The sequence below is a fragment of the Chamaea fasciata genome, unplaced genomic scaffold, assembly GCF_029207755.1.
Source record: "Chamaea fasciata isolate MVZ Bird 193981 ecotype frontalis unplaced genomic scaffold, bChaFas1.0.hap1 SCAF_12, whole genome shotgun sequence".
NCBI lineage: Eukaryota > Metazoa > Chordata > Aves > Passeriformes > Sylviidae > Chamaea > Chamaea fasciata.
In genome coordinates, this window is record NW_027094097.1 from 17,653,202 (window position 1) to 17,795,665 (window position 142,464).

At 41.4% G+C, this 142,464-nt stretch overlaps 5 protein-coding genes, 1 long non-coding RNA gene and 1 other non-coding gene across 9 annotated transcripts in view; 3 read left to right on the forward strand and 4 right to left on the reverse strand.

Annotated features, from left to right (window-relative positions):
• SLC7A9 (solute carrier family 7 member 9) overlaps positions 1–4,777 on the reverse strand; it is an 18,965-nt gene extending 14,188 nt beyond the window's left edge. Inside the window, exons 1-6 of the mRNA XM_066194373.1 lie at positions 4,431–4,777; positions 4,071–4,196; positions 2,661–2,808; positions 1,477–1,719; positions 802–927; positions 366–465 (exon numbers count right to left, since the gene is read on the reverse strand). Of these exons, the coding sequence (XP_066050470.1) occupies positions 366–465; positions 802–927; positions 1,477–1,719; positions 2,661–2,808; positions 4,071–4,175 (722 nt within the window). The 5' untranslated portion in view covers positions 4,176–4,196; positions 4,431–4,777. The remainder of the gene's footprint in view (positions 1–365; positions 466–801; positions 928–1,476; positions 1,720–2,660; positions 2,809–4,070; positions 4,197–4,430) is intronic.
• Positions 4,778–18,733: 13,956 nt separating this feature from the next.
• CEP89 (centrosomal protein 89) lies at positions 18,734–52,811 on the reverse strand. 2 transcript variants are annotated; one of them, XM_066194864.1, is made up of 19 exons: positions 52,700–52,807; positions 50,819–50,925; positions 49,487–49,642; positions 48,022–48,223; positions 46,701–46,803; positions 44,678–44,706; positions 43,447–43,501; positions 41,906–42,124; positions 41,390–41,532; positions 40,978–41,028; positions 39,794–39,877; positions 38,814–38,915; positions 36,389–36,500; positions 35,586–35,766; positions 34,468–34,635; positions 33,637–33,778; positions 32,267–32,356; positions 23,541–23,710; positions 18,734–19,596 (listed from the first exon to the last, which is right to left on the reverse strand). In XM_066194864.1, exons 1-19 carry the CDS (start codon positions 52,736–52,738, stop codon positions 19,368–19,370), a joined length of 2,382 nt encoding a protein of 793 aa, XP_066050961.1. In that variant the 5' UTR covers positions 52,739–52,807; the 3' UTR covers positions 18,734–19,367. The 2 variants fall into 2 exon arrangements, with proteins under 2 accessions (XP_066050961.1, XP_066050962.1); XM_066194865.1 differs by lacking the exons at positions 18,734–19,596; positions 23,541–23,710 and adding an exon at positions 31,161–31,941 and having other exon boundaries at positions 52,700–52,811.
• Positions 52,812–52,914: 103 nt separating this feature from the next.
• Positions 52,915–56,938, forward strand: FAAP24 (FA core complex associated protein 24). The gene is made up of 5 exons (XM_066194869.1): positions 52,915–53,290; positions 53,601–53,752; positions 54,366–54,505; positions 54,838–54,990; positions 55,587–56,938. Exons 2-5 carry the CDS (start codon positions 53,641–53,643, stop codon positions 55,827–55,829), a joined length of 648 nt encoding a protein of 215 aa, XP_066050966.1. The 5' UTR covers positions 52,915–53,290; positions 53,601–53,640; the 3' UTR covers positions 55,830–56,938.
• A 1,121-nt stretch (positions 56,939–58,059) lies between these two features.
• Positions 58,060–87,632, reverse strand: RHPN2 (rhophilin Rho GTPase binding protein 2). Its single transcript, XM_066194868.1, has 15 exons — positions 87,430–87,632; positions 77,195–77,310; positions 73,896–74,024; positions 71,087–71,162; positions 70,006–70,083; positions 69,213–69,337; positions 68,118–68,284; positions 65,633–65,820; positions 64,207–64,363; positions 63,611–63,730; positions 63,319–63,513; positions 62,423–62,499; positions 61,623–61,769; positions 60,660–60,815; positions 58,060–59,527 (listed from the first exon to the last, which is right to left on the reverse strand). Exons 1-15 carry the CDS (start codon positions 87,496–87,498, stop codon positions 59,276–59,278), a joined length of 2,052 nt encoding a protein of 683 aa, XP_066050965.1. The 5' UTR covers positions 87,499–87,632; the 3' UTR covers positions 58,060–59,275.
• Positions 87,633–94,756: 7,124 nt separating this feature from the next.
• On the forward strand, positions 94,757–110,769 carry GPATCH1 (G-patch domain containing 1). Of its 2 annotated transcripts, none has more exons than XM_066194871.1 (20): positions 94,757–94,858; positions 96,312–96,446; positions 96,727–96,812; positions 97,196–97,356; positions 97,717–97,814; positions 97,935–97,993; positions 98,320–98,565; positions 99,340–99,487; positions 100,231–100,310; positions 101,746–101,950; positions 102,543–102,830; positions 104,748–104,929; positions 105,195–105,322; positions 105,583–105,716; positions 106,041–106,210; positions 106,908–107,118; positions 107,824–107,934; positions 108,386–108,510; positions 109,026–109,171; positions 110,347–110,769. In XM_066194871.1, the coding sequence occupies exons 1-20, from the start codon at positions 94,780–94,782 to the stop codon at positions 110,366–110,368; spliced, it is 2,814 nt and encodes a 937-aa protein (XP_066050968.1). In that variant the 5' UTR covers positions 94,757–94,779; the 3' UTR covers positions 110,369–110,769. The 2 variants fall into 2 exon arrangements, with proteins under 2 accessions (XP_066050968.1, XP_066050967.1); XM_066194870.1 differs by having other exon boundaries at positions 94,768–94,858; positions 106,911–107,118.
• A 4,881-nt stretch (positions 110,770–115,650) lies between these two features.
• On the forward strand, positions 115,651–115,724 carry TRNAT-AGU (transfer RNA threonine (anticodon AGU)). The gene has a single exon. It is a non-coding gene; the product is annotated as a tRNA-Thr (tRNA).
• Positions 115,725–123,686: 7,962 nt separating this feature from the next.
• Positions 123,687–125,483, reverse strand: LOC136295776 (uncharacterized). Its single transcript, XR_010722795.1, has 3 exons — positions 125,359–125,483; positions 124,593–124,692; positions 123,687–123,721 (listed from the first exon to the last, which is right to left on the reverse strand). It is a non-coding gene; the product is annotated as an uncharacterized lncRNA (long non-coding RNA).
• Positions 125,484–142,464: the final 16,981 nt, after the last annotated feature.

Consider the following 142,464-nt stretch of genomic DNA (forward strand, 5'->3'; position numbering starts at 1 on the left):
CACTACATATTTCACAAGAAATGGAATTTGATGGAGTAACCTGCAGGAAAAGCTATTTTGTCTAACACAATGGAATTAAACTGTATCATATTCTCTTCATTACGACAATATCTAAAGCACCTTCAGCAGCAAAGCAGTAGTAGTAGTCCTTTTGGGATCTAATATGTTTTCTTTAATAAACAGCAATTAAAAGAGGGTGGAGTTCTGGGGTTTTTTAACCAAACTAGTGTTATTTTTCCAGAATTCATCAAGACATTCTTAATAACAAGTCAGTTGTTAACTTCTTCAGAGCATTCTACAGAGAGAGAGTAAACGAGTTAAAGGCTGTTAAACTGTAACTGTTAAGGCTAACAAAGATTCCTTACCATCCATCATATGCCCAGAGTCCATTATAAAATGCCAAACTGATAGAGCCAACAGAAATTTTACTGTCCTTGAAAGAATCTTTGAAGTTTTCAGTTTTTCCTGCAAATATGAGGAAGATTACTGATAAGTGTTGAAATGAATTCTTGTAATTCCCATCAGATGAAAAAACATTCCAACATATGTCTCATATTTTGAAACTTTTCACTAATAAAATTTATTAATACCCTTTTGTATTCATCTGTAGTGATGCATTTTCCAACCATGCCCCTTCTCTAAAAGAAAATACCATAGTTTCCAAGAGATGCAGAACTAAAACCCTGAATTAAGAGATTCAGGACTGTGCCTTATTACTGTGTCACTCCTGTCAGTGGGGAATTTTTTAAAGATCATAGCGAAAGCTAAAACAATTTTTTCAAATAACATATATTTTATTACCTTGTGCAAGGAGAACAATTCCACTTATAATGATGATTGTGACAATGATCATTTTAGCAGCTGTGAGAAAATTCTGGAGGTAACTTCCCAGCTTCACACTCAATGAATTCACAGTTGTAATTATCACTAAAAGAAATCAAATTATAAATTTTTGCACTGTCAGAATTTAAAGAAAAGTTGTCCCTTCCCTAATTTACTGTACTGCTTTTCTGTCACACTTTTTGTCTATTTTATATACAGTTTTTACTTCCTGTGTTTGGATAATATTTAAGATAGTGAGGAAATACAGATTTATGAATTGGATTTTGATGGTACCTTGAACAAAAACTATTTTCAAGTTGTACAGCATTCTAATAATAAAGAAATAGTATTTCCACACTTATTTTTCTTCCTTTTCTGCTGGGGGTAAACATTCATTATACAGCTGTGTCTATCTTAATGAAGAATAAAAAAACCTCAGACTAGGAAAAAACATTTTTAAACCTATGCTTTTTATCCTGTTAAATTAGTTACTGGGGGAAGGACTCATTGGACTGTGTCATAAAGATTTCTGCTGTCTTTGTGAAGATGAACCTCAGCAAGTTTCAGGGCACTGAAGTGCACTTATTGATGGGGCCAGACACAAGTCAGTATGCAATTTTGGATCTTTTCTGTCTTTAAAAGTGTGACACTTACCAATAGCAGCTGCTGCAAGACACTTGATGACAACTTGGGGCGGATCACAGCCTGGATAAAAAGGAGCTGATGCGTATTTTGCAAAGCTGAGACAGATGATTGCAAATGAGCTGGGTTTTGTAACCAGTAAGCTTGTCCAAGAAAACAAAAATGCTGGAATTGGGCCAAATGCCTCCATAAGGTAAGGATATTCTCCCCCAGACTTTGTGATCATTGTACCAAGCTCAGCAAAACAAAGTGCACCTGAGTAACAAGAAAAGCAGGTTTAGTTCATACACTTTTGAACCTGGGACTGCTTGAACAGACAACCACTTTTTAATAGGTAAAGAGGTAAAGTAAATTGATTGATAGAGTGCATCATTACTCTCTTCATGTTTCTGTATATTTTACTGTATATGCAAAATAGAATTTTAGTTACTTGTGAGCAATTGAAAAAAATACCCTGAAATTAATCACATGCAGCCTAAAAATTACTACCTTTGATATTTAAGACTTCACCAAAACCAGTAAAAAACAAACATTTTGATTTCATTCCATTTCTGTTTAAAAAATGAATGCTATAAGAAGTATTTAAGTGAGAACTGCACTGGTTGACACACCTTTTGGAACCTTATAAAAACAGGCTTTCTGCACAATTTTTAAATAAAATGCCTGCTAAGCTCAACATTAAAGTACAGTGATACTTCCTGTTCCATTGCTGTATGTGGCATCTTGAATAAAGGTTTTTCTTGTATGCTGCCCCATTTGACACCATGCTCAAAAATTTCCTTGTTTTACTTCTTGAAACATTTTGGGGTGCTTAGTTCTAAATTTTCAGATAATAGAATTAGAACTACAGAAGTAGAAAGCTAGCAGAAAGTACCTAACTCACTACCAGTAAATTTCACATATTGCCAGCTATTTAAGTAGAAGAGCGTTCTCTTTATTACAGTCAGTGGATGAAGCAGGAAAAAATAAAACTTTCTTTCAAAATAAATGGAGTGTGATTTACAATTTTAAAACTTGTCTTCTATAAACACCCCGTTTTAAATTTATGGTTGAGTACTGCTTTGCATATATACAGCAGGATTTAGTTGATTTTGGTCTAGGTGCTATTAGCTAATTTGTGAAATGAGAGTAATATGCAGAAACAGCAGATATAAAGATTTAAGGCAAAGATTCGGATTCTTTGTTGAGTCCTTTACCTAATGTTGCCAGAACTCCACAGGCTGCCCAGACGGTTAAACAAGGACCCACAGCTCCAACATTGGCAAGCACTGATTTTGGAGAAATGAAGATACCTGAGCCAATAATTGTACCAACAATCATACAGGTTCCACTAATGAGGCCCACCTTGAAATGAAACGAGATGTAGGAAATAAAATGAGTTTTTGTAAGCAATTTGTAGTAATTCACCAATTACTTCTCAATATCATAGAACTACAGTAATTGTCATTACTGACTTGTTTTTATTGGCTTTCAATACATAAGTTCAAGAAATATATGAAACAGTTTTGAAATATATGAAACAATATAAAGAAATATATTAAACAATTTTGCAAAGTTTCACTCTTCTTTCCAAGATCTGTATGCACCCTGTGGTGTACTCCTGCTGTTTTCAAAAGTGCATCTATTTGTGTTTTGCCTGCCTATTTCCTTTATTAAACTGTCTTTTGGATTATGTGAGTCTCAAATATAACCTTGAATAGGTGAACTTGCCCCTTCCTCTCTGATTAAGCAATGACATTCTTTTACAAGCACTTGATGAATTCTGAATTTTCTAAGATTCTGAAATTGTCTTTCATGGATGAGGGTTGTTTTACGGGGGGGGTGGTGTTGTTGTTGTTGAGCAGCTGTTTTCCTTTCCTTGCTTTAAATATTAGTGCCAGAGAATTGTGTTGATACCACTGGGTGGTGATAAGATCATGTTCTCCTAAATTTGTAGTGACCTACAATATTACATGAAACCACTGAAACTGAGGCATATATTACTAAAACAAGTGGAATAGGCTACTATTTTCTGATAGCTATGGCTCCTCTAATAACATCAGTATTTTTCCAATCTTGGCACCAAACTAAAACCATATAGATAATCTTTTTCCAGGCTACTTAAATTAATTTTAAGAGAAATGTCAACCCCTCCTGAGAGGAAGTGACACAAATGTTTTCTAAACATCTTTAATTTTCTGGAGGAGACAGATTTTCACTTGTCTTCAAGTACCAGTGCCTGTTTCCTGGCTATAAACACTAACAAACTTTCAGAAACAATGAGCTGCACAACCCACTACACCTTTGGAAAAGTACATGTGGAAAAAAAGTTTATGGAACGCCTCAGCTGATCAACTTAGAGTAAGTCTTTGAATTATTTTAATATTTGATAACTTCAATGACATATTCTTGAGGTTTTAGTCTGTTTCTATCAGAGCTAATTAACTTTAGCAATTAGCAGTTTCTGAAAATGTAAACCAACCACATTGTTGAGATATTAGCATACTTTTGCGAATCGGGGACACAGTAGTTTTTGGAATGCTGACGCATATGCACAAATATCCCCTTCTGCCTTCCTCTGCCAACCCCTCACACATGGACCAAAAGTGGAAAAGAAAAAGGTTTGCCTGCTTTTGTAGGTTCATCGTTTGGGGTTCATGACTCTGAATGGATTGTCTGTCCTCTATTCCTTTGTCCACTCCTTTTCTTTTCCTCAAGCTTTCTTCACCCATTTGTTTTTCTTGTTGAAATTTCTAAGGAAATAAAAACAAAATCTTACTCTGGCATATTAATCTTGCTTGAATTTTGTTGCTATATGTAGGCACAAAATAGTACAGGCAAATATTACCAGAAAACAAACACATGAACACACTCGCTCATTGGCAAAGGACTTCCATCGAACTACCGACTCAGAGAAGAAAATAAAGAGAAGTTACGTCAACCTCACCTCATCCGTCTGACTTGCTGTGGATTTTGATTTTACCCACCTGGCAAGTGAATGTCTGTGTTTTCTGTCGCAGATTACATTCAGTTTCAAGGATGTCCTTACTGGAACAATCAAGCTTTTACAGCCAGTCCTTCCTGTGAATTCCTCCAAAAGTCCAGACAGATTTTATCTTCCTCCCAAAAGCTAGTTTGTTTTCTTCTTATCTAGGAGACCTTCTTTCCATTCTTCATTAAATTAGACCTTGCCTTAGTTCCTTGGAGAAGGAATCATGTGCTAAACAGAGTGTGGGCTACTGTAATTATCTATTTAGCAGCTCTTTGCCTCAGAAGGAGTCACCAATCTTCTGTTGATTCAGGGTGAATGTCTTCTACTCAATGTTTTGTCCTTTTTCGAAGTGGAATGTAGAGTTTGTTTTCAAATTTAAATTAAGACTTACGATTTTTTTTCAGTGACGATTTTACTCGTTTCCCGTAGTATTGGTCTAAAATACAATCTGAGACAGTGAACAAAATTGATCGGGTTAGGTCCTGGGTCTCTGAAGTAGATTCAGTAAAAAGTCTCTTCTCTCCTAAGACTCTACAACTCTAAGTACTTGAATTTGTATGCTGAAGATCCTTATGCTTTTATGCAGATGATAACTCTGGAAGCCATCATGTTTAGGCAAGGTAAGTCTGGGTTCTTTCATAAATTAAGTAGTAACTGCCTACAAAAACTGCAGCACTTTAAATTGACAGAACACCTATCTCAGTCTTGTTGGTCTTCAGAAATTTCTAGGTTACAAAGACATAAAGCTTATCTTTTGAATTAAAGATATTTTTTTTTAAAGAATCATAATGAATCCAGCTTTTAAGATTAAACCTATGATAGAAAACTGCACTCATGAAGAATGCAGGGCTTGAGTGACTGAACTTCGTTGTAGCTTTGTGCCCAACTTCATGTCTCTCTTTTAAAGTCATGTATTTCGACTGCTTCCATCATGACCTTCAGCAATTCTTGCTTTCACTTACCTTATTTATTTATATTTTCTTGGTGTTAATCGGGTCCAGGAATCCTTGTCAAGTGTATTTCTCCTTTGAAATTTCCCATCCAGGTACAAGCAAGGCACATCCACGTCTGAAACCAGAATATGCAGAAGCAGCGGCTTAAGTACAGAGGTTATAAAAGGTAATCATTAAACCCATTCTGTGCCAAGAAGATTTGAGTTAGGAACCACAAGGAAACAGATAGTCCAGTTAGTTTATCTTTAAAAACAAGCAAATCCATCTTTGTTCCATTTGTGAGAATGTTTGTCCAATGCCTAAGTAGTGTAATACATAGTGAGAGTGAACCATAATTTGGAGACTCTATTTGGATGATCTTTATAAAAAGCAGTTACTAATTTAGAAATTCTTTGGAAAGATAACATTGAAGTAATTGTCATATTATGGGTGCATTAAAAACGTGTCCACATGTTATCTGAATCCTATAAAAACAGCTGTCTTTTTTATCTTGAGATGGTAGAGAAGCATGAGCAAAAATATTTCCTTTGTTTTTCATTAACCTGAGGCAGCTGAGCGGGCAGCTTGTGTTCCCTTTGCTTGCAGTTACAAGTATTTCCCATTTTTGTAAAAATGTAAAGATCTTGCTTCAGAGAAAAAAATGCCATTCTCTGTTTCTATGCAGTTGTATATCCAGGAAAAAAAGTATTATTATCCTGAATTCTGTAATAAGGTAACTGCTTTCATTGAGCTAGTCATCCCTAAAACACTTGCAAAAAGACCCTTAACCATGTTAATCACTTAATTGTTTTTAGCAATGCGGTTGTACAACTCCTTTGCTGTATGGTTTTCAAATCAGTAAGTCCTGACCAAACCCCTCTAAATGCAGCTGAGTTTTTCAGTACATATCTACTGTTAAAAACTAAAAGATGTCCAGGTACTGGTTCCTGATATTAGCATTTAACATTTGTTGCCTTGTTGAGAAAATGGTTCATAAACAGGGAGTAAGTACAGGGCTGGAAGTAAGACCAAATTACTGAGGGCCTGAATATCAACAAAACTATCCTAAGCACGATTTGACAGTTGATTTCCTCACTTTTTTAAAAAAAACTTTTTAAGCATGCAGGATTGATCAACAGGAATTCCCTCTGCAATGATGATGTAAATCTGTGACTAAAAATGGGCTTTTAAGTACATGTGAAACACTTGCTAGTTTATATTTGCCATGTTTTCTGATGATTGAGCCAGACTCTGCTGGGAATGTTTTTCTCCAAGACTGAGGTTGCAAAGTAATGTTGGTACAGAAAACAAAATTGAAACCATACTTTTTTAGTCACTGGCTTTTTCTTTTCTTTGTTTTTCTTGTTTAATTCTCACAGAAATAGGGTTAAGATACAAGAGAAGATCTTCCATCTTAAATAACTTCCTACTGAAAAATTACCGCAGTAAGTATGGCCAGACAAAAGTTTGTTTTGTTTTGGGGTTTTTTTCTTTCTTTGTTTGTTTGTTTTGTTTGTTTTTTGGTTTTTGGTTTGGTTTGGTTTGCTTTGCTTTGGGTTTTTTTGCCTACAGATAAAGAGAATAAAACGTGTTAAAATTATAGTCTTCTACAACCACATGAAAAAGCAGGTAGGAGCAATTTATTCCTTTTTCAGCAAGTTTTACAAGGACTTTTAAAATATTTTTCATGGTAATTGTGATGTATGACTAAATTAACCAATGTTTTCATATCTTTCAATTTCACATGCCTAATTTGGGATCGGATATTATGTAATGTACTTCTGTGTTCCTTATTCTGATAATTTTGAAATGAAGGTTTATAATCTTATCATACCTGTGTTGTATTTTTTTTAAGTAATTTTGATGAAAAGATAACAGGGTATGTGATCTTTAATGTTCTGTTAAGTAAAGTTTTACTGAGGAATTTTTCTTGGATTTACTATAGGTAATCTTTGATTTTCTTGTGTAGATGTATGTGTCAGTTGTCTTTTCTTTCTCCTTCAGATCTGTACTCCATTTTCTTTCTTCAGATCCCATAAAAGCAACATTGCAAATATGTCGTTTGAGTTTTTCCTAAGCAACTGGTTTTTTGAGTCAGCCTGGAATGTCTATCTGGTGAGTTCCCGTCTGTTCAGTATGTCTTAAGTCTCTGCAGTGATTTGACCTTAACTAGTCTGTGTTTCTTTATAAAAATAGAAAAGTATTCTTGTTTATTGTCTAGTTTTGTTTTAGGGCTTACTCTTCTAGTGATGCTGTAAACCTGACAGTTTTTAATTTTACCAGCATCCTTTTTTTCCTCAACCACTGAAGGAAAAAATAAACAGTGATTTCAAGAATTCTAATATTATTTTCTTCATAGACTAGAGAAATGACATTTTACAGCCATGGGAGAAGAATCCTTCCCTCTCAAATAGGTACACAGATGAAGACATGAATGAGTTCAAATTCCAAGGGACTAAGAGGCAAACACTTTGAGGGCTGGTTCTATTTAAATGCTGTAGTTTGAACCTTTTCAAAGGCTATTTACCAATTAAATTGTAAAAAGTAATTTTCAACTTTAATTCAGGAAATAGCAAGGGCACAGTATATAAATACACCTTTTATTTTCCATAGTTACTAATAATAAAGGTTTATGTTTGTTAGGGTTGGTATTTATTGCTTGCAGTAACGCATGTTCTGCTTTGACCGATGCTAAAGCAAATGATAAGGATCTCATGATAAGGACAGCTTAGCAGTATCTCAGAGTGGATACTTTCCATTCTAACCTTCCTGCTTACAGGTTATTTCATTTTAATGAGAGGACCAGTGTGTCTCCTTGCATTTGGTCTTCTTTGAATTTGATCATTAATAGATGTGTCCTAAGATTTGATCTCAGCACTGTCATCCTTTAAATAATTTTTTTTTCTAAGTAATTTCAGGTATGCTGCAAGTGGAATATAAAGAAATGGTATTATTTAACAGCTGAGGTGATGCTGGTATATGCTACTGGTTTGCAATATCTTTGGATCTTGTGGAAGTCAGTAAGAAATATAAGGTGACTGTAGTTTGTAATGGAACTACTTAATAGACCATAGCTCTTAACAGAATATATGGGGTTTAAATACCACTATTTTTCCCTACTTAGTTCTTGGTGACAGTGCAATTGGTTCTTCTTCTGTGACAAGTAAGGCTTTTGGAAGGATATTCAGGTCTGCTAAAGGTTTTGTACTAGGCCTGCCTGAATAGTGCAGAGTCTTTAGTCCAACGAGAGATTTCTTTTTGTATAATGTATTTTTTTAAGCAGAGCTGTTCAGAGACCTGTAATAAACTTGTAAATGCTGAATATGTCATTCTATCCAAAAGGCCACCAAAAAGTCATGAAGTCTCTTCCTAAGGATGTTCTAAAGGAATTTTGATGGCTTCTAGAGAAAATTAGCTTTAGTATGTCACACTAGGGGTTTTTTTTCAAAGATTGCAAAGATTTTAACAGTGCTTCAAAGTCTGATCAGAATCAATGGTTTTACAAATAAACAACCAACTCCTCGTGTTTTCCTCTTTTAAAAACAAAGCCTGACTTTGATCTCCTTTTTGAGTACAACTCAGGTTGCATTCCACTGGCCTTCCACCAAGGAGGGGTTACCAGTTAACATTGGTTTTGGATGTCTCTGTCTTGTGCCCATCTCCAGCTGAGGAAGGAAGGAAGCACTGAAAGTTGAAGCATTCCACTGAGGTTATGATGTTCTGTGCTACTTTTGAAGTTTCATTTTAATTTTGCCAAAACCAAATATTTCATATATAAAACAATTCTAATAGCTAAAATATATTGCTTTCTATATTTCATATCTGAAAACGTGCTTATATAGGTATGTTGAAATAAATTTAGTACAGAAGAAAATAGTTCAGGACTAAAAAAGTCTGGGGAGCCCATGCCCTGAGAAATCACATTTTTAAACATAAAGAAGCCTTCAAAGTGTATCTTCTTTTCTAGATTCAAGCTGATTACAGCACAGAGTTTTTGCCATATTTATTTACACTAAATTTGCAAAGAAGTATCAGTGCTTAGAACTCTCCTAAATGGAAGAGCCATGCCTGCCCGAGGAAGGATTTGCAGTCCCAAGGGAAAAGCTCTTTGAACTTCTGATGCAATGTGCCAGGATAGTTGCATGAATTTTTCATGGTGAAAATGTCTTAGGAGGTTCTCTCATCTGAGCTGGTGAAAGGCAATCTCCTGAAAAACAGCAACTTTCTGGCTTGAAAATAGAAGTAGGAGAAAAGAAAACAGCTGGGCTTAAATGACTTCTTAATGGTCAGGGGAAATTTTCCAGAAACTGGAAAAAAAGATAAGGTAAGAACACATCAATGCTCTGTCAGTTCACATAACATTGTTACATACTGACCTGAATGTGACTGCGGAGTGTCAGACTCCCCCTGCTATTTACAACCAAAACACAGAGGATGAAGTGCTCTGTTCTGTCAATGGAGTAAGAAGTAATGCTATTATTTTAGCTGTAGATGGCAAATGCATTGGAACGACTGAGATTTACTCCTGTCAGGAAAACTAATCCACAAACACCAGAGGTTTATGTCCAAAAAGGAGACAGAGGAGTCCTGTAACTTTATTTGAATAAAGGGAGAGGCCATGGGGCATTTTCCCTGGGGTCTCTCGAATTTTTGGAGGACGCAGCCTCCTTTTTATCCTAATTTCCTGACTGCATTTCCCTCCCTATTTCCCTATTGGCTGTGGCACTTGAGAGGTACAGACTTCCCAAAATGCTTCATACCTAAGGCTCCCTTCTAATGTATAAACCCCCCTCACACCTTTTTCTTTTCCTTGTGTCAATTAGTGGAATTCCTTATGGAATTTATGGTTCTTCCCATTGTTTCTTTCATCTCTCAGTATCCAATTTTATCAGCAGACCTACAGTTTGTTTGTAAAGACAAATTTCTAATTCCATTTATCAATCAGTGGAATCCTTCCCATTGTTTCTTCTACCTCTCAGTATCTAGCTTTATTTACCAGCAGACCCACAGTTTGTTTGTAAAGACAAGTCCCTCATTCCTTTCACTCCGAATTCTCCTGTGGTTTTGAAAAGGTGATAGCAACGTTTGCTTTTTGAATATATAATCACATTATTTATTCCAAAATACAGTAAAATTATGTTCAGTGACTATGGACAGAATATGCTCTGTAAATTTAGCAATGAAACTTGAATGTGACTACAGTTCCACAAATCCTGAGTTGTTTTCTCCTTTTCTTGGTAGGAATGGAAGAATGTTTTTATGTTGTCTTGTGAAAGGAAGCTGAAACTAATTTACCAACTGGAAGATCTGGAAGGTACTGTAACTGGAAGGCAGGTGCAATATAACAGAGTCAGGATGCTCTGTCAGCTGTGGTCAAAGGAAAATAGCAAGCTGCTATTGTCAGGTGGGTAACAGAAAAAAGATAAATTGGCATGGGTAGAGTTTTTGTACTAGAATAAAACAGTCAAATAATTTCTTTTGTGTTGCATCATCTAAATTTAGCATAGTATCTATGAAACAAGGCAAATCTATGATTTTAAAATTCTCATAAGTTACACACCTTTAACGAAACATCAGCTGGCAGTAGCAGCCCAGTAAATCCTCCCATAAAGGCATTTTTTAGTCACCCTAGATTTTCTGTAGTGTGCTGAAAACTATGCCAACCATGGGAAAGAAATGAGAATAAGTGTGCCACCTTCATGAGACACAACAGTTAGAATCACAAAAAGCTTTTGTGAGTCTTCAGTTGTGCATAGAAGACATCCTGAAAGCTTTGAATTCAGGCTTGTGTTTACCAAGCAGGATTCCAGTATATGCCTTGGCATGTGTGGAGTGATTTCTGTGCAAATCATGCCAGCTGGAGAGAAGATAGACCTTTGTGTTTGTCTGATTGCCACAGGAGGTACGAGCTTTAAAGTTTTACAATATCCATATATCGTCCACAGAGTACACGGGAGGTCAGGTAACAAGTTCTGAATGTGCGTGACAAAAGCTCTGCACCCTCTGCCTATTTCAGCATTTTTGAGTTCCTTAATGCGGTTATACAGGTCAGATTGTGCTTTTGATGTTATTTTCTTCCGTGAAATTGATCTCATTACTTAGTGTGGTTCAAAGGTTACTAAAAGTAATTTATTTCCATTCTTGATGTTGAAAGAAAAATGAATGATTACAAGTTTGTTGGGGTTTTTTGGTTTTTTGTTTTTTCTTCCTTACTTTTCCCACATATTGTGGGTTGGGTTTTTTCAGTACAGTTTTCTCTCACCTGCTACCTGGAAGCAGGACTAGCTTGGGGAAGGCATTGCCTGAGAGGCAAATGAGGCAGTCGGGAAACAAAAGCTGTAGCTGTGTGTCCTGACATGCCACTGAAATTGTCCTGGCTGGGGACGAGTGAGAAAAAAGGTGAACAGACCACCCCGTAAGTTTGGCTGGGTTTTGCTTTTTCGGGTGATTGAAGAGACAGGGTGTCTCCATGGTTCGATCAAGGAAGCCGATTTTACTGAACACACTGCTGGTTACCTTTCAAGCATGAGCTAAAAATAACTACTTGCTTAAGCGATAACAACCATATCTATGTTTCTTAGTAACACTGCTTAACTCTGGGCGAGCACAGACCTGCACAGGCCTGTACTGTCTTGCACACAAACACACATACACCTTGATCTCTTCCTCCTCCTCAAGGAGGGCCTCAACATGGGTCAGGGCTGGTGGCCCTCTAGCACATCTACTTCTGTCATGAGCCCAGCAATACTTTGAGTCCTGCTTCCCACAGTATTCCTACATTGCTTGGCCGTGTTTGCGGGTTGGGGAGGAGCCCTTTCCCTGTTTCCCGGCTGCTCAGAGCTCAGGACCAGCGCGTGAGGTGCCCACACACCGGGAGCGGCCCCTGCCGGGCCCTCTGCCCACAGCGCGGCCCGCGGCCACTCCTGTGTGCTGCGCTCCGAGATCTTGGCCTGCTGCGCTTCTCCTGCACTGCCAGTCGGCTTAATTCTTTTGTTTCCCAGATATATGGGGGGTCCCCGCACGAGCCATCTGTGCACAGTAGCCCGGCAATGGCCACCAGTGGCCGCCCGTGACTTACCGCGACTGCCCGTCCCCACCAGGCCACCATTACCTGCCCTCCGAGCCCGCCCCACAGTGCCCCCTGCAGCCCGGGGCAATCACTGCACCCGCCCTGCCCGGCCGGGAGCCGCCGCCGCCCCTGCTGGCCGCGCCTGGAACTGCGCCGAGGGGAAAGTGCTGAGGGAGCAGGGACACACTGCACTGCGTGGTCTGTTCTTTGTTTGCTGCTGCTGTGGTTCATTTGTCTTGTTATTTGTACATATACGTGTGTGTATATGTGTGTATATGTATGTGTACATATGTGTGTATCTGTATATATGTGTGCATACGTGTATATATGTATGTGTATATCTGTATACATGTATGTGTATACATATGTATTAATAAAGGACTGTTATTCCTTTTCCTATATCTTTGCCTGAAACCCCGTATTTTCAAAATTATAATAATTTGGAGAGAAGAGGGTCATATTCCCCATTCCAGGAAGGTTCCCATCTTCCTTGGCAGAGACCTGTCTTCTAAAGCAAGACACCACACTAGTTTGAAATGTATAACTTTGTGTTTCCCAGAGGTTCCCTCCAAAGATGACACTACAGTCATTGTTATCAGATTATTAGCTTGTTTATCCTATAGCAGGATGTCAGTTTTGTATGTAGTAGCAAGGAGTGGAGAAAATTAAACTGGTCAATGGCTAGTATTGGACAATACTAGAGTTAGGGGATCTAAAAAACAGTAGTAACACAGGAAGTCTAGTCACCAGTGGGAGTTCAGCAGGGACTCTTCAACTTCTTCACAGAAGAAGAATTTGGATGCAGGACTCAAAGGGATATTAAGCAAGTTTGTGATTGACACTGAATTGGGAAGAGCTGTTGAATCCCCTGAAGGTAGACCCTGGACGAATTAGAGAGCTGAGCAATCACCAACTGTATGAAGTTTAACATGGGCAAGTGCTGTATTCTCCATGTGGGATGGGGCAAACCTGCATGTATGAATTGACTAGGGACTGAGAGGCTGGAAAGCAGAACCACAAACTGGGGCCTGTGGGTCCCCATCAATGGCAAGTGGAGAATGAGCCAGCAGTGCCCTGGCAGCCAGGAGGGACATTCCTGCCCTGGGGCACCAGCCCGGCACTGCCAGGCCAGGCCAGGGAGGGATTGCCCTGCTCTGCTCTGCATTGGGGCAGCCTCACTTCAATGCTGGGGGCACTTTGGGGTGCTACCCCACAGTATAAGATAAAAAGTGATGCAAGAGTGTGCAAAGGAGGCTTCAAAGATGGTGAAAGGTCTGGAGGGGAAGTTGTATGAGGAACGACTGAGGGCACTTGGTTTGTTCAAGCAACATGGAGACACCAAGGTCAGTGGAGAAGGAGGGGCAGGAGATGCTCCAGGCACCAGAGGCAATACTTCTGCAGGCCCTGGTAAGACCATGGTGAGGCAGCTGTGCCCCTGCAGCCCATGGGGATCCATGGAGGATGCAGAGATCCACCCACAGCCCGTGGGGATCCACGGGGGATGCAGAGATCCACCCACAGCCCGTGGGGATCCACGGGGGATGCAGAGATCCACCCACAGCCCATGGGGATCCATGGGGGATGCAGAGATCCACCCACAGCCCGTGGGGATCCATGGGGGATGCAGAGATCCACCCACAGCCCATGGGGATCCATGGGGGATGCAGAGATCCACCCACAGCCCCTGGGGAGGTGCCCAGGCCGGAGCAGGTGATGCCTGGAGGAGGCTGTGATCCAGTGGGAGACCCAGTGGAGAGAGGGCCCTGCTCCCAGGCTGGAGCAGCCTGTCCTTGCAGGACTGCACCCCACGGAACAGTGCCCCACGCTGCAGCAGTTGGGGAGGGACTCACACTGCAGCAGGGGCAGTGCAGCTGCTGCTCGTGAGAGTGGAGCCAGGCTGGAGAAGTTCTCAGAACTGTCTCCTGTGGGAGGCACCCCAAGGTCTCACAGGGGAAGGACTCCTCTCCCGGAGCAGTGGAAGAAGATCTCAGGTGATGAACGGACCAAACCCCTGCCCTGTCTCCCTGAGCTGTTGGTGGGAAGAAAGGAGGGGTTGGGGAGAAAAAGGTGTTTTTAAGGGCTTTTTTTACTTCTCATTATCCTCCTCTGACTCAGGTAGTGATAAATTCACTGAGTACCTCTAAGTTGAGCCTGTTTTGCCCTTGGAGTGTTTTCTTCTGGTCTTTAACTCATGAACTTTCATTTTTTTTCTCTCCTCTGCCCAGCTGTAACAGGGGAGCATGACTGAGTGGCTGTCATGGGTGCCTGGCATTTGGCCAGTGTCAAACCACAACAAGCTGGTAGACACAACTGCCTTCTTTACTTTCTCTTTTGTGCTGTATTAAAATCCCAATTCAAACACGCTGCTGCCTTGTGCAATTCCTCTCCACTGTTGTACCCTTGCTGTGCTGCAGGACTCAGCAGGAAGGCAGGTAAGAGGTGCTTATGAAGAGTTAGAAGCAAAGTGGACACATTAAGATAGGACTTGTCTAATCTAAGTCAATCTAATGTTTAATTAAGGATTAATTGTGATCTAAAGATGAAAAGTGAAAAAAAAAAGCACTTTCCAAACAAGGATAGATCTGTAAAGTTTTCCCTTTTACCATTCACTGTGGTAAGCATTTTGCATATACATATGTGCAAGGGTTCTGAACACTATTTAATACCTATTAGTTCTCCTCCCCAATGGTCATATGATTTTAATCACCTTGCAATTCCAAGCAGAAACCCAGGCACCTCTCAGATTTTGGGAGGAAAATAATCTTAACCTACATAATCTAACATAATGCAGTCAAAAAGATGTGGAATCATAACACTACAAAAAGTCATTGAAAATTAATTCTTGCAGCCTGCATTTTAGCAATGTACAGGATAGTACAGAGGCACAAACCAGAGTTTCCTTGTAATTTGCCAGAATACACAATTCTGTGTTAGCTCATCCAAATGTCCTGGTTACAGAAGGGATTTCAAAAGAGTAAGTTAAAAAACACATTTGCCAGAGAAAGCTTCAGCAAAGAAAAAATGTATTCCACATATTTTCTAGGAAAAAGATGCAGCTTTTTTACCATTAGGGCAAATACTCTTTTTTTGATAGAAAAGCTATGAAAAGCGGCCATAGAAACTCCACAAAACTCCATTCAAACTAAACCTGCATGTGGAAACAAGTGTTTTTATGGTGTTGGACTCCTTGGGTGACAATATACCAAATGAAGAGAAAACTGTATTTGATGTCTTCAATGTAGCTGTACAGTGCATAAACAACAGAATCCCTCTTAGGGATTGCTGTCACCCTGCTTCAAGATACATGAATTGAAACCACAAACATTTTCAGTAGCCGGAATTCAGTTCTTCTTCAAACTGCATATACAAAGCTTTCGTTTTCAGAGGAGTTAGCCTCACACAGGCTGTGATCCATGTGAACAGAGGGTATAGAATCCCAGAATCATTAAGGTTGGAAGAGCCCCCAGGATCCAGCTTTTAACCAAGCACTATGTTGTCAACCAACCCAGAGCACTCAGTGCCACCTCCAGCCCTTCCTGGGACACCTCCAGGGATGGGCACTCCAAACCTCCCTGGGCAGCCCCTGCCAAGGCCTGAGCACCCTTTCCATGCAGAAATTCCTGCTGCTGTCCAAGCTGAGCCTGCCCAGGCCCCGCCTGAGGCCGTTCCCTCTGCTCCTGTCCCTGTTCCCTGGGAGCAGAGCCCGACCCCCCGGCTGTCCCCTCCTGTCAGGGGCTTGTGCAGAGCCACAAGGTCCCCCCTGAGCCTCCTTTTCTCCAGGCTCAGCCCCTTTCCCAGCTCCCTCAGCTGCTCCTCATAGGACCTTTTCTCTAGACCCTTCCCCAGTTCTGCTGCCCTTCCCCTCCAACACCAAAATTTCTCTCTCGCTGTGAAAGGGCCAGACCTGGAGCCAGCACTCGAGGTGTGGCCTCACCAGTGCCCAGCACAGAGGGACAATCATTGCCCCGTCCCAGCTACGCTATTTTTGATACAAGCCAGGTGCCATTGGCAGCCTGGGCACTCCTGGGCTCAGGTTCAGTCGCTGTTAACCAGCATCCAGCCATTCTTCCCCCAGCCTGTAGCACTGCATGGCTTTGTGACCCGAAGGTAGATCCAGCACTGCACCTTGTTGTCCCTCAGCCCGTGGATCCAGCCTGTCCAGATCCCTCTGCTGAGTCTTCCTGCCCTCTAGCAGCTCCACACTCCCACCCAACTTGGTGGTGCCTTCAAACTGACTGAGGGTATACTGGATCCTCCCATCAAAATAAAGGATGCTTGGAGCAGGATGCTCTGCCCTGGAATGTGGTCAAGCAACTTGGACAATGCCTATTTACAAGGCTGTCAGTGGTGGATTGAGAGGGGCTCACAGGCTGCTCTTGGTGTTGAATTAACCTAAAACCAGCATCACACGTCAATCTCAAATTAATATCCTGACTGTGAGGCAAAGATTTGGCAGACAAGCTGCTAAGCTACCTGGAGACATATGACTGGCAGTCAATCACTTTACACTATAAAAGTTCAGTCCCACTTCCAAATGGCAAGTTCTTCTGATATATCCCTTCTTGGGGTGTGTATGGAGATTCCTGCTTTGGGTGGAGACACCCCTCAAACTTACTCCTCCAGACTGAGAGAACAGGATTTGCCCCAACCCTGGGTGAGTTGTATGGGTGAGTTACATCAATCTCTACTTAATAATTTGGTTTTTTGATACCTTTGATACAATTGCTTTAATATGACTGCTCTGATATAGTGCACTATCCTATCCTATGCTATACTGTACTATACTAGGACTTTTAGCTTCTATACTATGCAGCAATTAATTCTGATTAAGATCTTTTGTCTAATAATTTATCATAATAAATAAATTAATTTTTATATATCTAACTTGCCATCCTTAATTCTGCAGGACAAAGTTGTACAAGTATTCAATCACACCTCTATAATTCCTTAGACTTAAATTGCTGACAGATTGGGACTAAGATTGGATCCAGCTGCCCCTGGGCTCCTCTCTGGGGAATTTAGAAAGCACAGGGTCCTCTCTTCACCTTATGACTCAGTGGGAACTTCTCTGAGAAACTTCATCTGAAGTTTCCACTCCACCCATGACCATGTTAAACAGTACTGGCCCCAATACTGAGCCTTAGAGAACCCCACTAATTACCAGCTGGATTTAACTCCATTCACCACCACTCCCATCCATCCCATTTTTAACCAAGTGAAGGTGTCCAAACCGTGAGCTGCCAGCTTCTCCAGGAGCATGTTTGGAGAGACAGTATCAAAAGCCTTGCTGACATCTTGAACTGATAAAATGTTAGTTCATTTAAAGTTCAGTGATATGCAAATGGCAAAGTAAGGGTAGCATTTCTGAACGAAGCCTTGTGTGTCACTGGCAAGGTGCTGCCCTTTGAACCATGTATTTCCTTCACCTAAAAGGTGGGTCATCTGGTCATAAAAGGAGATCAGGTTTGTCAAGCAGGGGTTGTCTGTCCTAAATCCATGCTGGGCCTGATCTCTTGGTTGTCCTGTATGTGCCATGTGATGGTACTCAGTAAGATTTATGACAGTGTCATAAATCATTAAATGGTCTTAAGACTAAAACCCTCAGCTTCCAGAACACTGAGTTGTTTACAACATGATACACTTAGAGGATATGAGCATCATCTAGACTGAGTACACGTACCAAAAATGAGCAGGAAAATGCATGTGAAATCAGTCAAGAGCTACAGTATCAAGATAGGATCTGATCTCCTGTGATCTTAACACCTTTGCAAATCTTTGACTTTTTTTGATTGCAAGGGATGTTGTGCTTTTACTTGGATGAAAAAGCACTCAGTGCTGTACCTGCATCTGCTGACTGCTGCTTTTGCATTTGCATTGATCCAAGGCCAGCTGACAGTAAAACCCTTCTGCCATCTCTTGCAAAAAGCTATTCAGCTGATCAGTACTGACCTGACAGACAGCCCCACCCACCTGGCTTCAGCTGAGAAAGAGATTAATGCAAGCAAATAAAGTGAAAGAATAAAGAGTAAACAATATAGCGTATTTTACTAGAGCGAATTCTTATAGAATTAAGAAATCTAAATGTAGTATCTCACACAGCATTAGATGCAGCTGCAGTTGACCCCTAATTAACTACTTAGATCTGGTTATCTTATCTTTCCTCCACAGAGTGAAAGATGACTTACAGAAGCACAGAATATCCTGAGTGGGAAGGAACCCACAAGGATCACTGAGTCCAGCTCCTGGCCCTGCACACACAGCCTTTGAGTTCTTCCTTCTAGCTAGCTTTTGAGACACTGGATTTTGGGGTTTTTAGGTAGTGGTATTGCCTGCTAGGCAGTTGAGCTCCTAAAACTATGAACTGTTAGTAATTTCAGCAGGACTTCTCTGTTGATTTTTATTTTTCCTTTATGTTTAAATGTTGCTTGTTTAAATTTTTATTTTCAAAAGAATATTTTTACATGTAATGCTAGTGTTTTAATGTTTTTTCTAGTCCTAAAATCAATGGTCAGCTATAAACATTATATTGTGTAGTTTCTGTACACAGAAATGTACTAAAACCAAGTGGTTTAATGCAAGACGAAAAGCATACAGAGCATATGTTTCATCTGAAAGAGGTTTACAGAAAATTCAGCTGTTAATAAAAGAATCAACTTCTTTCCTGTCGGAAAGAACTGGAGGAAAGCACCTATCTAATCATTAATGCTATTTGTACAACACTTGGCACACTTGCAAATGTGTTTATTTTTGCTGATCTGAAACAATTCCAGTATTTTACTGTTCAAGTATGTCAAATGGATTCATTTGTTGTCATTTTGATGACCTTAAAATACAGTAATATTGAAGACAGTAAACATTCCATTGCACCTTGTGTTGCTGAAAAAGTCAAATTCAGGCATCAAGTTCTCTTTCTTGGATGAGATGCAGATTCTTACCACTGACATTCTTGCTGAATTTCATTTTCAGTAGGGGATAAAGTTTTCACATCACAATAGCTAAAATCATGTCCATAAACTAGGTCCTTCTGAGAGTGTGGTTCATGAACTGTGACAGCACTCTTCACGTTGTTCTCCCTCAGGGATTTATGTAAGAGTTCTCTCATTCTCCTGTTTTCTTTGGCTGTGGATTCCCACATGATTTCAAGTTTCCCTTCTGTTTTCCTAGAGAAAAAAATGAAGAGAAATCCTAACTTTAACAATGTTTCAGCAGTACAGAATTACAGTATGTGGATAAGCAAATTAGAAATGGCCTGTATTTAAGTGCTTGAAATCGTCTGATTGAAATTAATTCCTATTTTGCTTTTGAAAAAGCTGATAGGTAGCTTTAATAGCTGATTAATAGCTGATAATGTAATTAAATAGCTGATTAAATGTAATGCTAAACAGAATATGATCAGAAAACTGCCCATGTAAAACTACCCATTATAGGACCCATGTAACAAGTTGGATTAAGTCTGCACAAAGAGCAGTGGATGTGAGACCCAAATACTGTGACTACCACTCTGAACTGATTCGGGCTCCCTTGTGACCACAGCTCTCACACGACACTGCCCCTTCTGCCCAGAGCACTGTGCTCCCCATTCTGAGCCCCAAAGGGTGTGACCAGAATGTCAGACTGCTCTGCTAATGCATCTTTGTGGGAGCCAAACAAAACTGGTAAAAACATAGAAGGTAAACAAAGCCCAAGAGCTTGGGTTTCCTTTGACTCCCAGTGTATGTCAAAATACAAAATAATAAGGAAATGAAGATCAATTGATGTGGAAAGCATAGCTGTTGCATGGAAAATGAGCCCACATTTTAATACAATAGACTAATAGAGTTCCCTTGAGGACACTGCCTGAAGCACTGAATAGAGCTAGCCTTCTATACAAATTCTCCCCAATACCAGGCTCTAAAAATGAGAAAAAAATCAATGCAGAACATAAATGTGCTGAGATTAAATACTACAGTCTACATTGCAGGCAAAAGGTGTACACTAGAAAATATAGGATCAGTACATCTTACAGAATCCTTTGTGGTCAATAACACTGAGAATGAAGGGAGGAAAAGGGGTTAAGTACCAGCCCAATTTGTATTTCACCTTATGACTGGATGTATAGATGGAAGATAAAAAGAAACTTTATGGAGAAGGGCCTTAAGATTATTCTAGTACATGCTGCTAGGAATGAACTTCTGTGGTGGAGAAGACCAGTAGCCACTGAGAATGGAATTAAAGCAAAAGGTGGCAGGTGAAAGCAGTCCACAGAGTTGGCTAACAGTCCAAGACTCTGCCCAAGAACGTGAGCAGCCACAGTTAATGAGCTGGACCCTTCCATTTCTGCCAAGTCACTAAAAAGCCATTAAGAAGTAATCTCTCATTTTTCAAACACCAGAACTGTAAATGACTTTGTATACTTCTCCTTGAGATGGGATAAGATTGTCTAATACTACCAGTGCTCAGAATATGGTTCAAAATGCTTTACACAATGGCATTTACCATTATCCTCAGCCTACATTTGGGGGAAATGTGAAGCATATACATCTCATGCCAGAACTCCCCCAACTGGCAGTCCCGTTTCACTCGTTGGTTGACCTCTGTATTGTGATCTTGGAACATTTTCAGCATCTTGTTTTTAAGTGAACTTGTATATCTTGATAAGGACACACCTCTGTTCTCTGTTGCCCCTTGTGTCCAATAGGAGTCTTCAGGTACAGTGCTCAGCCCTCTCATGTTTGACAATACAGAAGAGCTTAGTCTGGTTTATCATTATTGTACTATAGATCATTACCCAGGGTTTATTTCATCCACTAATTTCTGAAATCGAGACTTCTTTAGCTTTTTAAGGTTGTTTTATTGTTAATGCTTGCATGAGCCTGAGGCATAGAATATTTGAAGAAAGATTATGAAACTAAAGATTAGCAAGTTCTGAATTATACTTTAATGCTGTCAGTATGCCTGACAAATAGGATTGCCATTTTCAGTCTATACGTTCATTTTAATGGCAACTGCACTGATTTTAGAAAGATGATTCTGAGAGGTTAGTTTAAAAGTGTCCTCATGGTTAAAATTACTTCAAGTAGCAAGAAAACAGATGCCTTTAGAGGTTTACCTGAACTCTTCTTGGAGGACTAATTTTTAAACAGAGCTGAGAGGTGCAGAGCCAGAGAGTGCTAACTGACTTGGCTTTGGGATGAGCAGTCAGAGCACACTGCTGCCAAGAAAGAGCAGTGCAGCTGCCCCTGCTGCAAGCACAGCACGCTGCAGTCACAGGTCAGCCTTTTCAGTGGGCACAACATACTGCTGCAGCCACAGGTCAGGCTTTGCAGTGTGGCACAATTTATTGTTGCAGTCACAGGTAAGGATTTTCAGAGTGGCACAACACACTGCTCCAGAGTTCAGCTGTTTTCCGCATGAGCATCTGAGAAGAAGCGGTGGCATCCCAAGTGTAGTTACACAAGGGGATTTTGTTTGAAAATTTTGACCTGATTGAAATTTAAAAATGCATTCAGCAGAATGGGCTGGGGAGAGGGTGTCTTCTCGCTAGTCACAACCTCCCTTCCCTTTAGGAATTTGGATTACAGAGCAGTTCAGTTACTACAGCTGCTGATGCTCTGTACATTTTTCTCAACGCCCAAATTTCCTTGTCTCTACAGCTGGTTTGCCTCTTAAAACATAAGTCTTTGCCATTTGGCATTTACAACTAGATACATGCTCAGTTTAGATACATATCTAAACATTTCATCTACATTTCCAGATGACTTTAGACAAAAGGCATTAAATTAATTTCTTATTAATGGAGGCTATTATTAATGAGTAAAAATAAAAATTTCATTCAACACCTAACCTAGCCAAAATGTAGGATTTTATAACTTGTTGAGAGTAAGAAAAATGCCAGTGCCCTGATGATCTTTGAAGATGAAAAAATTACTAGAAGTAGGTTCTGAAAGCAGATTCTTCTTTAAAAAAGGGAGTTTTCTGCCCTCATTGAACTAAATTCATTCCACCTTAATCTCAGAATCTTATTTGGGCTGGCTCAAGAATTCATTTTCATCTATCCTGTAACAGTTTATTAAAATATTCCTTATCACAAAGATCAACAGTTTTTATTATGGTTATAATTTCATATGTCACCTCACAGGTAGGACAGCTCCTCCCCCTTGCCTATGCACAACTGCAAAGCTTTTCTGCTGTTGGCCCTCTTCCAAGGACAGTTCAATGCACTTTCAAACTTACATTCTGCATCCAAAGCACAGCAGCTGTAACTACCTGGAGCTACTGTTCCTCTGCAGAAGTCTTACGAAATATAATTCTGACCTAAGAAACTCATAAAGTTAAGTGTCCTGTCAAATAAGACTGAAAACATTTATGAACTTGTTTTTTTACCCTAGGATCACATCATGAACTTTGTTTATATCTCAGACCACTTCCTTAAGGAAAGGTGTGTGATATTGATATCTCTCCAGGTTATTCAGTGACGAATAAAAATGTGTTTATCAGCTACCTGAAGAACAAAATACTGTTGAATACTTTCACTTAGGTGAAAGGTTGCTGTGAATTAGCAATATTGTCCAGCAAAGGATGTAATTATTGAGAAGGCTCTACTCAGCAGCTTCCAGGAAGGGAAATGTGCATATCTTTAAAAGCTTTTATTTATTAGCTGTAATTACTGAGGCAGCTCTACAGAGCAGCTTCCAGGAAGGGAAATTTGCATAACTTTGAAAGCTTTTATTTATCAACTATATCTATATGTGTTTTGTTTTGAAAACCAAGTAGAAAAATTCTCATCCCTTGGAGGCAATGGGTAAGAAGTAGAACTTCTGATTTTTGTTATGAGGTGAAAGAATGCAGGAGGGGAGAAAATTTCAAAGGCAGATCATCTCTGTTATGCTTGATGAAAGCCCATGCTAGCTTGGATGCAGACTTGCTAAAAACAGAATGAGAGAAGCAGCACATGAATACATCTCTTTGTCTACACGTCCATTACTTTTGAGTGTGAAAAGTGACCCAGAACATAGCACAGGAGACCCTGCTGGAAAGCAAGCACTGGTGGCTGTGTGCAGGTGCTTTTCCTTGTCCCTTTACCTGTCAGACCTACCTGGATTGCTCCTGGCTGTGCCCCACTCACCTGTTTTGCTCCAGCATTTCATTGAGGGTTTCCTGTTTGTCTTGCAGCAGACGCTGCAGGTGCTTCTTCTCTTGCTCATACTGAGCAGTCTTCCTTTCAAATTCTTTCTCCTGCTCGGTCATCTTGAGACTGACATCTCCAAGCTTCTCATACACTTTCTTTTTAAATACCTGTAAGGGTTCAAGTTCATAGAAAAGAGTGGGATTATAGGAGAAGTAAGGACAAGTCATTACCAACAAAAGAAACAGTTAGGGATACTGATTTTCAGTTGAGTCTTCACATTAATGCTGCCTTGCTCAGTCATGTCAGTTAGGTTGCATTATGGCATATTTTAACCTATTTGTTAATTTGAAGGACTTACACTTCATTTTGTTCTGCATATAAAACTAGTGTGTACAAGGAACACCATACTGTATGTTTGTTTTATAGTGAACACAATTACCTGCAAAAAAAGGTTTGTTTTCCAAGATACAAAGCTACACTTTATAGCACATTGCTTACCACTTGCTGAACAGTCATACTTAACAGTACATACCATGAAAAAGTGTTTCTGTTTTGTTAGTTGTTTAATCTTAATACTAGAAGAAGAAAAGAATAGCTTCACTTGCTGCTTCATGTAACAGTCCACTTGTTCAGTGAAGCACAAGTGATTTTTTGATTAATGGCTATAACAACTAAATGATAACTAATGACTGGTCTCATCCTAAAAATAAGAAATTATTTTTGTACAAAGTAACTTTGGTTTCTGAAATAACATCCCCATTAAATTGCATAAGCACACAAGAAACTGAAAACTGGTTTGTGTATTGATACACATTTCTAGATGCTGCTGCTCTTGACAATACCAAAATCCAATATCAACTAATTTTCTCATGATTACAAATAGAATGCTAAAACTGTTATTTTCTCCGCAGATTGTGATGTTTCCTACAGGCTATAGAGCAGAATTCTGGGATGGAAACACCTCCTTTAATTAAACTGTAAACTAATTTATTGAAGCTTTGAAAATACTGCTATTTATGTCTTGCTAATACAAAGTTTTATCTCAGGTGCTAACCACTAAGGTTTTATCTTCATCTGAATCAGGGGAGAAAAATTTGACTTTGCCTTTCGGAGGAATTAAAAAATGGCATTTTTAGATGTGCTGTATTTAAGGCTATACAGTCCTTTCCACAAACTGTTTCCTTTTCAGCTCTTGCAAAACTGAGTCACTGTGAAGTTAAATTTTCTAGAGGTAACAGGATAATAATAGATAATATTTACCTAGAATATTAGTAACTCAATATTTAAGGCTGACTTACACAGAGTTTTTATCCTAACTTTTCCCTGACAGTTCTAACAGAAGAATAAGAAGCCTGCAAGTTAACCAGCAACATCATTCAACTTTTTAGATTCCCATGGAAGTCTCCAAAATGCAGAGTAATGTTATGGAAGGCTAAAAGTAAACAAGTTCCTTCTGAACAGAAGGTTTCTCAGAGCCAGCCTGGAGGAAGTGTGGAGTATAGGGAAACAGCTGAAGCTTCCCCTCTGTGAGTAAAAGCTCCAGCACTTATCAGGCCCAGCCCAGGTGTGGGACCTGAAATGCCCTCTGCAGGTCAGAAGCCCATAGCAACGTCAAAGAACAAGAGAAAACTTCCTCTCTCAGTTTTATCCCTGAGAAGGCTGGTGAATTGTAGCATTGCTGAAACCCTGTTTTCCAACACATGGTCACTGACCATCCAGCTACAGGGTGGTCTGTGTTTTAAGCTGAGGTTTGTGTTTTAAGCTGCACTCTGCCTGAGATGCTTCAGGCTCTGGCTCCCCCAGTCCCCACGGCTGCCTCTGTAAGCTCTGCACTCCCACCCCACCTTTGCCAAATGAAGCTGAGTCCCATGTGCACAATGGTAGCAAAATCAGAGAGGAAAAAATGCACCTTTTTCTTATGGCCATATGATTATAGTCTGAAAGTAGATATGAGGGATAAACTGTTCTGATCTTGCCTCTATGGATGGATTATAATTAAGTCTGTGTAAAATGCAGCCTGGGCAGGTTGGGATGGTTCTGGGCACACTGACACATGCAGCTGCTGGGACTTACAGATCTTCACAGCAGGCTACTACCTTTGAATTGTTCAAGATAACCTATGAATGTTCTCTCAAGTGAAGCAGGTAGCAGCAAACAGACTGGTGGAGAGAACAGCTTTCAGGAAGAGGATGTTAACACACAGCTGGAAGTCAAAATATTTTCCTCTAGAGCTGGATAAGGTATGTCACGTCCAAGGTCATGGCATCCCATCTACACAGTAAGCAGGACGAGGAATGATCATGGATGTAGGCGCTGGTACTGAAGAGGACATAATTTACTCCCATCTGAAGTTGTTTGAGGAATGAATCCTCTTCATCACCGAAGTTCTGTTACACCTTGTGTATTTAATCACAAGCTGAAAGTTGGAGAATTCTGAATAAAGAGCCAACAAAACACCATTTCTACAAACACAGGCTGCTGGGTATGATATATGTAATGATCTGGTCGTTTGTTGAAGTAACAAAGCTATTTTCTGTCAATTGAGTTGTTTTTCTCCCATCCTTTACCAGTAAAATTAGTATTGTCCCTTCCAGAAGAGAGCAACGTACTATCTGAAGAAAACTGTCCCACTTGTCTATAAAAATGTTGTAAGTTTGATCCTCACAAAATAGCCCTGTAATGTGAGTACTGATGAAATTTTTACTGTGTGCTACAGAACACTGCCAATTTTCTTCCACGGCACCTAAAAACTTCTAAAATACTTTCATTAAGATCACTGACAATTATCTTCAGGGCTGTGTAAAAAAATCATATATGGGGATTGGGGGAGGAAATTCCTTTTTAGTAGTAGATGATAACAGTGCTTGTACCTATAACCTTCCCAGTACAGCTGGACTGTGACAGCAGAAAAGGGACAGCCTATTTATTCAGAAGGTTTAGTGAAAGTTTTGTCAGTATTGTGGTGTTAATAGGAAATAAAATACCTCCTCTAGTCTCAGTGAAAAAGTTGTGGACAAACTGTAGAAACTTTTTAATGCAAAGTCAACAAAGTCAGTGTTAATTGTTTGGGAAAAAGTTAATCTGTAGTATTATGTGCTAGAGTACCTAAGCGTCCTTATTTGCACATTGACATTGGCACAGATGAACAGTAAATTGTTAGGAAATCAATCAAAAAGGGAAAAGATTTATACTGGAGATTCTTCAAAACTACATGTCCAAAGGAATGAGAGAATTGTCAGTACATGACCTTTGACAAAAAATAATCTAGTATTAAACAGAACTTTTGAGACTTAAGATAAAACCAACAAGAGAAAAGGAAATTGAAATATCTCTTTCTTAAGCCTTTCTTCATTCATGAACAGGAGCAGAAAACACTTTGCATACTAATCCAGTGGTGTGAAACAAATTTAAAATTTGAATTATCATTAAAATTAATATCTTACTAGATAAATCACTTCATACAGGATATTTACTTACTCTTATCTTACTCTATTCTTTAACCTCTTTTTATCTTATTCTATTTCTTTAACCTATGTATCTCTAATCTACTTTTATCTTAATTCTCTTTTCCTGTCCAAAAGAGGGGTATAATTAAACATTCTATTCCCATCCAGTACAGAACTTGCAAAAACACAGGAGAAGCCTTGAGTTTCCTTTAACTTTTCTCCCATTTTTTGAAGTTGTAGGCTGAAATTGTAAAGTTTTAAAAATATCTATAAACCAGAAAGGCTAGAAGCTTCTAAGGGAAGTGGGATTTTCCATGGTAATAGCAAGCTTTTGAGAGCTGAGGAAGGATAGGGCAAAGCAAAATCCATTTGCTGAGCAACACAGCAAGTAACTAAGTCTTACAATTTTATGAAAAAGAGCACTGCTACAACAGTAAGAGAGATGAATAACTCAAATACTGGCCTTATAGCACCACAGCAACTTCTAGAAAGTATTCGCTTTTGTTACATTTCAGATTTATCCTAAGAAGTTCAAAAGACTAAACAAACTTTTAAAAGGTACTACAATGTGCTAACGCTAAATGTTTACTTTACTAGTCTGTTCTTATTCCTCAAACCCCAGTAGGAAAGATTCTTATTAAACCTGATAATGAAGTTTCTTCTGCCTCAAGGAGATACAAGCAGATCTCAGATGTGGTTTGATTTAGTGATCTGCCATCATGTACAATCTCTTACTTCAGAAATAACATGTTGATGGCAGCAACCAAATCCAATTTCTCTAGTTTTTATTAAACAACTGAAGGGTTGTTTAAAACAAAAGAAAACAAAACAAAATAAAAACCACTAACAATCCAAACACACACACACAAACACAATTCCATTCCTGTCAGGAACTGTAATTACAAAAAATTTTGCTGTAAGAAACATGACTTTTTAGTTTGTTGTTGTGATAAATTTAAGGTTTTACTCTAACATCACTTTGGTATCTAATAACTAATGTGAAAGTTTCAGCATAGAAGGCGATTCTGGTTTCTCTGCAAACTGCCTGTTTTGGTTTCCACGGCTGGAGCTCTGGCAGGGAGTGCTCCAACCCCTCCTGGCAAAGGCAGGCAGCCGCAGCGGGGCTATTGCCAAAGCAGCTCCCGGGCAACTTCGGAATTCCACGTGCAGCTCCCTGGGCTGTGACTCAAGAGACCTGCCCGAGGTAAACCCCCTCGAGAGCCCGGAGAGAACAGAAGAGAATTCCACATGTCTGTTCCCTGTTTTTAAAGGGACCCAGCCACTCCCTCCTTGCCCTGAACCAGGGTAAAACACGTCAGTTCTGTTGCCTCTTTCCAGCCCCAGGTGGTCAAGAGACAGTAAAACAGACTGCAGATGACTTAGAGGAAATACGCACACAGGATTTTTTTGGGTCATCTAGGCCAGCAGGGTAGACACTATGCTGTCATTCTGCCTAGTCTCCTAGGAAGACCTTGGCTCCTGGGTTTGTTACAGAAATCTCGGAAATAGATGATTTTGTTGCAGTCATGGAAAGACAGGTTCTGTTCAGCAGGCTCAGAATGCCTGAGACACATAACCAACCTTCCTGGGGATATTGATCTGTTCCCTGATTTATGGGAGCACTTTTGTGCAGAGTGTACAAGTTCACAGCTGAGAAGAGAAGTGCGAGAAAACTGAAACCGTTTCAGACAAAAGCCAGCAAAAAATTTGGGTACATTTCTCTCTCCTCTGCACACAGATCAACTTATGGGTGTGAAACACAATGCAATGTTTCCTAACCAGCAAGATGGACGCGTTTCCTTTCAATTTTGGTTATACTTTCTGTTTTCTACACAAATATGGTTAACCCTGGGAAGTAAGCTACCTAGTGACATACACCAGAAAAATTTCAAGATTCTTTGAATACATCAGCTAACATCACAAAGTGTGACAGATTTTGAATAAATGAATGAAGGGAATGAATGGGAAGGGAATGAATGAAAGGAATGAAGGGAAAACAGGTACTGCAATATTATATGCTGTACTAATGGTAACTAACGCTGTACATTGGTAACCTGGGACAAAAATAGGGGTGAATTCCTGCCCTGATAATTAAAAGATTTGGGGAAAAAATAGTCCATCTTTAGGACTGACAAAACAATGGAAGCAGTTTCTTAAGTGGCTGCATTTAAAAAACCAGCAATGCTCCATGAATTTTCAAGGGACCCATACTGGAAAAATCTAGAGTCCAACAAAGCAGAATGAGTCCTCTGAACAGAAAAGCCATGTATGCAGCAAGACTTAAGTCAGTCCATGGCCTCCTGATTTCAGACACAAAGCACCTTTCTCTAAACCCAGATTAATGTTGATAGGAACATGGCAAAGGAACACTGGTGATAGGAACATTGTCTCCTTCAAATGTGCTGGCATGAGCAACTGGTTACACAAACAGGATGTTGTGCAATGAGTACACACAGTTCTGAAATACACAACTCCTCAGTGATCAGGAGGTGTTAGGAATAAACATTTATTGCTTCCTCTTCATCAATGACAATTCTGTACTCTAAATGCAAAGGTAGCAAGAGGGCAGGAAAAAAAATAAGGCCGAATTAGTAAACTTGCATGAAAATGAGGGCAGTTACAGTAGGAGATGGTAGATGGTAGATATCTTCAGTACAAAGGTCGTTTCTGTTTTTACTAAAATCTCATGGCTTACAAAATTATTATCAAACAGAGATTCAGAATCAATGAACTTGTTGTAATCTAAATTCTTTTGTTCAACAGTGTGCATAATTTAAAGATTAATTACACTTGCAGTGAAGGAAAGGAAAAGGTGTCTGGTGATGAAGTGGAGTGCAAATTCTGTTACCAGAGATTTACTATTCTCACTTCTAAGTCCAAAACCCTGGATTGTTTTCACAGAACTTGTACTAATTAATAAAAAGAATTAATTTTAATTTGCTGTATAACTTCAGCAGAAACCATTTAAAATATGTCATAAAGCTATGTATATACTTATGGACATGGTTTGGGATTTTATTTTAGCAATAACCTGTTATTTAGCTTTAAAGATTTTTGTCTTAAGTAACAGGTCTGCCAAATCTTAATTTATTTTGAGATTTCTCAAAGAAAAAAAAAAAACAAACCAAAAACCATAGGATTTTCTTAATTTACTTTCTCCAAAAGAATTAATTAAAAGGGAGAATTCTGTGTCAGAAGACCACATCCACTCTTATGTGCAAGGCCTGTGCAAGTGACCTGACTTCAGAGGGAAGCGTGTGCCACATGTTTCCATGTGGCTGTCCCACCTAACCTTCCTTCTTTCCTTCCATCAAGAAAGATTCGCAGTGAGGTGAAAGAAGCCCCAGAAAAATGTTCTGAGACACACACACACTTGCATCTGACCTGTAACAGTTTTGGATGAGCTTGTCCCTGAGATGCCAGGCAACAAACCCCGCAAAAGGTAAATGTAAGTATACATAGTTATATCTAAAAAATAGAAAATACAAGTGCCTACAGTGTGAGTCTGTCAGTAGCTCAAAGCTGTAAGTTAGAAACTTTTCTCTCCTCATAACCTGAGAACTCCATGCTCTACTTCATATGATATAATTTGTATTTCATATCTTGTATCTTGCAGAAATATCTGAAGATAGCTAAAAGCCAAGGCAAAATAACCTTTTCTAAGATAAGAACTAGCCTAACACATTATCAATAACTGTGTCAACTTTTCAGAAGAATGAATGTGTTTTAAATACTATTATCACTGGAGATGGATTACACCTAAACACTTCATAAGAGGTTTATTCTGAAACTCAGTAGAGGGCAGTTACCCAATTTGTGATTTCCTGAAGCAGCAAAGAAATAAATCCATTAATACAATAACCAAAGAGCATATGGTATTTGTAGGTGTTGTGTGACTGTTCAAACCCTCTGCTTTTACTGACAAAAATAAAGAATGAAAAGATTTTGCAAGTAGGTTAGTCCTACTTTTGCTAAATAGAAACACTTACATTTAAGAACTTTAATGGAAATTAGAAAAAAGTCTGTAAATAGGAGTGGGTAAAGATTTTTTAACTTGGTTTTGCATTTAAAATTCACTACATGTAAATGTTTTCAATTTTATGCCAACCTCTCCTCTATCCCTTATCCCTTAGTAGTCACAGATCTATTACATTGCAGAAGATCCACATTTAACAAGAATACAAGCCACTGTCTGAGTAGGGGAGCTAGACATGCATGAGGGTGAAGAAAGCTAAAAATATTTTATGGCTTTATTAGTACAATTACGTAAATCTTTTACAGTAGTGTTAAATCTTTTACAGTAGTGTTTCATGCATTCAGATATTTTATGATGGGTTCCTTACAAATTCAAGCTGTTTTTCAGCTTACTGCTCTCTCTTTACACTTCTTTGTTGCTAATTTCTATGCTGCATTGATCCTTACAATGAAATTGCAGAAGGAGATGGTCTCCATTAACACAGTGTAGTGCACATTTGTGTCATTTGATGCAGGAATAGCAGTGGAGGTCTTGACTGGCAAAGTACAATTTGGAGACTCTGCTTTAGGATAAACTGAACAGATCTGACTTAATACAAAACACCTTTTGGAAGTCATATATACATTACTTTCTAGATATAGAAATCAACATACCAGGTATCTTTATTCTTTCTTTTTTTAAGATTAGAGTAAAAGCAATCATAGTAGGACCAAAAATGCTGAAACAAAAATGTTTCGCATTTATTTCACAGTTATATTGCAATTACATAGTGTGCTTTTTATTTGTTTAGAGAGTTGGAAAGATAACTTACAATGTATTCTCTAACTAGGCTACATGTTTGAACATCCTCTGAGTTTCTCAACCTTCTCCTCATGGTCAGAAGAAAGTACTTGATGGTAACTGTACACTTGAGATAACACTTTTAACTCTTCCAAATCTAATTGTAATGGACTTCAACTTGAAGGAGTGGTATAGCCTCAAAAAAGCAGAAGACAGAATACTTGGGTTTCAATATAGAGCAAAAAATGAAATGGAAATAATCTTTTAATATTATTACAACTAGTCATAATTCTCTAGGTAATCATTGTGAACACAATGATCTGGTAGATATGCAATGCATAAATACAATGGAAGAAGACACTAGTGAAAATTATAATGATGATCTATTTTGTTTTTGAAAACTTTTAAAGATAATCTATACATAAGTCTTTCATAAAAACACTGACACAGATTAACTACTTTTCTCATTTAAAAAACCCAAACATTTCACAACAGATACTTATCTTAGAAACACTGCTTACCTTAACTTTTTCTTCCAATCTTCCTAAGCGTAGACTGCCTTCTATAGTTTTCTTGAGAACACCATGATTCTCATTTTCCAAACATCTGGCCTGGAACCATGCAGTACACAAAGCTACATGTAACTATTCTGTGTTTTTGTCAGGGCAGACAAAATGCATACAGTGAGGGAGACACAGCAATTCCATTTTGAACTCCAACACTCTGAAGAACCAACATGGATAAAGAGTCCTAGAAATTATTCTCTTAACAGTATCATCATGTAATTTGTCAACTGACTGTTAATACTATGAAGCAGTATTCTTCTGAAATGAAATATACTAACTGTAAACCCATCCAATTCCGTAGGTTTTTCTATAGATACATCTATGTATACATAGGGATCCCATTTTTATGCATGAGACTCATGCTTTGGGTCACATTTAACAATGTGCTCTCAAACAAGCCCTTGAAATTGGCAGGGGTTCAGGCAAGGATATTTCTAATGTGGCATGTTTAGTATTTAAAAGTAGGTATCTCAGAGATGGATCTAAGAATCAGTTCCCCCAGTTTCTAGGAGACATTTATTGTGCCCAGTTTCACATTTCTGAAGTACAGTTTGCAGTGGACAAGGATTTGAGTTGTTGTCACCATAGCTCCTCTTCTAGAATTAGGAATTAACTGCTGTAGCTTTTTATCCAATGCTGATGACAACCTGTTCTACTACCTGAACAACAAGTAAAAGAAGCTTTATTTCAACAAAGTTTTGTGAAATTATTTCAGATTCAATTTGAAGACAAGAGTCTGAATATGTAAAATTGAAATTGTGCCCAGTATCTTGTAAAAGAAACAAAATGGGCTTACAAAAAGCCCAGAAACCTCCATGCCAGGCACTTGCACTAAACAGAAACTCAAAAACTCTCAATCAGCCTGTCAAAATGACTGCTAACCAGTGAGGAACAATAATATGCATATGCATCCACAGCAGAAGGTCCATACAAATCACTTCAAGGGTAACAGTTCACCCTTAGACTCAAAAACAAATATTAAAATTTTATGACTGTGTGCTGTTTTTAAATACATGTAGCTCAACATCAACTCCTAAAACTAGGTTAAAAAAAATCTTTTAAACTTGATATGTTGCATTGCAAACCCTAATGCTCATATGAATGACCTCCAGAAATAAGGGTAGTTGCTTTTAATCACTGCTCTAGGAAAAAATCTTTCACTGCTCCTATCCTACTTGCTAAAATCTACTTAAATAGAGCTAAATTCTTAAACTGGAATTACAGCTTTATTCTTTGATAATTCAGATTAATAATAACTTGTGTCAGTAGCATGATAACTGTGTGAAATATCAATTAAGTCATATCAATTATTTAAAGGTAATTACCAAAAATATAAGATGGTCACGTTCCTTAGCTATCTTCTCCACCAGCCCAATAAGGTTTGTTAGATAGTGATGGGCTGTGACTTCTTTTTCCATGGCTTCCTCCAGCTGCAGTTGCAAAAGACCTACTTTCTTCTTTAATCGTCTACAAAACAAAAAGGAAAATCTTTGGATTGGGAACTAGTATTGGCCTTAAAAAACCTGTGTCACATGTGCAAATCAACATGTACAAGTCTCAAACAATCACACATACTGCTAAAAATGCACTGGCTCAGAATATTTGCAGTGCCAATAGTATCATGTTCCAATTTTTGGGGCTGTTTTTTCTTTGCAATATGTTATCTGAATAACAACAGTAACAATGATTCAAAAGAACAGTTGGTGCAATGGCTACAACTTTGTATTTCTTAAGACAGGACAATATTGTCTTTACTTTTTAAAATACTGTGGACTCATCTCTAAGCAACCAGGTGCATGAGAAGATCTGCAAATAGTGTAAGTCTTATCCTTAACTAACTGCAAATAGTGTATGCCTACTCATCTTATTTTCAGATGAGTGGACCTAATGATTAATTGCTATAGCTGACTGCTAAATTAAAGATATATTCTTAATTCACACATAGACACAGAAATGTGAGCATGAAAACATACAAAGGTTAGCAAAACTTGACAATCAGGCCTCTAGACACGACAGAGATACGTTTAGGAAACGTGCTTTTTGCAGTAGGTAGAAAATATACGTGATGGGAAGTTAGACAGTATTTTTGCAGACATATCCATTTTTTTCTAGAAATAAAAGTATTTCTGTACAAGAAAATGAGACTGTGATAGGACCTGTTTGTCTTTTGAGTCATTTGCATCTCAGTTTCCAGGATTTTCTTGTCAGCCATGAAGTTATTTTTCTCTAAGAGCAGTTTCTTGTTTTCAGTTTGCAGTGATGCTATCTTTCCCATTACAGCTTCCACCTCACAGCGCTTCTTCTCCTGGTCCTCTTGTAAACAGCTGCAAAAACCAACAGTGTAGAACAGGTATCATGTACAGATCTACTTCACTAAAATGCTAAGTTACAGGAAGACACCCATGTTGAAGTTATAAAATGAGATACACCTGAGAATGCCCAGTGTTCACTGGTGACATCAGAGAGGTATTACAATCTCATACCAAAATCACAACTAAATTATTCATGTAATTCTATCTGACTGCACTTTATTTAAATTATAAAAATATGTAGTCCAGATGTAATCCCTTCGTGGTTTTTTTTCCCAAAGAAATTGAAACTATCAACACCAAAATACAAGGTGTGAGGACTTCTCAGGAGGGCACTGTACCATGAAACAGTAACCTGCACTATCCAAAGGCTTGAAAGCATACAAATTTATGGAATGTCTTCACAGAAACATTACTCTGCAGATTATGCTGCACGGCAGCACTTTTGAGTTGTGCTGTTTCATGTAATTTCCATACTGTAACAACTGAAGCAACTTAGAACTTCTAGTTTAGAATTTCAGGGCTCTTTAGACATGTTTCAAAGATGGGAACACAAGAATGAGAAAGTTTTATATATAGTATTGATAGAAGAAAGTAGATTTGACAAAAATGGTATTTTTGCTATATATATATATATATATATATATATTATATATTACATTGCTGGTATATTGCTCTTCTACTATTTAAAATGGTACAATTACCAGTAGGTACTCTATAGTAAAAACACTTCTACCAATGTTTCTAAAACTGGGATTTCCTTTTGTAATTTTAAATGTCTCTAAAAGCCAAGACAGTCTTTTTAAAATACTTCTTTCCCTTTCTTTGTGTTTTGCTAGTTACCTTCCTGGATTACCAGCGTAAGTTTCCACTGGCCTCCCACCTACAGAGCACTACATGCCCAACTCTGGCCACGTGCATGCTTTGCACCAATGTTTCTCCATGCACCATATGTAAACTCATACCTTTTTAAATCATTCACCAAAGCCAAGTGCTCCTCTGCTGGTATTCTGCTATTCATTTTGGCTTTCAGCTCTTCATATTTGGAACACAAAGCTTCTAGCTGCTTCTGGTACTTTGCTATTTCTTCCTCTTGACTCTGTTTCTTATCTTCTAAGACTACTATTTGTTTGGTCAACTTTGAAGCTTTTGGAAGGAGGAAAAAAAGTCAGTCGTGTGTAGCAGAACTAATTCAACCACTTAGTGAAACTTCAACAAAACCATTAATACATTAATTCCTAGTTGTTTATGTAACAGAGGATTTACATGTTTGTGTTTTAACAGTTTGGACTTGATTTTTTGCTGTCTACAGCAACTTGTTTTGGAAAAGTGCAAAAACTTCAAGAGCACCTCTCCTCAAGGCTATAAGCTCATAAGTAAATGCCATTTTACTCTGAAAAATTCTGATTCAGTTTAAAGTGCACTTCAATTATGCAAATGACTGTATTGCTGTTTAACAGTTCTCACTTTTTCAGAAGTAAGTCAAAATGGAGTATTTTTTGTAGTGTCAATAGGTGATAACAACTTTTTTTTTTTTAATAACTATTTGACATCCAGAGCCTGATCTCCTATGTTACTGACATTCAGGGACACTTTTTAGGCATATATAAAGTAGCAGAAAACCCCAGCCAACCAAAACCAAAGCTCTGCCAAGCTTGCCAAAACACAAAATGATGAGGGAAAACAAACAAAAGAATCCTACAAAAGTCAAAACCTGCACTACCATTTTTAGTGTAGTTCAGATGACTAGCAACTCAAGCACTTTTACCTTCTTGAACATGCTCTCTGTGACTATCTTTTGCTTTAGTTTCTTGAATTTTGAGTTGCTCCATCAACAATTCATTTTCTTCCAAGACCAGCTTGGCCTGAGTTTGCAGCAGCTGCCTGCAACGATAACCAGCTTGCAAATACAATACAACTCAAATGTAATGTCCAAAGAATTAACACAACTGACTTTCAACAGCATAAACTTACAAAATCATATTTGAACCTCTTTAAAAAACAGATTAAAAATCATCATTGAAAGCAGTATCAGGACCTGAGGTAACCAAATCTATACAGATACTAACACCCGTATTTCTGCCTCATTGAAAGTCGGTCCATGCCAGTGGGCGAATCTGCCAAAAGATTTAAGATTATGATGCATGCCGTCTCTTCCAAAGTCCTCCTCATGTAGACACTGTGTCATCTGAGCCCCTGTATCCAGCTACTACCTGTGTCATGGGTGCAGGAAGAATTTTTATGTTCACTCATAGTGGATGCTGTTCCCAAACCTGTTACACTGGTTAAGAATTCTCTTCATTTTCCACTTTAAGTTTGTTTATGCTGAATGAATACCCAGCCGTTGTTCCAGCTACACCATCCCGAGTACCGCAATCGCAGCAGGAGAATTTTTTGTGTATGTCATGTCTCTTGTTCCTGCTGCACATACAGAGAGCAACAGTGTCTTTTTCAGCCTTTGTTCTATAACTGAGAAAGGTCAATTTGCCTAAGCCCCAAATAAAAGAGGCTCTTCATTTCCTTGGCTACACCACAAACCCTTTCAGCTTTGATTCTCTGTACTTAAATGCACTCTCTGGAGATTTCCATCCAACCGTATTGTTATTGCCCAGCCTATACTGGGAGGGACTATTCTAACATATCCCTTGACCTTTCTTTCTGTTTGTAGCTGTTGCCCTAAAAAGCTCACAGTTACCTTGCAATGAACCAGTACAAACAAGAGTCTTCTCCATCTCAGTTACCAACTGATGAATCTTCTCTTATCTCAGTTACCAATCAACCTCACTTAGGTAAATTTTTAGTAAGTCTCAAGTATTTTTTACTACTGTCCTGGTTTCAAGGACAGGTGTCTTCCAAGGAAGGTGGGAAGTGGGAACCTCCCTCGGAATGGAAAAATATGAGCCCCTTCCCTCCAAATTATTATAACTTTGAAATCACTGGGCTTTCAAGCAAAGATATGGGAAAAGGAAAAACAGTTCTTTGCTAGAATATATGTATGTATATCGATATAACAAGGCCAACAAACAACAACGGCAGCCGCAAACAAAGGCGGGAACCCAGCCCGGCCGTCTTCGGGCTGCGGCACCTTCCCCTGCGGTGCAGTTCCGGCACAGCCGGCAGGGGCGCTGTGGCTCCCGGCCGGGGGGCGGCTGCCCGCGCCTGCAGGGGGCGCTGTGGCGGCGGGGCCGGAGAAGGGGCCGGAGACGGGGCCGGAGACGGGGCTTCCTGGGCAAACGCGCAGGGGCACGCGGTGCCGCCGCCCCTCAGCACGGCCGGATGGCCGCGGCGGGAACAGCAGAGCCGGCCACGAGGTGCAGCAAAGACTCCGGAGCCACGGCGCAAGCTGTAGTGAAAAACCTGAAGCAGCGGCAAACGGGCTGCCGCAGGCAGCTGCCGCACGCAGCCGGGAGACGCTCCCTCTGGGAAGGGATTGGGGGTCGGGTGTTGGAGAAGGTGCCAGCTCAACAGCTGCCCTTGCGAGCAGAAGCTCCCCCACAGTACGGATAATCAGAGCAGGATGAAAACTCTGCAGTGGCAGCGAATCCTCTGGGCAGCATGTCTGGCACCAAAACCCCACCGGTCCGCTGTGATCCCGAATCCGAGGGTGAGGAGCTGAGCCCTCTAACCCACTAGACAAAATCTCATGGAATCTCCGCACTTCCCAAGGGAAAGCTTCCCAGCTAAGAGGAGCCAGCTGCATCCTTCCCCCTCTTCTTCCCAGCCACATCTTTTGTCTCCCAAGCATCATCTTAAGCAACAAATGGGAGAAAATTCCCTGAGAGAAAGAAAAGAAAGAAAAATCCTAACCTCCAACAACTACTCAATTTCATTACGTATGCATTGTCTCAGTTCTCAAGAACATCAAATTCTTCTAATGCCACATTCCAATGCTATTTTGTATTAGCGGAAAACTGATGTCATTGGCACACTGTAAAGGTATGTGATCTGCAGTGTCTATGACAGAATTACATGGACTTCCAGTGAAAAACTCCACATTCATATTTCATCTTTACTCCCAAATTATTCCAGGCATTGCAGATCAGCATTGTTTCAACATGACAATCGTGACGCTAATAATTCTTCAGAAAAACAAGAAGGACAAAAAGCTTTTCCTTAAGATCCGTAATTTTAAAAGTTTGCATGAAATAAGCAAAATAATTTTTAACTTTTAAATTCATTTCTAGTAATATAACTTGCCATTCTGTAGGGGCAATGAAGTTCTTTAATTGCTCATGCAGATTTTCATTCTCCTTCACCAACTCTTCAACTCGTGCTTTAAAACTCTTCATATCCTCCTGGAAGACAAAGGATTTAATATAAAACTCTTTACAATTATTTTCTTTAAGTTTTACATTCAGAAAAAGTTTTATAAGCACACATGTTAAGGTGCTTTCTAGTTCTTGTCATAACAAAGTATTATCTCACTACTCACTCATCTCTAATTCAGGGGGGCGTATTTGATTTCTAAATTGTTTCATTAATCTAGTAATATTTGATTAAAAATAATACTGATTTTGTGCCACATTTTTGCAAGTTGTAGACCCTTAGGAGATAGGTTTAAAAAGCTGAATTCTGGAATTTGCTGGATGATACTATCCATTTTCAGTAGGAGTGACATGGATTTGAATATGATAACACAGTGAATTTACAGTAATAAAAAAAATCCTTGCTGTTTTCTGCTTATTTTATGGCTTAATTTTTCGAAGGAAATACATTTCTTTTTAAACCCTAGGGAAGTTGTAATCTGAAGCAAATAGCTATTTTTAAAGATTCAGTGAAAAAAAAAAAAACAAAAAAAACTTCTATAAAGCAAAAAAGAGTACCTAATCTTTTAATACCTAGAAGTATTCTTCTACCAGAAAACCCACAAGCACCTATACAGGGCACTGAGTTCCCATTCTGAATGACAGTCATAAATTCTCTCTGCCACTGACTGGCTTATGGTTTGCTGTGTTTTTAGAGCACATCTTTTGTATCTCAGTGTAGGGCAGGCTCCTAAATGTGAACAGGCTGACAAAAACAAGCAAGCCAAGCAGGATAAAACAGTACAATAACTATGCATGGAAAAGTCACTTTAAATTTTAGGCAGACAACAGCACTGGTAAATCCCTTTTAAAAAAATTCAGTAATTGATTTCTGCTTTAGTGGGTATTTTTTCTAAATGGAAACTTGCCTGATGTTCAAGAATAAAGTCTTCCTTTTCTCTTATTCTATCTTCATATGCCAACAGAAGAGGTGACAAATACTTCATATCCAACTTAAAAGAAAATTTTAAAAATCAATACATGTAAATTAATTACAAGCCATAATTTCATCTGTATTTTTTTCTTCAGCTATAGATTATTAGTTTTGAAAGCTGTTAGAGGGGTTTCATATATGACTTGCAGACTAAAATGCAGAACTTATACAAGCATGCAGACCACCATCTGCACAACAATGCTGCAAAACACTTCATATGCTGTGTTAGAAGCTTTGGAGAGGAAAAGTCTGCATGCTTTACTTGCTTCTTTCTTCTAAAAAGCAGCTTTAACTTTTCGCTACATGTAACACAGCATAATATGGATGCTAGTGAATACAAAACAAGATTCAAACACTATAGTGAATGCTACTGCTAAAAAAATTATCCCAGATTCATTAGTAAGTGGGAAAGGAATTCTTACACTCTCAAATCTGCATCTTTAAGACTAAATACATACATATGTGATTATTGGCTATTTTGGCTAAAAAGACAGAGCAGGAGAACTTTCCCATTCTTTACAGTTCTCATTAACAGTGAGGAAGGAGAGATCTGATATAAAAAATAAGATAAATATAAGATGATTAGTATTTCAAGAAGAAATTGTTTTACATATTACAAATGCATTCCCTTTCATGGGCTATTTGCCTTCCCCTTGTCAGAAATTCAAAGGCTACTACAGGATCCATGACCATTCCTACAATCAGAAATACTCTGTTTTCTTCTAGTATAGTCTTAAAAAAAGTAACAGCAAAAAAGATTAACAATTAAGATTCACAATTAAGCAATAGACCTTGAAAGACCTTGAAGCAAACTCTGGCAGACAATTCTAAGTGAAGATGGCATTTATGATTCTCAGTGTAACAATACTTTTCAATAGTTCAAAGTGGGTGACTATGTGCAGTTTGCAGCTTACTGTGCATTCAACTGGACCTGCACACATTCATTACAAAGTTCTGCCATACATATTTTGTTCTACAACAAAAGAAATGCTTATAACATTCTGTTAGCATGTGATAGTTCAGCAGAGTAATATGTGAATACTTTGATTCCAGTAAAGAAATTCTACTACTTTACTCAGAGAGGAAAGAACAGTTAAGTGAAAATATTATTTGACTTACCAGCCATGGTGGTTGTGGTCCTTTCATGGGTAAGCTTTTCAGCTTTAGATTCTAGAGAGATATTTTAAAAGATACTGAATTACTTCCTGCTTTTTGAAACACCAGCAACTGTCCACTGCAGTCACAAATATCACCCCAAACAAGCTTATGTTTTTATTACATGTGTTGCATATGTAACACACACCCAATAAAACTGAAAGGTCAGTATCTTATTGATACAAAAATAATACTGAATTCTTAATATTAGACTTAATGATATGCTTATTTTGAATGATTTTAAATTTCAGAAAAAGCCTGTGTAATTTGTAGACTTTATGGCAAATTTGGAGAAAATAGTCATAAAACCTCAAAGATTAAATAACAGACAATGGGACATTTCAGTAGAAACTGCCTTGATAACCACGATTCTCACCTCTTCTTGGGACAATGACCTGAATTTAGTTTGATAGCGACTTAATTCTACATTTAAACGATGGACCATCGTTTTCAAAGCATCATTTTCATCTACCAGTTCTTGTGCTTGTTGTCTGAGAGAAAGTAATTCTGTTGCCTCCTCTATCAAAACAAATATCCAACAAGAAAGTTCTATTAAAATTCAAGAAATGTTCACAATTTCTTAACTGTAATGAAAAAACAATTAAATAAGCTAGAATAATAACCAATAAGTTCTCTCAAAATACTGCTACGGGAAAATCCCATGAAAAACTACTAGCAAAAAAATCCTTGTATTTCAAACAACAAGTAATTTTTTTTTCATATCATGCCTTGACAAAATCTCTACAAATGTAGGAAATACTGTTTGGAAACTACTTCTGCATGCATGCTTACCTAAATCAATGACCGGAAACCTACTGCTAGAGGAAAAGGTTGTAAGAAATTAGAAAAATTGAAACAAGATAACTACAAACAGCTTTTATGTTTCTCCCACCTCCTCTATGTGAGTTTTCTACAGCTTCTTGAAGTCTTCTGTTTTCTTCTTCTAGTTTCTTCAGCTTTAATTGCTGTTCTTCTATGTGCCGTTTTGTTCCCTCAAATTGTTGGACCACAGCTTGGTATGCCTTGTTCAGAGTCCAGTTTTCTTGTTTTAGTTCTCTGAACTTTTCTTTGCTTATATTTTCCCACACCTGCCTTGTCCGAACAGACACATCTGGAATGCCACAGAACAAGGTATTTAAATGGTATCCAGACTGGAATAGGACTTTCAGCAAAATACAATCCATTTTTTCTGAGCTTAACTTTATATATGAGTAATACTTTATAAGATCTAAATCAGCTCATGGCTCCCAAAAGATAAGACCAGAAAGAACAAACAAAGTGGATTTGGAAAGAGAATTGTGATATGGCTGCAAGTTCCCATCTTTTCCCTCAGACACTAGAAACATTCCTTCTTTTAATGGAAACGATCATGTCAGCAGCTCTCTCCCAAACATTAGTGGCTGGAGAGGTAAAACTGAAATGTCCACTGCAGTAAGTAAAGTGTTTGTGCCCTGCATTGACTAGTCAGTATTCTTGATCCCTACAAATTTCAATCACCCACACAATGAAAGCTTTACACTCCTTCCCACTGAACAGCTTCAGTGTTACTGAACAGAAGTTACTCAACAATTCTTACAAAAGTAAACTTTTAGTTAATCTGTGGAAAACTGTGGATATATTATTGCATCAGTAATAATGGATCTCACTTCCAAGTTTTCCTTTCCATCTATATAGAGTGATTAGCTGAAATGAAGGCAGAGATTTTAACCTTAGCAGCACAATCTAATAGCATACAGGCATCAATAAAACTCAGTACAGGACAGTTCCTTAGGACAGGATACATATGAAACCCAATAAAGAGCTGTCTCTTGTACTGATGATGTGTGACAGCTTCATGTGTTTAGTGATTGCTCAGGCAATTCTGGCCACTGTTAAATTGCTGTGGAAGGATAAGATACTTGGACAGCACAGGCATACACAAAACCCCGTGAACTCATAACAGGCACACATCCCATCATGAGACACACAGAACTCAGAAGTACTGTGCCTGAAGGTGTCAGGTGGATCCAGAAACACACAAATGAGCTGACGGTAGACCATGTATCTCATGGCTCTATGTTTACAATTCCAGTTGTGATAGGATACTTAATAATGGTGACATCTTCTAGTGTAGTTTGAACTGAATGTATTGGAGAGGTCTGAGATTACTAATTCATTACATCATGTCACAATGATTTAGTTTAGACCTCCAAAGTCACTCAGATTGGAAAATAAAAACCAGTCTAAACCACTTAACCTAAAAAGCCTGAAACTACTGTTTTTATACATATCACAGAGCACTTTCTCATCCCCTATACAGGAAAACTACTTTCACACACACACATGCACATAAATTAAGCTTAGTGAATACAAGCAGAAAAATGTGTTTTCATATACACAAGCATATTAATAAAGTGAAAATGTGTAGCAAAGTCATAGAAAAATTCATAGTACCTGGGGATGGTGGAGGTTTGTCATGTATCCCATTTTCAGCTATTAATTTTTCCTCCTAGCAGAGAAATAAAAAAGGAGACAATTTGCTTTAACTGCATCGTTTCTGAAGAACGTAAGAAATAAAACTTTTAAAGGAGTTTCTTTTATATCAACAAAATTGAAGGTTGAATTCACTGCTGATAATACACAACTTATCATCTACTCATCTCGACATCATTTTGCTAATTATCACTGCCATCAGTCACTTGTGGACACCTGAAACTCACTATTATCTTTAGTAATGAGAAATACACAGTTCTCAGAACAATTTTTTTTTATGGATGACATAAAGGTCACATAAACACAAAGGAAGAATATTCTTCCCATTTGTTAGTCTGTATAGAGTAAGACTTTAGACCAGTCAATTATGTCAGTCCCTAACTGGATATCAGCAAATCAATTAAAATGTTTTTCAAAGTTGAAGAACTTTGTTCTTGCTTTGCTGGAAAAAAAAACAGAAGTATTTGTACATTTCAGAAGGTTCTTTCACTAGGAAAGAATTACAGAGTCCTTTATGCTAATGTATTTATTTGAGGTGAAGGTGATCCTAGAGACTTCCTCCATGTTTTTATGAAAGAGCAGTAAAGTTTTGTAAGGATATGCTGTCATGTAATTTAACACATTGATGATACTGAGTGACACCAATGACTAAATGAGACAAAACTCATGAACAATTTCAAAGGAAAAGGTAATGTGTGGTTAATTTGTAGAAAAAAGTTATGATAACAATGAAAGAACTGACCATCTTCATAAACAATCTTCTAGCAAACTGATCTGAGAAACTAAATTTCTGGGTATTCCTTTCCAAGCTTATGAAAGCAGTTAGATCAGCTCAAATAGAAAACAATAGAAAAATGCAGTAAAGTCAGGCCCAGAATTTGAAAATTAACAGTATGAGCTATCTCTTGCTATAGTATCTTGTCTCATTCTCAGTTTCTTTCTTTCACATGAGGAATAACAGATGACATACTATTAAAAAAAAAAAACAAACCCAACAACTTTTGTATGGCCCATCTATCTATGTAATTGCATTTTTTCTAAAGGAATGATTAGCCATACTTGTACTCCAAAAGAAAAAGATCCCGTAATGGCAATAAATTAGTTTTCTTTGAAGTGACTGCAAACTTATCAACTTTTTATGACACCCTATGTTCCAAAACTTGTTATAAATCAACCTTTATTTAAGTCTTACCTTTAAATTCAAGCCCAGATTTTGGTCTTCTGTTAAAGAAAAACAGATATTTCAGTCAATTAGAACTAAAATTATTTTAAGTCCATGAACTATAAGGGTTCATAAGGATATGTATGCACACATATTATACATGCAAATAAATGTAAGAAAGTCCTTCCCAAACCACAGATTAGATCACTAACTTCCCAATAACTCTTTCATGGCATATCAGGACACTGATGTGAGACCTCACTTTACCTCACACTGGACAGGTGCAAGTGTGGAAGAAATGAAGCTGTATTGTTGGCTTCTGTCATAAGTTTAGAATTTGTCCAAAGAACAAATGAAATATTTTCACTGATTTTACTGAACTCGAATCCTATTGCATCTCTGAACCAAACAAGTGGAATTCTGACAGCTTTCAAGACCTGCAGCACTTACTATGTAGAAGAGGGATTAGAAAAAAATGCATATATATTTTTTCCATTTAATGCCTTCCCTTCCCAAATGGTTTTATCAAAGCAACCATTCTTTCTGAATATTGTTCTCTATAAAATTTTTCAAATTACTCCACTGAAATATAACTGAAAAAATGCTGCGATCCAACATGAAAAAAATTTGGAAAGCCACAATTTTTTCAAAATTGACTCAGTTTTGCTTCCTCTTTCCTATCCAGTAGCTACAGAGTGCTACCATCTGTGGGAGATAAAAAAATTCTTATAGAGTAAGGGCCTTACAGGCCTCTGTTCACTTCTGTCCATTTCTGTCCCTTCTGCTCACCAGAAAGCACTCTGGGAAAGCTTCAGTTAACAGGACAGCAAAAAACAAGTTTCACAACCAGAAAAGAAGTTCTATAACCAGTGTGTGGGCACCTCATGTTTGGGATTCTGCACGGACAAGGGTACACATGAGACACTGTGTGAGCAAAAAGGTGATTGGGTAAAGGAATGTGTGAACAGCAACACCTCCAGTGGCAGGCAGCCAATGCATATTGGTTTTATTTCATGAGAATGTAAACAGCTAAGAGTTTCGTGTCCGAATTCAGCATAAAAAGGCCTGGGGTTTTTTGCAGTAAATGATTTTCCTTTGCAACTGCTAAGGGGAGTCTATGATTCTTCATTCATCATTGCTGCAACCATCCTCTGTAAAAACTGCATTTTCCAGCTCTGAAACTAATTCTTATTTCCCTTTTCCTGATTTTAAAATAATGGACAAGATAATTATGCAAGAAAACTGCTATTCCAGTAGATTGGTCTTGCTCTGTTGTTATAATCCAGTAATAACCCAAATGTTCCTAATCTAACAAAATTACTTAATGAAAAAAAATTATTTGTGAAGCTTAACAACTCAGTGCTGAGATTGATAACCTGAGCCTAATGATCATGTTTTTTTCTCTATTCTGAAGAAACATCCTGACAGCAAAGTCATGATGATACAAAGTCATAATGATACAACTTTGTAGAAGGTATAAACAACAATACTATCATGCCATTTGATTATTAAAAAACTCAAGAAGCTTTTACTACTGTTTTTCAGACATGGCATTTTTTCATACAAGTAAAATAACTGATTAAAAATGTTTTTCTCTAGCCTTTTTTTTTTTTTTTGAACACTGCTAGTTTCTACAGTTTCTACTTTTTTTCCTTTTTTTTTTGTTTTGTTTTGTTTTTAACACAGTATCACTCCAAAAAGTTCCAGATTATCACCCTGACTGTTTCTGGCACATATATCAACAAAAACATAGTAGAGAATGACTGAAGTTTACAAGACAAGAGTTCACAAAACTTTCCTCCCTGCCCTGCATTTTACAGTGACTGACAATTCATTTCACAGTGAATATAGACCAATCCCTCCTCTTTATGCAGGTTTTTAATTTTCTGTGACTATTAGAAATTGTGAAGTATTTAGCAGCATTTCTTTAACTGGCCTTTAAAATATATATATACAATATTACAATATAGTATTAAAATTATTTTATTAAAAAATTGTTTTTCCCAATGGTATTAAAAGGCATGGCATTTTGACTTAAAGTAAGTTTACTTACCCTCTATTTGCACACTTGACTTATCCACCACCTGACACTCAGTTTCATGGGAAGAAACCTCTTTCTTGTCAGCATTAGGAATAGGAGATGGGGGACACTCTTCCTATGTAAAAATAGGACAAACTTCTCTAAATCATGAGATCACTGTTAAAATAGCCTGTGTATCTTGATATCTCTATGACACATTTAGTGTATTAATGTCCCAGTCACATTCAGAATTCTCACTAATATTTTAAGATACTAAATTATAAAATTTGCTTATTCTCTTGTTGTTGTTTTCTTGGGGGCTTTTTGTGGTTTTTGTGTTGTTGTTTAGGGCAACATTTATTTATGTAAATAAAATCTAAACCTTACAGTGATCAAAAGGAGGTTGGCAAGCATGAAGTGATTAGTTCACAGGGCAAGTACTCTCTGTCACCTTATTTGGTTACAAGAGTCCATGAAATTATTCTGTTTGCTTGTTTGCTATGGCATATGTAATCTTGATCATCAACCATTTACCTACTATATCACAGCTGTGAGGGATTAATGACACATCCTTGCTGGTTTACCCATTGATCACACACCAGTGTTCCACATCTTCTACTCACTCCTTTTTTTTCCCCTTCCCTTCCCTCCTCTTACCAGCTACTGTATCTTTACCTTGGGGTAAAGATTTTCTGATTCTTTCACGTTTTGGGATTTGTGGTGTATATTCTAAGACTGATGGCTCTACTTTACTAGTGCTGGGTTTTTTTGAAGAGACTTTTTTAAGAAAACTTTCATTGCCTTTTTCCTACTCAGTACTTCTTCCTGTCTGTTCAATTTTTGTATCATTTTTGATTTAACTTTAAGTGTGCCTTAACAGTACTAAGTTCATTGCTGGTTAAGACAATCAAAATTTATAGTACACAAAAATTCCCTGGTCTTCAAGAATAGGTTAATTTATTTTGTTTGATTCTGAATCTCCCCATTTCTATATAAGTCTGTGCTCATTAGCACAATACTGAACGATTAACTAAGCTTTCACCATTTAACAGTAAAGTTACTAGTGCTTATAACAAATCATCTACTATGTAAGTACCATTACTGGACATTTTACAAGACTAAATTATGCATGATAATTATATACAATACCAGTGTGATCTTAATAATCAAAGAGAAGGACTGTGACAACCAAAAACCTATCTAACTCGTGTAAATGAATCACAAAAATTAGAATGGGAAATAAATATTGAATACATGTCTGAAGAGTAAGAAGAGAATACAAAGTATCATAAATATAAACATTCATTAATATATTAAAACATGGTAAAGGAACTAATGCATTTAAAAATCTTACCTTTTTAGTTTTGCAGGGAACAGAATAAATAGCATTGGTGCTAAAGCTTCCTTCTCTTTTCTCATTACTCTGACAGCTGGACTTTGCCTCTTTATCAGCATCTGAAAGGTAGGTATCCATGTCCTCATCTTCACCATATTTGCCCGATATTTCCAGGGATTGTGGAGGAGATCTGTCACAACCTTCAAGTTTCCAGTCAGATCTGCAAAACAGCAATTTAATGCCTGTTTCAGCAGTGCTTACTCTTCAAAAAACCCCCAACATTAGTAAAGTAGAACCATCAGTCTTACTATAGACACAAGACCAAAGAGACAGACAGACATCTAAGCTTCTGTTAGCTGCAAACAAGGAATGTAGTTGTCTTGCTTCTGAGACAAATTTCAGGAGAAAACGCCCTGGAATGAGCGTTTCCCCTAAAGAGAAATGGCTTCAATAACTCCCTTTTCTTCTGCCAATGAGAGAAGCAGATACCAGCAAAAAACGGCGGAGCACTGCAGAGAGGACTGGGCAGGAGCAGCCCGGCTCCCAAGCAGGGCAGAGACGGAGACCCGTAGGATTTTTCACTGGTGCCGGCTGCTCCCCGGCTCTGGGCTGTGTGGAGCCTGGGGGTGGCCCCCGGAGGGAAGTGGGGTGTTCCCGGGCACGCACCGGCTCTGGGCTTCCCCACAGCGCAGCAGCAAAAGAAGCCAAGCCGGCAAGCTCGGTCACGGTGCAAAAGCAAAAAAATAGAACCAAAAAGAATCAGGCAAAACCCACAGAAAGAGCAGGATCCTCAGTCAGTGATACCGGCCGCATGTGTCCAGTCCAACAGCCCACACCGAAAGGGAAGGGCTGCGTCTCGCCCTGCCACAAACTCCCTCCAGAAACCCCGCCAGGCTCCCATTCATCTCAACAGCCCCACAGCCAGGGAAGATGAGGGGGTGGGTGGTAGGGGAAAGCAGCCACCCTGGGCACAAACTAAACAAAACTGATAAAACTCCTCGAAACGATATGGAATAATAAACCATCTCCAAGACAGTAGTCTATGTGTATACTCTAAAACAGACAATTAACAATGGTACTACCTTTTCCTATCTTAAAATGCTAATTAGAGATGGAAGGTTCCTAATTCTACCAAAAAGACAGCCTGAAATAATCACTGTAGCACAAAGGAAATATCTTACATGTAATTCAAGTGATTCCTCAGTTCATCACATTCTGTAAAATTAATCATCATTTGACAGAAATAGTATATGATTTTACTTTTGACTACTGTACAATCCAAATCTGCCTCTCTTAAGATTGTATGTGTGACACCACTTCACAAGAAATGGAATAAGGATTGTTAGACACTTCAGACTGAATTTATGATGTGCTAAGAAAAAGTAAGTAGCTGTAACAGCAGGAGTGCTGTCTCTTTGGTAAAACTGATCATTGAGAGACTCCATTTCTAATTTAAGATATCAAACCAGAAAGTATACACTACCCTATTCTGAGCTCTGTGACTGTTGCATATGGTTCAAAACATTCTTGCTCCAAGCAGGTGGAATCGCCCTCAGAAAGCGATTGCTGCCGAGGCTGAGGAATAGCCACAGTGCGCCCTGTGAGAGCTGTTGTGAGGATCGCTGCTGCCAGAGCAGACCTGGAAGAAAACAGAATAAAGCAGTACTGATGCTTTCTCTGTGCTCCACATTTTACAGCTTTTCCTTGGCAAAGTGTCTTCACTGTTTAATCAAAGCACAACATTCGCAGTTAACAAGCATAAATACCACTGAATGCTACGGGACTGGTTATAACCTATTACATCCCAAAGTAAAGCATAAAATACAACAAGCGATTTTAATGCAGCTCTCCAAGAGTAAGGTACAATATCTATTGGTTTTCCCAAATCACATGCATGGAAATCATGGGATATACTGAGTTACTTTCCCAAAATTCACATCAATAATTTACAGTATTTAGCATTCACTTTAGCTATAACAATACTACCTGGTGTTGTGTTGGAAAGCTCTTCCATGTCCTGCTATTTTGTCTCCATTACTCCCTACTCTAAACCTTTTATTGATGACTGTGAGGTTGTTAATAAATGTTGGCATACTGCAAACCAGGACAAGCAAACAAAAGTGCCTATTTGTGGGATCCTGTGGAGTACAGAGAAGGGTATGATGAAAAAGAAAAATAAGTAGTAACTAAGATTAAAGCAGTGAAATACTGAGAACTGTAAAATGAAAGACAAGAACTTGATGCCAGAAAGGAAGAAGAAATTAACTAGAATTAAGTAGGAATGTTACAGACACTAGAAAGACCATGGAAAACAATCAGAACGGAACTAAATGCAGAGAAAACACAGAATAAAAACGGTAAGAAACTACAAACTTAAAAGAAAAATAATTTGCATTTTTCCAATCCGGCATGGTTTTACATGCCAGTTTTTTAAGTCCCTGGTACAGGAGCAAGGTTTAATTTATGTTTGTCTAATGAGCTAATATTTCCTTACTCACAGCACTAGTGCTGCTGTAGTCCTACACTCTACTGTAGCAGCCAAATTAAAAATTAGGCTAACTTTAAACAGTCCATTTGTCTTTAATTGACTCAGGTAAGTCACATGTTCATAACCATTACTGTCCTGAATATTTACCATGCTTAGGAGGGGGGAGAAAAAGTTCAGAGTGGGAAACTGCCCCCCTTAAAAATATATTCTTTTTATAAAAAGCTTTGTATTATAATGACATGCAATTCTTCTAATCAGGCTTTTCTAGTATGCTACAATATCTGACAAAACAACAAAAAATTAAAAAAAAAAAAATTCAAAACATACCTGGGCCTTTCTGGAGAAGGGTTTGGACTACGAGGGGGAGGGGTGCGGGGAGCTGCAGGTTTAGGAGCTACGGTAGCAGCAGGGACCAGGCCATGAGCTATGTGTTTCTAAATGATTTAAAATAAAATTAGTTGACAATGACTTTAAGGATCACAATGAATAAAACCACAGAACTGAATGTGCACAGAAACTATCAATGCAAAATAATACAAAAAGGAAGAACAATTACATGCAATTAATGTAAACAGAAGACATGAAATGGCATTTCATTCCCCTTAAAGTCAGAACACCATGTAAAGCTGGCAAGTTAATTTAACATTTATGAACTTCAAGTTGCTCTTGAAGATTAGAAATATAATTTACATGAGACCCATGAATGTGTTTTCTATCCACTATATCGCAATCTGCAAAGCCAGAATTTTAACTTACTCATCTTTTTCCAATATATATAGAAAAAAAACTGTACTAGAAAATAACTTTTTTCAAAATATCTGAATGCTGCTTCAGAGTTACAATATTAGTCCCTTTCTTCTAGAGTCTGTCTATCCTCAATCATAGCAGTATGAGATGGAAAAAAAACCCTTACCACTAAGTCTTGCAGTCAAAGGTTCAACCTTAATTACAAAAAAATCAAAAACAAACTAATACATTTTTTCATCAGCAAATGCAGTATTTTTTTTTTTTTAACTGGTATAACATTAAATACCAGGTCAGAAAAACTAGGGCCAGAGTTCCTAGAAAAGTACTGTGAAGGAAACCATATCCTGGCCGAGGTTGGAAGGGAGCTCTGGAGATTGTCCAGTTCAAGTTCCTGTTCAAAGCTGGGTCAGTCACCAGAGGGTTGCTTGGTATCCTGTCCAGTCATGTTTTGTGTATCTGCAACCTGGTCCAGTGCTGAACCACCCCACAGGATTTTATTATTACGTTTAAGTTGAATTCACTGTAAACACAAGTTTGTGCTCACTGCCTCTTGTCCTCTCTCCAGGCATCAGAAAATACTATGCCATAATAAAGTCCGCCACCTTTGGGCAGATGTTACTTTTTTACGGGGTGAAACAGACTAAGTTCCTGCTATTTCTGCTATTTTCAGCTCTTTTTTCTCTCAGTTATTTTTTAATTCACTCCTTCAACAGGAGAATGAAGATGCAAACTGGGAAATATTTCTGTTTTTACACAAAGGCACATCAAATAATTAAATGGTGCATTAAAAGACTATCTTTTTACTCAGTCTTGCAAATGCACTGCTCTCTAATTCTGCATGTCTGTCTGGCATGCACCATTCCGTTTACTACAGCTTCTTGGTTGTAGACACGACTATGAATGACCCTACTGCGGCTACCAGGGAACACAGCTGAAGTCATCCCACAGTAAAAGTATGACAACTTCATTCTAGTAATAAAAATCCAATTAGTTCAAGTACGCTGGAAAAGAACACCCGCACAACTGCCGGCAACCCTACGGGCTCCTCTGGGCCTTGGATCAGAACTTTTATCAGTTCGCCCGCCAGCACCGAGCGGCTGTTTCGGGGACGGCCTCGGCCGCCCGGCAGCGAGCGGGGCCGCACCGCCAGCCCCGGCCGGCGCGCGGAGCTCCCCGCGGGGCAGGGCAGGAGCCGCCCCCGGCCCGCCGAACCTCCGCCCTTCCGAACAAGCCGGGCAGGCCCGCGACTGACGGAAGGAACGCAACGGTCCCCGGATACCGTTTTGTCTTTGCCTGGACTTCGTTTTTCTCCCCGATTTTCAAGGCGCTCGGCGATCACCGGCATCAGCCGCAGGGCGCGGCCGCCTGCCCCAGAAACCACCCCAGGTCCCGCAGAACCCCGCCGTGCTGCCGGCCCCGCTCACGGCAACGGAGCCCCGCGCCAGCCGGGGCGATACTCACGAAGGGGCTGCTCCGGCCTCTCCTGAACAGGAACGCCATCACGACGCCTCCAACCACCGCCCCACGGCCGCCGCGCCGGACGCTTCGCCCTGGCGACCCGCCTGGAAACAACGGCCCGGCGGATTCGTTGCGGGCTGCCCTGCTCCAGTCAGCGCGCGCCTTACTCAGCGCGTTGCTCCCCGCGGCCAGGCCCGCCCCGCCCGCCGAGCTGGGGCTGCCGCTTCCCGGCCCCGCTGTGCTCCGGGCCCGTGTCTGCTGCGGCGGCTCCTCTGCGCCGGGCAGCGCGGACCGCCGGCCGCCGCTGCGCCTCTGCCGGCCCTCAGCGTGCGGCTGCGCTCCGGGACGCGTGTTCGCTGCGTGCCCGCCGTGCTGCCGGCGGTGCTCGTCCTTACAGCGTGCCTCAGCCTCCAGGGCTCCCGATTCCCCTTCGAGCCGGAGCACCGCGTCAAGCCGGCAAACGTGAAAATCATCTCTCCCAGCAGCTGCCTTTTAATAATTGGTCTGGAGACTTCCACCAGCTGAGGGATGGAGGTGCCTCTGGAGTTGGCTTTGCAATTCAGGAAGATTTTCTCCCACCGAGGGTGGATGAAGGTACGGAAAAGGCAGTGTGGTTTGTTGTTTGTTTGTGGTTTTTTTTTTCCGCCGTCTGTGTGTTTTAATTCAGGCGTTTTTCAGATTGAGTAGTAAAACTGGAAGTAGAATAGGCAACCCAACACAGCAGCGTGTATTAAAGTGAACAGGGTTGCTGGCCGATTTTGATATGTTCACCTTAATGGTAAGGAAGCTTGAGGAAGGAGATAGTGTCTCCTCCAGAATACTGCATCCTAAGTTGATGATTAAAATTTATAAGATTGGAACAGGTTTGTAAAATGTGTTGCTATTTTCCGACATTTCTTTCTAGGATGTAACTGCTGCTGAAGGAGGATTTTAAAGGAGGTCTGATGACAACAAAAGCAAACCTTCCTGTGACAGCAGGATCTATAGTTGTCCCTTACGGGCATGTGATTGGGAATGAGAAGTGGAGAGGGTCAGAGGTAGCCCAAAGGCTCCAAGGTAAGCACAACCGGGCTGGAAGAGGAAAAGCGAGTCAGGCAAAACATTCCCCTCTATTGCCCAGTAACGTTAAGAACGGCTGGAATACGCTTTACTCTGTGCCTGACTAGTCCTGTATTTGTAGTACAGACTTCCTTAGCAGGCTGGAAGATCCCGTTTGTTTGTCATGTATCCATGTGATCAGCTCAGTTTTCATTGTTGCAGAGCACTGGAGGGAAGCAGCAGAATCTGCTGTTGTGCATATGCATCTCCACTGAACTGCCTTGAATTTACATCTATACTCTGCTACCCTCTTGCTGGCGCAACAAACAAAATTATGATGATCCCTCCAGAAAAGCATGTGTGATATTTTTGTTCAAGTCCAGAGTTTACTGAGCAGCTCTAGTACTTTTAAATCTGTAGACCGGAATTGCTATTAATTTGCATTACTAAAGAGATCACACAGTAGTTCTGACTGCTTGTAATAGATTTACTTAAAGGGAAAAAAAGGCTTTTTATAAAGTTCATTATGAAGTCAATAGAATTACTGACACTTTAGGAAGGCTGTGCTGTAAAGTAATTGTTGGTATATTTTTAACTACTGTATTTTTTCTTCTAACAATCTCACCCTAAGGCAAAGTTAGACTCATCTTTGAAGATGGCTTGGGACTGGTGGACTTTCATCTTTCAAACAGAACTTGCATTTTACTTATTTCTGAGGCAGATTTGGTTGCAGGGGATGAATTCAAACGAAGATTGGTTAGGTTTAGAAATGTAAGTGCTATATAAAAAGAAAAGTTTTCACTTGATATTTGTTTATTCCATGCTTCTGAAAACATTCTTCTTGTGGTTTTTGTTGGTTTTGTTTGTTTGTTTGTTTTTAATTCCATTGGAGCTGACCTTCTGGGATAATTTTCACGTGAAAACTGAAAAATTCTGCAGCTGTGTGATAATGCTGTATTAAACCTCAGTCCTGTTGCTGCAACTTACATTCTTCCTCTGATTTGCTATTAGGCAGCTCATACTTGCAAGAATTTCTCTCTGTTGCATTGCTTTAACTTGTCATTAACAACGTTTTTTCTAATATCTTTTTCCTTTCAATACAGGCCAGCAGTCTGAGGGGAATTGTAATTGTAGAGAAAACCCAAATCAGTGATCAGTACTACTCTGGAGTACAAAAACTTGTTGTACTGGAACTTGGAATGGTGTTGCTTCCTGTGGCAAATCAAGGAGAAGCTTCTCAGCTTATTATTCAACTAGTAAGTTTCTGTGTTATATCAAAACATGGGATGTATAGGAAAGCAGGTGGATCTCCTCAATGATCGTTTCAGAAAGAATACATAGGATCTTAAAGGAACACAACATTATTTGAATGTAAGGAATAAATCTTCTGCAACAGTGATATGGTGGTATAGTTCAGTGGAAAGAAGGCTCATTTGGGAACAAAGAAAAAAGGCTGAAGAATATGATCCTGGATTTTTTAAATGTAATCTTGTCCTGAAGTACCACTAGGTAGCGTTAGGCAAATGCCCCTGTCAAAATCAACTTGAGATTTTGCTTTCTCTAAGGCTAGGGGAACTGTATTAAAATTATTTCTTTTTATCCTTTCTCTGACCTCATCAAAAAGGCAACAAAAATAATTGTTTTCATTTGTTGTCACTATTAAGAAATTGCTTGTTTCCTAGTAGGATTTTGTCGAACTTTATCCACTAAAGGAGGCCACCTAAGGAGGGAGCTTGTTTTTAGAACTTCCTAGGGATTGCGTTGCTCTGTTTCGAGCCGAGTCATTTTACACGCCGGAGGCAGAGCTTTGGCAGAGGCGCGGGGTGTCGCTGACAGCTCTCTCTGGCCGCAGGTGCGGGAGCAGAGCCGGGATCGCGGTGCCAACCCCTTCCTCCGCAGGCAGCGCGCTCCGCGGGCAGAGCCCGCCGTGCTCCGCGCCGTGCAGCGCATCCCCGGCGTCGGGAAAACAAAAGCGCTGCTGCTGCTGCAGCACTTCGGAAGCATCCATCGGCTGTGTAACGCATCCGTCAGTGAGCTCGAGCAAATAGTTGGACAAGCAGCAGCACAACAGATTTATTCTTTTTTACACTCCTGATGGGCATGCGCAGTGGTATTTTGCAAAATGAAAACTTGGGGGGTTTCTTCTGAATTATAAAACTTTGGTTTTAATAATCACATATTGTGCTCATTTTTGTAATCATGGCGAGCAGCAACTGGACTCTGATGCTTTTTTTTTACGTCTGCTCTGTTCATAGAGATTAAGCTGTGCAGAGTGTCTTGGAAAGAAGTCTGTAAAGTATTTTGTATATATCTGGAATAAAAAAAAAAAACAAGAAAGCTGTCTTCTTCAGTATCTGTGTTAAAAAAGGGAAGAGCAATATGCTTGCTTACTTTGGTCTTACAGAAAAAACCACCATATGAATATGTGCATAGTATCTTCTCAGTAACTCGAACTATGTTACATGTTTTTAACATGTTAACATCTTACATATTTTTACAAGTTAGCATATATTGCTTTATAGTAACATCTTTGATTTATAACTTTTTGGAGTTCCTTTGGAAAGTCCTACTGGAATACAGGTTTGATTTTACCCTTATTTCTCTGGTCACCCTCCAGTTCATACGGTGTTAACAAATTTATTCCCATATGGCCAATATCCAAAATACTGGTTAATTCATGTTGTCTTTTTGCATATAGGTTGGCATACTAATAATAAATTGTAAAATATGTTGATATATTAATTATAACTTCTAATATTTTAATTATACTATAATATACACTACAAAGAAAATAATATGGGAAGCTTTGAACAAAATTCATAATTCATACTACTCTTCCAGTGTTAATATTTTGAAAATTTATTTGTAAAGAGGATTGGTTTTCCTGACATCTTGCGTTTTATTTTAAGTTACATTCTTATTCTATTTTCTAAGGGTAAAATTGCCTTTTTTCATGAGGAGGTATGTGAAAAGAATCTTTCATACTACTTTGGAGTTTGAATCACAGCAGGAAGGCAGCTGAGTAGGATTTTTTTTCCCTTTTATGGGAGCCTTGGCACCTCTGAAAGTCACCTCTTATACTGGTTAGCATGGACAGCAGGTGGACCTGTTATTTATATTGATTCTGTACTTGGGATGAAAATTTGTCTGTAACTTGGCCATCATTATTTCATTTAGTGAATAATAAACATCAGAAATTTTCAAAAGTACAAAAAAAGATACTACTTTTTTCAGGCAAGTAGGGAGTACTTTAAGCTTCTTTATACATGGCTTTGCTCAGATTTTATTCCCTCTAAGGGAATTTATCCCCTTAACCCCTTTATTCCCTCTATTTGTCACTTTGCTATGAAGACTGGATTTCACATCTAAAGGCATGTGGCTATTGTGTTGCAGGACAAACACCTTTCCCCTGTGACAAAAGGCCATCTACTCAGAGCATCAAACACAGTTCACTTCAAGTGTAACAATATTAATTCCAGGCTGAACTACTAATCTATTGCTAACCTTTCTTTTTAGGGCTTTACAGCAACCTATCCTTGTGAGTAGACACTTGTTACAAGAATTCCTGTGGTCTGAGCAAGAACATAAGGCACACACTCATTTCACCGCCAGTTAAGTGAGCTGTTGGCTACCACTCAGTGTAGAACGAGTCCTTAGTTAGCAGACAGAAAACGAAGAAGAGTATTTGTATGGCACCTGAGAGGCCCAAAATTTTACTTGAATTGATGAGCGTGGCTTAAATTTAAAAAGCCAAACTTTCTTCAGGGACAAGTGAGTGTGATGATGGGAAGGGAAAGACAGTTATTCAGGAGCTAAGAGGGGAAGTATTTCCAGGAAGACTATCACAGCAGTTTAAGAGAAGTGAAGAGCTGGAAGGGTGACTGGTGTGACTTTGCTAAAGGTTTGGTTACTTGGACAGCAATTTCAGCACACAGCTGAAGTAAATCTCATCACTATGGAACACTGTATGACAGAGCTGTGCAGATCAGGGCATGGCTGCTGCTGCTGCTGCTTTTGTGTGTCAAAGCAGCACTCCTACCAATGCACGTAAAAAGTAACTTGTAAGGATGGGCAAGTCACAAGTAATTTACAAAGTATTGTTTTATGTAACCTTTATAGGGAAACCAGGAATATGTTTACACTCTTTGTAAGGAAGTTGGTTTTTAAACTCTTAGTTGATATTGCACAATACAGGAACTTTGAAGAAAAGTTTCTTAGATGTCTGTAAGCAACATTAGAGAAACACACAAGAGGTATGGCAACAGTAAATAGCAAAAACCTGTAAATTATGCTTTATCATCCAATCTGCAGCAGAATCAAAAAGCTACTACTAAACGGCAGCATCTGATTTTTATTCTTAAATAAGGGTCATAAAGATATTTACACCTACTACATAAGAAATTAAAAATAAATGACAACTCTAAAGTTTACACCCAGATGCAGATTTTCATGTAAATTTTAAGTATCTATCTACTCTGTAGATGGCAATGTTAACTAACACTACAGTGTTAGCAATTTTCAATTAATTTCAGGAAATAGAAGAATCTCAAAGAAATGCTCACCAGTTATGTTTTGTCCCTCTCCTTACTATAGATAAAGCTTGCTCATGATTTTTTCCAAGGGCAGAAGGAATTTTTTTTGCTTGATGTGATAGTAAGTATCCTGCCCCTTAGCACAAGCACTTCTTTTTTCATATTTTAAAGCATCACTGCAGTTTATGTGCCCTTGAATCAATATATTATATCCATTTTGAGATTTGTTTCACCGCTATCCATTTTATCAAGACTAGTGAGATACAAGTCTTAAGTAGTTTAAATAACATTTGAAATAAAGCCTGTTGTTAACAATTTAATAAGCAGGCATTTAAAATGTTACCTAAATCACAAAAAGAGCAGAGTAAAAGCCTTTTGGAGTTCAAACGACCTTTTAAATTTTAAGCCTTGTAATTCTCTTCCAGAATTAAATAACCTATTCAGTAGGCTACATCTGGTACTCTGAGGAAGCATCTCTGCATAAAAACACAACTCTCTGAAGCCACCCCTTGGCACAAGACTAGTTTCTCTGAATAGTATTATTCCCTCCCACCTGTGGTTTGTTAAGATAATTCTTTAAAATAGTGTGAAGTAATTCATTATTTGCTCTAAACTTCACGAGCCAAATCATTCTTTAATTTGTCCCCTATTATTTTGCATTCAGCATCAAGTTTGCAATAAATAACTCCCATCTAGCATAGTTATGACTATTTTTATGAAAAATCAGTCATAACTGTATTTTGAAACTCCAAAGGAGTCCAGTCCTTACGTAAGCAATTCTATAATCTACATCTTGTTATTGCATACCTCCCAAACCACTTCATTCTAACCTTCAAATACTTAAGTTTTACAGTTTTTGCCAGCTTCTGACCATATGTGCCTCAATGCACAGCAAATGAAGCCAACAGTATTTGTCTGAGTTTATACATATGCATATGAAGCTAAAATTGATCAATATTTTTATCTACATTTTCAACAAAAGTCACATTAACAGATATTTCTGAAAGATTCAGTACAATGAACTTTCTGTATTCAAAAGTGTGAAGGGAGAAAGCTTCTTCTTATTCTGAGAACTGCCAGCCACAGCTGAAGGAAGGCAGAGTGTACTTGCAGCTTTCTGTCTGTTTTTAGTTCCCCAGCTTAGAAAAGGGAGTTTTAGTGGGGCTTTCTTGGTCTGATCAATTTTATCCTCATCCATGGCCAAACAGATTAAGGAGTATGTCTTCTGCATTCCCATAGAGTAAGTTGCACTCTTGCTATGCTGTAGGAAAAAGAGAAGCATTGTAAGAATCAGCCATCCAAAATGGGTCAAAATTTTGACAATAACAAAAGGTTACTGTTCAAATGGTTTTCCAGGGCAGACTGCAGCAAGCTTTCCGTGCTAATAACATTACTGACTGAGCACAAGTCCCTTCAGAGTGCTGTGATCCTGGTGTCTTGCACATGTAGACTCAAGGGTGTTCTTGCACAGATGTGAAGCAGAGCCCTTTTGCTGTCTTTGTACAGGTTCTGTGTTGATCACAACTATGAGAGCTCCTGTGTGACATTCTCTTGGGATACCTGAAAGGCACAGCCTTCTCTGTCTTCTCTTAGCTTTGCCCTGAAGCAATCTGATTATATTCTAGCTTTTTCTTTCCAGCTGCAACTTGGAATGGCAGATGTGTAATTCCTTATTTTCAATAGGGAAAAACAATTTTAACAAAACAAGAAAACCTAACAGCAGCAGGGGCACCTTAACAGCTTCTTGGGCAACACTACTTGAGTGTCTAAGCTTGCCAGGGAATGTTAAAAGCATGAAGCAGTGGATTTAGCTAAGCTATAGGTTCTTTTCACACAACTAGTAAGTTATTTAGAGCTTAATATTTTTTAATCTTGTGATGACTCTCCCTTAGTCTAAAGCTTCTACATAGCTTACTAACTGACTAGACAGTTAAAAGTTCACCAAAATAAAAAAAATACAAACAATAATCCATGATCTAATACAAAAGTCACAGATCATTTAGAATAACAGTGCATAGAAAATAAATATGTGGTCTTGGACATTCTATTTCATTCCATTATTGTTTCACTGTGGTTTTTCCAGTGCTGAAAAGGGCAATGCATTCACCCTCTGGGACAAGTTAGGGGAAATAAAATAGGTCTTGAAATAAGTAGCTCCACTACAAAAAAAGCCCACCATCCAACCATTCTTATGCAGACAGACTACTTTAGCTCACCCAGTCACAGTGGTTTAATGGTTTAAAATTGAACACACATCTGAAGGCTTTATATATTCACAGGTTGAGTGGGATATCTGACTACATGAAAGTAAACATTAATCAGGAACTGAAGGCAGGCAAGTGAAAAAACTCCAGCATATCAAATCTGCAAAACATATTTGTCTCATTACATACCAAAGATGCCGCTGTATCCTGGCAACTGATAACCTCGAGCTCTATTGGCTGCTTTCCCACACTTTTCATTTTTTCCAGCACCTCGTTCACACCAAGCCACTTGCAATCCATGCCACCAACTGAAACAATGTAGTCACCTTCTTTTAGGCCTGCTGACTGTCAAAAAATTTGGTACAGGTTATTATGTGGAATTATAAAGACACGTAAAATGTTTTTGTCGTCATGTCTGCCCCAAAGGCATTTCAGTCTTAGATGCTACAAACCCATTCTCTAGCCACACATGTGCAACTTTCTTAAGTACACAAATTTCCTCTCGAGTTACTGTTGATGTGATTCTTCTATGCTCAAATGTTGGCTGGTTTTATGTTCTTTTCATTTTCTCCTTAAGTAAATGAACCCTGGGTTTTGCTATGCTATTGTCCCCCAGAAGACATTTTCTGCAGTGTTTAATTATTTTTCTTTGTTATTTTTATTTGTACTTCTGTGGTTATTTCTGCCTTTTCTGTAAGTAAAATGCTTATCACTGCATGTTGCTTTATCCCTTTGGATTTTCCCCTGAAAGAACATTACAAGCCAATAAAACATTCTTGTCCCTCTTTCCTCAGGCAGACACTACACCTTGCATTCCTTTCCTGATCCTTATTCTTGTTGCTATTTTTTAAAGCGTTTATTCCTTCTAACTTCCTGAATAAGACACAAAGTAACATCTGCTTTATTATTTGTGACTTTTTAACTATTAAGAATGAACAGAGAAAAAATCAACTCTAGTTTCATGTGATGTTTGGGATAAGGGTACTTTAACAATCTGCAGCATATATAGCACTTAAAATGCCTTCAGATTATATGAATTGACTATACTGATGTATAGAACTCAATAAATACTCCATACATGAGTACACAAGCTAAAGGTACATTTTAATGCTAGAGTCTGCAGAGAAATTAATATCACACCAATATACTTACTGCTGCAGAACAAACTGGATCAAGACAATAAACCTGTACTGGTGCACCTCCTTTTAGACTGAATCCAAGCTCTCCTGCTTCATGGTGAAGGCAAATGGTCCGTGGAGCGGTCCACCTCTGCTTGGCTGAGAACACTGTCAATGGGCCCTGGAGGTAACACAACAGCAGGCATATTGTGCTTTACTGTCACTTGTAACTAAGCATTTCTGGTTTTGTAAGTTATAATGCTTTAAGCTCATCTATTGTACATTTTATTCAGGTTCACTTCCAGCTAATTCCCTGCAAATGCAAAGTCCTATTTAGTGACTGTTCAGCTGATACTCTATATTACTCTATTTCAGAGGAGATAAACTGACTCATGAGACATTGCATATTCTGATCCTAACCATAACTCCCAGTTCCTTTTGCTCACTGACACATAGAGCCACCTGCAAGACTGGCTGTGTCACATACCAGTCACATGTTCTGCATGCCTGTCCCCACATACTAGGTATTTCTCCCACCCTTTAAGTTGTGTGCAATTATCTGTTGAGAATTCATGGGACTTTTATGAAGGTTTTCAAGACAATATTGTGCAAGCCATGTAGAAACGGCACTTTTATTCTTTGCTTCTCTCAAGTTGACTTATACCTCTAAAGCTAGGAGTGATTTCCCCAATAGCTTCTGAAAAAAAAACTCAATTACTACAGGATCGATCATTTTTTCAGGCTAAAATGCTTGTGTCCCTTCCCTCATGTTAGAGTGAATTAATAGTTGCTGTCAAAATGGCAGAGGTTGGGCGGCATTAGTATGTTACATACCAGCTTGTGAAAGAAGTCTTTAATTTTCACCTTGGAAAACTGAGGAGCAATAGTTTCTATTTTATGTTCTGTTTTAGCTAAAAACAGAAAGAAAACAAAATTAATTTTCTTTTTAAGTATTAGTTAAAAGACATCAAAATTTATTTTTCTTGTATTCCAAGCTAGATAGGAATTTGTCCTAAATTCTTACTGGGCTGTGGAAAAAATAATTTTTGTGGAAGTCTGTAAGATATCAAAACTGCTTTAAAAATGTCTTCAGAGTTCACAGTATCAATATGGGAAAATTAAAAAAAATCCATCTCAACAAAATTATGCTATTCCAATCTTTAATTTCTTTTTCTTTGAGAAGTTTTTAAAACCAGCACTCATAATTTCCTACTGCATCCAAAGGGGAAAAAGTTGTATGAGCTGGACTAAGTTAGGAAAAAAAAAAAAAAGAGCAGTCAAATTGAGTTAACAACCCAGTCTAGTACAAGAGCTGGGCTCAAGAAATGGTTACTATAGTTTTCCCTGATGTAATTTTAACTTTTCAAGTTTCCCCATTTTTTCTAGCTCACAAGATAGTAATCAAAAAAAAAAAAAAAAAAAAAAGGATTATAACTAACCACCATTGTTATCTACCCCAAAAAAGTGTTGCTAGAGGCAAAAATACTGTAAAACAGTTCTAACAAAATGTATTGATCAAAATATATTGATCTGTGATTGAGGGAACATGTAAGGAACCTGAACTCTACAAAGGTACAGTATTCTACATATTATATAATACTTGTACATTATTTATGTTACGTATGGAAGTATATTATATATGTATTCATATGTACAATTAAAGGCCCATCCCCATGAAAGCATATTTGCAGAGGGTCAGGTATCCTTTGTTTCTGGCTGTGAACACTTACGGAGTATATCTGGAGCCTGAATTAGACTTAGAAAGTCATCTTCTGTCTCCTGCTGAGCATATTTGAGAAGTGAACGTTTATGTGCAGCTGTCAGAACCTCCTGAAGAACCTCAATGTTCCGGAGCTTTTTGCACAGCCCACAGACTCTCAGAGCTTCCTCATGGTAAACAATGGCTTGGCGTAAATGTGCTTTCCCTGAAAACATTCAAAACCATTGGTTGTCATCCACAAGACAATAAATACAAGATAATCTTCAAATTGCAGCTGGTAGCTGTGTGAAACTGGCAGTTACCCAATTGTTTTCTCTGCACTTTGTCCTTTAAAACAGCAAGAACCATCAGCCCTTCAGGCACGTGGTCATACAGCTGGGACAAGGCTTTCTCCTGCTCATCTTCATCATCACTGGGCTGCACTGTAAGAATGGAGAAAAAACATTAACCATACATACACACCTCTTGGTGCCCTGTTCCTTTAGGTGTGTTATTGTGTAGTTAGTACTACATTCTCTCGCAATGCAGTGAAATACTTATATACGTGCATATGTGTATATAAATAAAAATGTCAAGGTTTTGGTTTTATCATTTACAATGTGCAAGTAGTACTCACATGCCAAAACATACTGATAAAATCTGAACTATTTAGTAGCATATAATGGATGTATAACTCTTCTTTTGTTTCTGTGAAAGTTAGTTTACTGAATTTTCACATTTTTCTCAAAAGACAAAAAGAGCATGGCCCCTTATATTGACTGGGGAAAATGACCACAATTCAACATATAACAAAGCACCAAAGTTCTTGGCTCCAAGACTTATTCACAGACTAAATTATAACTGTTGGTGTATTTATTATTTTTATTTATACAAACATATAAAGAAGTATGATTCTTACATTCATGGTCACACAGAATGGTGGCAATGAAGTAATGTGCCAGAGCTTTGTAATGGTCTGACTTTATCTGAGCCAGCTTAGACCAGGAATAGGGAATATTCTCTTTCACTGGCTCCTGATTCATTGCAGTGTTAACCAGCACGTAAACCTCTCCCACCTAGAATAAAACAGATAATTGAAGTATGAGAACTTAATATGAGGTATTAGGAACTCAGGTAAAGGATATCATATTCAGGCTTAAGAAAAATTCATCTAAAATCACATCAAAGGAGGGAAAAATGTGGTTAGGATGGGTCGAAATTAAGTTTAGAAAAAATTTTGAAATGTCTTCTCTGATTTTTCCCTCACAAGAAAGGTAAATCAATTTTGTACAAGAACAGATGGACTAAGTCAGTCAATCTATATGGCTTCATAGTTAAATAAAAACACCATATAATAAACAGGTCATAATTTACAAATACATCTTAATTCAGTTGAAAAAAAGAGTGAAGCATATTCAGACAGTAAGTTTGTGCTACATTTTGAAACTGAGGAGTCATACATAGCCTGCAGTTTGTGTGGTCTAGTTAAAACTGGGATATTATCCTTTATATAGAGGAAATAAAAGAGTTTCAAGCAGGGAATGCTGATTTAATCAAACTACTCCGACCGGATAAAAAAATGTTTCCCCTGCAGCTGATCAATCCTACAGATATGTCATGGTGGCTTTACAGGGTTGGTATGAAAGGCTTTGCCTGTTTTCCTAGTATGGAACCAGTTATGTATCTGCTACTCTGAAATAACTGAGAAAGCATAGGAATATCTTCATGGCGTACTTGTTTTTTGGTAGATACTTCAATTTTATATTAACACTACCTTCTGGGGCAAGCCTATATCACCATTTTCTGCCTAGTCCCAAGACAGTTCTGCAGGTACCAATTTGACTGTTTGTTAAGGTCCTTCCCTTAGTTACAATTTAGCTATTCTTTTGGATTAAGATTTTTAAGTTTGTATATCCTTCAGCAGCTGGGAAGCAAGACAGATTGTGTTCAATACTCAACAGAGAACCACACAAACAATCTGTGGACTTTTATATGTAGTTCTGTGTATTGAAATCTGTATTGTTTGAAAGACCAACTTAAATAGCTTGTAAAAAACGTTCAGCAAGTTCACTGCCTATTTCTGTTAATCTCCATGAATTATGTATTATATAAATTGTAACAACTCTGAAATAGTATTTAAATTTAGTCTGTTCACGTTTTAATCTTCTGAAAGGTTGTGCTTTTCACTGTAGTTTGTGAGCTGCCCCATGCTATTTTTGGTTTCCAGTAATGGTTGCTAACATTTAAATTTCATAAATTCAGTTAATATTACTAAAAGCTGTAGGTAGTAACACAGCACTGTAAACAGTTATTTTAAAGGCTAGATTTAAAGTCCCGTATTTTACCTTGGCAACTTCCTGTGTCATTTTCACTAGTGTGAAAAACTCATTGCGTATTCCAGACAGACCAATCTGCTCAAAAACACACTCTCGAGCCTGCGCGAGCATCATTTTTACTAGGACGTTCAGCATAGCTGGGCTCATATCATAACTTGGTGTGTGAGTGAAGGTCTCCTTTAAGTAGCTTAGGACTCCTGCAATTACAAAATGATTTTGTCAGCATTACAAAGATAAACAAGTGCACTTAATTCTAGTGTGTAGCATAATAATTAGGATTTAAAGGATATTTTCTAGTATTGCGCTACAGCAATCTGAAGGAATTCTTGGTGCATAAGAAGTTAGACTGACCTACAGGTTTCGCTTTGCATTGCCATCAGCCATCCCCAAGTACAGCTGTCAAAATTACGCTTCAGAGGAGCAACAGAAACTGCAAGTTATGAGGGCACTGTCTGCAGATTTGCTTGTAAAAGTTCTTGTGATTGAACATAAGACTGTGCTGAACTGAATGTGACTTCTATGTGGGAGTGGCAGGCTGTGGCTTATAGAGGGGACAAAAAAGAGGAAAATCTGCACAGCTAAAAGGAGATGCCAGTAGTAGAACCTCTGGATAGAAAGAAAAGACACAAACCTATAAATTTATTTAAATATTAATCTTTTTTTCAGATGCAGCTAAGTGCATTTTATGTCCCAATGAAAGCTCCGTTCCATGCCTGTAAACTAGAACTTTTATTTTTATATATATATATAAATATATTTAATAGGGTAAAAGTAAGATTCTTATCTAGACATTTGGTTCCACCAAAATATTAGTAATTTCTATCCTATATCACATTTCAAACAAACACTACCTGTAGTGCAATACTGAGCAACAGTTTCATGGCTGGAAGCGTAACCTTCAGCAGGCATGTCATCAAACTGGTTTAGTGAGTTCACCTAGATTGCTAAAGCTGACAGTCCTGCAGAAGTGTAACAGTAAGATCTCTGCCTTTAAAGTATTCCAGTTTCTGTAATCTTACTTTTTGCCACTACACTCAGTTCAGGCCACGCTGTGCAGTATTTTCTTACTAAACGGTGTCTGTGATTTTTGATTTTCCATGTTACACTCATATCTGAATTTTTAACATGCCATTAAACAAATTGGAAACATGGCCATCCCTACCTTTTTTGCATTAAAAAATTAATCCCAAATTTACCAGGCATATCCCAAGCACTGATGGAGTGTCCTACTGAAAGGAACTGAAAATACAGGAGGAGAAAAACATGCGGTTTTTTGTTCTCAACATATTTCTGTTTGTGCTGAGGACGAATTCTGTGCAACATCTTCCATTCAGCACTGGGAAACAGTTAATACAGACTCCAGATCATGCCTCTGCCAAAATAATGAAGTGTTCCGGCACCATGCACAGGTACAATGAAATGCCTCCTGAGCATGTTGCTTTGGGGCCCTGCAAAGGTAACTGTGGTAGCAAACAACACCTTTCCACACTTCAAAACACACTTTTGCATTAATTCTGCTCTGCAAACATGGTGAAGTGAAAAGCAGTGATTTTTTTAATTTGTAAAATGGAAGGAGTAGCAGTAAAATTGAGAAATTTCACAGCTATTGAAATTTCTTTCTTGAAAAAGATTTTTTTTATTTATTTTAGATTTGCATTAACAAATACTATACATTTTTTTGATAGTTGTGTATTCAGAGGAGGGGATTTATGAAAATTCAACTCTGTGCTCCCCAGCTTTTAGCTGATAAAACTACCCATACAGTGCAAACCAATAGTCACAGATGTTAGTGCAGAAATAAATCTCACAGTGCATATTCATTACAAAGGACGTGTCTTTAAATATTATGTGTAGCACAGATGATACTTACAAAACTGATCAGAAAATCTATTTAAAAGCCCCCACTGAAAACAAAAGACTCCATAACATGTTAGTTCAAGAGATAGGATTCCCTTTAATAGAATTTCTATTTCTCCTTGCTTGGGATAGAGATTGATTGTTTTGAACCTGTTTGCCTTTGGAATCTATGAAAAAGAGGTAGTCAAATTCCAATGAATTGCAACTTTCACCAGAGGAAAAAGCAAGATTAATTTTTAAGACCCTCCTATGAAAAACTAGGCTTTACAGGGTTTTTATCAAACCTGTGAGTTGTCTCTTGTACAGATTTGACACCAATGTGCTGTCACTGAGATAAAAGCAGTTATGAAGTGAAACAAGGTATGAAGCAGTTAATGCTAGTGCTACAAGTCTGACCTTTGAACTGCAGTTCAGTAATCATTAACCACAGAATTCACAGTCTTATCTGCATGTCCAGACTACAGTTCCAGGTTGTGAATTAAAGCTTAAGCTGAGCTCATCACTAGGCTTCTTGAATGTCCCTATTCCTCCTTTTTTTGTGTAATCAGGCCAGTAGATAATGCAGAAATCTGTCTGACACCAGAATGAGATTAGGAACATTTGCAGGAAGACCTTTCCAGTAATTTAACATGTGTACCTGCAGCTTTCTGAAAAGCATCAACAGCATTTTCAAGTCCAGCCTGGGTCTGACGATTGCATCTTGTTCCAATCTGCGTGTAAAGAGCTCCAATGTTGAATAAAACACTAGCTTTTTCAAGCAACAGATTTTGCTGACACACTGGGACACCTGTGAAGGAATCATACCTTGGGAAACAAATATAAGAAGTTAGAAAAACATTAGAATATTATTAGCAGAGTCCATTGAAAAAACAAGTACTTTCATTCTATTTTTCTGAATGAGTAGTGGAATTCTTAACTCTCCTGCTACAGTGAAAATGAAAGTGAACAGAAACACCTTTATGTTCTGCAAGGACAATCCACATAATTAACCCCAAGCCAGGGAACAGCTTTATTTGAGACAGTTTTCAGCAGGTTTTACAGTAGTGCCCCAATAAGGTCATTACATTTAAATCAGAAGTGCCCATAAAACATCATAGAGGTGAAGAGCATACTGGGGAAGTATCCCTGTGTGCTGCTACATTCTCTTAGATGTTGCCAAAGATCAACCACTGGCACGGTCAGATCCTCTACTGCTTGTGTATGAAGTTTCTGTTTGCAGTTCTGACTAGAAATTTACCAGTTCCTCTTGGCTACATGGTAGTCATCTTTTTTCATCATAAAAATTTTGAATTCAGAGTCAAATTTTGTTCTCAGATGTAGTAAATATTTCCTTATAAAAAGTTAAGTTGCTCCTTTCTCTCTTCAAGCCCAAGTGGTCTTCTTAACAAATTGAAAGAGGGGAATTAAGGTCTGACCCCGTTGCTTGTCCTTATTTTGTTCACCTTGGTTCAGAATTTGGAAACATGTCCAAAATGAAGATTATTTTCTCTCTTTCTCCCTTGTGCTAACCTGTAGCCCAAATCATAATCTAGCCAACGGTTTCACTCTAAGCATGTAAAGGGTGTATTGCATTCAATTACTCTAAACTATTAAAAAAAATTGACAACACACACTGCAGGGATTCAAGAGGAGACACACACTGACATACTTCAGATTAAAACGAAGTTAATGATTAACCAGTGTTCTGGGGATGGGGGAAAGGACTAAAGAGAAACACCGACTACACACTTACCACGTAAATAGAACTCCAATGTGCCTGGTGGGTGGGAAAAATCTGTTTTCTACATAACCAAGTTGCAGGAAATAGCTTATCAACATCTCAATGCCAGCTTCATCTCGGCTAGGAGTGCGGCAGGCCTTGAAATACAATAGATTACAATGAAGTGCATTCTGTTGAGCTACAGGATGAATACTGAAACCCCAAAGCTCTGCTTCCTTTGGACTTCTGCATATCATAGAAATGTGTGGAATCTGAAAACAGTAAGCTTAAAGCCATATGGATTTGTGCCAAAAGTTTTTCTGCTGCACACAAGTAGCACATAACCTTTAAAAAAGCAAACAGAATCTGTTTGGCAAGTCTCAAAGTTAATTAAATAAAGATTGTAGGTATTTTATGAAAGCTACAGAGAAGGCTTATGTTTCTAGCATGGTACAGGAAACAAACAATAGTTAGAAATACCCACCATACTACTACAATATTTTGCCAGATTAATCCGCTTCAACGCTCCCCCTGCTAAATTTAAAATACTTTAAAATAAAAAAATTCTAGGCAAGACAATTCTTAGATAAACAAAATTTACAAAGTTGCATCAATAGCTCAATCATGTTGTGTAACTTCATCTGTTTTTTCAGGTTTTTCTTTACTGGGATTGTAAAGCCCTTGGACAGTGGAGATTCATGCACCCATGTCTCAGAAATTAAGTCAGTAAGTTAGTTCTAACTAAAAATGTCATGTTTTGATCCATACAAATGTTATTTACAACTGTATATTAAAAGACCTCAAGGTATACCATACTTGAACTTACTTGTCTCAAATCCATGAGATCTGCTATTTCATCTTCATACTCTGAACTGTCTTGACTATAATGTTCCAGAATAAAGTCCTAGAAAAAGAATAAGAGATTAAAAATTGGAACATCTTAAATTATCCTAAACTATTTTTTCTGCAGTTACAAACAGTATGAAATTAATTCAATTGGGATTTGAATGGTGTCTACTCCCTTTTAGTCAATAGCACAGTAATATAAAGCAATGAGACTACAAGAAGACAGTAGAATTATGATTTGGTATCTTAGACGAATTTCACTATGATGTAAAGGAACCAAACATCTGCTACATTAGCTCCAGTTGGTTTTAAAACAACAACACTTAGTGGTTTTGAAAGGGACAAACAAACCCTGTTATCTAAAATGACAAGGGGATCAAGTGAACATAAAACAGAAAAAAACAGAGAGACTGCCAACTTCTCGTGAGCTATGCTAGGGCAATTCCACTTAAAATAACAAAGCTGCAATGGCATGAAGTGGTACCATGATCTGACCATGGAATTTAACCCACAGAAGTAAAAATAGAGACAAATGCTACAGTGATACAAGATAGTTTACTGTGAGGTAAAAATCTACATTGCACAATACACAGAAGTTCAGAAAATACAGAGGATGGCTCAAGTAGCCAGCCAAGTACATTAGTCAACAAACAAGCCGTGTTAATGCTGCAACACTGCTTCCCAACTGAGCTCTTTGGGTTAGTGTAAGGTGGTGTACCACTGCCTTGTGCTGAGTAAAACCTTCATTACTACTTGCTTTCACACTTACATCAGTAATCAATACCCTTATTAGAAATAAAACCATGGAAGGAATGTTTATTCTTTGGTTTAACTCTGTCTTCAAAGTGGAATTTCTTACAACATTTTTGGACTTCTTGTCCTAATTAGGTAGGAGCAATGACCCAAATAATTGGCAGTTAATTTTTAACACATCACGATCTTAATTTTAGAGCAAAACAAAAAATAATTTGTACCTAAATTACTTCTGTTTCTTTAAACAAATCTGAAATGGAAGTTATTTCTGTTAACTATTCATTCTGAAATGTGTATGCAAAATTTACCTTAAGGGGGAGTGTAAAGTCTACATCTTTGGTTTCCTTTAGGCCAAGAGGTACCAAGGGAATACTGAAAGTCTCTCTGTGGAAAAAAAGCAAAAATATTTAGAATTTTTTTCTGCTTCTGTTATAATTACTTTTATTTTACTTGATGACAGGAAGTTCACACACTGATAAAGAGAAAAGTATACAGTTTCTTCCTACACAAGAAGATCTGCCTAAAGGCCTGCACTTCTCAAGGAGAGAGTGAAGAAATCTACTTGCCTGCACTTTTTTTTTTTTTTTTTTTTCATTTAAGCCTATTTTTCCTTCAGGTAAAGAAAAGGAGACTCTCAAAGATTGCCTTACTGCAGTTTAGCTCCACAGCTGCTAGGAGATCTGCCACAGGAAGAGCCATGGTAAGTATCAGTAGTTTTAATCAGCATTTTACATGCTACCAGTGGGTTTGGATGTCGTAGCTGTGTGTGTAACACAGGGAGAAGTAAGGCCAAACTATCCCAGCTTTCACGGTCAAAGGTGTAGCAGTAGGAAGCCCAAGAACTACTTAGTTTCTAGACAATGCTAGGTGTTAACCTCTGGACAAGTCAACCCTAGAATATCAAAGGGCAGTAAGGATGAGAACTGACTTTAAAACTACCAGAATTGCTTCCAGGTACATCATTTGTTGTGTAGATTTAACAGATCACTATCAAGCAATTATAAAGTTCATCTAATATTTTCATTTTTTTTCCTGAAAACAACTTTTTGACTGTCTAATCACTGTTCAGAGCGTTCCATTACCAACTAACTACAAAATCCCACATTCATTAATGGTCTTGTCAGCAAAACCAGCTTTCTTACTGGTGAAAATTCCATCTTGAGAGGGTGGCAGTAGGAATACAGCTTCCTAAGCAGAGGAAGAGTCCTTCACGATCCAGAAAGTGGCTCTGTTAGCTTGAAAAGTACTTCCAGGATACAGAGCCAAAACACCATTTCAAGTGGTGCAAATGATCTGATTTCTGTTGAGGCTTTTAGAAGAAACCTCAACACTTTTACTACAGACTGTATCGAGACTTCTTCCTCAAAAGGAAATGAGACACATGGAAAAGAAACCCCAAGTTACTAATTTATTCCATTCTAGTACCATCCACAGTCCCTGTAGACATCAGCATTGGTCATTCAAAGAAAGTGATTTTTTTTCCACAGCTAAGGTGCCACACCCATGGAGCCAACCTCATGAGAGTACTGAACAGTTAGGGAGGCGATCCTGGATTTCCAGAACAGACCAGAAATAGCGTCACACTTCTCAGTCCAGCTGAAATGTGTGCAAGTCCCGGGAGGGCCAACCCTTCAGATTGTTCTGACACAATACAGGCTAACCCACTAAACCATGGGTGTGACCTTATGCTGACAACTGTGTGCACAATAGTCAGAGAGCAGCTATTAATAGCTACCTGCTGTTAAAGGCTGGAGAGCAGTTACAGGGAAATTAATTATTTTCGCTGATGAAACATAAAAAGCATTTAGAGCTTAGAATGAAAAGCTAAGAAAGGCAAAACACCATTCAAACTAGATTATGAAAATAAGATCAGGAGAGAATAGCAAGCATACTGCTGTCCAGCCTCAAGGCTTCTGCCTGCCTTGGGGCCTGACCTACTGCTCATCCTTCAGTGAGAATCCAAATATTTTTAAAATTCTTTAGCTAGAACAAGAAATAGTACTTGTGGAGCCCTGCTCTCATTTCCACAGCCATAACTGCTCTCTGTACTCACATGCATCTATGAAGACCAGTAAAATCTTGAACAAGAAACCAAAATCTCAAAAAAAACAGATCAACCAAAAACCCCCAAAATATTTTCACATCAAACAGTTGTCAAAAATTGCCATGGGGGTAGAGGATAAGAAGTTTAGCGTAAGTTCGTGTTTGAGAAAACTGCAACATAAGTATTTTGCATCAAGTCAGCATTCAGATGGAAGTTAACTCTCTGGAAATGTGCTTCATTCTTTTACATTAAGAATTCCTTGTGTAATCCACCTGGAAGTTTAACACCTAACTGAAAACAGTGCTAAGAGGGACCCAAAATTATACTCCCACCACGTGAAGCATTTCAATTTGTACCTTGAGCTGCTGTTAATCAAATAGTAAATATTTAGTTGTAGGAGCAACAAGACATATAACTGATACAGAAATCATTTCAGTATGCAGGCAATGAATTCTCCTTAACTTTGAAGTTTTATCTTTGAGGAATCCATCACAATTTATAAACTAGTGTGCTCTTCAAAGTGGAAAAAAATATCTTGAGAAAAAAATCCAACTTCATCTTCTAAAAATTCCCCTGCTTTAGCCATAGTATTTGTGTTTTTCTGTCACTGAAGGGCACACATTCAAGATTACCTAGTCTGCTCTAAACATCAACTCAGCATTGTGTTTCTGTTCTACAGCTAAAGAGAGGACCGTTGCATACAGCATATTTGAGAAGAGATATTATGTATTGCTAAGTTAGTTCACTCCAGAATGCACTGAGCCAATCAGCCATTCCAGTTCTGGAAATTCTGCTAAGGGTCAGCTGTTTGCAGTGCAGCCCCAAGAGCTTTCAATCCTCACAATACTCTTCATATCCAAGGGCTAGTGGCACATACATTTCCCAAGAGAAGGACAAATATGCAGACTAGCCCTTAGTCAACAAATCTACCATCAAGAATGTTCTCTTCCCATCAAGCTCTCTGTTCTTTCATGTGATTAGTGTCCAACATTCACGCTCACCTAGAAACAATTTTGTTTTCAAGGGTAAACAGAAGATCTGTTAATAAATGAATAACTTAGCTTTATACTTACTCTGCATTTTGATAAACTTCTACTGAGATATTAAGTCCTTCCAATTCTTCTTTTAAAATCTGCAGGTCTGAGTTTACAAAACTCAGTTCCAGTAGTACCTGCTCTCGTACTTTGTTGTTGGTGGTTGCTCTGCAGAGACATATCAGTTTTTAATTGCTGAGGAAAAGGTTCTCTACAAGCTCGGTTGACCCCCTTCAACCTTCAATGCAAGCATTCTCAGCATTTTTAAGATTTCTTTTTATCTCCTTAAGAGATGATACAAGACCTCATGTTTCAGAATGTATTAGGTTTTTCTGTCAACAGAGTGCCTGTGATAGTTTCCAGATATTAGCATGCAGCAACTAAAGATTTGCTAGGTGCCAAATCTTCCGTGTATGAGTAAGGGTCAAGCTTATTTTCAGATACATTAATCAAAAAAACTAAAGCATCTTAAACAAGAATCACTATCCTATTTTCAGATTATGTGATTTCTTTTTCATCAAAGAAGACAGATGGGTGGAACTAGTCAGGAGACATTGTTCAACAGAGACTTCCCCACCTTATAAATTGAATAAAGATCTGTTGAGACTTCTCATCTTATGAATAAAAGAAAATAACATTCCCCCAAAAGTTATTACAGAAATATCTTTCAACCGCATCTTTTTAATACAAGACAATGTTCTCTATCATTTGATTTTGTTGGATGTAAATATGATTTTGTTTGCTTGTTTCCTTTGCCATTTATGTATTTAAATGGCAACACTTTGAACTGCAAGTACAATGGATGTCAGTATTTAACACCCCCTGAGCATTTCTCTGTGATTACTTACTTGGGTATTTTTATCACAATTTTTAACCCGATTCTCCATACTGACAATTTCATTAGAACATTACTCTTTTCAAGATACTTAAATCATCTGTATCTATAAACCCACAGGTACGACTTTAAGATAAAAGGTAACCATGCTTAAGATATTGTACCCTTACATTAGAGTCTGAAGTTTAAGACAATAACAAACTTAAATAGGCAGCATTTTGCATTTACCTTCATTTTAAGACAAAATTCACCTTCATAAATATTTATGTACAACCATCTCATAAATCTTGGCTCCACTTACAGCAGTACTCTAGTTTTATGGAGATAAAAAACCCTAATTATTCCAAGACTAAAATTCTACGTTTGTTTTTCATATTATAAATGAGTTACCTGTGGTTTTTCTGTGCTGTACTTTATTGAATACATGGATTGCTTCAATTAAGCAATGTTAACATCTGTTGCCTTCATAAGCCAAACTGGATACAAACATACGGTGGGGGTGGATCTTCCTTGATAAAGGCAGAACCACACAGATAAATGGGCAAGTTTTGATGCTACAAGCACTTTAATTATGATTAAGGCTCCGTGTTTGGTCTAGCTTACCATCCTCCACAGGAGGGATTCTGATACCTTTTTCAGAACCCCCAAATTTCCATCCAGACTGAGCTCTCTAATTGCTCTATTGCTATGAACATCCATGTCAATTTGATTTTCTTACCTTTTCATGTTTTTTACACTGTAGACATACTTTTTAGTAACAACCAGCAAAAAGACAGCTACAGGGGCAATGTGATGTCGTCGAGAATCACATAACTCTACACAGAATTTAATTTCAACTCAACTTCCAGAGCAAAAGAAAATAAAAAGGGGAGGGTGACTTTTACAAATTCTAAGAACAAAAGTCTTTGCACTATATGGATCGTGTGCTTCAAGCCTAGCTCTTACTTTCAGCCAAAAGTAAAGAAATCTGCCATTTCCATTTTTTTCTCAGTCCTACTCCAGGAGGCTTCTTGTGGGCAACAATTGGTTTGTTTCTGTTAGAACTTGATGAAATTCAAATAGAATCTGCAAACATAAAGCTTGTTTACATTTTTCCTTAGGAGACTGTAGATACAACTAGTCATATGAACTGTCTAGTGGTCAGGTTACTTCTAAAATCGCTTTTTTCAAAGAACTAGCAAGTTTTAGTAGTTCAACAGGTGTAAATTCATTCTAGATTTCTAAAATCTTAAAAATAAGTCTGTTCCTCTACTCTTAAGTACATTTAGTTCCCACTCCTGTAAATAACAACTTCAGTATTTCAGCAGTTAATACTGGCATCGGAAACTGAACTTTAGGATATCTAGGTTAAATGTTACCAGTTTCCACATTAGATATTACTCATCTCTTTAGCTCTTCCAAAACACTCCTTAATCGACAAGCAGAAACAGTAACTGAATGAAGCATTCAGTTGCAAAAGCAGGTATAATAATTTTGCTAACCATACAAAAAGTAGAAGAATTCTAAGTCTCACTCCTTAAGTCAATTACCAGAAAACAAAGCAAACTTAAGTGAGTCACAGAGGCTAAAATTCCTCAAGTTTTCAACCTCTCACATCTTTTGCAAGAGTGGAGACAAAAGCAGGTAACAGACAATAGGCAACCTATTGATTAATGGAGTTTAAGAAAATCTAATTTATCCAAGCATTTTCACTTCTTAAAGTATATTTACTAGATGTGGGGTTTGAAGACCCGTAGTTGCTCCGGTTGCAGAGAAACAGACACTACAGGAAACTACTGCAGATAAGAAGAACAGGGATAATTTTCAGTTCTTCTGTGTAAGATAAGAAATCTACAGGCTCTTTGCCAAAGAATTAATCACAGGACGTAACAGCCTTAAGACAGGGTCAACATAAGGCTATATTCCTATGGGGACAGCCACATATGAAAATATACCCGAAAAAAAACCATAATAGATGAAGCTACCTCAAACTGTATTGAGGAGAATTTGGTGGCAACTGGTGAAAAGCCAGCTCAAATTACATGTGTGCTACCCTGCTACTCCTACATCATTATTACATGGAGTAAAGAAGGCAACAGACAGTTCTTTCTACTATGCAGCACAGAACTAAAGGGTGTTGGAAAAAGCCAACAGCATAGTGGCATTACCTTTATTTGATTTGAGGAGTAAAAGGGACTCATTACAATATTCAGCAAGGTTGACCTGCCATTATCATTAGCAATAAAGCTGAACAAAGAGAGCAACCTAATAAAGTCTAAGATTCGGTCCATTTACTACAACATGGCAGTACTGAAAATGCACCTGAAAGCAAGTCATGACTCTGTACAGCTATAGCTTGAAAAAAATTCAGGGAGATTCACAAATCATTCTACAGTAAGAAATGCAGCATGTTTGGGGGGAAAAAAAAGGGAGAAAATACAATAGCTAAGAGACTTCTACAAAATTAAAAGAAAATTTAACAACTTTTCCTTGGGCAAGAACACTAAGAAACCACGACACGTACCTTAAAAGATTTTCAGCACCAGCTCTCATTCTCACAGCTCTTAAGATCTGTTGGTTTAGAACAGCTCTTTGATTTTGCAGTTTGCTTCGTCCAGTCTCGGCAAGAGGATTACATCCCTAGAATTAAGAAAACAAGTTTTTTGTGGCTGTTGGAAAAAAACTTAAGAGGGACTAACATTGAATTTAAATGAACTTTAATAGCACAGGTTCTGTATGAACACAAATTAGCTACCTTGACAATGATGACCTGACATCAGCTACAGTATTTCTTGTCCCAAACTTGGCCATTAAAACCAAAAGAGACCATGACCACAGTACATTTTAACATCAAAATCCAGACAGAAAATACTTGTTTTAAATCTTAAGTACACATGTGAGCCAGTCTCTTCTCCCCTAAAAATATTTTCAAGATATTTTGCAAATGCAACCAAATTTGACAGAATGTTACTAAGTTTCTAGGATTTTATGAAAACAGTCTCTGTCAAGACAGAAACTCCCATCAAAGCTTCTGCTTAACCCTTGCAAAATATCAAGCGTTTCATACTGGGATATATGCAGCCTTGAAATACAACTGCATCCAAAACAACTGTGGTGCTCAAGGTTTGGGGCTCAAAAATCTGCTCCCAGTTTTAGGATCTCTGATCTTTCCTTCTGGTGGCTCAGACCTTCAGTACAACTCCTACCCCTCCTCCCCTAGCTCCTCTCTTCACATGACAAATTTATCAAAACAGAGCTTAACAGGGTAAAATGATTATACCTTCAAACTCTTATCAAATTAGGTTCTTTGAAAGTGAAGTGTGAAATCTGGAATTCACAAGAATGCTCTCATATATGTGCACACCTTAAACAAGACTCAAATTGCTGAAACCTGTGTTTGAGCAGGACTGAGCCATTGTATTCTGAACACTGATAAGCTAAAACTGCTACAGATGTTTGCACATTTGTCCTTCTTTTGTTTAAGGGAAATGCAATTTTAACACCTTTTAAAAATATGTTAGAAATTTCCCTTCCACAATTTATACTTTGCCCCTGCCACTCCTTTTTTAAAAAGGATCAAATGCCTTTGAATCTTAATACTCAGAGTCCACCAGCACATCCCTTCAGCCTTAACTAATAATTCTGAAGCAAATAAAATCACTGTTTTAAAGCTTACCCTTAAATGAAAAATGTCCTTTTGCGTGGCCTCACTGGGTATCATTACAAGGCTTATCAGAGTCCAACTGTATTGTCCACTTCACAAGAAGGAGGCTCAGACTTCTCTAAGTCTTCTTTCAACTACTCCAGTCACTAAATTATGCTTTGTTTTGGACTTCATCCTCTTAGTTTTGACTAGAAAAATTTGATTTTGTTGGATGTAAATATGATTTTGTTTACTTGTTTCCTTTGCCATTTATGTATTTAAATGGCAACACTCTGAACTGCAAGTACAATGGATGTCAGTATTTAACACCCCCTGAGCATTTAAAAGTCTATTAACAAGTTCTAATTATGAGTGGTCAAGCAATGACATACCAGCAAAACAAAAGTGAGTATTTAAATAGAATATGAAATTCTGATCATGTATTTAAAGATCACTTCTTGTTTTTGTTGTCAAGTGAAAGCAAATTGACTTAACAACAGAGAAATGAGCTGATCAAACCAGATTATTCTAGTTCAACTGAGAAGGCACATAACCCAGTAATGCTAGTTTTACATCTCTAGTTTGAAAAGTTTGTAATAAATAGGTAAAATGACAGGAAGCTTGTGAAAACATCTTCAGAAGCACCACTTGCCACATAACATCAAAAAACACACCGCACTGAATTACTACATTGAAAAGTTTCTGCACTGAAATACCAGTCACAGCACAAGCCCCCAGCTCTCCTCACTGAGAAAGCTCCCCCAGTGTTGATGTGACACCCCTGGTTTTTTGGCCACAGAAGTGGCTTCTGTGAGAAGCTGCTAGAAGCTTCCACCATGTCTGACAGAGCCAACCTCTGATGGCTCTGAAGGCGGACACGCTGCTGGCCCAGTCAGAGAGGTCGGTAACGCCTCCGTGATGAAAGAAGAAAAAGAACATTTAAGAAGAAAATCAAACAGCGCACACAGGGGTTTTCCCAGGGGTGGCGAGGGGCCGCGGCCGCCGCCAGCTCAGCACGGCCCAGGTCGAGCCCTGCCTGCCCGGCCGCCCCCGGCCAGCTGTGCTGAGGGTCCGGGGCCGGGCCTCTCTGATGTGGAACCTAGACAAAATCAACCTCTCGGTGCTGTGGGATCCTGCAAGAATCTTTGAATCAGTGGAACTCCTTGGCAATGGTACCTACGGGCAGTAGGTTTTTTTCTAGTCAGAGAAGAGGGAGATGGGAGGGCGTGTGAGGGAAAACAACATGGTGGCACCCAGGTCAGGGGGAAAGAAAGAAAGAAAGAGGGGGAGGAGGTGCTCCCTCTGCAAGACACGATGAGGACCATGGTGAAACAAACAATTGGTAACACATGGAGTCCACAGGGGATGCAGAGAAGCACTCACAGCCCCTGGGAAAAGTGCTCACGGCAGAGCGGGTGGATGCCAGAGCAAGCTGTGATCCAGAGGGAGACCCGAACGGAGAGAGAGGGCCCCTGCTTCCAGAGACAGAGAGGATCCTTGCCTCCAAACTAGAGCAGCCGATCTTTAGAGAACTGCACCCTGTGGACGACTGACCCATGCCACAACAGTTTCGGGATGACTGCTTGCCCGTGGGAGGGACCCCCCGGCACAGCAAAGATTCCTCACCCTGAACGAACAGAAGATCTCAAGTGACAAACTGACCAAAACTCCCACACCCTGTCTCCCTGCTCTGTCAGTGGGAAGGAGGAAGGGGCTGCAGGGAAAAAAGGGTGTTTTAAAGGTTTATTTTACTTCTCATTATCCTCCTCTGACTCTGTTAATAGTAAATTTACTGTATACCTTTAGATTTGAACCTGTTTTGCCTTTAGAGCGATTTGTCCCTGTCCTCATCTCAACTCATGAGCCTTTCCTTATTTTTTTTTTCCTCTCCTGAGCCCAGCTGAGAGCAAGAGAGGGTGAGCAAATGACTTCCATGGGTGCCTGGTGTTTGGCCAGTGTCAAGCCACGACACACATAGAAGATTAATTTTTTACTGGAGGGAATACACACATGCAGCAAACTCATTCATTCATCTCAGATTAGAAGTAGTCCTTTAACTGCCAAAATCTTTTATGCTCCTCTACATACAATTATACACAAAGACAGAAGCAAGGCACACTTTAGTGTCTAACATGGTCTTGTAGCCACAAGTTACTTTCTGCACTTAGTCTGGTTCTTTTTCTGGGATGCAGCTGTTCTTCCCCACTTTGCTTTTCCTTCATTTTGTGTTGCATTGTCTTTTCTACCACTGCTATTCAAAGCTTTGTCTCCTTCCTTTCTATCTATGCCATTTTTCATTTGAACCTCACCAATTATTTCCTCTTGCTCTTGAATTCATTTTGAGTATTTAATTATCATCTCAGACCTGTTATTTCCATATTTATGCACAGGTATTTCCTGCCAACTTCTTTTTGACCACTTAGTCCAAGCATCCTTCTAAAATGTATCCTTGCCTTGCCCTTCATGTTTTTCTGTAAAGCTGCAACTTCCTCTCAGCCCTTTCTGTGTGTCAGACGTGTTTGATGACATCATTCAAATAACCTCTTTACAGCTTCACTTCTGAGAAATTTTTCAGGAAGATCAACTGCCTTATTGCCCAGCCCATGAAGCTCGTAGAAGCGATCTCTCAATTTTAATGAACTTTCGATCAAGCTCCCACTGAACAACGAGTACAAGACTGCAGTGATCTGAGACTCTGCAAAGAGAAAAAGTGTAAGAGATTTTTCCCTGTATTTCAGGTCCCCAGGCATTATTCTCTGTGGGAAAGAAAACCAGCCCTGGGCCCTAACAGGTCAAGGCACAGACAGATCAAGGTATGTGTATAACCTCCAGTGTGCCTGCAAGTGTGACAATTTTGGTAAGAGGCTTCTTATAGACAGAGAACTCTGTTTTCAGGATACGCTCACCTGTTGCAAGAATATGGCTCCCATTAACTCCACAAAGCCTATAAGGAATTAATATTTTACTTTTTGGAAAATGTTGTGCTTTACATCTCCTGCACAGGGGATGAGGATGCTCAGCTAATTCGTGTTCATTTGCAGGCTCAAACTCTTCATTGCAATCAAGCTGCCATGAAACTGACGAGTAGAAGTCTGCATAGAGGACAGCAAAAGTAACTAATATCTGAAAAAAAACCCTAAGAAATACAGTCTGGGAAAGATACCCCCTTGTGTAAAGCACGAATTCTGCATACTAAAAAGCTATTTAGCAGGTCCAAGCAAGTGCTTAGTTTTGTCTTCCTCCAGGTAGAAGATCCCTTTCCCAAACAGCATTTCTACATGGTTCACATCAGTCATGATGAACACAAAAATCATGACTGTTTGCCAAACGATGAGTAGTGGCAGTAAGTATTTGAAATTAACATAAATATGATTTACGAAGTAGTGGTTTGAACTTTTAGGATGAGCCACACTGTCTGAAGGTGACACAGAGTTGAAACTGGGTGTGCCTCCTTACTTAAAGGAAAACAGTCCTTTCCAGCCAGGGCAGCCTGTGCTGCTTGTCAAGCCCAACAGTGTACACAAATGGCCATATCCTCCAGGTATTTAAACATGGATGTTTAAATAACAAGTATGTATGGAACTTGTGCACACAACGTCTTCAGTTCTAAGAGCAATCGTAGCAAACGGCATATTGAACACCAGTATTTCTAGAACTGATCCCAAGTCCTGCTAAATTGTTATTTTCTTACCTTCTTGCAGTAGTATAATAATGTTTCTTTTCGGAAGTTATCACTAGTTCAGTTTTGAAAATGTAGCTATACACTGCAGATCTTTCAGTAGCACAAGTTTTATCTGAGAGTTTTGTTGTTGTTGTTGTTTGTTTTAATAAAGAGGTGGGGAAGATCTGGTCTTCCAGAGCATGGTCTACTTGTGCCATGAACAAAGTATTTTATACTTCTAAGTGCCTGGCCCAACGATCAATATAAAGCTAAATAACTAATTACTGTATTAGACTCCAAATATGTATTTCCTACATGAACTCCACCTTGTCACAGCACTCACTAAGCATTCACTAAAATTAACATTCATATTTCATCAGAGACATCTGTCTCTTGACTAACCACATTTCAGATGATTCTTAGTTTCACATGAAGGCCTACTTTCTGTTTTAGGTTTTATGAATTTGTATATAATAAGTGGATTTTGGATGACAAAGGTTATGAATCATTGCTATGTTGTTTTTGTCCTGCCAGACAAGTGGAAAGAGAACAAATAGCCAAATAAATATTCTGGTGTCAATGCTAATGCTGATGGTTGCCTGGCTACTAATGACTTAAAAAGAACTTCATGAGCTAAACCCCAGTGGAAGGACAGGTGTGGCAGGTTGGTAAACTGATACATTAACAACAGGTGGGGGGAAGCCCTGAAGAAAAAAGCCCAAAAAAAGGGGAAGCACACAGAGTTAATTAGGGAAGTGCTGATTCATGAGCTAGGTACCATACATATCATCATCTTCAGTCTGGTGTGCTTCACTTACGGAGCTGCTTGCTTCTGCTTTTAGCCTTCTTCCCTGACATAGGGGACTAATATAGTCATTCTTTCTGAATCAGCTTGGTCTATATGATAAGCATCTAGCCTCACAGGTGGAAGCAAAGCTTTAAGAGAGGGAAAAGAATTATGCATCTTTGTTTAACTGATCAGAATCTAAAGAATTATTAAGCTAACTGTCCTACTGCTCTGCCTCTGTGTAGCACAGTGGGCTGCTATCCAGAACAACCAAATTGAAGCTGGGATGCTACATGTTGAGCCAGCCAATACCTAGAGAGCTGCACAAATGTTAACCTTGCAAAAGTTACTATGGGTTTTTCTTACCATTTATTGCAGCTTTTTGACCGGTGAGAGAAATCTGAAAAGTTACAGCCAGTGTGAGGTGTTACAAAGCAGTAAGCCAAGGTGGGGAAAATAGAGTTGAAAGAATTGCTAGGTATCTTTTCCTTGTTCTGCTCCTACCCATCAAAAAAACTAAACAACAAAACCAAAAAATACCCCCAAACAAACAAACAAAAATAAGGCAGGCATAGCCCTACCAATAGGTCATCATATAAGCACTGGATCCTGTGACAGGATGAACACTGTATCATAAATATCCTGAGCTCTGTATGTTGATGTGTCTCAGGGATAGTTACTTTGCAAAAGCTGACCAGTTAGGTGGGGTGGTGTGCTAAAAAAAAAAAAAAAAAAAAAAAAAAAAGAAGCAGGGGAACAGCTTGAAAAAGCAAGCTGTTTCTCTCATAAGAATTCAAAGGTAACTAAAAATTACCCAGGAAGACATTAAGACATTTGAGAGGCCAAGCAAGGTGTAAAAAATAACCATGGCTGGGAGAAGCATCTCATGTAAGCAAAGCAGCACATGACAACAGACCTGCTTTAATTACTATTGGTCTGCTGAAAAATACTTCCTGTCTAAATGCTTTGCACTACTTTTAAAACAAATTGTTCTTTGCTCTTATCATTAGTTTTGTCATTATTTTCACAGAGAAAAAAGACTGGGGGCAAAATTTGGATGGATGTGTGGAATATGCATCGTTGATTCACAGATTGTATTAGTAACAGCGAAAGAATGTGACATTCTGGAGAGAGTAGGTCAAGATATGAGGCTCATGGTCCATGAGCACTCACATCATCTAGGAGAACAGGTACAGTGTGCCCTGGCAATGTACACTGAACTACGCCAAGATAAACAGAACAGCAGCAGAACCAGTTCCTGGTACATTATCTTCTCAGAAATTAAAAAGTTACAGGCAGAAGTTCCATCTTCTTTTTGATGGAAAGTAAGGTGCTTCTTCCATTTTGCCATAGCGTCTTCAGGACACCAGCAAGGATATTTTTTGTTGTTGTATATTTTGCTTTTAAAAATAAAAGTCTTCTCACAAGTTTGGTTGCAGGTCGTCAAACAGCTAAAGAGGGCTGTTTTGGAGGGGTGATATAAGAGGAATTGAATAGGGGCAACAGTGATAGAGTTATAGATACCTTGTGTGGCTGCACAGGTAAATTTGATTAAAATTAGATTATTAAAAAAGAAAAAATACCAACAAAAGACACACCAGCACTGAGCCAGCTCGAAGTATCTTACAGGTTTGAAGAAAACTTCAATTTTGCATCTATAAATGATAGGTCTTTGCCATGGGGAAAAAGGAGATAATGGAAAAAGACAGGGAAAGGGGGAAAGGTCCATCCAGAGCAGCTCTGACATCACTGGAAAGGCATGGGGAGGGTAAATCTGAGAAAGGGTGCAAGTGGACTTCAGTTGCTGGCACCCATCACATCTCAGACTCACATGGTAGAGTCACTTTTTAGTGTGACAACAGAAGCCAAAGCAGGAAACATGACTGTGCATCTGTTTCCCCATTTCTGGCCAGTCATAGTTTTACAAGGCCCCCTCCCTACATTAAAAAAACCAAAAAGGCATTGAACAAAAATTAAGTAAGTAAGTTGTTTTACATACTGCATCTTGGGGACACTGAGGGCTGCTTTCTGGTATGCTGTATTAAAAACTTCAAAAAGCATAATACACAAAAGAGCAAGAGAGACTTTGAGCATACTTCCCATAGTAATCCACTCATCAAAAGAAATTATCCAGAGTCTAAAACAATTAGATACTGTACGAATTGCCCAATTTTTCTCAATTATAAAATTTCATAGTGCACAATATTCTTAGAAAGTATAGGAGGCAAGCTCACTGTGTAAGTAGTGCTTGGAAGCCATGTTTGAGCAGCACTGATGCAAAGCAAGTGTTTTCACCTCGCTACACAGCTTACAGAATTTAAAAAGTCAATTAAGTAACTATGTTTTGACCTAAAAACACAAGGACTATCCTTGGGAACTGATGTGATTCTGCACCAACAAGAGTGGTAAAACAACCCTCAAATCTTTTCAGGAAAACAAACAGTGTGATTTAGAAAGGAAGGAGAAAATACCAAGGTAACTCAGAGGGGAAAGGGGGGAAGATCCATGGACAGCCATCAAAAGCTTTGTCACTAATTTCAGTCATATAAAATCACCAAGTATACCATTCACAGAGATGTGTAGATACCACATTTAAAGTATCTCCTTGGGTTCACAGCTTGTAGCTGTTAAAGATTCCAGGAGTAGGATTGTTTTGGTGCATTTTTTGTGTTTTGTTTTTCCTCCCCCTTCATGTCCAACTTCTAAGTCAGAATTAAAGTTCTGACTCTTGAGACCATTCAACTAACATATAACATACACAAGGTATACTATTTTCCTGCTCACTTTTAGGGACCAAAGGCTTTGAGCATCTAGCCTAATCTGAAGTTCATAACTGTTTTAAAGACACTCATGAGCTGGCAGAAGCTTTCCAGGATCTGAGGGAACAGAGGGAAGAATGTTTTACTGCAGCATGTGGCTCACTGAGATTTTATCAGATTCCCACTTTTTCATTCCTTATGTTTTAAAGCAGTGAGTAATAGGAAAGATGCTCATGAGTAAGTATTAAATTGATCTTACAGTGTTTTTATATATGAGAAAAACTCCATTCCTGTCCAACAGGCTTTACACTGATCTAATACTGTTTCAGTGACCTCAACTGTAACATGCAACAACTTAATTTAAAATAAACTCAGTCATTTAGCAAGTCTGAGTGTAGAAGATCTACTACTCTTATGACCTGAGGTACAACTTGGCTACTAAACTTCAGTTTGGCCTTATCAGTAAAAACAAATAGGTGGAAGAGCCGATTTATTTAACTTAAGTTCATGAAAAGCCAACTTTTTTACTAATATGCCTCAAGGCACAAGCTTGCTACAGTGTAGAAAACATAGCTATGAAGACGAAGTAATCACAGCTTGGCCACATTGTATGACTGGGAAAGACTGCTAAGGACTAGAAGTCCTGCTGAAGAAAAAGTGATTTACTCACCAAATGTTATAGTAGGATTACTCAAATGAGGAAGCCAGACAAGATTTAGTCCAAGTTTCATTTCAGTCTGTCTAGTTATTTACAAAGTGGTAATGATACCTTGCAGCCTGGCTGACATAGGTAAAGCTTGGCTCTTTTCAGCTAGAAACAGTTCCTCTGCTAAAGGGCAATGTTGTTTAAGCTCCTGCAGGCTTACATATTTGATAAATACTGTGGCAAAAAAAAAAATCAAACAGCCTGTAAAGAGAGTAACAAAGCAAAGCATATGTGCCTCCCTACCAGATAATCCAGGCGGTTGCTGAAGTGCAAAATGGGGGTATTTTTGCGCAAAGCCAAGCCGCAACCACCTGATGTATGCAGGGCTTTTCGGGTTTTTTGTTTGTTTGTTTTATGTCCTCCATAGACTAGACAGCTCATGGTCTTGGATCCGAAATCTACACCGAAACCCCGTGTACCCTGACTTGAAACCTATGGACGGAAGTTACAGTTGCTGGGAACTTAAAAACAGCAAGGGAACACGAATGAAAGCTTTCTGAGAACGGCACTTACTGCCCTTTACCTCCACTGAAGTTCACAGGACCCCACAGGGCTGCATTACAGGCAATACTTAACTATAATTACTGTTGTGCAGAAAGAACTCAGGTGCAGGTTATGGCGTAAGCCGCCCAGTCAGTCTGAAAAGTAATTAGGGCAGATGTTCATTAGGAACTTCCTAACGAATCTATTAACTTCGCTACCTTACTCCAGTAAACTTTCTTACAGGTACACAAGGCAATTTACTAGAGAGCGCGAGAGGAGACGCAGTGAGTAGCAAACGGGGAAGAGAGCAGGGGGGAAAAAAAATTAAACAAAGACAGCGAAAAGAAGGCCGACAAGTGCAATTCGACTCGTTTTGGGAAGTTTCGAGGACTCCTGTCCTTCGGGGTGACGCCCAGGTCAGGGGCAGGGGAGGCCCGCCAGGGTCCCCGCGCAGGGCTCCGCCAGCTCAAGGCGTGTGGCCCCGCCGGGCAGTCTCGGCAGCCGCGCTCAGTCGGGGCCAGGTCCCCATCTCGCGTCCCTGGGCAGCTCCCCACGCCCGTGTGCTGCCACAAGACAGAGCCCACGACGCTCCGCCGGGAGAAAGCAGACCGTGAGCGACGGAGAGAGGACCCCCGGCCCCGAACCGGCCTCGGGAAGCGCCGCCCCGGGCCCAGTGCGCACACAGCCCACCCGCCCCGGGCTGGCCACCAAGCTTCCCACCTTCCGAAAGTAGCCGTCCCCCGCCGGCTCCGCCGCCTGGCAGCCGCGGGGCGGCAGGGCGTCTGTCATCTTCGGGCGGGCTGGCCGGCCGTCCCTCCACCACTGCTACGAGACGAACTGCCCTCCGCGAAGCCACGACCCTGCGGAAATGCCACCGCTGCCCCACGGCACCGCCCGGCCCCACCTCCGGCGGTGGCGGGGAGGAGCTGCCCCGCCCCACGGCGCTGCTCCTCCGCCGCCCAGTGGTCCTGTCGGGGTCCCTGCGGCGACCCCCGGGCCCCGTCCCCGTAGGAGCCCTGGCGGGGTGGCTGAGGTGCCGCTCGTGCGGAGACGGGCGGTGGCCGTGGCTGACGGAGAGCGGAGCCCGCTGCGCGGTGGCGGCTCAGCTGGCTCCTCCTCGGCCCTCCGGCCGCTCTCCGCTGCAGCGTGCCGGAGTCTGGCCGCCCGCCCCGAAGGCACCGCTCGCCTCCTGGCGCTTCCCCGCGGCCTCCCGCGCCGCCGAGCCCGGCGACAGCCCCTGGGGGCGGCCACCCGGAGCGGCCACTCCCGGCACCGTGGGGCCGCCACCAGCTTTCCCCGGGGACCGCCTTGGGGAGACGAGGCTCCCCGCGGGTGGCTGTCCCTCCGAGCAGGCTCGTTCCTCCGAGAGGGCTGCTCCCAAGCCCGCGGGTGCCGCCCGCAGCGAGGATCACCGTGGGGTCCCAGCGCCCACGGGGCCACTTGGCGCTGCAGCGACCGCCTTTGGGGCGCGTTTCGACCCGCCGGCACGCTTCCAGGGCCGGTGTCTCCCCGGGCCCGGCCGCCCGCACCCTGATACGTGTAAAGGCAGGAGCCTGGGAGAGGTCGCGGGGCCCGGGGACCTACACAGGGCAGCGGTATCTCGGTGACAGGCAGGGCTGGCCCTGCTCCGGGAAACTGCTGTGGGACCAACCTCAGCGTTGCGGAGGGTGCAGGTGTTCGTGCTGCTGAGACCCCCCATCTGAACGCTCTGTTGGGTAACCGGCTTCACAAATGTTATTGGACACTTGTGTGAGGAATTTGCCAATATTGGTTCCTATTCCTAGCCATGCCTAACCTACAGAGCTTGCCGCACATTTACCATTGAAAGATGCAATACTTCTATCGGTATTACCAAACTTAACTTCCTCCCCACATCCCCTGGCCTTATTTCTCTTTTTTTAGCTTTCTTTGAATTACGGTGTAGTTGTGTTAGGGGGGGGAAAAAAAAATGAAGAGAGAACATTTTTTATCAAAGGAAAAAATATCCTTGGACTTATATCCTTAATGGAAACAGTTCTTTGCAAATACTGAGGTCTCCAAAGGGTTCTATAGGGCAGGCTGGGTAAACTGTGTGTCTACTGCATGTTCTTAGGGAAGAATACTAGAGTCAACAACTCAGAAATTGGGATCCAAAGATTTGCTGTCTTGAAAGCAGCTGAATTTTGTTCATTGGGATTTTGCTCACTCCCACCTCACTATTTTTTTCCCCAGTAATTCTAAAGATATTGGATTAATGTATCAGTATAGGTATCAAATGTAAATAGGTGTAAATAGGAAACTTGCTCCAATTTCTGATTTGAGTGTGTAAAAGTGTTTTAAAATGTTGTGCTATTAGAAAAGGATTTTAAAATTTAAACCTTGCAAATCAGTATAAAATTCTAATGCAATACATAGAAACTAGTTTAAGATAAATGAGTAATTTGCCAGTGCAGGCTGTGCTGATACAATCTGCCAATTAAAGCAACATTAATGTAACCCTCTTTCGAGTTTGTGCTGCTGTCACTGGCTTTACTGAAAATGGATCTCATTAAAAGGCTACAGCTATTACTCCAAATAAAGTCCTAAGAGCCTGTAGTCAGGCCAAAGGCTCAGTTAACAACAGTGATCATTATCATGATTACGTGTAAAACACAAATTTCCAGAAATTTCTGCATGATACAACACCAAAGACACTTTCTATCAAATGCTGGTGACAAAATGGAGTGTTTCTTCATTGCTGGTGGTTTGTTTGAATAAAGCAAAGTCAGCACATCCAGTAAGTTTCTACAGTAAAACCAGGAGTCCAAGATAGCAGGCTTCCTTCCCATTGTTAGTGTCTGGGGTGTATCACCCAGCACTCTCACAACTGCCAGATCAGACTGGGCCTTCCCCTCACTCAAATAAAGGGTGCTCCATCAGGACTGCATTAGCACTGATCGAGTGTTTCTTAACTCGGTCACTGTAGGTTTTGTGTGCATATAGTGAATGTGCTTTTTTTGCAAAAGGCACATATTGATTGTATAGTCTTAGTAGTGCTCAGCTGTATAATGACTGAGTAGGAGTGCTCTCTGACCCTGGAATGTAAATTGCAGCTTATAACATTCCAAAACCTGATTTATGCTCAAAAAAACCCATGCCCCTGCCCTTCTCATCATCTTGTCTCCAGTAGTATTTTGGTTGCTATTAGAATTCCTGGAGTTGGGTTCATACCACAAATTTTCTCATGATTACTGCCTGAATCAGAAGGCTTTGTTGCTGCATTGTAAAGACTGAGAAAGATAGGCTAGAAATACAGATTAATGCATTCAGAAAATGGGTTGTATAGACGCAGATGTTTGCCTGACATTTCTTTTTAATATTAGAAGAGAGTGAATTCTGTGATCTAGTGCACCGGCACACTATCTATAAGAAAGTATCAAATGCTTAAGAATTTGCATCTAAAGAATATCAGTATGTTCTTCATGTGCTGAGGCCTGAGCAGCAGGCTTAAGCCAGGGCTGTCTTACAGTCCTGGGCACTGTGTCTAACACCATGAGCATTACTTAGCGACAAATAGATAGATGATTATTATTATTATTATTAATAATAATAATAATAATAATAATAATAATAATAATAATAATAATAATAAACTATTATTAATTAAATGACTGTTTAACACCAAACAAGCTGCTTTAGAAAGTTTCCCGTAATCTTGTGCAGTTATCTGCAAGAAATGGATCCTTTTAAGAAACTTTCCCAGCTGGCATTAATTAAGGTTTGTTTGTATGATGTTTTAGGGAAAACCCATCCAGATAAGGCTTGGAATATGCCCCAGTGTGCCATCAGATCCAGGTGCTTCTGCACTAAAAATATAAAGAAGTCACTTTGGCTGATTTGGACCTATAAAAACTGGAGTCCCTTTCAGGACAAATTCAGAAACCTCACCTGTGGGTGGATACACCGTGCAGGATTTTCCCAGTTGACAGGAAGAGTTCTCCAGGTCTTCTTTGTGAAATGGGGCTCACCAGCAATTGCAATTGCGGACTCTGGATGATGGTATTTAGGCACTTGGTGATGTATCTTTCTCAATCACTATTCTCTTTCTTGTATAGTAATGATTAGGTGCATTACTTGCTTCTTTTTGCTTGTTGTTAAAGCTGAGCTGTAAGCTTCTTGTTTTATTAAATGTATAATTTTACTTTTGTGTCGCCTTACTATTCATAGTAAAATAAGACCATTCTCTCCATTCGTGTCTGTGTCCTTTAAGTTGCTCTGTCAAATGGCAAAACAGTTCTGCATGCAGTGTTGAATCTGAAAGCAATGTTTCTTATCTCTGCAGCAACTCTGTTAGTTTTGCAGAACTAGGTGCTAACTGGCGTTGTGCATTTTCACAGAAAAAGCAGCCAGGTAATCTAGACAATGACCATGCTGGAAACTGGCAACTAATGGCAGACCTTGAGTTGTCCCATGTTTTGTCCCACAGTAGTAAAGGTAAAAGGGGCAAGAATTGGGACCAGAATCTGAACACCCTTACTGCAGACACACTATATATATATGATATATATGTATCTATTTCTCATACATTTGTATCACTCCACTCCTTCTGTTAATCCTCTCCTTCTTCTCCTCCTCCATCATATGAAAAAAATATGTGAATTCAAGAAATCCCATCAATAGTCTTCTCTTTGGAAGCTAGGAAATAGTCCCAGTTTGGGAAATTAATTTCCTGCTGGTGTACTGGTTGATGTATCATTCCATACCCAAAATAGGAATCTGTCTGCTCTCTGGAGAGAATGTTTCTTATCCCTTATTTTGCAGACCTTTTGGCTATATGGTGGTAGCAGCTGCCTACAAGACATCTTTTGTCCCAGAGAAACCCAGAGGCTTACCAGGAAAAACATGTTAGGATTATACTGTATGAAGGGAGAAGTATGCATCAACTCCTGCTGTTTTTCAAGGTAGGTTTTTGAATTCTGAACCTGACACCTGGCTACACATTCTGTTCCTATTGTTGGTGGCTTTGAATATTAAACTTAGATTCCGATTAGAAAAAACAGAAAGTTTTTTTCAGTAATCCTGACAGCCTGTGGCTTTATGTCAATAAATTCCACTGCAGTGGTTTAGTTGAGTTAGTATCATCCTTTATTTTTGAATATTGCAGTTCTTAATGAGCAAATGTCTGCCTACTGTTAGCAAGTATTAAGTGAGGAGTGAGGAAACATGATGATAGGTCGATTTTTTCCACTCTCTTTCCAAATAGTATTTGTGGGGAGGAAAAAAAATATGGCAAATTGCAAAAATAGGGCATGAGGCACAGTAGCAACAGTGATGTGAATCTGCTTTGAAACTGTTACAAATTTACAAGATGGATTATATTATTTCCTTACCAAGAAATTTACTGAGCAACAATAAAATGATATGAAAATGGTACACAAACTCAGTATCAGGGCTTTGGATAAGCACGATCTTATTTGCTGTAGGTGCAGTGCTCCACTGCTGCTTCTTCACCTTAGAGGTATTAACTGCAGCATTATCTTCAGTGAAAAAATCCCTTTTACTATTAATTAACTAATATGCTTGCCAACTCTACTGTGAAATCACATTGAAAAAAGACTTTGCAGTTTATGTGGAAACTAAGACCAAACCTGGGCAAAATCATCACCACTTTTCCCAGCTAATGCCTTGCCTTTGAGATGGACAGTTGAAAGTGTGGGTATTTAAGAACACTATGTGTTATCGCTTTTTATTTTCCAGTCCTTTAAAAAGCGATAAGTAGCGCTTTGGAGAAGCTAAAGCAATGCCTTAGGGGCTGACCTTCAGGTGACTATTTTGTCAACTGATAGAACAGCCTTGAGTTGGCAGGATGAATATTCAGGGAAACATCTCGATTGAATGCAAGAAAAGGCAGAGATAAGTTTGTCTCTTTTTGTTGTCTGTAAAAATGTGGGATTTTTATACTTCCTGTGCTTATGATTTTGTTTTTTTTCTTTAATGTGATTTTAAAAAACCCTTTAAGTGAATCAAGTTTTTGCTTTTTTCTTTTATATATCGATTATACCAATTTTAGTCTGAAGTTCTAGTGACTCGCATGACTTAAAACATAACAAAACACTTCTACGCCTGATCTTCTTGATGAACCAATACAGAACCAGATGTTGAAAACTGTGTATTGGAAAACAAAAGCCTGAAGTCCACCTATGGCTTTAGGGCTCTATTTCAGCTTTATATCCACTGGCAAATATGTGAACTTTCATTCAGAAATGCGGATTGGGTTTTTTTCCACCAGGCAAATATCTGTAAAAAAATAGTTGAAACGTAAGCTTTTCAGTTCTACTAATAGTTTAATTGCAATTTAAAAAAAAAGACATTGGAATTATTGTCTTATATAACAGCTGCAAATAGTAATTGTCACCTGGTTTAATAATTGTAAACAAGAGAGTTTACCATGGAGAAGGAAATACCACTGGGATCCAAAAGTAATTCCTATCTGAGAAAAGCCTCAACGGGAAGAAGAAAAAAAAAAAAAGCTTCAGTATTTGATTACCCCAAGTCTTTGAATTGATCAGACAAAACACTCAAAAGATTCTCTGTTAGCATTGTGCAAAAATAAGTTTATTTAAGCCGGTGTGTTAAGTCAAAGTCACATAGTATCGACTATTCAGGAACAATTATTTCCTAAACAAAGCGAAACAGCAAATATGCTAACAACCCGTTTGTGCACTGTATGTTCTTGCTAAGTGCTTAGCAATGATGAGAAAAGATAATGCACATAGATAGTGTCTGTGGCTTCTGCTATATTGTTTGTAAGTGGATTAGAGACCTAAATGAAACAGAGTACTCCCTACTTGCATGGAACCGTGTAAATATTTCCTGTGGAAACCTGAAATCACGTGAAACCCCGGCAGTTTCACTTTGAAAGAAACCAATTCCATGTAAATAAATGGAAGAGAAATACTGGGATAGAGAATACACAAAAGTCTTGCCTGTTAAGGGCAGGAATCTCTGAAGACTGTGTTTTGATTTATTTTCAAGGATTTCAAAGAAACTAGTGATACTTTAAAAAGTTGTGGATTTCAGCAGAAACCGAAGTGTTTGGTTTTGGGGGTTTTTTTCGGGAGGGGGAGGAGGGTAACACTGGAAATTAAAATCCAAAGTTTGAACACTTGCGTCCTACTGGTAAATACTGGTCTTTATACAAAATGCATTCAGTAAACGTTTCTCGACACAGGACTTCCCAAGGAGGTGCAGAGATCCCTGAAAGCGTTCAGAGATGAAGCTCTTTGAAGTAAGGTTTGAATGCCCAGACTTCTGCCCTGATTTCTGTGCAAATTCTTGAACAGTGCATAAGACAACGTGGTTGGGCAAATTTTGCCATGTATTTGCTTAAGTGTACAATGAAATCCGCAGCTCCGTCGGTTTGGATTCAGGGTGGAATCTGCTTTACACCTCGATTTAGATGAAATCTGTTTGTCGGAGTCGTTGCTGCCCTTTTCCTAGCCCTGAGTCTGAGGGGGCCTGATCTGGTGCACTCGATGGTTCCAGGGAGTTACGGCTATGACCACCGAGAATCCGACATTATGTGGCGTCGGTAATTTTTAAAGACTCCAGTCAACATTTCGGACCGTCGATGTGGAGCCGCCCACAGCAGCTCCGCAGAGCTCCTGGACCTGGGACAGGCTGCGGTCCCCGCCGTGCCCTCCGCGCACGAAGGGGGACCGAGAGCTGTGCCGGCGGGCGAGCCCTATGCCGCGCTGGGGCCGACAGGCGCTGAAGGGCTCCGGCGGCGGGGTGAAGGGCTCCGGCGGCGGGCTGAAGGGCTCCGGCGGCGGGGGTGAAGGGCTCCGGCGGCGGGCTGAAGGGCTCCGGCGGCGGGGTGAAGGGCTCCAGCGGCGGGGTGAAGGGCTCCGGTGGCGGGGTGAAGGGCTCCGGCGGCGGGGTGAAGGGCTCCGGCGGCGGGGTGAAGGGCTCCGGCGGCGGGGTGAAGGGCTCCGGTGGCGGGCTGAAGGGCTCCGGTCCCCCACACAGCCCGGTGCCGGAGGCGGGCGGGGCCGGCGGCTCCGCCTCCCTCGGGTGACGCCGCCCCGCCCCGCGCGGCCACCGTCGTGTAAGATGGCGGCGGCGGAGAGCAGCGACAGCGAGGAGGAGGATTTGGTGAGCTATGGACGCCCGCTGCAGCCCCTGCAGGAGGGTAAGGGACCGCCGGGGGGGTCCGTCTCCTCCTCCTCCTCCTCCTCCTCCTCCTCCTCCTCCTCCTCCTCCTCCTCCTCCTCCTCCTCCTCCGTCCCTCTGTCAGTGCGTTGTGGCGAGCGCTGGAGAGCGGCCCGGCGTGAGGCGCTGGGGCCGGGGTGTCCCCGAGGGCCTGCGCGGTCCGGCGCGGTTCCCGGCTGAACGCCCTCAGCCCTTGCTGCGGGGAACCGCGGCGTGTGCGTCCCGCGCAGACCTGCTGCCCCTTCCTCCTGCTGCCGCGGGCCCTGGGGCCTTTCTCGGCAGCCGCGCTGTCCTGCGTGAGGCTCTGGGCCAGCCCAGGGCCTGGGAGCGGAGTGCGGAAAGGCCTTCCCGGCACTACAGCGGTGTGCGGCTGGGCTGGGGTACCCCGCGGCTGGTGGCGGCTGCGCTGGGAGCTGCTAGGGATTTTGTTGGATTTTTGTTGTAGCTAGGTGCTGGGCTTGGCTTCTGTCCTTCCCCCCCATCACCTCCAAAAAAAAAAAAAAAAAAAAAAGGTACAGTTTAAGTATAAGAGTTCAAGTGTACACAGTTACGCTAATCTGACCGCCCGATGGATGGAGAGTCAGGTTAGAAATTGTGATAAAAATACACAAGTAAGTAATCACAGAGAAATGCTCCGGGGGTGTTAAATACTGACATCCATTGTACTTGCACTTCAAAGGTTGCCATTTAAATACATAAATGGCAAAGGAAACAAGCAAACAAAATCATATTTACATCCAACAAAATCAAATGATAGAGAACATCGTCTTGTATTAAAAAGATGTGGTTGAAAGATATTTCTGTAATAACTTTTGGGGGAATGTTATTTTCTTTTATTCTTAAGATCAGAAATCTCAACAGATTTCAATTTCTAAGGTGGGGAAGTCTCTGTTGAAGAATGTCTCCTGACTAGTTCCACCCATCCATCTTGGTGAGATGGACAGGGCATTGTTGAAGGACTAATGTACAGTTGTCACTCCTAAGTCCGTGCCACTTTATTCAAGAAATTTTGTTAAAAGAGGGTAAATGTTTCTGTCAAAGTCTATGGCTTTTGTGTTTTGTTTCAGTTTAGACACTTTCAATGTGTAATTATTCAAGCAATTGCTGAAGTGAAGAAATCCTGCCAGAGGTCTTGCATACTTAGAAACGAAAAATTTCCTTTCACAAGAAAAAATTCTAATATTCTCAAAAGTTGGTAGAATTAAGGATTTTGAGTGAACACTTCATGCTTTTCCTCTACCAATGTGCATCAATGGTATATATAAATAGTTACAATGGAGTGAAATAAATGTGAACTGCTGATGATTTCCACATCAGAGTGGCTAGTGTTTGATCCTGTTCTTACTTGCAAGGAAAAAACAGCTTCTGGAGGAAGTGGGAAGTCTCCTCTTCGTGTAAAGTTGTGTCTTACTTTCTGATTTATTTGATTGTAGGTGAACGAATTAAAAAGCCAGTTCCTCTTCAAGAACAGACTGTTAAAGATGCAAAGGGAAGATACCAGCGTTTCCATGGTGCATTTACTGGTGGCTTTTCTGCTGGTTACTTTAACACTGTTGGAACAAAGGAAGGTTAGATACTTTGCTGTCTTCTGGGAATGGTTAAATCGAGAACTATGTTGTCATGTTAATGAAAGCAAATTAACTGTCATTAGCATTTTTGTTCCTGATATTCCTGATACTGTGAATAGTTGAGATAGTATTGCTGAAGTTATTTCTCCTTGAGTTTTTGGACTGTAATTTTAGAGATATTTCTTTGATGTATCCTTAAGATGTAAGGTTGAAATGTTTGAATGTTTCTGAATACTGTGTTGCCTTAAGTGCCTTACTTAAATATTTACTTTCTTTAAAGGATGGACACCTTCAGCTTTTGTATCATCACGGCAGAAGAGGGCCGATAGAACCGTTCGTGGACCTGAAGACTTCATGGATGAAGAGGTAAATTTAGAAAGGAATTGAAAACCTGTGTAAATAGTTGCCATGACAGCAAAAATGAAAGCAACTTGAAATTACTTCTTGTATGCAGTGTTATCCTGTTAGGTTGTATAGACTATTTAATAGGTTGACTTAAGAAGCTCCTGTAATTGTCAGTATTAAAAAAATAAAACTAGAACTCAACCTTTTTACTTTATCAGAAAATGCAAATACTTTTGAAACTGTTTAAGATATTTCCACTAAAGTTATTGCAGAAACAACTGTATAAGTGGCTTGAGAAAATTAGCAATTTGACGGTTGTGCCATTTTCGTTACTTTACTATTACAGTAAGTAAGAATTGGAAGGATGTTTAATCTAAACGTTTACATTTTGTGTATATTTCCAGGATCTTAGTGAATTTGGGATAGCACCAAAAGATATTACAACTACAGATGATTTTGCATCTCAAGCTAAGGACAGAATAAAGGAGAAAGCTAGACAGATAGCAGGAGTAGTTGCTCCCATCCCAGGAACCACTGCATTTGATGATTTAATAGGACCATCCAAGTGAGTAAATTTACATACAAGTTTGCCAAACCGTTCCTTTCACTCAGAAGTGTTGTATTGCTTAGAAGAGTAATGTTTGAGCACTGTACTTGTGAGACTGGAAGATCCTGCAGTGTTACACTTCCTAAGTGGCCTCAACCTGGATTTTTGTTTTGAACGTGCGGACTTGTACCAAGTAAACGTTTATACACTGGAAAGTAGTGTGTATGCAAATATATTTGCATACACAAATATTAGCACATTTAGATTTGATTTTAAAGCGGGATATAAAACCAGAAGTTCAAATGTTATATATGTACATTATTTATCAACAAATAGTAAAGTGGTTTGAAGTAATTTTGGGTTTTGTTTTCTTCTTAGAATAACAATTGGGGTTGAACTGTTACGAAAGATGGGCTGGAAAGAAGGACAAGGAATTGGACCACGAGTCAAAAGAAAGCCATGCAGACAGAAACCTGGTAAGTTCCCGAGCTAATTAACTTTCTTGGTAGTAGAAAGTTAGTTCACAGACTGATTAGAAAGTTGATTTTAAACCCTTTTTTAATTAATGTAATATGATGTTATGATGTCTCTTGCAGATCCTACAGTGAAAATATATGGTTGTGCATTGCCACCCGGACTGTCTGAGGGTTCTGAGGTACTGAACAGGCAAAAATGGTCTGTTGACTTACGTAAGAATATGTGATAACAGATTAAAAAAACAAACCAACTTCTTTAACATCCTCAAACAGTATTTTAAAATGCAGTTTCAAATCTTCTGAAAAGTGTTTATAAATACTTTCTATGCTTAATGTGAAGAAAGGTTATAATATCTAAATTTCTTTTGCTACGTAAGCAGATATAGTTCATACACAATTCAGGAAATGCAAACTTGCCTGGGCTCGTGTTAACTGAATGTTGTAAAAGCTCAACAAACAGAACTTTTAGTCATATTTGCTCTTTTAAACTTCAATTTTGTACAAGGATGAAGAGGATGAATATCAGCCAGAAAATGTGACGTTTGCGCCGAAAGATGTAATGCCTGTAGACTTGACTCCAAAAGACAATGTCCATGGACTTGGCTACAGGGGTTTGGACCCCTCACAAGCTTTGTTTGGTGTATCTGGAAGAGAACACCTGAATCTTTTCACAGGTGGTTCTGAAGAAATGAGCAATTTGCTTGGCGATCTGAGACACAGTAAAGGAAGAAAACTAGGTATTACAGGTCAGGTAAGGACATTTTAAAATGTGTTTTATGATTGGTGCAGTAAAATCCACATGAATTTTGTTTTTTCTTAAGTGAAAATCTCCTAGTCATTGTAGTATTATTGTAAGAGATGTTAACTGTGGTTTGAGAATAGGATTTTTAAAAACTTATTTTGAAGATGTGGAAAAACCCTTAGAACTCTCAAATGCCCTCAGTTACTGAAACTGTAAAAGACAACTATAAAAACTATCTGACTGAGTAGCTGGATGGAAAAATGTCCTGTTACTTCGGTTGGATAAAGTTAATATTCAGTAGATTTTTAGTTTGTTTTTTTGTCTATTGTACTTTCAGTATCTGTCAGCTAGAGAAGTTTTGTGTTGCTCCAGGGTATTTGTAGTTCTTATCTAGAAGCACTGTCAGTTTATATTTTCTAGGAATTCTACTTAGTTAATTTCCTTGTCAACTGACTTATTTTTTTTCCTTTTGAGAACTTAACCTGCTCTTAGTCGGATTGCATGTGTTATTTTGGTGCAGCTGGCCTGTTGTCATTGCTTGTACATACCAAACTTGCTGTCCCTCCCTGCCAAGGGAGTGGGATGTGTTTGCTGTTGTGCTCACTGAGGTGTGGGGTTTTTTCCACCTCAGTTTTTGTGATGAAATGCTACATTTTTCCCTGTATATATAAATTTTACTGTAGATTTAATATAGATGAATACATACCCATGTGGATCTGTTTTGATATGTGACTTAAAAGTATTTTTACACTTTGGAGTTCTCATTTGAAATATATATTTTAGGCTTTTGGTGTAGGAGCTTTAGAGGAAGAAGATGATGATATTTATGCAACTGACACGCTGTCAAAATACGATACAGTTCTAAAGGATGAGGAGCCTGGAGATGGCTTGTATGGCTGGACAGCACCAAAACAGTATAAATCCAAAAAAAGTAAGAACTGTGGTTCTCTTTAAAGAGCAAGTGTAATATGGGAGGGAGAAAAAAAAAAAGAGAGAAAGAAATGTAGTCTCTATTTGGCGTATGTTTTAATTTTCAGCCTTGATATTTGAAAACTCAACTAGTCCTCCTTCTGTATTGAAGTGTTCAATTATGGAAATAATGTCCAAAGTCCTCCACTAATCGCAGTGTAGATTAAATCCTCAAAGCATATTTTCAAGAGGACAATATGTGCTGCTTTGTGGATGCTTTGTTCAGTTTCACTGAACAAAAAAAAGTGATTGTGAATCACAGTTACAAAATATGACCCATAACTTAAAAAGAGAACTTTTTTTTTAGATAAACTTCTGTATTTTCAGATAATTTTTGTAAATTGTATCTTGGTGCCACTTTATTTTTACTGCACTATGTAAGTGCATGACGTACTGTTGTAATTTCTGGAGTACCTGTTCACATTAGGTGTACACATTAATAACACTGATGGTGTTAGCTGTGCACAGTATGGATACTGTTGCTTCACTGTGAGCTATATTCAACCTGCAGCAATCACTCTGGTAGCAGTTTTTAGTTGTATAATCCTAATCTATAATCAGAACTCTTAATTTTAAATGATAGGTGGTGAAGACAAACTACAATTATGATTCATAATAGACAATAACATATGGAAATTATTCAGAATAAAAAAATGCCTAACCTGCATGTTTTAGATATTGACCAGCTCTGCAATCATTTTGTAGGGCCTGAAAGAGAATTTAAATATATAGGCAAAGTCCTGGCTGGTTTTTCCTTGGCATCAAAACCATCAGCTCCAATCAAGGTAAGCCATATTTTATGTATTAAGAATAACATCATTCATCATGTGAACTGTGCAGACTCTACTGCTTCTTGGTGTTTTTCTGTTCTTAGAAATAAATGTTTTGGTCAGCAGTAAAAATTGATGAATGAACACAGTTGTAGCACTGGGGGCTGTTCAACAGAATCCTAAACTTTATCAGACACCTGCAGGTATTTAAACTTTCCCTGAGTACTGGCTTTGAACAAATGCCTTCCACATAATTCACTGCTACTTGCCATAAGGCTGGAGGAACGGTTTAATTTAACTTAGAAAAGAAAAAAAGTATTACATATTTTGGTTCTAGATCTTTCATATGTAACATTCAGTTTTCTGTAAAAACCAGGCCTGTTGCAGTAAAAAGCAGACAGGTCTTTGTTTCTTCATGCATAAAAGTCTCATCTTTATTCACATAACTCATTTTTATACAGTTTTCACAGACCTCATGTTCAGCTCCAGTTGGCTAGTAGTTTATTTCCACTCAGTTTATTGGTTAGAAGGTGTCTGTGGCTGTAAGTGTTAAGACTTTTTCTATTCACAGGTGTTTGCATATTTTCTTTGTGGATTCTCATGGATCAGATCTTTTGTTATTACAGGTGCAACTTATTTTTCTCTCTAAGAATAGGTTGTTATGCAAACTGATTGTCATTCTCAAGATTCTTTCACATGGGAACTTAGCTAGCTGCACTCAGAAGAAGTAACAGGCCAGCCAGTAATTTAACAGAGCAAGGCCTGATTTTATAAGGCCTTTCTTTTATAATATCTCTACTTGTATGCCACAAGGCCTCATGCTTTGTTCACTTTGCTATTTTGGTGACAATTTAACTTCTTAGTCCTGTCTTCGGGTTTACATAATTCATGCCATATATATTTGCATAAATTAGAATGACGAACGATTTTATGACAGGGTCCTCCTTCTAAGGGAGAATATTTGTGTTGTATGTAAAATTGCATCGTATAGGGAGCACAGAGATAACCTCTTAAGTAACAGCTTGAATGAAGAACGTGGGGAAAAGCACTTTGAAAGACATTAAAATACAGTAAGCATGGAAGTACTCAGTAATCCAATTAATTGATTAAATCATTTGAATTCAGTTTAAAAAAATAGTAAGCAATATTAAGAGGCATTTTCTCAAATAAAAGCAGTGCATCCTAAGACTTGATAATTTTTCTGTCACTTAATGTGCACGTTTTATTTTTTCATAGTTGTAAATATGTTGTCGATATATTTGTTCCCAGAGTTTGTATTATAGTGCCACTTACTGACTGGGTCCAGAGGAATTGGTAGCTTGTACTATCTGTTTCTTCTGCTAAGATGTAAATTGAAGAATTCTTAGGTTGAGCTGACTTTTTCTGAAGTACATTTTTAAGTGTTGCATACAAAGGTGGGTTTTTTGTTTTGTTGCCCTTTTCCCCCCAGATTTATCCCGCACCTAGCCTGCCACGAAATTACAGACCAGTCCATTACTTTCGACCTGTGATAATAGCTGGGAATGAAAACTGCCACTTACAGAAGGCTTTGGAGGAGTCAGCTGGGAAACTTGGGAGTGATCCAACACACCAAAGCAGGCATGCTTTGACTGCAGCTCAGAGGAGGGAGCAGCTGGGAGAGGCTGAGCTGAAAGGTATTGACATAGGTGACCATATCTTTGCTTGTGTTTCAAGCATGTTTGTATGTTTATTTATAGAACAGTAAGAATTGGGTCAGGCCTTGAGCACTGATTTTCTAACATAAATACATCAAATCTTGTTACCATGAGCTAGTTACCATTTCATTGTTCAGTTTCATCTCAGCAGTTGAATTGTTTATACAACTGTCTGTATTTTCGTTTACTTCAATATTTTAAAGACCAAAAGTATGTGTTGGATTGTGTTTTGTTGGCGAAGGTTGTAGCCTTTTATGAATACAGTAGGCTGTGATGATTTTTATCATGTTTCACTGAAATACATTCAAATATACTAAAAAGATAAATTGTAACTGTGGCTGACATTTGCATTTACAATAGTAAACTTTATCAACTTATATGTAAATAGCATGAAAGATATAATAGTGACCAAATTTTTATTTGGCATGTATGCCATTTTATTGTTAATTTCTGCTTAAGAGCATTTTATCTGAATGTATACACGTGTGGTTGGGATTTTTCCTCTACTAAAGTGGAAGAAATAGTTCTAGTAATTTTTCATTTGTCTTTTACTGCTTTTTTTCTGCTTTAGGTCCGGCTCCTTCTATTTTGGAATATCTGTCTGAGAAAGATAGAGAAAGACTCAAAGAAGTGAAACAAGCATCTGAACAACAAATGAAAGCAAAAACAGTGTCTCAGCAGTCACCTAAGAGCAGATTCCAGTCAGCCTCCCCAGAAGGTGCCACTCTTAAATGGCAAAGGCAGCTGGAGGGACAGTTAGTAAATGCTGGTTCTAGTGACTTCAAACCATTTGCAAAAAATCCAGAAAAACAGAAAAGATACGAAAATTTTGTGAAAAGTCTTAAACAAGGAGAAAAAGGTAAAATATTTCTTGATTAATTTTTTTCTTCCTCCTCCCCCGCCCCCTTTTTTTTTATATTCACTATGAGTTCTGTTCCATGGCATTTTATATTCATTATGAGTTCTCTTCCTGAATTCCACAGCATTTCTCCTTTTACTCTTTTCAGGACCAATGTTAACAGAAATCTTTATTGATACTTAGTCATGTTGATTTCAGGAAAACTGCTCAGTTATTCAGTTGCCAGTAAGTCTTGATTTTAGGCATTACATTTCATACTTCTATGATGTAGCAGAAGTTAAGTTCTACTTCATTTCCTGGGTTTCCCTTATTTCACTTGCCAAGGTACACTTCAGCTTTGGTCAGTGGAACAAGCCTTTTAATTTAGTTAGTTTCTCTTCAAAGAGTTAAACTGACAGATCATATAGAGGCAGAAAGATGATTGGGTAACAACAGAATCAAAAGAAGCTCCATACCCTCTGCACCAGGGGAAGATAAGAACCCTAAAGTGAATATTGTCAAAGCTTGTATTGTATGTCCTTTGGGTACTGAGACTTCTGCTGTCACTTATGTTCTTCTCAGAAAAATTTAGCACTCTAAAAACACAGCATACATACAGAGCTCTTACTCAAAACCAAAAAAAAAAAATGCAAGCTCCTTGGAATTGAATCCAAGTTCCATTTTGTTTAAGTTTTTGCTATTAAATGATACTGGCTTGTATCTTAGATTAAACCAGGTATTTGCAATGCCTTGTGGTGAGTTCACCAATACTGTGATTTTTCTGTAAGGCATAAAAAGCTGAAATTGATCTAGGGAGTTCATCATCAGCTCGTGACTTTAAATTGCCATGAAATAAACTTCTTAAGAGGAGGGGTTGGGGTTTTTTTTCAAATTTTGAAGTACACAGGGATTATTGGGGAAGAAGAAAATGGGCACCAGGGAAATTTGACAGAGGAAACAATGTAGTGACAGGTAGAAAACCTGGGTTTGTTGATTTAGTTGTGGTTTGGGGGTTTTGTGTTTTTGGGGTTTTTTTTAAGTCCTTTTCATTTTATAAAATAAATATTTTCTGGTCAGTAGCATCTTCTGGTTACCACATTGGGACAGACTACTTGAACTTTGAATCGATAGTTCCTCTATTCAGAACTCGGATTTTCCCTGGATAAAATGTCAATATTTTTGAATACTGTTTAATACTATAAAATATTAAGTATTTTAATATTTTTATCAATAAAATATTTTCATATTTGGAATATTAATTTTGAATATTATTTAATATTAGCATAAAATATTCAATATTTTGGACTATTGTTTATCGGTATTCTCAGTTATGACTGTATTACGACTGTCAGTGCCTCCCTAGTCATAATGATGAAAATGTAGACATGTATAAATAACTGGAATGGTTAAAGGTCTGTTTTACTGTAAGTGTATTTGCCTGGTTGGTGTTACTTCCTCTTCCTTCTGGCAGAAAAAGTGAACCTGTTGCTGTAAACCTGTGTGCAAACTCTGTATTTACCAGTGGGCATTTTAAAGACCAGAAAGCAAGTTACCAAAGCCTAGCCAGGCTTAAACTCTTTTGTTCTATGTTTTAGTTATTTGATAAAGTTTTGGGTTATCCTTTTTGTTCTAATCACCTGTTAAATCCATTAAGTATTTTGAACATTCTTTAAAAGGCAATGAGTAAAGAATCAGTTTTACAAGTAAAATTACTTAAAATACCGATTTTGCATTTGGCAAATGCCATCACTCTTGCTGTTTTGAAAAACTACCTCCATTTATCGGGGATTAACACAGTTGAGATTAATACTACCCTCGAGCTAAATATTCTTTAACTACTTGCAAGAACGTTTGCTTTTTACCTTATTTTTTGTTTGAAAAGTGTTGACCCGAAGTAAGCTGTCATCTCTGCTAAGCATTTCTCTCCTTATCTTACAGGAGAAGCATTGGAGCGTTTTTTAGATCCGAATGTGACCAAGTGGGAGCGAGGCAGGGAACAGGAGGAGTTCTTCCGTGCAGCCATCTTCTACAGATCCTCAAACTCAACTCTCTCATCCAGATTCACCCGCGCCAAATACGAAGATGATGTTGACAAAGTTGAAGTTCCTCGAGACCAAGAGGTATGTGCTGCCTACAATCTTTTAACAGACCGCAGCTGCAGTTGTTGCCTTAGCCCTGACTTTCTTTCTCCTTTAAACTCTTATGAAGATATGTCACTATTTTGTTGCCCTTTGGTTTAGCAGCTTTTGCAAACACTCATTGCTTACAGAGTAGTGATTTGTTAAACAGCATTTAAATATTGATAGATTTGTCCTGTTCATTGATTTTACAACAGTTCGGGATGTTGTTACTTATTTATCAGCTCTAAATGTTTGACTTTTTCAGAATGATATTGATGATAAGGAAACAGCTGTGAAGATGAAGATGTTTGGCAAACTCACAAGAGACAAGTTTGAATGGCATCCTGATAAGCTGCTGTGTAAAAGATTTAATGTTCGTGATCCATATCCTGAGTAAGATAATCGATACTTGTATTTTTAGAACTTTCTATAAATTCTGAGTTTTTCATTTGCTTGTGGAAAATCTGCCTTGATGTTTTCTTTTGTCATAAGGTAATACAGAACTGCACAAAGATATTATTTGCTTCGTGAAATATGGTGACCTCTGATAAAACAGCATGCATTTGAAGGACTACTGTAGGGGCTGTTGTTGCTAATTAGGGGACTCTTCTGTGTTGAAACAATAATCAGCAAACAATTTTATTTCCCTCTAGTTCTTCTATAGTGGGTCTACCAAAAGTGAAACGAGACAAGTATTCTGTTTTTAATTTCTTGACTGTGCCTGAGCCCACCACATCTGTAACTCAAGCAACAAATGAAAAGATCCAAGAGAGTAGCAGTGTCAACAGTAAGTTTGTTGTTACTTTATTAATTATCTACACATGAGATAATAGTGCAGAAAAGCATCTTTTTCATTGAGAACCTAGCCATGTGATTTTTTTTCATTTAAAAACCCAAACAAGGGAATTGAAAATTAAAATTCAGTGACATAATAACTGAAGTTAGTGATATACAATGCTAATTTCTTCTATCTAAAAGACATTTATAGGTCAAGTATTCATTAGATTCTAAAAGTGTCAAACTGAAGAAGCAGAGTATTTTAAAATCAAGTAGGCTATGAAATGCAGAACATTTTGGCATGCAGGTGATTTGAATATTTTGGATGTTTTAGAACCAAAGAAATCTTCAAGGTGGGATGTGTCAGATAAAGAGAAGGAGAAGAAAGATTCTATCAGTGAATTCATTAGTCTTGCTAGATCAAAAGCTGATGTTCAGCAGCAGCCACCAGTGCCAGCAACAGAAAAATGTGGAACTGGGACAACTGAAACTCTTCCCACAGTGGTGAGTTTACTACAGGGTTTGGACTTTAAGGGAATAGCTGTAAACCTTGACAACCCAGAAATAAGATTAGTTAATATATGAATTGTTCTAATTCAGATCAGTTTGCACAAGAGCCAACTCAGGATGAGCAAAGGCATGAGATGGCACTTAGAAGAATTCTGAGGTTGTAACTCTGGGATGCAAGGCGTTTGCAGCTTACCTCTGATTATACTTGAAGTAGAGCTTAAGAGAAGAAAAAATGTAGCTCAGTAGTCTGGGAACTAAATTCAGTAACTTTACCAGCACTCTGCTCACAGGCAGAACGTATACTTATTTCTCCTTTCCATAGAAGAGAGTGCATATTTTGGGGAGAAAGGTGATGTTTTCCTTTTGCTTAAATTTAGTATTATATAATTGAAATTTATAATTGAATTAATGAATTAGAATTTATAATACCTGGGGATCTATTTTCACAAACTGCACTACTCTTTAAAGTGTGAACACTGGTTTAGTTCCTCAGCATTTCAGGGCTTTACTATTTGGGACTAAGATTGTTTATTTCACAGCTATTGTGCCGTCCAAATGTTTTGTAAGTACCTGTCATTGTGATTGAAGTTATTTCTTATCAGAGAGAGACTGTGCTTGAAGTTATTCCTTGTCAGAGAGAGACTGTTGGTTTCTTTAGTGTTTAAATATAGTTTGTTATGATGCTATTTAGCAGGTAGCTGATGAAGAGAAGAATCAGGAGGAAGAAAGTGGACGACCACCCATGGACTTATTTAAGGCCATCTTTGTGAGCTCCTCAGATGAAAAATCATCTTCCTCTGAAGAAGAGAGTGATGAAGAACAGCAACCAACTACTTCAGAAAGAGCATCAGAAACCGCCAAACAAGTTGAAGTACCAGACAGTTCTTCCTCTAATATACAAGGTAGTACTTAATGGATGTTCATTTTTATGCAACATAAAATAAATACCTTGTAAAAGTTTTGTTTTTGAATCACACATTCTTGGACTGTTAGGACAGTGATCTGCTCCTGTGCAGATCATCTGAGATTGGCAGAGCTGGTCGTGTAGAAAATGCAAATAATACAGCATTGAATAAGGCCTTGCATGTTCCAGTGTTATTAGCATTGCCATGTACCTTTTGTGTAGATTTTACAAGCAAACTGCTGTATGAAATATGCCTGTTATACAGTGAGGGGAAACAAAACATCTAGTTTAAGAACATACTTAAAATGAAAATACTTTGTTCACTTACTGTCACAATTGGTTCTATTAACATTTAACTTTTAGTGTTTATTAATCTTATATATATAGTTTTTTATTCATTCTGAGTAATGGAAAAATAACATTGTTACAAAAGGAAAGCAAACAAATGCACTGATAGTAATTTAATTAAAAATTTTAGAGTTTAAAAGGTAAATTTTGGTTTAAAAGAAAAAAACCTACAGTATGTTGACATGTTTCAGAATGTCAGCTACCCAGTTGGCCGAAGCAGTCCATAAAGACAGCAAACAGATCAGCATCTTCTTTCTTAAAGATTTTTAGAAAGCCTCCTTGAACTTTCTTCAACACTTCTTGGAAAAAGTATTGTCTTATTTTCAAATACAGCAAGTTTTGTTTTTTTTCATAGAGAGTGTGACTGCTACAACTGATTCTGGCATTTCTTCGTTGCCTACGTCAAAGCAGGAACTGGATGCAACAGAGGAATTTGGACCGAAGTTGCCACCAGCTTTTTCTTCTGGTAGGTTCTGTAAGCATCTGGAGTGTAAATTCTGCACATTGAAATTGTATATAAAATACATATCTCTCCTTAAAAAAAGCATTTTTGAATAGGCCATCTGTCTCTTAAACGTGTGTAACGTAAACAGGCATCAGCAAATGTTTTGTTGCCATGCTGTGACCCACCAACAGGGACCCTTTGCCTGTGTACCAGTTTGAAGTCTATAGAGGTAATGATAAAAAATGGATGTGAAAATATAGGACAGCCTTGCAATTTCATTTTTTTAACAGATTGCAAAGGCATTTAGTTTCAATAGGGATGTTGTAGGTAGGAGTCTTAGACATGTAATTTCCTTTTTAGAGTTAGGGGTTTTGTTTGTTTAACGATCATATTAGGTTAAAAGTAATACAGAATGTAATAACCAAATTACCATTATTATTATTATTCTTTATGCATTTGCTTTGTACTTTAGGCACTACTTGGCAACAACAAACAGTGGTGCCAGCAACTTCTCCTGGGCCTAGTAGGAGAGAAAAACATCGGAAAATCAGAGAGAGGCACAAGGCTAAGAAAGAACGCAAACACAAAAAGGAAAAGGTATCGAATTTAAATACTGATTTTTGATTTATTGTTCTTTGATCTGCCTTTCAAAATGTTTTATTATTTATGGTTGGTTGTAGAAAAAACATATACTGGGACTAGAATTAAAGCAACAGAATTTCTCTGATGTTTTGAAATGAGAAAATTATCCTTCTATGATGCTGCTTTTTTCATATACACATACGTGACTGCAGGTACAATATTGTGGGTAGTTTGATGTTTTGTGTGGAAGATGTCAAACACATTCTGGGAATTGCATTCATGGCTTATATACAAATAACTGTAATGAAAGGTCTGTTTTAGGGAGAGTTGAGTTTTTGGATTAAGTGAATTTTCATTCATAGGGGGTTTTTTTAAGCTTAGTCTGAGTAGTGGAAAACAGTCATTGGTAAGTGTTCTGTTTCATTTCAGCTTTGAGTCCATACTGAAACAAACTTTTTGCTTTTGTTGACATTCAGAAAAATCCAGGTCTTTTACAAGGAGATAAAGGATTATTTCTGTTCTTTTTACAGAAAAAGAAGCATAAGAAGCCGAAAAACAAAGGAAAACACAAAAATAAAAAATCAGAAAAAGACAGCAGCTCAGATACTACAGATAGCAGTGACAGCCTTAGTGATATGGAAACCACAGGCTTGTCACCTAAAGAACTTCTAAGAAGGTAAGCAGAAAGGTTGCTTAAACACTTGCAAATTTTACCTTGAATAACTAAAATACCAATTTATGAGCTGTCAATATAGTGAACCTATTTGCAGCTAATGTGAATAAGCCAGTTTCTTTATGAAGAGCTCACTTTGGTGAGGAAAGAGTACAAATATTAGAGATTTTAATCTAGAGGGTAATTTTAGGATAGAGGCCTCTTAAAATAAGGGCCACTAAACACACAGGCCTAGCAGGGCTAATGGACATTATACTTAAAGATGACCGATATTTTTGGAAGGTATTTTGAATTGGAATTAAAAATTGAACTAGTGAAAGTGGAAATTCATATTTTCAGTTATCTAATCCTCTTTACTTGGGGACATTGGAAGAAACATAGTCCGCTAAGATTCCATTCAGATAGATCTGTTGTGTGGCACCAAATGCTTTAGATATCTGTGCTTCTGCAAGGGACAATACCTGAGTCACTTGCAAGGGTGAAGCAAGCAGAACAATACTTGAGTCATGTACATGTCTTCTGAGTTCAGACTGTGCTATTGCATTTTTATGAACTAGAGACTTGAAGAGAGTGCTAACATAAATGTGAAAATCAGAAAAGCACCTTTCACAATATTTCGCACACACACACTTGAAGTAAAGTAGGAACAACCGAAACTGTCTCTAGTGCAGATCGTAGTCAGCTTCAAAAACGTCCCATGTGGAACAGTCACTGTATTGGCTTCTGTTTGTGTCTCTTACTAGCTGGAGGTGTCTCCAGGTATTTGTTGAGTACCACATCCATCTGGTCTAATGGCAGAGTGATTGGGGTCGAGGTGTGGAGTGGAATGGGCAGGTACCAACTGGCATTTGAAAGGACTCTGCCTTCCATTCCTTTGGAACTGAGTGTCGGTTATGTATTGGTGTTTTCATATTCAAAAACAAACTACTGCTTGGATTTCTGAATAGCTGAAATATTTTTTATGCATTTTGCACGAAATAGATTTCTTTGTACAAGCAGTTGTTTTGTAATCTTCACATTTGCATGTCTCTCATCACTGAGAAAACGGGTTTATCTAATACAACCCAGATCTCTCTCTGAAACTAGGGTTTAAGTAACTGCTCAAGTAATGAAATGTTCCTAATGTGGTGTGTGACTGTTTAGTGTGACCTTTTTCCTGTTTTTTTCCTCCCTTTTAGATTAAAACAACTTCAGTATTGAAGAGCTCTCTTGCATTCTTCAGTATCATGTGACTTGATCTCAAATTTTTGATCTCCTCCATGATGGTAGATCAGTGGTGTATAATGTGAAGCACTATAGATACAGTATTCATATTGAATTTCTGTGAAAGTAAATGTGCATATGCTTATTTTATGATGTTTCATGAGTTCAAAATATATGGATTATAGAACATTGAAAAGACCCCTTTCTGGGCATAATAATCTGAAATATTGCAGGCTTTGTTTTAATTAATTAAACAAAGCATTTTAATAAACTTTATTGTTACAAATAAGTTTTGTGCCGTGATAATTTTCTATGCCTAGGACCTCTAAAACGCTGGAGAGGAAGTTTCAGTCTGAATTACGTTAGGAAGTTAAAATTAAAGCAATGTACAATTTTTATTGAGTGCAAGTATCTTTATTGAATCTTACTGCAGAATTTCCCATCGCAGTTTTCGAGTATCTGGCTGTTATTTTTGCCTATCCAAATTGCATAACATTTACTATAGCAGCTCTAAACCAATAACCTTTGACAGAATCACAGAACGTGCTTAGTTGGAAGGGACCCAACTCAAGGGATCCATCAGGATCACCGAGCCCAAGCCCTGGCCCTGTGGAGTTAATTTCACATAAATTATTACGGCTAATGAGCTAAAAGATTATATACAATTATAAACTGCCTCATTTTCTGTAGTTATAAAGAAAGCTGTTCATGCTGCTTTTTGTCGGCAATTGTTATATTGTAGAATAATTTCAGTATCAGCCATGAAATAAGAGTGAGCTGCCTGGAGGTGATGGGGAGCAGCTCTAGGGCCGGCTTGGAGCCCTGACAGGAGGTGTGGGGAAGGGAAGCAGGCTGGGCCCTGTGCCCATGAGGAGCTGGGGGACTGCTGGCAGCCCAGGGATGAAGAGCTCCCTGTCACTTTGTGTGTGGTTAATGCTTATGGCAGCTGGGGTTTGTTAGTTCACACAAACACACACTTGACAGTCATGAGCAAACTCCCAAAGGAGTGAAGAGAAGATTTCTCAAAGTATCTTTGCCCAAATTTGTAACGCTCTTGGCTAAAACCTGTGGCCTGAGAGCTTGATGTGCTGCATTTTGATGGGCCACAGTCAAGGAAACAAGTGTTTGAAAGACTTGAGAGACTTCATGAGATGTAAAGATGATTTTTTTTGAGAGGAAGTAGAGTTTGGAAACAGATCTTCAGAAAAATTAAAACACAGTCCCCATCCATCAGCGGTTTTTTTTCTCAACCAGATTTGGTAAATCTGCTCCAAGTTAGTATCAAGGATGTGAACTTAGCTCAGTCAAGTGGAACTCTGGAACTTAAGATACATTCTCCTATGGTTCCTGCTTTCCTCCTCCCCCTCGTGGGCTAAACTGTGGCGTTACGTGAGCCCGCGAGTGCTATGCCAGCAAATGACTCTATCTGTGCTAAGCAGACTGCAGGCACTGAGATCTGGCATTCAGTGAGCAGCCATGACTTCATCTAAGAATTGGTAATGGGTAGTAGTGCATTAATGTCATATGAATTCAGATGAAATGATTTAATAAAGTATCTAACATTTTGATTTCCTGCTGTGCAATGCTAGGTTTCTCCCATATCCAGAAGCTTTTCCAGGCGTACTGAAAAGGCCCAAGAAGCCCAATGGCATAAAAAGTCTGGGTTCAGACAAGGTTCAGCTTAGCAGCATTATACTAGCCAAGAGCTGTGATGGCTACCTCAAAGAAACCAGGCAATGCAGAAGGAAAAAGTCGCATCTTCTAATGACGAGCAAATAAACACATGGCAACTGTAAGCACATACTGTAGGTTGGAGATATAAAAATAAGTGTCTCGGTGTGTTAGTCATGACATGTACAGCTTAATAAGTGCCAGACTGACAAGTTCCAAACTCACCTGCTTTGTCTGAACTCAGAATTGGAACTTTTATTTTTCTGTCTTCAGCAAAATGCTATTCAGCTCTCTTACGTGTAAGTAAACTGAAATCAAGACCAGAAAATAAGATAATCCATTAATTTTTTTAAAGTATAGTAGATCCTTGAATATTCTTTTTGCTGAAAAGGCTAAAATGTGCCACTTCCCTGAAGTGTGTCATTTCTGTTTAAGAAATTTTTTCTCTGCCTAAGGAGGTTTTCTTTAACACTTGTTGAGCAATTCTTATTTTTCAGAATCTATCTAAAAGTATTTGCCTGAGTATTGGGAACTTTCTGACAGCAATGTATAGGCAAGATTATGTAAAATGTATTATGACAAGCCTAATTTCCTCCCCTACAGGAACAGCTGAAGCAATTAGAATTCAGGACAGTATGGTGGATTAGGATCCTGGGGGGCTAGGCCAGCCCTAACAATTTTCAGTCTGGCATTCTCTTTTTTTTCCCTTTGAAAGGGCAGATACCAAATGACTGGCTGTACTGAGAAATCATTTGAAGTTCTTGACAACAAACAGTATCTCTGTGAACCAAAACAAAGATTAATAGTGCATGCAGCAGACAAAGACTGGGTAAGTCGAGAAGGGTAGTCTTGACTGCAAGACGTTTTTGACTCCACAGAACAAGAACACACAGTAGCTTTGATATTTTTTTTTTCTTTGATCTTAAAGACATTCCTGATCATTCTGGTGCCAGTTAGTGCATTGACACACACTGAGAAAATAAGTGAAAAATAAAAGGAATTACGCTGAGTGACACATGGAAATGAAAAAAGGAGGTTACACATTAGAAGGGAGCCTTAGGTATGAGGCGTTTCAGGGAGTCTGTATCTCTTAAGTGCCTCAGCCACTGGGGAAAGGGAGAGAGAAATGCAGTAAGGAAATTAGGATAAAAAGGAGGCTGCGTCCTCCAAAAATTTGAGAGACCCCAGGGAAAATGCCCCATGGCCTCTCCCTTTATTTGAATAAAGCTGTCTCCTTTTTGGACATAAACCTCTGGTGTTTGTGGATTAATTTTCCTGACAAAGGTCTTTAATAAATACCTACTTAACTCTGTCTAGCCTCTGTTCTAGGTAGCCACTCCAAGGCATCAGTGGGATTTTCTATTATGAGAGAGATTTCCAGTTATTTATAAGTGAGTTCTTCAAAACATGAAGGACAGCAAAGGGAACACCATAAATTTTAAAAATGTAACAACTAAGTGACTGTCGTTCTATTCCATCTGGGTGGAACAGAATTGCTTCTCTTTGCCCAAATGGGTCAGTGTCGCTTATCAGATGGTGGAGTGCTACTTATCTCTCTTCATTGTTTCACTACTCCCATGGGAATATCTTCTGCTAATGGACCATTAAGAGCTCACCAATGACATGACACATTACAGTGCACTATTGTAAGGTGCTCCACACAGGGAGGAGGAGCCAACCCATCTTAACCTAGATAAAAAGGAGCCACAGTCCCCCTAGGGATCCAGTTTTCCACCGGATCCCTGGAGGAAGACCGGACCCATCTCACCATTACTGGACCCTTTTTCTTCAACGGAACCATCTCTACTCCAACAGAACCACATCTGCCACTCCAGGAGGGCTGACTTTGGACTGCTTCCAACACCCTGACCAACAGGGCGTCAGGTTGTATTTCTGACTCTGTCAGGGTTTTTCTAGGATTTCTTGTTTGTTTGTTTGTTTGCTTATTCTTCTGTACTACAACATTTGTATTTTTATATCCCGAGTAAAGAACTGCTATACCGATTCCCAAAATCTTTGCCTGACAGCGTTTTAATTGCAAATTTATGATAATTTGGAAAAGGAGGGGAGGGGCTTACATTTTAAGGGAGACTCCAACCCTCCCTGGCAGATACCTGTCTGTCTAAACCAAGACAGTGACAAAGGCTGGCCTCAGAGGTAAGGCAGAAGGGAGATGAATATCTGAGAATAAATCACAGAGCTTTGTATTTGAAGACAAGAGCTTGTATTTGTGACTGAGAATGAGGAATCAATGAAAAAAACAGAGGGGAAGGACATAAAACAGACAGTGAAGGGGAATTTGTGTGTTGGAGGTTAGGATTTTTCCATGTTTTTTTTTTTTTTTTTTTTCTTTCTCTCAGGGAATTTAGCTTGTAGGAACCCACGCGTTTGGTTCGACACTGTGCCGGTGTGTGTGCACAGACCACGAAGCACATGGCAGGGTGTGCACGTGTATATCGTGGTTTAATGTTTCATCATTAAAGATGATTGCAGAGTCTGAGACCCGATCTTCCCTTTGCGTTCTGTGCCATGAACCGCGGCCGGTCGAGGCGCTGCAGGATGAGACGGGGCTGGAGCTCGGCCGTAGGCAGCTTCGCCTATAAATGTCCGAAAGGCCGACATTTATGCATTTTCCTCCGCTCTCTACGCGTGTTGTGCCACAGCCGGCGCGGGCGCCTGTGCGGTCGGCGGTCCCGCTCCGGGGCAGAGCCGCGGTCGGCGGTCCCGTTCGGGGCAGAGCCGCGGTCGGCGGTCCCGTTCGGGGCAGAGCCGCGGTCGGCGGTCCCGTTCGGGGCAGAGCCGCGGTCGGCGGTCCCGTTCGGGGCGGAGCCGCGGTCGGCGGTCCCGGTCGGGGCAGAGCCGCGGTCGGCGGTCCCGCTCCGGGGCAGAGCCGCGGTCGGCGGTCCCGCTCCGGGGCAGAGCCGCGGTCGGCGGTCCCGCTCCGGGGCAGAGCCGCGGTCGGCGGTCCCGCTCCGGGGCAGAGCCGCGGTCGGCGGTCCCGCTCCGGGGCAGAGCCGCGGTCGGCGGTCCCGCTCCGGGGCAGAGCCGCGGTCGGCGGTCCCGCTCCGGGGCAGAGCCGCGGTCGGCGGTCCCGCTCCGGGGCAGAGCCGCGGTCGGCGGTCCCGCTCCGGGGCAGAGCCGCGGTCGGCGGTCCCGCTCCGGGGCAGAGCCGCGGTCGGCGGTCCCGCTCCGGGGCAGAGCCGCGGTCGGCGGTCCCGCTCCGGGGCAGAGCCGCGGTCGGCGGTCCCGCTCCGGGCAGAGCCGCGGTCGGCGGTGCCGTTCGGGGCAGAGCCGCGGTCCGCGGTGCCGTTCGGGGCAGAGCCGCGGTCGGCGGTCCCGCTCCGGGCAGAGCCGCGGTCGGCGGTGCCGGTCGGGGCAGAGCCGCGGTCCGCGGTGCCGTTCGGGGCAGAGCCGCGGTCGGTAGTCCCGTTCAGGGCAGAGCCGCGGTCGGCGGTGCCGGTCGGGGCAGAGCCGCGGTCGGCGGTCCCGCTCCGGGCCGGTCGGGGCGGAGAAGGCACGGCGGCTGCAGGGCCTGTGCCGCGCTCGGAGCTCCGTTAGCGCTGCACTGAAGCTCTATTAATGCCGCACTGAAGCGCCTCTCAGCGCACGGCGCCGTGGCTTAGTTGGTTAAAGCGCCTGTCTAGTAAACAGGAGATCCTGGGTTCGAATCCCAGCGGTGCCTGCGCCCGCGGGGCGGTTTTTTATCGGCAGCGCTGTTTTACCGCCGGGCCGGGGAGCAGCCCGGGGGCGGTGCGGGTGGCAGCGGCCGTAAACACACACACACACAGCAGACAACAGCTCCTGGCGCCTGCGAGGTCGGGCTGTCTCCTATCTGCTTCACGGGGAAGGTTTTTTCCAGGAGTAATTACACCCACAGAGTCAGGAAAAGGCTTCTCACCATTTTCTCTTCTTATTGCCACATCTTCAATAGCCCCTAGGCTAAACAAAGCTAGTATTGCCTGGTTTTCTTCCTCTTGTAGCTGGAGTGCCTGCTGACTCAGTGTTCGCTGCTGCGGTTTTTCGCTGTCCGTCAGCACTGAGACCTGCCTTTCGCCTCTTACCTGCTACTGTCACATCAAGTCTGGCTTTTCCAAGTGAAAGTTGCAATAAGCACTCTGTCACATCATGACTAATGACTGTCACGTCATTAGTGACACAGCACAGGGACAAAAGGTTTTCCTAGAAATCTTGAAAAAATCAAAAGCCAAACCTTACTCTGTTAGGCTTGGGAATTAGGTAAAGCAAAAATAATCCAAATTTGTGTTACGCTAAGGAAAGGCAGAATCCGTCCGTAAACCTAAAGATAAAAGGCTCAAAATCCATCAATACGAGTTCCAACCCAGCAGCCATATCCTCAGGTGCTATTCTTGTGCTCACACAGCAGTGATGGAAGTAAATGGATTCACAGCCACACTTGGAGGTCAGGTTTTCAGGACTCAGATCAGCACCCAAATCACAGCTGTTGGTAGCCTCACATGTAAAGTATAAGGCTTAATGTCTAGGATGAACATTTTGGTTACAACGTTTACCTGCAGGAATCTTTCTTTGAGTAGCACTTACTATGAAAATGCAGGTTAGATAGCATTCGGTATGTCATAAATATAAGTAAACCATTAATTGCAAACTGTGATATATTTTTAAAAGATTAGAAGTATCTTGGGACTAACCTGCCATCGATTGATACTATCTAAAAGAAAACAAGAACTAGACAACTGGAAAGTGCAAATCAAGGAAGATTTGAGAAAAGAAGCTGCAGTGAATGCAGCCAAGGAAACAGACTTGTTCTCAGCTCTTGCACAGGAGAGAAAGAGCTTACTTAGGCATCCTTTACTTTGAATATTTGTACCTGCTGTCACTCTGCTAGTTTCCAGCTAGGTTCTGTTCTTTGGCTTGTAGTTGAGAACCACCAATATAAAGAGTTTTAGACATGTATACAAAAATTGTTAATGCTCTTTTGTAATGCATCAGCAGGAATGGCATGATGAGCCAGCCAAGATGGCACTGGAAGGGGCTTGTCACCTTCTGCTTTAACACAGGCGCCCTAAAAAAAGCCTGAAAACTCGAACTTGACTCCCTTGAGGGAGACCTCAACAAATTAGAGAAATTAGACAGCAATCCCCAGCCCTGTGGAGTTTGACCCAGGCAAGTGCTGGGTTCTGCCCCGGGACAGGGCACCCCTGGCCGTGTGCATGGACTGGGCAATGAGAGGCTGCAGAGCAGCTGCAGGAAGGGGCCGGGGGGTCCTGCTCAGTGGGCAGTGGGAGCTGAGCCAGCAGCGCCCTGGCAGCCAGGAGGGACGTCCCTGTCCTGGGGCACCAGCCCGGCACTGCCAGGCCAGGAAGGGATTGCTCTGCTCTGCTCTGCTCTGGGCTGGGCTGGGCTGGGCTGGGCTGGCCTCCCTCGAGTGCTGGGGACAGCTCTGGGCACCACAGTACAAAAGAGACATGAAGCCATTGGAGAGTGCCCAGAGGAGGCCACAAGGACGGGAAGGGTCTGGAGGGGAAGCCCTCACTGAGGAGCAGCTGAGGACACTTGGTGTGTTCAGCCTGGAGAAAAGGACAGTGAGGGGAGACCTCACGGAGCTTTTCAACATCCTCCCAAGGGGCAGGGCAGGGGCAAGCACCAATCTCTGCTCTCCGTGACCAGGGACAGCACCCAAGGAAGCAGCATGAAGCTGAATCAGGAGAGGTTTAGGATGGCTATCAGGAAAAGATTTTCCCCCAGTGGGTGGTCAGGCACTGGAGCAGCCTCCCCAGGAAAGTGGTCACAGCTCCAAGCATGTCATGGCTCAAGAAGTGTTTTGACAATCCTCCCAGGCACAGGGTGGGATTGCTGGGGAGTCTGCAGGGCCAAAAGTTGGAGTCAATGTTCCTGATGGGTCCCTTCTAGCTCAGTGTATTCTATGATTCTATGATTCAATGAAAATGTTTGAAGAAGAAGGGCAAGATCAGAATCTGAACTGGGTCATGAGCACAGACCTGATTTTTCTGGATTTTGCAAGACTCCGTTTTTATGCATTAGTCAGAAATATGCAGCCCCAGCTCCCGTAAAGCCCCACCTTTTGAAATCCCCAAATTCCAAGGATGATCTATATACTTACATGGTAATCAATCCTATAAGACAATATTTAAGTAAATTGAGTGAAACGAGGCGTAATTTTAAATAATTTTAAATTTAAGTTTTCCCTGTAGGTATATTTTTAATAATATTTTACCCCAGACAGTTGGCAGAATGTGATCTGTATCTATTATTGATTAATAGTTGAATTAGGAGCACAAAACAAACCTGTTCTTGAGAATCAACTACTGGGATTCTATCGAGCTGCTATGGAAGACTAACATGTGAAATAATATATTAGCAGCTTAGTATTTATATAAAAATATGAAGTGGTGAAATACAAAGACAGTATCTGGCAAATTAAAGAATTCTTAAAGTGGCAGAATTGTTGCAGAAGACCTTTAACTCCTGTGCTGTTGTGATTAATAATTTTCTTAGGCATTTCATAGCCAGCTTACTCTGTGAAATTGTATCCAGAACCTTCCACAACAACAGTTAAGTATTACTTAGCATAAGAAAATATCTAGACTCAAATTGGATCGGACTGACAGTGTGTCTGGCCCAGTGTCCTCTCTAATAACCACAGCCAACAGCACACGTCTAGGGCAGAGCATAAGTACAGGGCAAACAGGCAGCAATATTTTGCCAGAATACCCTACCAGCCTCTGGTGATTTCCAGCTCAGGGTCTTGGACTTTCAAATGCAGACCTGATCAAATTTAATTTTTCATTCCTCCATGTCTGTGAATAAGAAGAAGTGAAGTAACTCCTGTCGGCAGATTTGGTTATTGGAGATATCTTTTATCAAAGTGGCAGTTGCCTGAAGAAGGGAACTGCCAAATGTTTAGTGGCTGTTTATTGCAACACTGACTATAGGCTTGGGGAAAGATATCTCCAGTTTGCCTGGGAGCTGGCATTGCTGCCTGCACGTTATTCACAAAGATTTGGGTGAAAACATTTGATAAAAACATCAAGTGAAGCCACATTGCCTGTTAACCCCAGTTTGCAGGACTGCTTTTTTGTCTTTCTTGACACGCTCTGCTGTGATGTGTCATTCTTCAACAGGCATGGTCAGCTACATGATGTCATGTCTGTATAATGTGATCTATGGATCGTGGAAGGATTTGCCATAGTGTCAGCTCTGAATTTTGGGGGGGAGAGAGGGGGAGAACTGTTTGGGATACTGCAGTCTACATACTGGAAAACAAAGACATCTCCCAGTTATTCCTTTGCTGCTTGTAGAAAATATTGATAGGGATGTAAGCAGGATTGTAAGTAATTTACAGAAGTTATACCTGTTGCTTGTAGGCTTGTTACAAGGTTTTCATTGTCTGTTCTTACAAAGTAAGCAATGACATCAGAGTGTCTTATTGAAAAAAATGTGACTTGCCTCCATCACCCAGCAGAGAAGTCCCTGAAGCATTTTGATATTGATGTTTACAGCCTAGATGTTTACAGAGATGAAACTGGCCTGTGAACTTGGACATGGATGTGGTAGATATCCCATAGTGTCACTTAAAAGATAAAAAATGCAACAGAGGCCAGGAAGAAAGAGAGAGCAATAGGACACTGAACAATTTAGATTCTTTAGGACCTGTGCTGCTCCATCCTCCAGGCAGTCCAGCTCATAAGTACACCAGATTAAAAAAAAAAAAAAAGTTTTTGAAATCTTGACTGTATTTTGGCTCATAATGAAACACAAGTTTGTTCAAGCAGCGAGCATAACTGTCTAGTAAATTGCAAGTTGTGTGCCCTCCTGCAGCAAAATAGAAACGTTTTCATCCAAAAGTCTGAAATCCATTGCCACAGATCATGAGGTTCTGTGGGATTTTTGGGAGAAGTGAGGCAGTTTTGGAGGTGTTCTTTTGACCTTTTTGAAAAATGTTTATTAGCTTTGCTTGGCTCATGTGCAGAATTTTGTCTTTTGGCAGGTGTTTTCACTTCTTATATTTTAGATGTCTATTTGCCTATCTTGGCAATTTGTGACTGTATTTTTTTAGATGGTGAAGCCATTACACTTCAGTTTATTTTCAGTTTACCCTTCTACTTTTGTTACGACAGGGAAGTAGTCTATAGGGGTTCAAATAACAAGCAGTCCCCTATAGATCTATGAAGTCCAGTGCACAAAACTCATGTGGCATAAACTTCTGTAGAGTGCACAATTGTCATATGCCAACTCACTGGCAGTGATGGCATGGACAGAAAGAGAACAAACAGGAGATAATTTGGTTGCCCACCTCCGGTGAGATGAAGAAAGTTTCTCTTCTCCTATGGGCCTGCATCTCAGCTGAGAAAAGACTGCCCAAGTATGTCCAGCAATTTAAAGAAGTGTCCCATGCCCTGCCAGGACAAACCAGTCCCTGGTATTGGGAGCAAGTGCTCCCCTGCTTGAGAAAGAGGGGTGGCTCAGTTTAGAGACAGATTTTAGGAGAAAATGCCCTGGAATTAGCATGTCCTCCAAAGTGAAGGGCTCCGATAATCCCTTTTTGCCAATGAGAGGAATGAATACCCACGGATGAAAGTGGAAAAAAAAGTAAAACTGTTTATTAACAAAACGAGATACCCACAAAGCAGAGGAAAAAAAATTGAACTTCACAGCCCACTCTCGCCTTGCAGAGTGGCCGAGAAGCAAAGATGGTGGCTCCCCTTTGTCTGAGGGGCCGGGAGGAACAGGAGCTCATGGAGCTGCTCAGGCAGAAGAAACGGGAACTTTTCTGGTGCAAGTTTCTTCCTTGCAGCAGGCAAAGCTGACTGGTGGGTTTTAGTGCCTTTTCTCGTGTTGGTTCAGCTTCTCTGAGATTGGTTCAGGGCGGCTCTCCACTGGCTCCCTGCACTGGCCGAAAAGAAAAACACGCCAAGCTGAAACATTTCAAGAGAAGAAAAACCAACCAAACAAAAACAACAACAGGAAAAAGCTGCCAAGAGAATTCCTGATACAGCCTCCAGGCTAGGGGAAGGAAGAGAAAAGGTTTTTTGCTTCAAGCTAGCAAAAAACCAAATCCAGCAAAAGGAACAATGCAGTGTCCCAGTCTGCACCACCGGAGCACCTGGAGAGAGAGGGTTTGAACAGAGCCTGCCCAGGGTTCTCCAGCTCCAGCCCGGGTTCAGCAGCCTTTCTGGGAAAAAAGCAGATGGTTAGGGAATAGAGTACCCTCATAAAATCACCCCAAGACAAGGGGACAAACCATAAGGTAACCTGTGCTTTTACCTGCATGATCACAGAGAGGACATGAGGAAGTGGGATGGAAACCTCACCTCTGTCCTGGAAGCACGGGAATGCGAGTTGAGAAGAGAAGGAACCATCACAAGAAATTCTTCAAGGATGCCATCAAGACCTGTAGGGACAGAATCATTTCTGGGCTGACAGGGGGATCCCCACAGCTGACTGTACTGGAAACTGAAGTGAACCTGACTGGGAACGAATGGCCAAAGGGGAAGTTTAGGCTGGATATTAGAAAAAAATTCTTCACAGTAAGAGTGGTTTGGCATTGGAATAGTCTGCCCAGGGATGTGCTTGAGTCACCATCCCTGGAGGTGTTTAAAAAAGGGCACTCAATAGCATGGTTTAGCAGATAAGGTTAGGTCACAGGTTGGACTCAATGATCTCAAAGGTGTTTTCCAACCTAGTTTATTCTGTGATTCCGTGAGAGCTGCTGTGCTGGACACGCTGGAGTTTCAACATGAACTGGAGTCAGAGGCAGCCATGTGGTATGACTATCAATATTACCTATGTGTTTTTTTCCATTCCTCTGGCAGCAGAGTATTGTAATAAACCATCCAAGACTCCCGTTTTCTTCATGCAGAAAAAGCCAATTTTTTATTCACGTAACTTATTTTATACAATTTTCACAGACCTCGTGTGCAACACCCATCGGCTGGTAATTTTCTTCCTACTTCTTTTATTGGTCAGAAAGGGATTCGTGTGTACGTGCTAAGATTCAGGTTGTTTACAGTTTCCCTTTGTGGGTACTCATGGAACAGATGTAATATTTATGCAAGTGCACTTGTTTTTCTCCCCAAGAATAAGTTGTTTTGTTAACAAGCTTTTAGCACCCAAGATTGTTTTCACATAGGAACTTGCAAACTACTTAGCTGCAGTTAGAAGAAGTGCCAGGCTAGCTATTAATTTAGCAGAGCAAGACCTAATTTCAAATTCTGTAAGACCTTTCTTTTGTAACACTTTTTACCTGTCTGCAACATCAGAGTGCAAGCCACAGTTTGCTTTCCCCCAGAGGGGTGTGCAGTGCACCTGGAACTGACTGCCCCAGGGATAGGAGCACAGCCCCACTGTTTGCCATGGAGTGATTCCCACTGCATTGGAAAAGGGCGAGGCTCCAGAACATCTGAAGCACAGTGATGACATCATTGTATGGGGGAACATGGCAGAGGAGCTTTTTGAGAAAGGAGAAAAGAAATTCAAATCCTCCTGAAGGCTGGTTTTGCCATAAAGCAAAGCAAGGTTAAGGACCCTGCCCAGGAAATTCAGTTTCTAGGAATGAAGTGGCAAGATGGACATCATCAGATTCCAATGGACACGATAAACAAAATATCACTTATGTCCCCACAAACCAGCAGGAAGGAAACACAGGCTATCCTGGGTGCTGTGGGTTTTCGGAGGATGCATATTCCAGATTACAGTCAGATTGTCAGCCCTCTTCTCTATCACGTGACATGGAAGAAGAATGCTTTCAAGTGAGGTGCCGAACATCAACAAGCTTTTGAACAAATTAAACAGGAGACTGTTCCTGCAATAACAGGACAGGGGGGAAATCTTGCTGAACACTGCAGCCAGGGAGAATGGTCCTTCCTGCAGCCTCTGGCAAAAAGCACCTGGGGAGACTCGAGAATGATCTCTGGGGTGCTGGAGCTGGGGATACAAAGGGTCTGAGGCCTGCCACACTCCAAAAAGGAGATCCTGGCACCTTAAGAAGTGGTTGGCACTGAAGCACAGCTCCTCCTGGCGCCCTGATTGCCAGTGCTGGGCTGGATGTTCAGAGGAGAAATCCCTTCCACACATCCTGGCTCTGATGCCATATGGAATAAGTGGATCACTGATCACACAGCAGCCTTGAACAGGAAACCCCAATTGCCCAGGGATCTTGAAAGTTACCATGAACTGGCCTGAAGGTGAAGATTTCAGATTACCATCATAAGAGGAGGAGAAGGTGACGTGCTGAGGAGCCCCACCATATAACCAGCTACCACAAAAGGAAAAGCAATGCTCTCTTCACTGCTGTATCATAGAGACACTGAAAAGGGAAAGCTGCTGCACGGAGTCCGGCATGATGAGTCACAAAAGCTCTTGAGGGACAAGGAGCATCAAGTCAGGTTGCAGAGCTGAAAGCCTCCCGATGGCCTTGGCCATGGCTGAAAGAGAGAAATGGCCAACACTACCTGTACACTGACCTGTGGATGGGGGCAAATGCCCTGTGGGGGTGGCTGGACTGGTGGGACAAGAGCAGTTGGCAGCACAGAGGGGAACCCCTCAGGGCTGCTGAGCTGTGGCAGAACATCACTGCCTGGGTAGAGAACACGGCTCTCAAAGTCCTTCACGTGGGGCTGCCGAAGGACATCGCAACAGACAGGTGGGTTGGGCTGCCAGATTGAAGTGTCTCCGGTGGATCTGGACTGGCAACACAAGGCTGAGTTATTTCTGGCTTGATGGACCCAGGACACCTCGGGTGATTGGGGGGAAGATGCAACATCCAGCTGGGTTTGTGATCAAGGGGTGGCTTTAACCACAGACACCATCTCTCAGGTTATCCATGGCTGGAACATGCACTGCTCTCAAGCTGGGCAAAACGGGGAAAGCCTCTCTGGTGTGAGGGACGGTTTCTTCCCTGCTACAGTTACCTGTCAATCAGATGTTCTGTAACTCCCGGGTTCTGTCTGTCACTTCGGGGCCTCTCCCTGCGTCTGGAAAGTTCCAGGGAGAGCCTCGAGTGATTGGACAGGATCCCGGCTCCCCCCTCCTACCTCCCTGTGGTTTGTTGCTGTGACTGTCTATTGTGTCCAGAGCCACCCCCCGTTTCTCCTGACAGGGCCTTGGCCGAACCCCTCCCCTGGTTCCACCCCGAAGAAAAGCTGCTGGTGTCGGGTGCTCCGAGGGTTGCTGAGAGAGACAGGCTGGGCTTCGCTTCTCTGCGCTGTGGGATCACTAAACCCAGCTGGTTGAATCCTTCGCAGAGTCCCTCTTTTTTCTCCCGCTATCACCAGTAATCGCCTGGGGTCTAATCGAGACCCCCAGGCTCAAAAGGTGATATCTGTCACTGGACTGTTCCTTGCTTGCCGTGGTGCCAGGGCTGGTCGGGGCGAGACACGCCTGCACTGCAGCAAGTGCCCTGACAATGCTTTATTCCATGCAGCCTGCAGGGCATGTGCTTTATGAATCCATGTCATGCTTTGGGACCAAAGCGCCCCAAGTGCTTTGGTCGCCCGCCCCCCAAGGTAATGCAGTGCACCTGGACTGCTTTGTCTGGGAGGCGTCCACTGACCTTCAGGCATGTCGATCCTCAGAGAAACATCATAGACCTTTGCAGAGATTTTGATGTTTTCAGCCTGAACAAACCGCAGCACGTTTTCTGTATCTGAAACCTGAGGCAGCAAGAAACAAACACTGTTCAAATCGTTTTGGTAGACAATTTGTAAGTCCTTGTCTCTGCTGGCTGCGTCCTTAGCTTCACAAGCGTCGGTGGACTCCCAAGCTTTGCTAACCTGTTCATCTCATGGGCTGCCGCAGTGGGATTCAGCTGCAGTAAAAAACCCTATCAGCCCAACTCTGCACTCCTACAGCAGGGAATGATGCTGCTAAAGCATCCTTGAGAGGCACAGGGATGTAAGAACAACCACAAGAAGTGTGAGGTGTCTCAGAGCAGGTGCCATTGACAACCCTCTGCCACCACCTAGCACTCTCTCGGAAATGCAGCCCCTAAAGCATGGGGAACAAAATCCCAGGGGGAGAGTTTGCTGCACTATGCAAAAGGTTCAGACAAAGTCCAGGAGGAATGTAGAGATCACGCTGCAGTCTGTACAACCAAACAACCTTCAGCTGCTCACAGGGACAAGGTGGTTGTGGTACAGGCTCAGGACGCAGCGTCTGGTTATCTGGGGGGATGTGGATGCACTGCACGTTCTGGCAAACGCTGTGTAGAGGCAGAATTTGGGGTCACAGCACCCTTGTGTCTGTCAGGTGCAGCTCTTCCTGACTCTGTCCCTAAGAGCGCACGGCTGCTCTGCCAGGCAGGGCACAGTCCCTCTCACCTCAAGTCGCAGGATCTTTTTAATGCTGCCAATCTGCCTGGCCTTGAAATTCAGTGTCACTTCAAATTCTGAGCGGGGAGCAATGATGCCTCTATCTTGTGACACAGAGAAGTCCTCAACAAGGTCATCCAGCCCACGCAGCTGCCAGGCCATGGGCAGTAGGGCGTCGTTTTTCAGGACCAAGGTCCTGCTGTCAGTCCTGCAGAGACAGGAAGGCACCTGGCATCAGCTGCTGGATGGTCACACCAGCCTCACCACTGAATGCAGCTCCATCCACGGCCCTTGGAGCAGCTCCATGCCCTGGAAACCAGAGTCAAAGGTTTTCTCTTTGTCACCAGTCTTGGAGTGCTTGTGGGATGACTGACCTGTGCAGACGGAGCTTGTCAAAGGACAGCTCCAGGGGGCTGACGTCCAGCTTCACGTGCACCCCGTGGCAGCACAGGCTGAAGACCACTGGCTCCGGGTTCTTCGCAATGCAGCAGATCAATCTGTCTTCCAGGAAGCCAGGGGAACTGGGGTATGCCCAAATGGTCAGCTCCTGCACCCAGCCCCACAGAAAGAAATAGAAAGAGCACTGCGTGTGAGCAGGAGGAGCAGCCCCTGGGCACTTCTGCGGTGCCTGCTCTACCTGCCCTTCACCTACCCGCTTCTCCGCTGGCCTCAGGGTCATGCTGGGAGGGTCCAAAAGGAATGTATCTGATTTCATGTCCTTCTCAAAGGTGAACTGGACCTCTACGTCCATGGGGGAGTTGTTGAGGATGTTTATAGTCTCCTTGTTGCTGTGGCTGTTCTGGGCCTTGTACCTGTCCACAAAAGGGGAAAAGGCTGCAGAGGAAACTGTTGCCTGTGCCGCACATGGAGGAAAGCACCGTGGGCACCCAAGGAAGCGGTGCTGGGAGATCCTGCTCTAACAAACAAGTGAGGGAAATGGATCCCAGTCAGGGGCATGAGCATGTGCTCATCCTTGCCTTACTTTGGTGCCTTTCCCTGTACCCGGTGCCTCCACCCCAGAAGCCTGATGATGCTCAGGCCACTTCAAGGGTTCTTAATACAATGTACATTCAAAGGTGCTTAGAAGAATAACAGGAGACCAGGCACATGGGTTCTTTCCCCTTCTTTCTTGGGGTGCCTTCCCTGCATGGTATAAAGAAAAGCTTTTGGAAAAAGAGTTTAGCTAATCTCTTTCATAAAAGTCATGCAACTGCTTTGGATTTCATGGGTTAGCTCAAAGTCTGAGAAAGAAATATAAAGCATCGATTCCCAAGAGGAATGCCAAAAGATAAAAAAACCTCCTTCTCTCAGGTGTGGATTTGACTTTGGAGTGAAAGGGTTAAAGAGGCAAACAGAAATCCCAGATCATCCATCAACTTGTCTAAAGATTGTCTATATTTTAAACTATTTCGATTTCATTTCCTTGGGTTGTCAAAATCGACCTAGCCTTCCAGAGATCCCATGGAGACAAGAATTTAATGTTAAATATTATTTTTTAAAAAGTGACCGTAAAAGTAGAAATATGCAATAGCTTCAATGACAACGTGTTTAGGTGGACTTCATCCAGCAGTGAGGATGCAATGTCATTACAGGAAGATGTAATTCCTGCTCTGTGTTCCCCCTGACACCCATTGGCAGGTCAGCCATAAAATCTTAGTAATAATTACAGATTAATGAAAGGTTTGAAAAACTGTCCACGGAATAATTGCTCAATCAGGCTACCTGCAGAGCTCAAAGCACTTCAAAAACCACCAGAAAGTTCATTTCCTAAGGGCTGAACTGGGATGTAGAGGGGGACAGGAGTTGCCCCCAGGTCACCTTTGGACTGGCAGCAGCATGTGGCTCTGGCCACCGAGGCAGCCACCAAGGCACCCACTGGGTAGGCAGAGCAGCTCCTCCAAGGCTCACGTGCCCCTTATCTGCTCAAGTTCACACACCCGTGGCCCTGCAAACCCGTGTCTCCCAGGACTCTGGCCGGGACTGCCCTGGATTGTGCCACCAGGACAGCATGGCTCTCCAAGCGTGTCCAGGAAAGTACAAGGCCCAGCAGGGAGCACATACCACTCTCTTGATTTCCCACACAGCAGCGGTCCAAAGTGGAATTGCTTTGTGCTCTCAACGTATTCTTTGAAGATGATTTCATCTGCCTCCATGGTCTTCCTCCACTGTGGAAACACCAGCCTGGGCAGAGAAAGCGGAGAAGGAGGAGCTATGAGATGCTCCAAATAGGAAATGTAGTCAGAAAACCATACCCCTTCCTGGTGGCTGAGGTACCACCTGCCTTCCCAGCTCCCAGCACAGGAAGGAAGAGATGCTGGACGACCTCAGGCAGCACGATGTGCCCAGGCCAGAAGCCCCAAGGGGCAGCCCTGCTGTGAGTTCAGGGGCAGCAGCGTGGGAGGCTTCCGGGGGCCAGCCTTACCGTGGGTCCTGGCTGATGCTGGGGTACAGGCCGGTGACACTGCAGGGCAGCTCGTACTGGCGCTTTGTGCCCACCAGCTCAAACCTCAGTGTCTGCTCAAACTTCCATGGCTTTTGGGTGGAGAAGTGGACCTTCAGTTCCACCTCACCGTGGGCAGGCACTATCCACCGGTACCGTTTCAGCCTGGCAATTAAAGAGGAGGCTTCAGACATTGCTAAGGAGCAAATCAAACGAGGAGGGTGCGCTCGCCATCCCATGGAGGCACTGGCACAGGGTCGCTGTGGAGCTGGGGACGATGGACCTTGTTTGGCAAGAGGGCCAAGAAGCAGAGGCATCACCTCCCCCCGTGCAGCTCACCTGAGGAATTCTGTGGGGATTGAGGCACTTTTCAGTGTACTTTTGGGTCTGGTTGTGGAGGAATCCCGGAGATGTTCTGTTCTCTGTGTGGAGACCTGGTTGTCCTTTAGAGAGCTGTCTCTGCTGGCCTCTTTATCCGTCTTTGGTTGGCCTTCAGCAGAACTTCCCTTCACATCTCGGGCCTTGGCCTAAGGGGAGAGAGAAAAGGGAGAGAGAGGTGAGCCCTGAGACATCCCCATCCTGGAAAGCAAAAATGGAGTTTTTTAACCAATGGAAGAACGAATAAATAAGTCCACCTGCCCATGGACTTGGTCTTCCTTATTGGTGTTTGTTTTGCCTGGGACCCCCCTTCTCAGACTCAGGACTGTCTCCTCAAGGGGAGTTGCTGGTTCGAAGTGATCTCCTCCCACTTGTCTTACAGAACTGCTCTGTCCCCAGCAGAGCTGTCTCTTTTTTCCCATACCTGACAGAAAGGAGACCTGCTGACACATGGCCCCACCACATCTTCACTCCCTCTCCACAACGATCCTTCTCCATCCAACCTGTCCCCCATGCCCTCATCTAGCCTGCCCTCTGCCCTGGCACCTTCAGTGCCAGCACCACTGGAGCACCCACCAGATCATCTTCCATAGCAGCACCTCCCGGTGCCTCAATGGTGAAGAGCTCCACGTGCTCTGCGGAGCCCAAGCGCTCCTCTGGGTAGTTGACTACGGAGAGGACAAACGCAGGGGGCAGCGGAGGCCCCTCAGGATGCAGTCCCAGATGTCTCAGCATCTAAAACAGAAGAGAAAAATCTTGTTTATACTTCTGTCACCTTCATCCTCACAATTCCTTCTTTAAAGGCACCGAGCTTTTGGCAATGGGGTTTTTGATTTACAAAATCATGAAGTACAAACGCTTTGTTATGCCCAGTGGGGTGAGCAGGCTCCAGAGCAGAGGCAAGAGCTACAAGCAGGACCAGCAGAGAAATCTCTCCTGAGTGACTCAGCTGAAAAAACAATGACCGTGAGCTGCCCTGTCCCGGGACCGTTTATAATGATTTCCAGGCTGGGAAACTCTGAACAGATGGGATACTTGTACACAGAGCACTTTCACTTTCTGCCCATCTGAGGGATGGTGATGACCTCCCCATCCACACAGATACTTACAGAGTCATTATGGAACATCATCAGGCGCCTGGAAAAGGCTCTGTGCCATTATCCCCTGGGAGGACACAATGCTCCAGGGCCCAAGACCACGGCAAGCTCAAGATCTGAGCCTTGCAGGGTTTTACCTCGTCTTCCGTTGGCAGCCTCCCACTGCTCAGGATCTCTGTAAACATGGCCTTTGGATCTGTGAACTGGATGTCCAGGCACGGCACCCCGACTCTGACTGCCTCTCCTGCAACTTGGCCTTGAGTCTTCAGCCGAGGTGACTGAGGATGGCTTTGGCGTCTGTGTTTTTGTGCGGGCTTCTTCTTCTCCACTTTCTCCTGAGGCTTACTGGTCTCCTGACCTTTGTTTTCAGCTGAAGGCAGTGCCTTGTTTCCATTTTTCATCACAGGTAACTCCACGGTACCCTGAACCCTGTCCCAGTAGGAGAAAACCTGTGCGACGTTCTGCTGTGAAAACTCATGGATCTGAAACCTCAGGATCAAGTTCTTCCCCATCTCAGCTGGGTCCTCTGAGATTTCTGTTTCTTCCTGCTCTGGGGCTTTGGTTTCCTTCTTCTCTGGGGCTTTGGTTTTCCCCTTCTCTGGTTTTGTAGGTTGCTTGCCCTTCTTCCGCTTTTCTTCCTCCTTCTGCCTTTCTTCCTCCTTCCGCCTTTCTTCCTCCTTCCATCTCTCCTCCTCCTCTAAGGCTTTTGCCTCCTCCTCAAGCTTTTGAGCCAGCAGCTGCTGCTCCTTTCAGGAAACAAGAGAGAAAACATTGCTAAGAGTCACCACCAGAAACCTGGGCTCGCTAGTCCTGGCTGGCCCTGCACTTTATTCCTTGACCCTGAGGCCAGGCAGAACAGCAAGACCATTTCTGTGAATTTTCCTCAACCCACAGAGGCCTGGAACATCCCAAGGGAGGGGAATGGTGGAAGGGGACCTCCAGGACCCGCTGAACCTAAGCCTTGCCATCATAAGGTCTTAACTGTGCAACCTCCCTCTTAAGGCACACCCAAACACCTCTAGCCCACTTGCCAAAGGCTGAGCCACCAGCTCTCTGCACAGATGCCTGAGAACTGCCTTCGTCTCTTGATTTCCCAGTTTAAACCAGATCACAAATTGCTAACATCTAACATGGTCCTGGAGGGCCCATCCCCTGGCCAGCAGAGACCCAAGCTTGCAAACTCCTGGTGCAGCCTCCCAGCACTTTGCTCACTGCCTGCAGCCACACTAGCCAGGGCTGCACTTTGCCAGCAAACCACTTGAGAACCAGTGGAGCTGTCTGCCAGAGCACATTCCCAGCCCAAGTCATGCCCAGCCAGCCAGCTGGGCTTGGCACTATGGACCCACATACCAGGCCCTGGCTGGCACAGAGCCTCCACCGTAAGCAGCCCCTGCCCATCTCACAGACAATGCAAAGGTCCCAGGCACCAACCCAGGCAGATCGTGTTTACCTCGGGTTTGCTGGCTGGCTCCGTCTTCTTTTGCGCTGGTGCGCTCTTGCCTTTGGAATTCTTGTTCGTTTTCTCCTGGGAGGCTTGTCTTCTCTTGGCCAGAGGAGTGAGCTGATGCTTTTTAGCTGCATAGGGGACATATGGTTCAGGAGGGCTTTGAAAAGCAAGTAGGCACCTTTCACCACAATGGGCACAGCCTTGGACCCTGGAAGGAACCTGGCACTTCTTCCCCAGTCTGCTGGGCACTGGCAACACTCAGAAGCAGCTCCCTCCCTGCTTCTCTTACCAGCACGCTATCCCATACTTGATTTTAAAGCCAGCACTATGTCTCTCCTAACAACTGTGCATGCAGGTGACACTGCTTGCACAGGAGTTCCCCATGGATCAAGCCAAGGATCTGTCCTCCAGGACCATTGTTTCCATACACTGCACCCATCCTGCATTCTCATGTGGAGACCTGCAGCCCTGCCCCGCTTGCACCAGCCGTCTCTGCTGAAGCTAAATGCTCCTTGTGGGAAAACCCTGCTGGGACACAGACTCCTTTTCCTTCCGCCAGCTCCCAACCCAGCCAGGTTCAAAAGTGAGCAGTGCAAAACTTCCCCCTGCACTGTGGCAGGTCTGGCCTCACCCTGCAGAGCTCAGGCTACCAGCTGCCCAGTAAGCTTCCTAAAAGTCTCTGGTCTCACATGGAGAACAGCCCAACATACACGAGCTGTGTAACCTGACAGTGAGCACAGGTAAATCTCGGGAGACAAGAGCTCATTTGGAGCACGTCTCTGATTGGAAATTCCTCTGGGAGGCTGTACTTCCCTTCCTCTTGTTTGCAAGGTTACACTCATAGCCAGTCCTCTTGTGCGTAATGAGCCACTTCAGAAGGCTTTTTCCTTGGTAAAGTGGGCAGCAGTCCTGCCTGCTGCCCATGAGAAGCAAGCTTGATTCAGCTTTGAGGAAACAGAAAATATTTGGGAAAGAGACAGGCATGCTTCACCACCCTTAGAAAAATGAACATGTGCCAAGCATGGCAGCAAGGGGGGATATCAAAGAATCCCCGACTGAGCCCTTAAAATTGATTTTTTATTTTTTTAAGACCAGCCAGAGATGCACTTCACCCATGTTCCCTAAGAGACCCAAGGACTGAAAAACTGCTGCTCTGAGTGAGCAGAAGTGGACAGTCATGGTGGGTTTCTCAAGCACTGGCTCTGGGTCTGGCATTTCTCCTCACCAGCATTACCTTTGTTTTTGCTTTTCAGCTCCATGGCAGCCTCGGTGCAAAGCTCCCGGGCACGGAGCCCTGCCTGGCTGCCATCATTGGCAATGGCCTCTTTCACCACGGTGTCAAGGGACAAGGGAGCAGCGTCGTAATGGTGACACAGGGCCGCCGCTATCTCTGTCTTTCCTGAGAGAGAGAGGAGGACTGCTTGGTGACACGTGCACATGAGGCATTACAGGGACAGGCCCTGGAAAAATCTCCAACAAGATTTCAAAGTTAAAAGAACAGGGGGAAATCAAGTGTCCCTCCAGGGGAGGCCATGAGGGAGGCAGCTGGAGCGTGGTTACCAGCTCTGAATTCCAGAGCCAGGAGGATCATCTCCACCTCCTGTTCGGCTGAGGTCTTTGCCTTAAGCACCAAGGTCCACCAGGATGTATTTCTCCTGCTTGCCCCTCTCCCTGCAGCCCAGGGCTGCAGCTCACATACCTGCCAGGGGTGGCCCGTGGACAATGACAACAATCCCTTTGTCCTGCTGTGCTTCACACCTCTCTGAAGACTGGTCAATGCCCAGGTGGGGAATGACAGCTCGAGAGATAGGATTCCCAGTCGCTTTCACCGTGGCCTCAGGATAGAATGGGACAGCCCTGTGATGTGCTGCAGTGAAAAACCAGGAGAAAAGGTCAGCCTCCTGCCTACCTTTGATCCTCATCATCCTCCCAATCTGCTCAGATCCCGGAAAAGGAGACTTGGTGAAAGCAACATGAGCTTGTTCTTTTGTTGCTGGGAAGGTACAAATAGAAAAGAGCCAGTGATATTAGACCTGGTTCTACTGGCTGAAGAACTCATCCAATCCTAGTCTTTGTGAATATCCCGATTATTTCCCCAGTCTATGGCAGGCAGATAGGAGCTTGCTTTGGCTACACTCAGGGTTGGTAGAGGATGCCCCAGTCCTTCACCCAAGAGTTCCTCCACCAAGCTGGGGAACAGGCAGTTTTTAAAAGCATGGGCTTTCCCTGAAGGTGACAGAGTTCAGGGTATATGGGCTGGACTCCCTGCTGCGACCACAGTCAAAACAGACACCGCCAAACCCTCACTGTTTTCCTGACCTGGTTCTGCCTCGCCCATGGCCTCAGCCTCAGCCTCAGCCTCTGCCATGGCCTTGACCTCTTCCTGTTGTGCATTCAGCCTCTTCTGTGCTTCATAGTACTCCAGCAGCTCTGGGGGCAGCGTCTCGCCCACGGCACGGGGAGGCATTAAAAACTTCTTCTGGTACTCAGACCCCACTGCCGTCCGCAGGATCTGTGTGCACAGGGAAGAGAAACCATCCGCAAGATTCCTTCTCTGGCCTTTCATCACACACGCTCAACAAACCCGTTTTCTGTCTCCTCTCTTCCTCCCAACAACACAAACTATTGAAGTCCTCCCACAGCATGTCAGCAGAGTTGGCTTTCCCTGGGGATTGCCTCCATCTCCCTGGCACAAGCCTGGGAATGCTGGAGTGCTGTGAAGCTTGGGCAGCATGTACATGGGGACCAGACCTGCCTTCTCACCTTCTCCTCCTCAAGGTACTGCTCATCAAAATCCAGGGAGTAAAACTCAATGGGGAAGTTGCATGGGTTCTTCACCACCACTGTGGCCTCCACTCCGTCGCTGTCCACCAGCACCCATCCCATCTCTAGTGCCGGGGGGCTGAACTCCAGCCGTGGCTCCAGACCTTGTCCTGACAGGTGCAGCATTAAGCAATTGCTGCTCTCACAAATTTTAAGCTTCAGCTTATTCTTGTAAGACCTCTGAAAAGAGAAAAGTGAAGAAAACTCATCCATGAAGTCCCAGGTGATGGGACCCCAGATACAACGCTTTCTCCAAGGTCAGGGTGTTACCAGTCCCTCCAAGGTGAATGGAAACCACCAGGTATTTACTGACGCCAGGGACTACAGCGTCTGTAGTAGTCTGGGGCTGAGTAACTGGGAGGAATCCTGGTGTGCACTGTAACTGGGTATTTGGGCATCAGATGGATCTACAATGGACTGTCAGATGTTTTCACCTAGCCATCCAGGAGCGCAGTGCTCATGAGAAGGGCCCTCGGGGTTACAGTGTCCCAGACACAGTCCTGGCACTGCTGCATCAGGCAAACGCCAGCTCCAGGAGAGAGGCAAATGAGCTCTCACCGGCTAGAAATAAGGATCATCTTCTCTGCTCAGTGTCTGGCTCTGGTCAAAGCCAGACACAAGATGGTTATGTCTCTGGAGCAATTAAAAGATCCCTGGGACCGCCTGCAGGCACAGAAGCACTTGTGTCCATACCGGTACAGGCCGTCAGTTTCCAAGACCCAGCGGCCACAGGCAAACTACTTTTGGGAACGCTCCATCCTTTAAGTTGAATCCCCAGCTGCATGGGAATGTGCAGGCAGGCCAGAGCCCCAGGGACTGCTGGCAGCACAGCACTACAGGTGACTGTCCTGCTGTGCCCAGGAAGGTGTCTGGTGGCTGTTTTGTCTGTCAGTTCTGCAGCAGGATGAGCCTAGACTGACCATTCCAGGATTATCCTCTGCGAGTGTGCAGTTGCTCTGCACCGAGTGTCGCAGCTGCAAATACAGCCGGGCAAGGGGGAGGCTGAGGGGAGTTGGGCGCATCCCTCCCGTGTGCCGAGAGGCAGCCACAGAGCCCCGATGCTCTCTGTGCAAGCTCCCTGTGGGCATTTCAAAGCACATCTCACGGCAATGCTCTGTGGGGTGAACTGAGCCACGCTGAGTAGCTGAGTACGGGGCCTGCAGAAAGCTCCCTGCCAAGGCAGAGCTCAGAGCACACTCTCGGCACCAGGCCCTCCTTTCGGCCTCCTGGGCTGACACCTGCCAATCTCACCTCCTCCTTCGGTGTAAACCGGATTTTCAAGTCCTGCCAGCTTCCTGCATCAAGGGTTCCTTTGCAGGGCATCACTTCAAAGGGACAGGGCTCATCCTCCAGTGCCTGCTTCTTCTGAGGTAGGGCTGGTGTCCTGCGTTTGCGTTGATTGCTCTGGGCACAGAAACAAATCCTGTCAGGTCTCCTGGGTCTGCGAGGACAGAGCCTCAGTTCCTGCAGTGCTCTGAGACACTGATACGGTGCTGAGAGCACCCACAGCCAAAACAAGCGTGGCCCCCATAGCCTAGAGCTGGAGGGAAAACCTGTAGACAGGGCAGGCAGAGAGGGAACTAGAGTCCTCAGAGGAGGGCGAATGGGTGAAGGTGCTAGAAAAGCAAAGCATCAGCTAATGGAACAGGTCCAGGCAAACCAGCCTTGATCTGACCCTCAGAAGCTTCCTCAAACACGCTGTAAACCCAAGTGCTCAGGCAGCCACAGGAGTAGAAAGGGCAAGAGACACAAAGAAAACCCAACCAAGAAGTTACGTGTTCAGTGTTGCCCGTGCTTTACCTCCATTACAGGCTGGATGGCAGTAATAAACCAAGTGCAGGGGACATGGAACCAGTTGTAGAGCCGGACTGTCTCCGTCTGGCACTGCCCAACGAGGGTATCCGAGAACTTCAGAGTGTTCTTTGAAAGTCTGAGTGACAGTTCAACGACAGCGGCATGGAGGCGGATGTGAGACCTGGGGCCTTTTTCTACCTGGAGAAGGACAGAGAATTCAGCGGAGGGTGCAGGTGACAGCTGCTGCGGTGCCCAGCCTGCTGCCTGCCCCAAGAGCTGTGGTACCTTGATGGGCAGCAGCACATCCACGTCACCCTGTGGGCGGCAAGCACTTTCAAAGCACACTTCAAATGTCACGGTGTGTCTGGGAGGCAGGTCCTCCATTTGGTCCAGGTCCACACATCCAGGTCCAACACATCAGTGGTTGCTATCAAACATATTACCAAATTGGGAAAAGGTGAATGTGAATGATCACAAAATGATAATTGATGCACTTGGTGCTACACAAAACAATGTTTCTTTGGCTCTTAGCTGCATCCAGACACAGCTTTGGATGCAGACAGTTGTTGCCTCAATCATAAGGGAAGGAGAAGAAGGTACTTTTCCTACTGAAATTCGGAAAATAATTTGGGACAATGCAAATGATTTTGAAAAGGAATTCCAATCCTGGTAGAAATTGGTAAACTTTACCTATAACCCCAATACCAACACAGTTACAGCTTTTAATGTCTTGGTGCACTTGATATTGTTAATGCAGTCATAGCTCAAGACATATTTCTGGACACTGAACAAAATACCTGCCACTTTGAAATTCACCCTAACCAAACTTCTGAAACAGTGCTAATATATATAGGCAGTGGGTGTGCATGCTTTAAAACTGCTTGTGATGTAGTGTTTGTAGAAGAAATAGTAGTGAATCTTAAGAAACACTCAAATTATTGTGTTTGTAACTTTACCAAAATTACAGGATGTGATTTTTCGTACATAGCCCCAGTTACCTCTTACCACCTTTTACAATCTGATTATACAGTGATGCACAAATTATTGCCTCCCCCTATTGGGATGAATCTTACTTTGGTGAAGCAATTGTTGCTTCATCAGGACTTGAGATTTTGGAAAAGATCAAGAAAAACAGACAGAAAACCCTGATAACTATTCATCACAATGTGAGAAAAATACATCATGTCATGGAAAGGGTCAAAAAGGATGCTGAATACAGGTGGTGGGATACCCTTTTTGGGTGGTCACCTACAGCTACAGGTATCCTGAACAAAGTGTGTCATCCCATTTGTTGTTCTTTTGATTTTGGTTTTGATTGGTTTTCTTATCAGTCATTTTATACATCCTAAATTGGAAAATGATGAAGAGTCAAGACCCCTTTTGAGACACTCCCAAAGTTATTGACACGAGACATACTACCCTAACAGCGAAAATTAGACCTCCAACAGCGATTTAATTTGAAATTGTTGGTTGCTTGTTTTGATTATTGTTGTTTTAATTATGTTATGCTGTAATCAAAATTAAGCTGTTGTTTGAAAATTTTTAATTTTATGATTTGCTTTGATTATTTTGAAAAAAATTTAATCAATATTGATTGATTTTGTTTTGTTTTTATTTCCTTTTTCTATTTTTTCCTCTTTCTTTCACACACACTCTACTGTCTCTGTTTTTATTCCGGGATATGCTACTAACATGGACGAGTCGTGAAGACTTCGCAAGACTACGGAATCCTGCTGAAGGAGCTCTCTTGATGACAATCGTGAGTCACGGGGTGGTGTAAGAGACGGTCCGAAGATCCCTCATCTGCCTCACGACCATGGTCAAGGACAGAGACGGAAACCCCTAGAAGGGACTTGAAAATCTCAACACGGGAGTTGTGGCCTGGCTGAGGTGGGATGTTGGCCAAGTGCTGCCTGCAGGTGTGTTTGATGGAAAACACCCAGCATGCATACTGGAACATCAGAACCTGAGCAGAAACAATGGGCAAGTCACGGTGAAGTGACCGCGCCTGCTGACACTGCACCTGCTGACAACAGACTTGTTCTGGGTTCTCTAAATGAACACACTGCAATGATTTCCCCCACCTGTTTGGCCAACTGCCTGTCGCTTCGGAGAGGACTATAAAAACCCTGGAGACCCCCGCTCACTTTTGTGATCACCCCAATGGAGAAACTCGCGTCTATAGGCATCTTCAAAAGCCTCGAGGGCTCGACCCTCCATGCTGGTAGCTATAATCCCCTTCCCCTCTTTTTCTGTCTTTCTTACTATTCTCTTTTCTCTCCCCACTATTGCATTTTTTGGCACTAAATAAAGGTGTATTTGTGATTGAATAAACTGAGTTTGTCCCCCGCTGTGTCTTTTGCGCTCTGAGATCCCTAAAATGAACCATCTTGAACCCCGCTTGTGTGAGCAGATCGTGACAGCCTCCCACACGCTTGGGACGACTTTGGTGACCGACCCTTGCGAGGGGAGGGCCTATGACACCGCCTGCTCTTAGCCAGGACTCATCTCCAGGGTAGTCACTCCCACATCTTTGCCTGCCCAGCCACTGTTGGCAAAGCTGATCTGGCCGGGCAGACAGACAAGCCAGGAACCTTCCAGAGCTCCAGATCCTTGCTTGCCCCCAGTCAGTACCAAGGCAGCTTGGACAAAAGCTGTCTTGAAAGGGAACCGGGAAAGCCTTGAAAGCCTTGTGTCTTGAAAGGCACAGCTTGGAAGCTGGTGCCTCGTGGAGATGAGCACGGCCAGCACTGTCCCAGGGCACAGTCAGGCACCTACTGTTCGGGTCTGTAAATCTGACAGGGCTTGGGTTGGGACCAGCAAACTCCCCAGAAATGACCTGCATCTCCTTCAAAGCGCCATCAACTCCATCCCTTGAGCATGGCCTTCAGGATCTCTCCCTGGGGTAGCCAGGAAGCTGGTGCAACACCAGAAGAGACCATGACCAGAGTGGCAGCCCTAGGGGCAATGCTGAGGTGACACATGGCTGTAAAGTGGGCAGGGAGGTCCCAAATGCCATCAGGGCACCAGGAAGCTGCTGTGGGCTGCGAGGGCCTCAGGTGACACGGAGAGGGTGGCATGTGCCAAACTGGGCTGCAGCTGTTCTTACTACATCGCCAGAGCCAAGCAAGCTGGGCTTCCGGTTCTGAGTCTTAGGATTCTGAGTCTTTGAGGTCCGAGTCTTTGGATTCCGAGTCTTCAGATTCCCAGTCTTTGGATTCCGAGTCTTTGAGGTCCGAGTCTTTGGATTCTGAGTCTTCGGATTCCGAGTCTTTGAGGTCCGAGTCTTCAGACTCCGAGTCTTCGGATTCCGAGTCTTTGAGGTCCGAGTCTTTGGATTCCGAGTCTTCGAGGTCCGAGTCTTCGAGGTCCGAGTCTTCGGATTCCGAGTCTTTGAGGTCCGAGTCTTCGGATTCCGAGTCTTCGGATTCCGAGTCTTCGAGGTCCGAGTCTTCGGATTCTGAGTCTTCGGATTCCAAATCTTCGAGGTCCGAGTCTTCGGATTCCGAATCTTCGAGGTCCGAGTCTTCGGATTCCGAGTCTTCGGATTCCGAGTCTTCGAGGTCCAAGTCTTCGGATTCTGAGTCTTTGAGGTCCGAGTCTTCGGATTCCGAGTCTTCGGATTGGGAGTCTTCAAGGTCCGAGTCTTCGGATTCCGAGTCTTCGGATTCTGAGTCTTTGAGGTCCGAGTCTTCGGATTCCGAGTCTTCGGATTCTGAGTCTTCAAGGTCCGAGTCTTCGAGGTCCGAGTCTTCGAGGTCCGAGTCTTCGGATTCCGAGTCTTCAAGGTCCGAGTCTTCGAGGTCCGAGTCTTCGGATTCTGAGTCTTCGAGGTCCGAGTCTTCCAGGTCCGAGTCTTCCAGGTCCGAGTCTTCGGATTCCGAGTCTTCGAGTTCCGAGTCCTCGGATTCCGAGTCTTCCAGGTCCGAGTCTTCCAGGTCCGAGTCTTCGGATTCTGAGTCTTCGAGGTCCGAGTCTTCGAATTCTGAGTCTTCGAGGTCCGAGTCTTTGAGGTCCGAGTCTTCGGATTCCGAGTCTTCAAGGTCTTAGTCTTTGGGGTCTGAGTCTTCTTGCCAACAAGTGATTCTTTCCTTTGACTTTGTTGTTGCTGCTGTTTTACATGCCGTTCCAATGGCTCCTTATACTTTTCATTTCCTGAAGGAAGAAAACATCCACGAAGAGAAGTGTGAGTAAAGTGCCAATCCCATTAAAGCTGGGAGGTCCCTGCCTCCCAACACTTCCTTCCGGGAAGAAATCCCTCAAGCCATGTATGGAAAGTGGATGCTGCTGCTGCTCCTCTCTGCATCCTCACCCATCTTCCTCCCCACAGAGGAGCATCTCATCCCCTGCAGTGTCACACAAATCCAACCCTGCCAGAAGCCCTGCCAGCCTCTCTTAGAGCTTTCCCAAGCCTTTCAGTCTAGCCATCACCCTTCAGAACCCTGCCAGATGTGCTGGCAAGCTCTGCAGGATGGTTCCTGGGACAGAGCCCACATGGGATCCTTGCTCAAGACTCATGAGGCAACCAGAGAGCTTGAGTTGGTCTGGGAGTCCTGCAACCCTCCAGGCTTGCTGGAGGTGGGCACGAGCTGCCCCGTGGGCATATGGTAGGGAACAAAACCAGAGGGGCCCCTCCTGGAGGCAGACAGGCAGTACCCACCTTTGATGTTCTAGGGCAGGTTCACACTAAACATGGAAAAGGATGCTTCTCCTTTCAGATGGATACTTTCTGGCTCCAGGTCACCCACTTTGAGGTGGTAAGTCCTGCTGAAGGTTCCTGGTAATCCTGGCATGTAAGAAAAATTCAGCTCTTGCGTCTCGCCAGGTGCAATGGAGCCCTGCAGGGACAGAAGAGAGAGGGAATGCATCAGAGTTTGATGGGGAATGGTTCAGGGGACAGACAGGCTGAGAAGACAGGTTTTCATCTAGAAGAAGCCATCAAACCACACCACCATCATGATAAATACATTACAGTGTTGGCTTTTGCAACTGTTAGAGTAAACTCTATATGTTTTATAATGTTGACTTTTGTAAAAGAAGTTTTGCTAAAGTTCAGAGTTCTTTTAATTCAAATGTTTTGTTGTGATACCAATGCTGGTGAAGAATTGTTGTAATATTAACATTTAACCAACGAAGGAATTGAAGCCTGTTGAATGTGTCAAAAAGTAACAAAGGACCAGGACTAGGACAACCGCATATGCGCCAAAAAGGCCGGACGGAGAAGGAACTCTGTTAAAACGTTGGAATACAAAGAACTGCTTGTAAATACGCATTGGGCTGATGCAATACCCCAGCCATACAAGGGGTGTTGTGTTGACTGGTGTGTGCCTCTGGCTGCAGCTAATGTGGCTAAGCAGGCAGTGCTGTTCCTTCTGCTTTATTGACTTTGTCCCCTATTGTCTCACATTAAATTTTCTTGAAATTTTAACTGATGAGTGGGCTTTGCTTCTCACACCTCCTACCTTCCTTGTGCCCAAAAGATCGAGCCACTGACCCGGGGGTGCAGTGTGTCCTCCCAAGAGCTCATCTGCCTGCAGCCCCAGCACAGCCTGATGTGATGTGAGCACAGCTCTGCTGCTCATGGGGTTCGCCCTCTGCCAGCAAGAGCCCGCCTCAACAAGAAAAGGCTTTTTTTGCTATGGAAAAGAAGTCCCCGCACTCAGCAGGGCCAGCAGCTCCTCCCATCCCTTGTAGGACAGGCATGAAGAAATGGGAAAGCAAATCGGCTCCCTCTTCCCACTGCAAGGAGGGACAAAGGCAGGAGTGCTGCTTCGGCTCAAAGACACCCAGGCAGGACTGAGAAGCTTGGACAAATGGTAGGATGACGCTGCAAATTTTTCTCATCGCTCCTCCAGCCCCGCTGCTCCCCGGCCCCCTCACTGCCCCACAAAGCCTCTGCACAGCACAAAGCTGCAGGAGGCAGGGACCAGCAGGCCTACTGAAGGGCTATGTAAGTGGTTCTTAGCCCTGGCAACGGGGAGGCAGGGCAAAGGACAATGTCCTGTGTGATCACACAGCCTGGGTAAGGCGACCCTCAGAAACGCTCCAGTGCCAGCAGCCTGAGATCTCAGCCGTCGGGGTCCCCAGAGTGACTGTGAGGTGCGGTGGTGTGGTTTTTATCATGAGTTTTAATGTAAGATAGTTGTTCTTTGTACCCTGGTTCAGTGCCGTTGTATTTTTAGGTCCCTTTTGTTACAAATTGTAAGCTTCTCCCTCAGCCTGCCCCACATACAACCCCTGTTTGGTTCACCTTTCCCGCCTTGGTTACCTGTCCACCATTCGTCGGGAAACCCTCCCACCCTGCCAGTCACCCAGGGCCTGTCCCCCGGGTCCAGAAGCTTCAAAGGGAGATCTCTGGCGACTGGCTGGATTGGAAGCTTTCCCCTCCTTCCTTCGGATCATTGGTATTTAATGTTAATGCTTGTTACGTCAGTAGACACTCCCCAGTTATACCCCACTGGTTGCACGTGTAGCCACCCTGAGTTTCCAGCCACTGTATAAAACCCTCTCCCTCCTGAGATTCAGGGTCTCCCTGAAGCACCGGTCGAAGGGTGAGGGCTCCCTCCTTCCTACCAATAAACCCAAGTTGCAGTCAGGCCTCTTGAGAGTCCCGTCTTTCTTCCTCCGCATTCCCAACGTGGCAGGGCAGGTCGGCAGCCAAGATCCCACATTTCTATAGATCGTGTGCGGGCGTGTCGGGGCTAGCCGGCCGTGGGAGGACACGCACCGCCGCAGTGGGGAACCGATTCCAGTTTTATTTGTGCCTCACCGTATGTTATAAATCCATTTTCTGACACGGGGTGAAAAATTACTACAGGGGCTGCAGTCGCGTTGGGAGCCTTAACACACTCCAGGCGTGGAGGAGGTTGCAAGGAGAAGATGCAGGCAGGCCCCGTCTCGGGGGGGCTGCAAGCGACCTCTCCCTTGGGGGAGGGCAGACCGCGAAGCCCGGGGAAACTTTGCCCGTCTGACTAAGTCTTCCCAAAAGGGCTGAATTACGGGAGGAATCTCGGCGCACAAAAGCAGTTAACGCTGCCGGTTTCCCCCCGCCATTTTTGGTTGTGGTCGTGCCGGGAGCACCTGGAGGGCCCGGCTCCCTGCAGAGCCGCTCCTTCCCCGCCTGCCTACCCCGCTGT

What these genes read in the sequence shown, in the direction of transcription:
- CEP89 (XM_066194864.1), bottom strand. Translation starts at nt 52,738, where the DNA reads ATGGCGTTCCTGTTCAGGAGAGGCCGGAGCAGCCCCTTC. An exon ending in GTCACAGAGCTCAGAATAGG is followed by an intron (nt 48,224 to 49,486) that starts GTAGTGTATACT and finishes GCTGTTTTGCAG; the next exon opens with ATCTGACTGGAAACTTGAAG. An exon ending in TTGCCCCTACAGAATGGCAA is followed by an intron (nt 36,501 to 38,813) that starts GTTATATTACTA and finishes CGTTGCAGGCAG; the next exon opens with CTGCTGCAAACTCAGGCCAA.
- RHPN2 (XM_066194868.1), bottom strand. Translation starts at nt 87,498, where the DNA reads ATGACAGACGCCCTGCCGCCCCGCGGCTGCCAGGCGGCGGAGCCGGCG. An exon ending in ACTTTACACTCCCCCTTAAG is followed by an intron (nt 70,084 to 71,086) that starts GTAAATTTTGCA and finishes TTCTTTTTCTAG; the next exon opens with GACTTTATTCTGGAACATTA. An exon ending in AAGACTTCTTTCACAAGCTG is followed by an intron (nt 61,770 to 62,422) that starts GTATGTAACATA and finishes TGTTACCTCCAG; the next exon opens with GGCCCATTGACAGTGTTCTC.
- GPATCH1 (XM_066194871.1), top strand. Translation starts at nt 94,780, where the DNA reads ATGGCGGCGGCGGAGAGCAGCGACAGCGAGGAGGAGGATTTGGTGAGC. An exon ending in CTGAAACTCTTCCCACAGTG is followed by an intron (nt 106,211 to 106,907) that starts GTGAGTTTACTA and finishes GATGCTATTTAG; the next exon opens with CAGGTAGCTGATGAAGAGAA. An exon ending in CCTAAAGAACTTCTAAGAAG is followed by an intron (nt 109,172 to 110,346) that starts GTAAGCAGAAAG and finishes CCTCCCTTTTAG; the next exon opens with ATTAAAACAACTTCAGTATT.
- FAAP24 (XM_066194869.1), top strand. Translation starts at nt 53,641, where the DNA reads ATGACAACAAAAGCAAACCTTCCTGTGACAGCAGGATCTATAGTTGTC. An exon ending in GGTAGCCCAAAGGCTCCAAG is followed by an intron (nt 53,753 to 54,365) that starts GTAAGCACAACC and finishes TCTCACCCTAAG; the next exon opens with GCAAAGTTAGACTCATCTTT. An exon ending in GATTGGTTAGGTTTAGAAAT is followed by an intron (nt 54,506 to 54,837) that starts GTAAGTGCTATA and finishes CTTTCAATACAG; the next exon opens with GCCAGCAGTCTGAGGGGAAT.